General features: G+C 44.0%; 3 protein-coding genes across 3 annotated transcripts; 1 reads left to right on the forward strand and 2 right to left on the reverse strand.

The window, feature by feature from the left end:
• Window positions 1-26911: 26911 nt before the first annotated feature.
• Window positions 26912-54738, reverse strand: CAPN8 (calpain 8). The gene is given in 21 exon segments (XM_074168331.1): window positions 26912-26935; window positions 27833-27891; window positions 28515-28631; window positions 29562-29640; window positions 30739-30807; window positions 31574-31638; window positions 32194-32251; window positions 33180-33245; window positions 33925-33961; window positions 34529-34740; window positions 36463-36474; window positions 38499-38674; window positions 39375-39535; window positions 40545-40619; window positions 42045-42130; window positions 42431-42514; window positions 43369-43537; window positions 43839-43972; window positions 44857-44975; window positions 52753-52822; window positions 54502-54738. Coding segments are annotated over 21 exon segments (2109 nt in total).
• Window positions 54739-60828: 6090 nt separating this feature from the next.
• Window positions 60829-87341, forward strand: LOC141475878 (calpain-2 catalytic subunit). The gene is made up of 21 exons (XM_074164428.1): window positions 60829-61065; window positions 62000-62069; window positions 69505-69623; window positions 70001-70134; window positions 70994-71162; window positions 72964-73047; window positions 74513-74598; window positions 75300-75374; window positions 75597-75757; window positions 76090-76259; window positions 77223-77234; window positions 78534-78745; window positions 79919-79955; window positions 80731-80796; window positions 81760-81817; window positions 82682-82746; window positions 83887-83955; window positions 84310-84388; window positions 85389-85505; window positions 86001-86059; window positions 86691-87341. Exons 1-21 carry the CDS (start codon window positions 60829-60831, stop codon window positions 86712-86714), a joined length of 2103 nt encoding a protein of 700 aa, XP_074020529.1. The 3' UTR covers window positions 86715-87341.
• A 621-nt stretch (window positions 87342-87962) lies between these two features.
• TP53BP2 (tumor protein p53 binding protein 2) lies at window positions 87963-116566 on the reverse strand. Its single transcript, XM_074164453.1, has 17 exons — window positions 116419-116566; window positions 111269-111382; window positions 109645-109724; window positions 108211-108312; window positions 105270-105444; window positions 103715-103896; window positions 103152-103316; window positions 102503-102740; window positions 100888-101016; window positions 100350-100486; window positions 99153-99642; window positions 97588-98369; window positions 95518-95655; window positions 94781-94914; window positions 93594-93760; window positions 90916-91115; window positions 87963-88766 (listed from the first exon to the last, which is right to left on the reverse strand). Exons 1-17 carry the CDS (start codon window positions 116564-116566, stop codon window positions 88725-88727), a joined length of 3423 nt encoding a protein of 1140 aa, XP_074020554.1. The 3' UTR covers window positions 87963-88724.
• Window positions 116567-142123: the final 25557 nt, after the last annotated feature.

The following is a 142123-nucleotide window of genomic DNA, read 5'->3' on the forward strand; positions in this document are numbered from 1 at the left end:
TTGCCACAAAGTTTGCCGTCTCATTCGAGCACCAAGGATTTTTTTTTTTTTTTTTAGCAGAGGAAAGCGTAATGAAGTAATTAGTTCTGAAATAAACAGACATCATTTCAGATTAGAGGGGATGCACTTTAATTAAGGCATCGCCCAGAAACCTTCATCTGCAAGGCACGCAATTCTGCACCAGCGACGGCACAAGAAGTTACGCAAAGGACTTCACTGAAGGCAGAAGCCAGCCCTCTCGCGTTATGACAGTGAAATAATTATACCTATGCCTAGGTCATAGGTCCATCAATAAAACACAAAGGATAACGATTTCAAAAGGCCTACGTTATGTTTAATCCTCCTCACGATACACTGAGTGCGCTTCCCTGCGGTTTGATTTCTCGGGGAACCAGGAGCATTAAGGTGCAGGGTCTTTCAGGCAGTTCCAGCCCTTAGAATTATTCCACCACAGCTCAGTGCGATCTGTCACGTCTCATAGTGCCTGAACAGAGGCGGCCCATGAATGCAAATGGGAAGAATAATTTCATTAAATTATTTTTATAACTGCATAATTTTAGTGATTAAAACCTTTACTTATACCAATTCAGAGGGAAGCAGAATATTACACTAACGCACTGCGCTTATTAAATTTTTAAGGTTGACTAGTAAATTTGTGGGCGATGCAAGCCGCAGTTAAAAAGCTTTGAGGAGAAAATGACCAAACAGCATTTTGATTAGTACAAATGTATTTACAGGAATTGTCTCCCCAAATTCAGTTTGGTGGGAACAGATGGTTTCTTTTTTTTTTTCCCCACATACCTGATTCTGTGGCTATTTTGCTGTGCTTCACATGTTCCCGAGGCACAGGTGTTTCTAGGCAACATTTGCTGAATTCCCTGAGGAAAAATATCAGCATAGGAAAAGCTAAACTAAAAGCTGCCTGACCCAGGAGCTGCACTGGGTTATCCTGCTGTCTGGTCTTTCGGTCACTCAAGGCCGAAGAAATGTACTTATTTATTTCTTTGGGCTTTGGGTCAAGCTTTTAGGTTATGGTCTGCAAAAACAGTGAGAAACCCCGACTGAGCAAGGCCTGGGAGATATATAAGGGAGCACTGAAAATAAGTTGCTCATCAAATACTGATAATCATTCAGTCACCTCCATAAGCGTGCACAGGGCATGGAAAACAAATGCAACAAAGCACATGCATTACACAAAAATCCTGATTTTAGATATATTTTATCCTGCCAAAAAAAATAGGAATATCCCACAAAAAATACATGTAAGGGAACAGGGCTCTGTACAGATTTAATCACAGTGCGTGGTCCCAGGTTAGCTTAAAGGAAAAAGAGAGAAGTCACCTCACCTTTCATAATTCATTAGAAATGTAAGTTAGGCACTACAATTGATTCAGAAGAGTACATGACACCATTTTCATTGCCTCTTCTCTATTTCTCTCCCAGAAAGCTCTTATATCTCAGCTTCTTACAAGATTGTTAAATTACTAGTCAGAAGAACAAACCTTTCAAAAGATTTAGAGGTTTTACCTTCTGGATTATATACCATGGTGATTTAATGCTAACACGCTGCGGTGCTGACTAGGGCAATTTCATTCATAAGAATTTATGGGCTACTCAGAATATATCCCGAGCGATAATTATAATTATCTGACAAGTTGTTCTGTGAGCACGGGGTACTGATGCTGTGTCCACGTCCGCGTCCCTCAAGCCCCTTCCCATCCTGAGCATCCCATTTGCCTCCAAGATTACAGCTCCTTCACAATTCACGGGGATTCACCTTTGACCTCAGCAGTTAAAGGTTCGTTATTGAAATCTTTAGGCTTTCTACTTGCCCCCGTTTGCACTCACACAGGTCATGTTGGTGGTTATACCTCCTGTGGCTGATCCCAGGTAAGTACGCATACCAGCAAGTCCCAGCTGAGAATACGCAATTTGCAGTTTTATGCAGACAATGATCAAAGATCTAGATCTTTGCTTTACCTGTGCTTTGTTGTGACTACGAGGTAACAGATTGTAAAGAAAAAGACATAGTAACAAAAAAAAAAAAAGAAAAAAAGAAAGAAAGATAGTAGAGTGGGGCAAAATTCTGTTTTCTCGCCCTGGAATCACTCTCTATGCAGCTGAAGTAAGTGGATTTACACTCAAGCAGATTAGAGCAGATTTAGTTCCTAGACTGTCACCTATATCTGCCTCATCTCATCACTGTCATGGTTGTGGTTTACTGATGAAAACTGTCAAGGAGTGATACCTCCATTTAACACTGCCCACAGATCTGTAACTGTACAACTACGAGGTTTTAGCTGCTGCTGAATTTGGCCTCTGCTTCGCTTCTTTAAGAAAAAAAGATGTTCATGGCCCTAGCACTTTCCTAAGCAGCATCCATAGTGCTGCTCACTCACACTAATTTCACTTCAACTCTCATCAGGGAATGCCTTGAATGGCTTTAAAGAGGAAGAAATACAGAGTTTCTTCTGATCTTCCTGATTGCAGAGAAAATCAGGAACCTCCCCATAAGTGGTTAGAGTTACTCCAATGGAAAACTACTGTAAGCCAGCTCCTAAGAGGAGAAATAGTAGCTAATTACACGCTCCTGATGGAGCAATCATAAAAAATAGGGCTGGAAAGAACCCCCACAACATTTCTGGATCATTTATATGTGCTTCTGATTTCCCACAGAAACTCACGCCAACCACTATGGATGTGGAAACAGACTATTCCCACCACCTTTGGAGCTGCTCTCTAGGTAGTAACTGAAGACTCTTATGTCTTACTTCAGGCTTCTCCAGAGTAACACTCCCGGTTCCTTCGGTATTTTCTTACATGTCAATTTTTTCTAGATCTTTGATCATTGTCTTTGCCTGCTTCTAAGCTCTCACTGGTCAGGTTAGATACGTTTTGAACTATGGTGTGAGAAGCTGAACACAGAAAATTGAAGGCAAAATGCCCATGTACCCGACTAAGTGTGGCCGCTTTGTAGGGAACGTGGTCCTAGGCATGTGTCTGGAGGACAACACCATAGATCTGCTGATCTAAGTGACACTTTTTTTTTCAGCCTCTGCAATATCTCTATCACCCCTGGCTGTAACATTACATATCCACCTGTGATAAGAGCTTATGATGACTCCAGAATGATTATGTCTTGGTTTTCAGGTGCAATTTTTTGTCAATAATTCTAGTTCCTGCACTCTGAGAAACTAAACTGGTTAATGTCCTGAGACCATGTCTCTCCTTCTGGCTGGATTCTCTTGGTATTCAGTCCAGCCCTGCTGTCCACTGGAAAGTTTGCTGCTAGCTTTGCTTGTTTATCAGAGACTGCAATAATTAATTTCCTATTACTCCCCTGTGACGATGGATTAACCTATTTAAGGATCTGAGGGAAGACTCCAGCTGTGAAGAGAAAAGCAGAACCACAGTGGGCATTGCCATTGCAGGCACCAAGGAAGCCTGGAAGTCTGCTGCCTGCTCAGAGTCCACGAGTGGGCATTTCCACTTAAAGTGCATCTAAAAACCAAAGCTTTCATGTCACTTTCCATTGCCTGGATTTACAGATTGGAACATAAAAGGCTGTGCATAGCCACCGGTAAAATAAAAGTTCCTATGCATAACAGAGGAAATACTTGACTACTGTAGAGCATTTGTAGGAGAAATAATCTGCAATCCCATTCAAATTGCAGAAGGAGGAAACCCATTTAAAAAAAAAAAAAATCATCACAATAAAGTGATCACATTATAGTGTTTATGCTTATGTTCTGCATAAATGTCTTGCTCTCTTTAAAGTTTGACTCTGATGAGAAGGAAAGCTGCGGGAGGAATGATTATGTGCTTATTTTCACAGAAAAGATCCATCACTTTCTGATGAAAACAACAGAGAAGAGGGCTTGAAAGTTACCGGCTCTGACATCAGCTTGCTACACTCATTTTCTTCTACAAACACCTAAGTCTTTGAATAAATCTGAAAGTGCTTTAATCTCTTAGGAAAATGAACAAGCCATTGTGGAATGGTATATTTGATACTGAAAACTCAACAATCTATGGGACGGCATCCTTTTGGGGCAATATTTGGGTTTGTTTCTTGTTTGGGGTGCAGTCACTAAAAATCTGATCTACCACAGCAAAGTGGATACATCAACCTCTACGAAGCAGTCTGACGTGCATTCATTGTGAAAAAGAAGCTGACAAGCTGCCGATTTTCTCTCTTCCCTCTCTCCCCACGGTCTAAAACACATAATAGCAAAAAAAAAAAAACCCAACCCAAGCCCCAAAACTAAACAAAACTCGCCATATTCAACTTAAATAGGGATTTGTTTAAAACCTTACAAGATGTCATATCCAACAGCACTAAGAAGCCTAAAGCAGAAAAAAACATAAAAGAGAAATCATAACTCACATCTAGGTACAAAAGGATGCTGTGATGCATGCGCGGTTCACTAACACTTATTCAAATAACTTCTGAAAACACTGCCCCACATTCTGCTGTGAATCCCAGCACAGAGAATAAAAAGGTTACTTCATACATATCTCAACAATTTGATCTAGTTGGGCTTGAAGAGAATAGGATATCTTCTAGGTATCTTAGACAGAATATCCAAAGTTTAAATCCATATAATATCATTAGCATCATGGAAAATTTTAACTTTTTTCCCCTCTTCATCTTTAATATTTTGTCTACAGTAAATAATGAAGATCTCATCCTCCTTTGTGCTGAGATCCTGGTTTTCTCCTAGGTAATGCCCTGCAAATTTGCTGGGCTGGGAGATAAGTCTCCAGCTTCTTGTGGTGTGTATCACTGTTCCCACTTCTACGAGAATATTCACTGTGCGCAGGAATGTTTTTCTGTGTTGTATCAGGGAATCTGAATAGCTCAGTCCTCAGACCATTTATTTCCTTTCAAAATCCCTATGGCTGAATTATATGGCAGAGAACAGATCTTTTATATTTAAATAGAGCAAACAGGGAGTGCCACAGTGGTATGGCGAAATGAATTTGTTTTTATAACAGGAACATTGTTTGTTACAACCATTTCAATAGAAAGATAACTGGATGAGCTTGCATGTTATTAATTTCTTTTCATTGCGAAAAAACCTAGTGTACCAATTGATAATGTATTTTACTTTGCCTTTGTATAATGAGCTTGAGTTTCCTCTAGTTGAATCCCTAAACAGCAGGGGACCTTGGTTCAGCTGAACTGGCCGTGCTGAGTCATAACAATTCAAAAGCTGAGCAGGCAGAAACCTAATTATCCCCTGGCCCTCACCATAGATCAAACCTCTCTGGGCAAAGGTCGGTGGGTACGGCTAAACAAGGGTGGAAATCGTACCCAGTCAGATTCTTCTAGCTAGTTACCGCTCTAGGGATCAAGTAATGGTCCCAAACTCCAGTTTTCACATTGACTCCTGCAATTTCAAAGTAAGGAGATGTAATCTGACCGGGTATCCTTTTCACATCGTGCCATCGGGCAAATTACATCTGCTTTATCCAAGAAGTTTGCAGCCAAGAGCAATCATGTACTTAAAAATATCAAATTAGTGTGGCTGCATCTTCAAGGGCCATGTAGCTAACATGCAAGGCAAATTACATCAGTGGAGCAGCTCCCTGTAAACCAAATACTTCAAAGCGCTCACGCCTCCTTGTGGGTGTTCAAGAGGTGGGACTAGGCTTATTTGCAGAAATCCTCTCTCCTGCCTTTTCGATATTGATCGCCTGACCTGGCAGACAACCCAGCACTTAGAGCAAGACTGATGTATTCCCAATGGCTTCCTTGTGGTCTGGACACTTCCGTAAGAAAAACCCTCAATCACTGACCTTGAGAAACTTCAGACCCTGTGGTTGACATGTCTAGAAGATGGAGAGTAAGAGGCAGGTTTGAATAGAGTCTGGAAAGAGAAGAAAGTAGAGCACCCTCTAAACTACTCTTTATTATGTTGGCCTGCTCAAGAGGACACACGGCTGTTTTCTAAAAGTGGAAGTCTTGGGTCACATCACACAGCCCAGCAGCCTGGATGCTGCCTCTGTCACACAGAAGAGCAGAGTGCAGCCCCAGCAGCTATGGGGAGTGCCCTGGGATACTGGGAGAGGTCTGTACAGCACATCTTTGCAGTCCCTGCTTAAGCAGGGGTGAACTCTACTCACGCTCCAAGCTATCATAGAGACACGGTGTTATCTCTCAGCAGAATTTAATAATACAGCCTATTTCATTATCCCAGGTCTGAACGCCAGACAAGCTCTCATACCCACCCACGCAAGAACAAGTAGACATACCCTGGCCACATCAAATGTGAGGAAAATGCTCAGTCCCTCTGAACAAGGACCTGAGCCAACCACAGAAACTTATGGTAGTTTCCTGGGCATCTAGGGTTTCACTAGGAGTATGACTCAAGAAGTAGCCAAGAACTGCTCTTCATTTAGACATGAAAAAATGATATAAACATCTTCAGGAGAGGAGCTGAAGGTGTTGCTTGCTATCTTTGTTTGCAAAGTGATTTTTTTTTTTGCTCATATCCAGGACACACAGACATATGGAAACAGCAGAGTATTAGCGAGATCAGTGTTCAAACCTAATGGCTTCATGAAGCTTAGTGCAGAAGAGTCATTTTTTGTGACTGAAATTTTAGATGACACAAAATGGAAGGATATGAGCAAGAAAAGAACAACATAAGATTAAGAACTTCCTCCTTCTTAGCTATTCCCTCATATTCCTCTCTGTTTAACCTTAATTAGCTGATTAACTTCTCATGGGTGTCCTGGGACAAGTAAGGCTAGAGGACAGATTTAGAGACTTTGATAAAATCTACACTGGGGGACCATCCTGATGTGATCTCCTGAAGGTCTGAGACAGTGTTATGATCCTTGAGAGGAAAGCAGATAAACAACATTTCAAATCTGAAGTAGATTGCTGAAATCTAATTAGAAAAATATCCCACCTCAGAAAACTATTTTCTAACACTCCAGCAACACTCCAGCAGTTTCCTAAAATATCTCTGATGTCTTGCATAGTACGTAGATTGCTACGCCTTGCTCCTAAAGGTCAGTGACCATTAATTAAAATTTCACTGTACACCCACCTTTTGAAGGATGTCTCTTCGGTTTGCCGTCTGGAAGGTTAATAACAGACAGATTTGCAGGCTATGCTGCAACACTCAAACCCAAAGATGAATTTCAAACACTTCTGACTACAGCAGCTGCTCAGATCTGCATTTTGGGATGGTTCACAGAGAAAGGGCCCCTTCTGAAAGTTTGGGTTCAGTGTCAAGTCTTAAACAGGAACCAATTCCAGTGGTGGAGATGCTAATGTTGACAAGACTAATACTGGGCACTTAAATAATAACCAAGGGTAATGTAAAAGGATAACGAGGGATTCTCTGTGACCATCTGGGTGGAGGAAGAAACTGAGTGTCCTGATGGACACCACCTGAGGCCACTTTGACAAGCAAGCAGCTTCAGCCAATATGTGCTACCATCTTCCCTTACCTGATGTTGAGCCTCAGGCTTGGAATTCAGGTACAAGTAATAACACAGGCAGGTTACAGCTTCTCTTTTAGCATCAGAGAGAGAAAGATCAGGAAAAGCTTCTTGGACAACAAACATCTATGGCTTCTTTGTGACTCTTTTTAATGTTTTGGGGGAATTGCTGGTGATACATTCACAGCTATGACACTGGAAATACGTAACCCCTGGGACGGTGTTTGTAAGCTTGCTTAACCCAAACTCCTTCAATGGTCTCTGCTCTCTCTTTTCCAAAGAACATCCCACTTCATTATATCTTTTAGCATTAAATAACTGGTGTCTGCTTGTGCTTGGCATTTGTAAAGGTCTCAAAAGCCACAAATCCAGATCATCAGCCACTGAAGGGCAAAGACACTTGATGAAGCTGAGCAGTCCCATGTGCATGGAGTCTTGTTTCCTGGTAACATGTTGCAGCCCATATAATAGAAAAACAGCATCCAGAACTGTAGGCAGCATCCCCCAGAGAGGTAAAACTTGCAGCTAGAGAAAAGGCTGTTATTTGGTACAATATTCTGGCACTGCTTAGCTGTTTGATATAGCTCTGTTTTGGAAGATATCTCATGATGGAGAATGCCTCACCTTATCAGTGATGGATAGCAGCTGCTGCATTGGGACGGGAGGTCTTCAGGTGATCAGCTGCACTGGGAATAATTTGAAGAGATGAGAGTTAATTAGTTCAGGGTAAACCAAGAAGGGATCTGATTAGCTGGAGTACTAAAAGCCAATTACTTCCAGAACACAGCTAAATGGCTTTACAAAGCTAAGAAAAGCCAGCATCAGATAGCTTTTCCAACACTGGAGCTCTGGTCGCTAAAAAAAATGACCTTGTCTTGTCCTCCACCAGAAAATTTAGTTCTAACTGAGGACATATTTGGGAGGGATTTTGCATTATTTTTAATAAGTAATTTCTGCAGGGGCTTGTAAGATACCCAGCTACTCATGAGCAGGCTTTAATGTGGAGAAAAACTCATGGCCTTGAAGCAGGATTAGGTTTTTTTTTGGAGAACCACTGTTATAAGAAAACCTACTTTCCTTGTGAAGTCAAGTGGAGGTTGATCTCAGGCAATCTGGCCACCCTGGAAACAGCATCAGGTCAGCTTCCCACCAGCTGGTCCCCTTTTCTCTGACAAGAGGAAACTGTCCTGTATATAACTAGAGAACCTGATGATTTCCTTCCCATGGGTTGCACGTTAAAATATCTAAGAACTCTACTTGTGGTCTTAGCCCATAGCTGAAACATTAAGAAGTGCATTTCTGGACATCCAAACTCATTCAATAGCTTGCATTACACTTACATAAAAACAAAAGGATGCTCAAGGCTGGTAAAGCTAAGAATGTGAGCAAGAAGTAGACCATCTGTGGGCTGGTGTATGGCTGCCTCTGTGGCTGCTAACACTCAATTCCATCTGGACCTGTCAGCTTGTTTCTTGTAAGCATGCTGTCAATGCAAATTGACAGGAATCCCCTGGATTCAGGCCTCAGAATGTATTCCCTGATGCAACGCTAATTGTTCACAACAGGACAGATATCGCAGGAGAGGATGTTTGACTAATTGCATATCAAATTGCACCCAAGCCAAAAACCAGTTGCAGAAGAGGCAGCGAGTAATTTCCGACGGGGTGAAATGGGATCATGTGAATGCATGAACTCAGCCACTGGGGTTCTGCTTAAATTCTCACTGTAAATATTCAGCAGAATTTGCAAGGCCATAAGCCGATGCTCTGCGTGAATGCGAATTGCATCCGTAGCGTGTAGGGAACTGTGTCTTGTATAATTCATAAGAACAGGCACACGGGGTCATACCAAAGGTTCGTTTAGCTCAGCATCCTGTCTCTGAACCTGAACAGTGGAAGATGTGCAGGTAAACTGCATAAGAAACGGGATGAGCGTAGCACGCTCCTTCCCCTGCTGTACCCTTTACCCACTGACAGTCACTGGTTCAGGGATTTCTGGAGGCTGTTCCTGCTTCCCAGGGCTTAATGGTCCATGAGAGACCTTTCTTCCCTGATTCTAATTGCTCCTTCAGCCCATTCATACTTGCGATATCCAAAACATCCTGTGGCAAGGAGGTGCACAATTTAATTATGTATTGTGTGCAGATGTTCTTCCTTTCATTTATTGTGATTAATAATTTCATGTGTTGCCTGCTAATTTCTGTGTTATAAGAAAGAGGGAACAATCTTTCCTTACTCATTTTTGCAATTTTCACTTCCTCCCGTAGATTGCTGTATATTATTTGGAGAAAATTAAACCTCGAACTGACTCATCTCAAATATTAAGGTGATAAGAGATCACATCTATTTGTTAACTTCCAGCCACATCTTTACAGTGGGCATGTTCTGAATTCCAGGTGCAAGAAATGGTCTCTCTGTAGTGTTGAGGCTTTGAATACAAATTACAACATGAACCCGCCCCCAGCTTTATTATCATTGGGCTACTGGGATTTAGAAACTCTTTGTATCTTCTCTGGTTACTATGGCCATTCTCAAAGTCTGTTATTTCTATGCTTTGTGCCAGATCCGTAAGTATAATGCTATGCTTTGTGTTGCCTTCAAAGGTATACAGTGTTTCAACCAAAATCACTCCATATTCAGACACAGAGGTTTCAGCAGAACCCTAGATGAGAAGATCAAAAGGAACCCCAAAACCTTGGATCTAACAGAAAGAGAAAAACAACCCCATTCCCCCCTTTCTCCTTGTCTTCACACGTAACATCGTGCAAAATGCTGCTACGAAGGTCTCCCTCTGCAACTGCTCCACCCAGCATTGGCTTCTCCATCTTACTCAAACATACATCTTATTCTCACATATATTCAGTCTCATTTTATCCCATGTACCCATCTCCTAATAACGTACAAGATGCATCCTCCTGATTGCTTGCCATGGGCAACAGTTATTTTTAATTTCTCAGGGGAAAGCCGTATTCTCCAGCTTCAGGCCAGAGACTCTCTTGCTCGCTTCTTGTTCTTGAAGCCCCTCATATGAAATGCATAATGGGTACGAAATGACAGAAAATCAGAACACCTGTATTTTGCATTAACCCGGCACTGGCTTGAGCGGCTGTTCGAGAGCACAAGCCTGCAGCTTTGAGGTCCTTGGCTCTCAGCACCCTCGTAGCTCTGTTTCTGTTACATTTCCCCCCCCGCCATGTCTGAATTTGACTGTAAGTTCTCACAGGCAGGAAAGGAGTGATAGTTACAGTGCTTGGTTTCTTATTGCCAATGTCAATTAACAAGGAAGTGCACCCTGACAGTGGTTCCCTTCAAATGGGGAGCGCTACCATCCTCGTCAAGGGGAAAGAACCTAGCGCAGTTCCCAAGAGACTGGGCTTTTAAAGCTCCTTTTAAAAATGACATTTCTGTAGACAATAGAACATTTAGTTGAGTCATTCCGTGCAAACTGGATGAAGCCTTCCTGTTGGAGCTCTGTGCAATCATTGGGGGGTGCCTCATTTGATGGGAGTATTTATACCTCCCAGCGCAGAGTAGTAAGTGACTGTTGGCCAAATTGCCACCTTGGATCTCCAGAGAAGATCCCTTTGGCTGGTTTGAGTCACCCACATTTCACACATTCCACCCCACCCCAAAATAGACCCAATGAAGCTCTGCTGAAGTAGGACCTCAGCAAAAGCCCTCTCAAGATGACAGCTACTCCCCTCTGTCTTTTTGTAGGTGTTTTGTTTGATGAAGCACATGCCTAATGCATTTGAGAAACAATCTTTCCGTGTTTTTTTTCAAGCCTTTCCAAGAACGTGACTGCGAACACTAGAGCCAACGTTTAACAAGATGTGCGGGCTCTGTCCTCATTAGTCTAAACAAGAGAGGAGGAGCAGCAGATGCGTGCAGAGTGGGCACTGCTGAACGGCACGGAGTTAATTTGAGCTTGGATGAAGGGAGCCTCTGACTGGCAGCCAGCCCTGCCTTCTAAAGGGCACTGATGTGAACCAGCACATGCGAGCCCTCAGACACATTGCATTGCACATCGCTGCCGTGTCCTTCAGTGGAACCTGTTTTTCACAACGCCCCAAAAAACCAAGGGCAGCTGGAACAGAAATTTTAGCCCAAGCTGTTGCTGTAGCCATTTTAAACTCAAATTCACCTTGCGTTTGAGAGTATATTTCCTTAAGCTGTGTTCACAGTGCACCACTATGATAATGTTCATCTAGGGCATTTTTTTTTCTTGTAGGATTGCTGCACCATCACCCACGTTTTACAGAAAGGGAATAGAGATACAGGGGAGACTTATTCAAGGTCAGAGTAGTCTGGTGTAGTGGAAATGGCAGAAGCACAGAACAAGGTGGAAAAGGTGGGTCTGGTCTAAACAGGAGGGACTTGAATGACAGTGATATTGCAAGTATTTATACCAAGTCTGAAATGAAAATGCAGTGTCAAGACTATTTACATTATGTCCTCTTTTTAATCTTAATACTGGCAATGATGTGGCTTGAAAATACAATTACTCTGACCTTAAACATTGCGCCGTACTTCAGATGCACTATAGTTGATATTTTCCTTAGGGATTTTAAACTTCTGATTATTATTCATTACACTTTCTCATCTCCTCTTTCTCCTTCTCAATTTAACTGCCCTTTATTTATGACACTACCCACCCCTGAGCAGCCAGAATGTCTCTTCTGAGCAATACTCCCAAAGTAAATTCCACTGAAGTTTAGGAGCACACCTCTTTCTCAATCTAGCCACATCCACCTCTCTTTATTACAAGAAGGTCCAAATACGGTCACTATTTTCAGATAAGCCCATGAACCCTGAGAGGTTCCATGCGGTGTTTTGTACAAAACCATTAAAATAGATGGTCTCTTCCACCTGCCTGTTGTTTCGCTTGGGGATGGGTTGAAATTGGTCCTGCACACAAGGCTCTGCGACGAGCCACCATTCTCCTCAGCAAATCAGGGTTTCCCAAGGAGTACCCAGGGCCAGCTGGTCCTGTTGCAGGTAATAGTCCGGTAGGCAGTGGGGATAGAAAACCCATTTATTGAAAAGAACCAAAGATACAGGCATCAGCTGTGAGGTGCTTTGAGTCCCCCCGTGAGGAACTCCATCATGCCACCGGTGACAGTCCAAAGCCAATGGTGTGTATGTCTTACCTTCAGACCCTTCGTAAGACTGCGGAGATTTGAAGACAGACTCCAGGTCCAAGCTGCAAGACTGAAACTGTCTCTGCTTGCTTGGGTACATCTATCTATCTCAGACAAGGATAATATGGCAAAAATCCCATATGGAAAAAGATAAAAGCACATGAAAACTATGCAGCCCAGGGAGGAGAAGAGTGAGAAAGGCCCTCCGTAATGCTACAGACAAGACCACTGTGTGGAGCGGCTGAGAAAAAAACATACATTTTAAATCAGTCCCTTGGCAAATGTACGGTTCTTGTTCAGTCCCACTGCACAGGACACAAAGCATCAGCCTGGACCCTGTAGTTCCTCAATGCACTCTCTAAAAGAGCCATTTGGCCAATGTCCCAAATGAAGGTTAGCAGCTAGAGAGAAGAAGTCAGAGCTGAGGGTCACAGCATCTCTCTGTTTCAGTTCTTTTCCTGGTACAGAAAGCCTATGGGATTACATGGGCTAGAACACAAGTTAGAGCAGCTCCTAGCACCACTTCAGTTTCCAATTTGGATTGTTCAGGCCTCCTGTGAACTCAAAAATCAATGTGATATAAGTGTTGAGAGTTTGTTGACTTGCGCAACTTCAGGGGCTTTGGTAAAAGCATGTTATCTTGAAAATCTTTCCCCAACCTTGAAGTAAAAGTAGTCTTTATTACAGTGTAGGCTTAGCCAACCGTGCAATGCCTCTGTGGATGTGTCTCTTAACTAAGGGAATACACAGAGGTGAAATAAGTGTAAAGTGACCTTGCCTGGAGAAAGTCAGTTTTATTAAGAAGAAACCCGAAAGCAAAAGCTTCCTTTAGCCAATACTTCCTTGTCATGGGACAACATGTCTCTCTCTGTTATGTCTGTGTAAGACACAGAGTTTTCATACTTGGTCTAGGCAATAAAGGTAGCAGTTTAATTCTGATGGTAGATAACCATTTTCCCTCCCGTAAACAGTGTTTGCTCTCATCAGCTGTTATACTGCGCTGTTCACATTAATCATAACCAAATTCCTTCTGGGGAGACACTGAAACCTATTTCCTTCAACGAGAGACTCAAGTCTATAATTCACTCCTGCTACTATCAACCTTGAATTCAGATCAAACTTTTTGAGAACATCTAATAGCAGTTGCCAATTAAATCATTAGGCTCAGTTATCTTAAATAGATGCAAATTTTACTGGGAAAACTATAACGTAAACAGCTGTTGAGAGAGGAAATCTCTTATACTACAAGTTATAAAATACTGCTAATCGGGCAATGTTTCATTTTCCTAGGGTGAAAATATGGCTGCTGAGAGGATACAAATGCTGAGGAACTTGGGTGTAATTCCTGCAGCTCCTTCTGAACTACTGAGTCTCTTGAGCTTTGCCACTCTCTCTTTTCAAAGAAAAATATCTAAAGAGGGGGGAAAACATTAGTTAACCTTGTTTAACTAGTTAATTAATTAATTAGTTAACCTTTAGGTTTTCTTAGAGCCCATCAGCAAGAGTGATTAATGGTCTGAAGGGAGAAAGTCTTAGCATGGGCCCAAAGAATGACCTGAAGGATTGCTGGGATGTAGTGTTTCATACGCAGTTTGTGATGGCACCTGCTTGCCCCCGTTTGTACTTAAAAGTATAGTTTCAACACTAGCTTAAGATTGGTCTCTTTTTTTTCCCCATAATAGCATAGTTCAGCACCTCACAGAACATTTAGGGATTGCCTTTTCTTCTTGTCTGCACGTAGGACACACTCCCTCAGAGAACAGCATATACTGGGGGAGCAAATCCTGCTCTGGGTTTCCCTGCCCAGTGAATCTTGTTCATCAAGATTTCAGGAGGTCAGAGAGGGGCAGATAGCAGTGACACAGAATGACACTCAGCATCAGCTGGTGTGTGACCACACACAGCTTTATCTGCAAAATTTATATATTTGGTCCTGACAAAGTAATCCAAGGTAAGTGAGGAGTCAACCAGAGCTGGTCTTCTTGGGATGCGACGTAATTAATTTAAAATTACTTACTTAGTGAAATTGTGATGATCAGTGTAGTGTTATCTCTCCAGATGACAGGGTTATTAGCTTCAGGCTGCCTGAGGGTATGAAGTAGGAAGGAACTGTAGTTAAATAGCAGGCATGTACGGGCCACGTGTAACACATTAATAGCCCCTCTCTCTTTTCTCCCTGTCATGCCCCCTGGCCATACCTCCTTGCTCTTTTACTTGTTTGACCTCTGGCGTGTATTAAAAAACTACTGACAACCAAAGGTCAGCGCAGTCACTTACTACTGGTTATGAACAGTATTAATCAGGATTTAATTTCAGCTGCTGCAACACGGTGTGAAATACAAGCGTTTTCTTCAAACGCCTTCTGATTTTCTCTCCCAGCCTCCCAGATTTCATTAAAATTACCCAACTGAATTTTATCTTGCGGTGTTCAGGTCACATACACAAAATGCTTATCAAATAAGAAAAAAAAAAAAAAAGCCCCAAACCAACCCAAAATAAAAACAGACTCAGAAATGAATATGATAAGGACATGAAATGTCAGCCTTGGGGCACTGCAGAGGCATAGAGAGGGATTTAAATCAGCAATAAAAAAGATTCTGTTTATTCTTCAAAACGTAAACATTTTTCATAGTGACATTCAGCTGTTTATAAAAAACAATACTACAATCCTAAGAGTTAGTGGAATGGTACTCCTTGATACTCCTTGGAAAGCCAGGGGCAATGCTTTATCCTAATTGACGTTTTAGGTATCACTGATCTCCCTGTCATTTAACTTTTCTTTTTTTTTTTTTCCAAAGAGAAAAAGATATGCATCTCTATAATATTCAAATTTGTTTATCATAAAGTTTATGTTATTATTTTAAATGGTACCTACCAATTTTAGTATGTTTCAATGGAGTTCTTTTTTAAAGCAAATTCACAACATTCTTTACACGTGCTCAGAAATTAGCTCTAATTTAAAGTTCAGTGTCAACAAAATCAATACCTAGTAGCTTTTGCAATTTGTCCATGTCTTTTTAGAGGCAGAAAATACTGCGTCCAGGATAGAAATGGACATCATAAATTCTACGTGTAAAAAAGAAATAGTGATAATTAGAATTTCAACAACCAAAACGAGACCATTTCAGCAAGGATAGATCAGGCTGAGCCACTCTGAAGTCTCTCTGGGAGAAGAGATGCTTGCAACACCTCTCCATCACTCATACACCTTTGGCTCATTCTGTTTGTGTTTCTTAAACAGGTTTCTCAGCAGAGAACCTTTAAAAATGGGGTGGAGATTCTTATAAGGGGCTTTTCATTTTGTTTCTCCTCTGATACAGCTTGTTCTGAGCTCCAAGGCAGCCAATATTTCTCTAGTTGCACCATACTCCAGCCAGCCCAGAATAGCCAGTTTTCTTCTGCTTGTGAGTAACTGAGCCAGAAAGAAAACTTCCAGAAAAGCTCTGCTTAAAAATGTCCAGGTCCTGCCAAAAGGAGCTGGCACGTTATCATTCCAATAGTCCTGCCTTGCACGAGGACTCACCGCATCTCTGCAGTTAAATAGCTCCAGTCTTGAAATTGCTTTTGAAAACAAGTGATACCAACTCCTTCCTCTGCGTATGGACTGGTGATGCCCCCTTGACTCTTCCCCATGTAGTGAGTCATGATTGTCATAGTTCAACTCGTGTCTAAAACTGAAATGAATCATGCTTATTATTTTTAGAGCCAGCCACGGGCACTGACATGCGTGAGTATATTCAACTAGGATGTTTTGAGGATTAAAGCACCCTCCTAATCTGAACTGGGAAGAATGAACTGTTTTATTAGCTGATCTGACCTTTGCTTATATTAGAGTCAAACTTGTGACTTCAGTGATAACTCATGTTTTATTGCCTTTTATTCCTGTTACTGCTATAAACCCTGAAAAGTGCAGTCCAGATTTTATTTCTTTTCTATATCATCAGGGGAATCGTGTACTGAGTTCCCAAACATTTATGCTTTGCAAATTCACTCAAAGCAAAAATGTCACTCAGGGTCTGTCGGAGTGGGAGACGGACCCGGAGTAACGATGAGTCTCAATATGAGTATGGTCGTTCTCACTTTATTCAAGTTCACACAGAGTATATAAAGACAGACAAGCAGAGCACGCGCTAGCAACAATTATACGATTGGCTTACAGTCTCTGTTCACGCGCCTAGAGCGCTCACACAATTAGTGCAGACCTCTTGTCCACGCGCAGCAGATGTTTCTCTATCTCCCAGAGGCAGTACCGCTTATCACTTACTTATCATGTAGCTACTTCTTCATACTTCTGTTTCTCAAGGACAGTTCACAGCCTCCTCCGGGCTTTCATCCCTATCAACGACTGGGTTGCTCATTGTAATCAAGTCGTGCCCTTTTTCACTCAGCCATTCCTCCACAAGGGTCCAGGCTGAAAAAAACACCGTGTTCTATTTTATTTGGTGGAACCTTTGCTCATCATGATGGTCTGGGACATCTGCCGGGGTTGATGGCTGTCACTGAGAAAGTTAACAACTCCTTTTCTTGGAAACTGAGCCTAAAATTTCATATGGATATTGTGGGTGACAGAAGACACAGGTCTCTGCCAGCCTGCATGCAGGGGGACTTTTCGTTTTTAGAAGGGGACTTGCACGCTTGGCAATGGCAGCGCTGTCGCATTTCCAGTATAAGAGATGGTCACCCGCAGAGAGAGAGCCCAACATAATGATTGAATGATGGTGCGGAATTGAATTTCCAGCGGAATTGAATTTCCAGTGGAAAATTTTCCTGCGGAAATACAGGCTGGGCAGCAGTTTGTGTCTAGTTCATGTAGACAGGAGAGCAAACCTGTTGAAGAAAGGACAGCAAATATGGGAGGTGGAGGCCCCAAGAGAGATGAAATTACTTTCTCAAAATCAGGCAAGTCATTTGCAACGCTATTGAGAGTTCAACCCAAATCTCCCAGGTCCTGGTATAACAGCAACCGCCTCACCATCCCTTGCTCTCACAGCCTGTCATCCTCCCCTTGTGTTCCTAGAGATCATGGTGGTGGGAAAGCCACCAGCCCTGCCACCTGAGGGCAGGTGGTGAGACAGATTCCGAGGCTCAGGCAGCCCCAGCTGCTGTTTTATACCATTTCTAATCAGGCTGTGTTGAAAGGCAATTTTTGGCTTTCATTGTTTGTGCAGTGCTCATGGATGCGGCACCTGGTACACGTCTTATCCAATTTGAAAGCAGATCTGTCTCACGGATCTTGGTCGCTGGAATGGGTGACAGGGAAAAACTCAGGCTGAAACCGTGTGTTGCTGTGATCGTGTTGAAAGGGCCAGATGAAAAGCAAGCATTACATCTTCTGTATCATCATCGCTAAGAAGCGTGTTTGCAGACAGAAAAATTTGTCCCTTTGGGTACCCAGATGCTTCCCTTTTGGGAACTGATCTCTATCAATACAGCTATTTAAAATTCTAGTGGGTTTTTATTCAGTCCCATATGTAATTTTCTAGAGCTGTTAGAAAACAGGAATTATGAAGGGATGTTTTCAGGTGATCTGGGGGGTGTAGTCACCATTATTATCAGATCTGGAAATCAGGGCCGTGGGTTGTCCCCATGCTGTGCTTCCCAAGGGAGCCCAAAGGACACAGAGAGGTTTTTCACAATTGGCAGAGACCAGGATTATGTGAAATATTTTTAATATATGTCTTAGTGCCCTCAAGCCCACACATTGTAAGCTATTTTTATAGAAAAAGACAATTACACTTTTACAGGTTGTCCTCGGCCTTAGAGTAATTGTCACACATCTTTCAGCCAATTCAACACTTGGCCAGAACTGTACTTTGCAAATACCTTTCACAGTCTCCGTTGCCTTGTAAGTCTATAAATAAAGAATAAACATACAACTTACCATTCGGCTGCATTTATTTAGGATGCAGTAAAAGCAGAAAAGGAAGGAGGACAAGAAGTGAAATCTTTCCAAGAGGGCAGGAGGTCCTTCTGCTCTGTGGCGTGTCATGTCCTCTCTGCTCAGCAGAGCAGAAGCCAATGTTAGGCTCCTGGCGAGGCAGAGGGGTGAGGTACAAAGCACCGGTGGCAACTGCACAGCAAATAAGCACAAGTCTGTCTGATATAACCTACAGCAATCACTGGTCTCCTGGGAGTGACCTCTGGTCCGTGCAGTGGACCATCCTGCCTCAAAGTGTCCCAGATCAAGTGTTTCAGACTAGCCACGCAGGTGGAGGGATATTTTAAACTTCACAGCAGATTTGCTCTCCATGTCTAATATTAGAGGTCAGCTCAAAGCCTGAAATCACAAGGTTTCATAATTTTCCAAAAGATGTTTTAGCACCAATTATTAAAACACTGATTACCCTTTTTAATCATACAGATGTGTGAACCCTTTTCTTATCTTGCCAAATACTGTAGACTAACAACATCCAGTGACAATAAGCTCTGCATTTTAGTTAGCATTTTGTAAAGTATATTTCCTTTGAACACGTTTAGATGTATTACTTTGATACTATATTGAACATCATCTTCTCCTGGAATTAAGTAGGTGGTTTTTGGAAGAGGCCCTGGTAAACTGATTGGCTAAGAAGTCAGGTTTTACAAAATTTGAAAACAAGGGAGGAAAAGAAATACAAAACCTACCAAGCATTACTATGAAATTTTTGGTGGGTTTCAGCAAAATATGAAGATAGGGCAGAAATGATCCAGACTCCAGCTGCTTCCCAGTAGTGGTGGAAACCCAGAGGCACCAATGCTGTATTGAAGCACATCGGTGCCATTGAAAAATGTGTAATACACTTCAGGTATTTAACCTCAGCTATGTGAGTAGCCAAGTGAAACAAAAAGTGCAGAGATATTTGGCAGCATCGGGATGTGTGTTCCTTCAAAACCAGACTCCTCACGCCGGGATTTTGGTTTGCCTGCCTTATCACTGCTTGATTGTAATTACTCTTGTGTGATTTTATTACATACCTGCCTATACTGTTCTGTATGCCAGTTACAGTGAGGGGCTAGATGGAGGTATCTGGGAGCATGGGTTCCTTTCTGTCAGCATCATGTGAAAATGGGCTAATTTGGGGGCTGATTGTGCTCCCTATTCCAGGAGCATGCCATCTGTTGACAAGGACTTAGTTACTCCCCAAATTGCGTGGCACTCAAGAACGCATAAGTCTAGCTCCTGGGTGTTGTAGGACCCATAAAACGGTGGATGCGCACTGCAAATGGCTTCCTCTGGTTGTTTTTTATAGGACCTCTTAACAAAGCCCTTACATCAAGCAGTAAGTGCCTCTACAGTGGTCCCGTGGATTTCAATGGCTCCACTCGAGTATTAGCTCAGTGTGAATAAGGGTATCCATCTGGTCCTTGGAGATGTAGCTGCACCAGCTGAAGGATCTGTCAAGCATTCCCCAGGCAGTCTGGGCTCGCAGACATACGGGCGAGCACAAAATGAGGCTGGGGAGTGTGCTGATGGAGCGGCAGCCGGAATCATCTGAGCAGTAGATAAAGACCCTGCTACAATCCAAGAGTGGTTCCCCAGTGTAATTAGGGAGTGCACTGTTATGCAATTAAGAAAATTAATTAGAAGTAAACGTTTAGGGAGTGCAGGTTGAAGACATGTTGCGGCACAGCTTTGTCTAGCTCTGTGGTACTTTTAAGGTCTGCCGGTGGTATAATTGGTTTTACAGTGTCTCTGAAGGAGCTGTATTCCCAGACCTCTCTATTGACCACTCCAGTGGCATGGAGCATAATTTCCTACATACATCAGAATACTTCAACCTACCAAAACCAGTATCAACACAGGCTGTTCACTTTTTGATTAATGCAGCAAACCTCTTTGGTCCAGCCAGGTTCATCCATCTTCTAGCTGAGTTCTGATTCAGTTGTCTCCATCCATCCATGCAATCATCTTGAATTTAGAGATGGAAACATTTCCTCACCAAGTATCCTCAAGCCAGTTATCACTGTGTTGCCAGCTGCTTTAAAATGAAATAAAGGAGACCTAGCCAACAGTATTTTACTTATCTTTTTTTCCCAGGAATCCCAAACCAAAAGTGTTCATTCAGAGTAAAACAAAGTTGAAACGAACAACAACAAAAAATCATACTGCTGGTATTTGAGGAAATTTCATCTGTTGTGTATGTAGGAATTCAGAAAGCAATATCCTGATTTGGCAAATACCGTGATTTTTCAAGACTTGCTCTTGTATATGCTGTTCCCAAACTGCACTTTGTCTTAAAAAAATGTACATCCCTATTTACAATAGGACACATCATTACAACTCCTCTGTCGACATATTTCAGATGACAGCAGTCCTATCACTGTGTTCCAAAAAGAACTGTATCCTCCTGAGATGCTTTAGGCATCCTCAGAGATGCCTCTTCTCTCAGAGGACTCTTTCTTAGAGAAAAATCTAGTACTTGGAACCTGGTTAGCCTTAAGTCTGAGCTAGATGCCAAAACCTGCAAACTGTCAAAACGTAAATATTTTTGCACGTTTAGAGAAACAGAGCTTTCAGGGACCTCAGCAGGTCCAGTACAAAACCTGCAGCACCTCTGAGGGGAGGTATCTCCACAGGTGGGCAGAACTGAACCTTAAGGTCCTAATTCAGAGGCTGCACTTAATCTTTCTACTAACTTGACAGAGCATACAGGAAGTCCCTGGTGTGACCCACATAATTTTTAAAGTCATGATTTTTTCTTGTCACTCACGTTGCTGTTATCACCATATACAATGCAAGGCATGAACTGTGAAATTCATTTTATTTTCTCTCTCCATAAAGCTTGTTTATTGTTTGTGCTCTAGTCAGCTTAGACACTAAAATTTGGTTAGATAATTTCTCATTCAAGCTTTCATGCACCAGACCAGCATGTTTGAAATTCAAACATTATCAGCATGTATCAAAGCACACACACAAAAAAAATCCCAACCAAAACTGAGACGAGTTCAAACTAAATTAACATGTAGAAGGCTGGCACTCTCTGCTGGAATCAACTTTGTTATTATTAAGTTCACAACTGCTGCTTCAGATAGCTCCTTCTCTCAGGATTTTGACTAAAGGTGCTTTACAAATTAGAGGTCAGGTTGGTACTGTATCATTTTCTCATTTTTCCTTTAATCTCCTTCCCTCTGTTTAATTAAGTCCATGCTGATTCTTTCTGAAACTGAAAATATTTTCCAAGTTTTCTGCTTTTACTACCTTCCAGACCAGGCTTCCCCAAGCAGAAGATGGCACTGAAGGCAGAGGGAAGCACCCCTTGTGTGACACACCCTGGATGCCGAAGCAGCCCCCGGGGATGCTGCCCTCCAGCACCAAGATCCCGTGGGATGCCTCCCTGCCCACGGCCACCGCTGGCCACCAATCCTGTGCTCAAATCTGCCTTTCCTGAGCTTCAACTCCCTGCAAATTAATGAGCAGGTATGATGAGCTTTTAAAAAGCAGCAGAACACAAATTGCCATAAAACTGTGTTGGTCACAAAGCCCGTTTAAACTCCCAAGGGATTGTACCTGCCTCAGCGTGTGTGCTGGGTAAATTTACACAGCAGTCTAAGAGTGTGATTACAGCTTGGGAATATATATACAGTTTTAAGCTAGCTAGCTCAGTGACTGTGCCAGGTATCTTACTGATATCAATTACCAAATAAATCTCTTTAAATAAAAGAAAAGATTTTCCTTTCTGGTCAGGCCTACACAGATTACATTAAAGATAGATGACATTAAAGTCCAGGTATCCAGAGAGCTGTGTCCAAGGAGTGCTGGCTAATTAGGTAGGTAAGGTGTGCAGAGAAAATAAGACACAGAAATGAAAAATCTCTGGAAATCCCAAATTCTGTGCTTTCTGTAGCTAAGCTGTGGCAAAAGGATTCCATTCATTATTAAAGACAGCACTGATGATTTTATAACTAAAGCAATATCACACTGTCCTGGTCTACTCTCTTTTTCCTTTAAGAGCTTCAGCAGGCAAAGAAGAAGCTTGACTTCTTTCAGAGGTGTGAAAGGCAATGAGAGCTATGGGTACCTAGTAATAAATCTGTTTATTTCCTTTTGTGTCTAGATACAGACCCTCAACGGCGCAGAGGGCGGTTGCTTATTTTCTCTCCGTAGTCTGTGATGCCACTGCCAGGGCAGCAACATTCGTGGTGGGAAGGTCAGTAGTGTCCCCATGGAGCTACAGGGTTGAGTAAAGACACAGAGAAAACACAGGAGTGAATAACTGAGGAGGATAATGGAAATACCCCTTCAAAACCAGCTTTGGTGTTTTTTTACATATAACAGAGGAACACACAAATATTTCACCATACCAGCTGACAAGAAGTATACAGCAGAGATGAAAATGTGACCGTCTGTGCAGTTAGGAGAATGAGAGAGAGAATATCAAAAAGGATGTGGGAATTTAGGGAAGCCCGAAGTGCTTTAAGACATTGGAAGAAGTCCCTCGCTGTTATCTCCTGTGTAAGAGCTAGATCAAGCCACTCCATTTAAACCAGGCTGGGCAAACCTAATTTGGTGAGGGATCATACTGAGGAGCAGACCAGTTAGCTTGGACTTAAAGAAAGCAGCACTGGTTTGGGGTTGGTTTTTTTTAACCAATAGGAGGTGGGTTAGAAGAAATACATAAATCACCCCTTGAGCCAACCATGTAGTTTTTACACACTTAGAGGTGAGTGAATATACAGAACCAGCAATGTTTTACAGAATTTTCAAAAAAAAAGAGAAGAGCATTTGTTTTTCTAAGTCAGCCCTGTGTATTATGAAGAGAGTGCAGATGCCTCCTCCCTGAAAGCAGCCAGGGTCAAAGAAGAAAACATTTCCTCCAGCTCCTGGCATCATTCAGCCCCTGCACGGATGAAAACCTGATTCATTCAGCTTCTTCCTGGCTGTTATCTCAGCGTTTGTTCAGGTGCTTCTTTAGTCTGTCTCCCAGATCCGCTCCTACCCATTATTTTCTGCTCCACGGTCTTTCTTTTCCAGCACAACCCTCCCCAGGAACCACAGCGGCCAAGCCCTCCCACCCACACTGGCAGCTGATGGGGGCCTGCACTTCAGGTGAGAGCTCCATCAGAGATTTCAAAGACGGAGGAAGGAGTTAATGAGCGGCCAACAGTAACAAGTGAAGTAATTTGCTCTATTAGAGAAAGAGAGGATTTTATGCTGTACGTGCCAGTTATATGGGGAGAGACAGACACCATGGCAACAAGCTTGTCAGGCAGTAGCAGGGCACTACTTTAAGATTAACTATCACTGGGGACATCATTAGTGGTGGAGAAACTTCAAAAGCTTTGGAACTTGGGCTCCTTTTGCACCCAGAATCTCGCTTGCTTTTATGGACTTCATTTGAATCTCCAGTCTACCAGCTTATGCTGGGATAACAACAACAGCAGGCTGGGATTTTGGATGCATCCTGAATAAGATGGGAAGGAAAAACGTGCTCGCAGTATCTCAGTGCTTCCAGGGCTGCCAGGTTGTCTGAACTGTATGGAAATGAAGAACTAAAACATACCGTTGAGTTGGGTTCAGCGGGATTGTCTGAAGTGAAGAAGGAAAAGGACTTTGAAGAGGATTACTCCTTCTGCGCTTACTCGTAAGCCATAGATCTGATCATTAGCCTGCAGTGATGAAAAAGAGAGATCCCTCTGTAAATCTCCTATTCTGGGAGGATGAGCAGGTGACAGATAATTGCATGTACGAGGTTGATTCTTGCTATCCTCCTAGCTCGTAGGCAGAATCCCAAATCTCCATGATTGCCTTGCACGCCATGCAGACATTTACTCTGGTGTGAAGCTGGTGTCAGATGCTGATGTGGTAGGATTTATACCCACAGGAAGTTCCTCTATAGCCAACCACAAGATAATTAGTGCCCAAGGAGTTTGGGACTCTGAACATGGCCTAATGTGAATCACATTTTACAGGAGCAAGATAGAGAGTTCAAGTTTTCAGTTTACGAGGTTGCAGTGCGAATGAAAACATTTCTATGGGAAACTGGAGAGAGGAAGGAAAGATCTGAAGAGTCATTGCAGAGTTTCCCTGGGGGTCTCTCTTGCCCCACCTTGTTTATGAAGTGCTGAGAACGCCATGCAGTGCAGTTTTCATGGTGACAAGGAATGTATCACAAATTCATGGAGCTTTGTGACTTGCCTGCATTACAATTCCCTGTGACTGAGTTACTCAAATCTAACAGGAGGAGCTGCAGCGCTTCATAGCTCTGAAAATGAAGTGTGGCCAACAGGCAGGGTATAAGAGTGCAGGAAGTCCAGATGTCCAAGCCCTGGCATTTTAGTCGAGGCATTTTAGCCCCATCAGGACTAACCAGGAGAATTGATGAGTGCAGGCGTTTGTTCAGCTTGCAGCACAAGGAAGTAAAATAAGGTGAACGTTCATCCCCTTTTTGCAGATGCATCAGGTAAAAAGGAGAAGCGCATTCAATCCCATGAAAAGGCTTATTTTTGAGCAGTTGTTCTCTGAGACCCGATAGCCAAGTGCTGTGCTCGAAGAACATAGAAATTAAAGAGGAGGTGGCTCATGGGGAGCTGCCTGCTTCCCAAAGATAAAGGAAGATGGAGTGCAGCACTCTTCCCATCCCGCGCAGGAGGGTGAGAGTTGTTGAGATAACTATGAGGTTGTAGTGGGAGAATCTTAGTTGATGTGAAGGGAGAACTGGGAGCATGCAATAGATTTCTGTGTATATTTGAGTTTTCCCAGCCCTGTGGAGAGAGGCCTCTCTCTGTGATCATAATTGGAATGAACTCATGAATAGCGCATGTGAGCAGAAAGCAAATCTGAAGCTGCAAGCAGTTAGCTCACCCTGCTGCATGGCTAGCAAGGAGACGTGTTGCATACTCAAGATATAGGGCAGGGAAGGACACGTTCCTCTTACTGAACAGGCAGAGCATCTTCTAGAAAATTCTCAAGGTTTTGGAGGCCTCAGCTTGCCCAAGGTAGCTCTGTCTTCAAGGCAGGTGGAAGAACCGAGATGTATATTGCTGGTCAGCAGGCAAATATCTACTGTGAGAAACTGGTGGCCACCTAAGCCAGCTGTGTGCATGCCATAACCAGTGATAGGTGCCCAGGGACAACACAGGAGAGCCTGGGGTTGCCCTGCTGGCTGTTGTTATCCTGCAACCTGAACTAAAAAGTTAGGAACAAACAGGCGTGGAGAAAGGCCCCTCTGAAACACAGCACTAGAGAGAGAGGGGAATGGAGCCTTGGCCCCACGTTTGCCCTGGGGACACAGATCTCTGCCCTCACTCCTCCCACTCCCAGGGAGAAGTGTCAAAGACGTGTCATCTCGTCAGATCTTTGCTGTGAGTTTCAGAAATATTTTCCAATTGCTAAAAAAAGGTTGCTAGATTACCTTGCCTGCATTGCTCTACTATTACTCCTTATAATACTGTGAAATTAAATGCAGGGAGTCTTTTTTCAAAGGACAAAGGTTTTATAAGTTCTTAGGAGAGCATAGCACTGTTAGCCAGTGACTATTAGCTTCAGTTTCTTCTTTAAATCATGATCCACGTAGCACATTCCTCTCACACTCAAGCTCCTGGACCCCCCACATGTGCATTTTATGTTCCTATCCTCACACTTGCCTTTATGAGCTTCTGAGCTCCAGTCTCTCGCCTCTGAAAACTTCAAACCTGACCTTTGGGTACCGAAATACACACATGGACAAGCATTTACAGGAGAAAAACTCAGCCAAAATAACTGCAGCTACTTGCCTATGGCCTTCCATCCTTGCTCCTCTTCCTGGAAGACTGAGCCAAAACTCATTGTGCTGTTGTGTTTGCCGAATCCCCTGTGCATCCTTGGGGCTGTGCCCATGCCCAATGTTCCCAGCAGCTCATTGTCTGCCTCCGAGATTCTCACCTCCAGCTCCTGGGAATGCTGGGCACAGCCAAAGCAGGCATCGGCTGGGAAGGGAGGTTTCTCTCTGTGAAACATATGCTGGACATTGCAGGCAACGGAAAGCCCTTCCAGGAATTTTGAACACTGCTGAACTTGGATGCACAGTCAGAAGTCAAACCAAAGCCAGCTGGGCCCTTCTGTAGTAAGTCAAGATTTGTGACATTTCAGCGTAACACACGAAAATACTCTTTGGGCAGGAAAAGTAAAGCAGGTTGGTTTGGGGTTTGTTAGTTTTATTTGTTTATCTGTTTTTGCTCAAGAGTGCCTTTATTTTATAACTAGCAGGAGATCACTTCAATTTTAGGGGGTTTAAAATAAATTGCCAGTAATAAAACCAAGTTTCTCTCTCTGCTTTCCGTAACACAGAGAAGCCGGATGAGTGGTTCTGTGTTCAGAAGAGCCTCGAGGTCTCTGCTGAATTCATCGACCACGGTTCAAACCATTGTGCAGCACAGCCACTGAGGGAGAGACAGAACACAGAGTCAGACCATCTGGAAGGTCTACAGGATGCCACCAGGGCACTCTACCAGGCTCTGGGAGAACGAGCTGGGAAAATCTGGAGCTGCGTTTTAATCTGTTGTACATGTAGGATCCATTTGCTCTGGAACTCTGGAGGAAATTATTGCCAGAATCTGCCTTAGACACTGTGAGTGGGATCTCTTCCGAAGGAAGACCAGTTCTCCAGAGCAAGCTGCGTGACTTTTGAAAAATTTTAGGGTGAGAGTATGCGATGTACAATTTCAGCTAGATTTAGCTAACTGTGGCTGAGGGTCACAGGGCTTCCTGGCCATCCTCCTCCCTTCCAGCCAGTCTTCAGCTGAGAGGACTAATTGGATGGACCTCTCAGGGCCCCTTCCAGCTGTTTCCTGAGATATATTTGTATTCTGCAAAGGGAAGACTCAAGCTGATTGCTTTTATTACAGCTTCAAGAGGAGAAATTTGCATTAAAAACAATGTGGGGGAAAAAAGACCTGGCATCTTAAAAAGTCTCTTCCTAATTCTGGCAGGTTGATCAGTACATTCTCTGCCAGACAAGAACAGTTCCCTGCTGTGTGTTTTCTAATGAATTGACCACTGCCCTCTAAAAGTAGACAGTGAAGCACACTGTGTGAGCACCTTCTCAAGCGACTTTATAGGTTTTGAAGGTATTTTCACTTTTTTGCTCATATAAGGTCAATATTCGTTCCACTAATTCATACAGACCTTCTGAGCTGAAGAACTTTTTCACATAAACAAACTTACCATTTGAATCACTACTGAGTTTACTCCTTATAATAGTGATTTTAAATAAATGTATTTTAGGATGGCCCATTGCCGTAGCTTAACCACAGGTATTTCAATCTGACCAGCCTCACCTCAGCCAGAGAGAGCTGGATGACTCCACTCTTGTCTTTGTCCAGGAGATGGAACACTTCTGAAAAGTAGAAGAAACGGGAAAAGAAAAAAAAAAGATATGAATCACAGAATTCGGCATATAGAGAATCACCGTCTGACAAAATGTAGAGGTCTGGCTTTTTGCCACGATCTACTGGAAATCTAGACTGATTCTGTAACAGAATATTACAGCTGTTCTTTCCTCTTACAAGTCATTTCTAAGCTGCTTCATGGGGCGGAATAGTCAGATCTACAGCAGCAAACTGAGAGCTGGCAGCAGGACAATTATAAAATCTGATGCGGTAGCATCTGGTATAATCCGGGGACAAACCTGTAAATCAGGCCTGAGTAAGGACTGTAAATGATAAATGGTACCATTTACAGGAGCTGGGACAACTTGGGGGCCAGAGCACTGACCATAAAGTGCAGATAACTGCAAAGCAGAAGAGCAGGGTAGGTTATGAAAACATGTCCCCCCCGGCTCCTCGGTCACTCAGGCAGAAAGGCTTTTGCTGTTTCTCTGCTGCTTTCTCGAACAGACACAATTTTGCTGGCACCCTCACATTTCCATGCGGTTTGCTACATTCGCAGTTAAAAGACACTAAATAATGAAATCCTGAAGTTTTCGGGAATGCCCCTTGGTTGAGGAACAGAGGCACTTACTGAAGAGGTTCTCCAGGCGGATCATGCAGGCCACAAAGCCATCGAAGTCGATGGTCAGCTTGCTGCAGGCGTAGCGGGTGACAATGCTGTGCTGCACCTCATTGCTGAGCGTGAAACCTGAAGGCGTGGGGAGCACACGGATCACTGACACGGCAGGTTAACACGGACCCTTTGATGTGACTTATCCACAGGCTGCTGCAGCTGCAGGCAGACCTGGATGAAGGACTGAGGACTATTCCTCCAAGAAGGTCTGTTGGACTCCATCACCCACCTCTGCCATGAGTCCTTCCCAAAGCCTATTGTGCCGGGTGAAGAGAAGCATGAAGTTCTCCCACAGCATTTTGTCAGGCTGCATATTTCACATTGTTTCACAGCATAACCAGTCCTATGTTCCCCAGATAAACCACTAATTAGCGAGTCTTGGTGCTGCAGCTGAATAGCAGTGATTGCAGTAGAGCCAATTGCTTGCATCACACATTGGGCTCTATTCAGGCCCATATTAGTGCTATTTCTGTCTCTGGCTCATTCACATAAACTCCACCAAGCACAAGACAGATCAAAAAAACAGTGCTCTTCTAGATGCCCCTGAGCTGGCAAAAAAGCTCCTCCAAAAGTGAATAGCACACATCAGAGGGGACATCGCTGGGGCATGCCTTGATCAGGCTTGCACCTTCTCTAACACAGAGAAAGGTGGTGGGAGGAACTGGAGGACAAAGAGGATTTGGACATAGCTCTGAAAAGGGGAAATTAGATTAGGAAATAACGAGGCCAAAAATAGAGCAGGTAATAATCAGATGGATAAGCAACGGTCACAGCATGGACAAAAATATCAGCGGGTCCTAATGCAGCACAGAGGATGGTTTTTGATGTATATAACAGCAAAGGGATGTAGCGGTATCTGACTCTCAGGAAGGAAGAATGGCACTGGCAATGCTGTGATCCAGGAGATGGGAGGGAAGCAAAGCCGTTAAAGCCTCCACTATTGTTCCAGCGCTGGGGGATGGGGGGCTGCAGTGATCCAACTGTACCCCCAAGCTGCAAACTCACCTGCCTCTCTGAGGGCATTTCACATCTCATGGGCGTCAATGGTACCGGAGTAGTCACTGTCCACTTTCTTATAGATGGCCTGCAGCAAAGGAAGGAGGGAATGTGAAAATCCAGGTACATCCGTGCCCACCTCTGCTGTGTCCTCACCATCGCCCTGCTCTGCAGACACAGCCTCGGGTTTCTGATGGCTGGGACAGGGGCTGCCCCTACCAGCCCTGGCTCCTACTCTTCAAAATGTTAATGAGCGAGGGAAACGCTTCAAGTAGCCTCTGGCATGGGAGGCAGACTGGGAAACACGTTCCCATGGGCTGGCAGCCCGCCTGCCTTCGTGTTACGTGGTGGCAGACAGGCCATTGAGGAAAATATCCTTTCATTTGGCAAACACTGCCACAGACAAAGACCATTTTGCTTAATATTTCAGATGAGATGACAGATGCTTCCTACTGCCAGCAGGTTTATTATCCAAAATTAGAAGCTGCACAGACCTACAGCTCAGACTGGAATTGGCTCTCAGGGCTTGCTCTGCCAGCGCCAGCCTCAGGACAGAGCCGGTGCCTCCGGCTGAAGGGCAGCTGAACATCTCCTCATCAGCCTCCAGGACAGATGCTCTGTGCTGACCAGCATCAAGCACGGGAGCAGCAGGCTTTGCCCAAAAGGGATATTGTCAAAAAAAGCAGCTCCAAATTTGACCTTCCTTTATACTGCTTGATTCTGGGTGCACTTCTTGGGATATCAAATCCTCTGTCAGAAAAATAATTCAGCGCTTCTGCAAGATTTAAAAGATGCAAAGACAGGCTTTTGTAGGTCGTAAAAATACGTGTTTCTTGTGTTTGCTGGTGCTCAGCTGGAAACGTAACACATTGCAACAGCAGAGACATGTTCATAGGAGCTTTAATGCAGCAAGCAGCAGAGAGCTGTCTTTGCCAGCAATGAAAGAGGGTTAATCTGGCTTTCAATAAGGTATTGCAAATTATGGAGAGGCGTGGAGCCAAGGTGAAAGAGGATCTGCTTGTGTCCTTTTAAATTAGAGGTGTTTCTGAGCCCTGGAACAAACTGCAGCCATGAGAAGGAAGGCTTCCAAGTATATCTGCCTATGGTGGCTTAAGCCTATCTTAGTTCTGGATCTGTGCTTCAGAGCTGAGAGGGGAAGAGGAGACAGTCAGAAATATTACGTTACCAAGTACTTTTGAATCTTCATCCAAAGTGTCTTGAATTCTACAAGTCCCAAGGTGCCGGTCCCATTGGTCTGGGGATGTTAAGGCATGGTTCAAAAATGAGGATTCCTCTATCCTTAGCAAAACTGGAGAGCAACCAGTTGAGATAAAAATAAATCAACCATCACAGTGGCATCTTAATGCCATATACATTCTTCTTTGTAATACATCTCCATCTCACACAGACATGCCCGCAGTTTTACACTTGCTTAGCTGAAGGCATGCCAAGAATTTCTAGGCTCTCTGCACTCCCAAGGAATGATATATGGGATTGCTAAATATATAAGCACGATCAGATCCGTTTTCTACAGTTACCAGTAGACTAAAGCCCTGAGGGAAACAGAGGACTGGCCTCGCAGAGGACAAATGTTAGAAAGCAGAGGCAGGAGCTGGGAGTGAACAGAGGGAGTCAATAGGAGGCTACACAGTCTTCCCCTGTGTGTCCTTCAGGGCCTTGAGCATCCCTTCCTATGGAAAATTATGCAGAAGCAAGGAGTTGTCCCCCATGATGTTGTGTCCATCATGGTGCAGCCAGGCAGAAGGTCCCTGCTTCTCCTCCCTGCTCTTTTTAGGGAAAAGTTTGAGCCATGAGAGATGCAGAGCAGATGAGAGAAGCAGCCTTAAATTAAATGGTTTAGGTTTCTGCCACCCTGAGCTGATAGAGCTGCTTGGCTGAATTTTATGCCTTCAGCCATGTGCCTGGACAATGGAAGTGTAAACTTAGCCTTATCTTGTCAGGAAGTTTTGCAAAAGAGGCCCAGAAACTTCAAAGTCAATGAAATGACGTTCAAAGGATACATCTAGAAGGCTGATCATCTCCCTGCAAGTGTTAATGTTGAATCCATCACTTTTAATATCCTTTCCTGTACAAAAAGGAAGTAAAAATCTAAGTCAGAAATAGTTTAAGATGAATATTTTTCTGCAGACAACCTTGAAGATGTCAGCCACCTTAAAATCTTGTTAGCAACGTAAATGCTCTGCCATTTCTTCCACTGTTTCCCTTCAGCTGATTATCATGGCTTTTTTCGGCACAGGGACAAGGGATGCTATCAGTTTTGGGTGTAGTCAGCCTCTCTCTGTCCAGAGAAGTTATGCAGCAGCATAATAATAATATCTTCCCACGGTGGTCCTCCCAAGAAGGTACAGGGAACAGAGTGCCTCTACGGGACACCAGCTGGCAGCACTTGGAAGGGGAGCACCAGGTAGTATCTTTCCCCCCCCCCCATACTAGAAGTTTGACAAACCAGGAGAAACTCAGCTGGGGATGGACAAAAACTTGGTTTTTCATCACCCTTAGCTGATAGAGCTGGTTTTTGCCAGCACAGATGCTCACTCTGATGAAGGAGCAACTAGATGTCTCGCCATCTCAGTACATGCCTCTCAGCTCCACTCAATGGGAACTACACAATGTTACTTACTCTTCGCCAAAACCCGGTTTAGGATAGTTTGAAGTTCAATTGCAGTCACTTCGCAGTCCTGGACAGAAAACATACTTTAGATGTTAACATAAAAATTATTTGAAACGAACAATATTTATTTGCTGTCAGGGACTATTTTCATTCCATACCTAAGGCATGTAAACCTTTGCTTTTTTTCCTAACACTTTACGTTTACCTTCAGACATCACATGGAGAAGATCCTCAGAAACCATGAATATTTCCCAGCCTTTCAAATGGGAAATAAGTGATTTGGATGCGATGGTGGCATGACCCAGTAAATGCTAATTTTTTAACAGGTTTGACTGAATTGGGTGATTGCCTTCTTTGTCAGTTAAAGAAGTTCAGGAGAGTGTTTGAGATTTTCCAGGCTTACGGAAACTACAACCAAACAATACTAAAATTGCCCTCTCAAAACTCAGAAAGGTCTTTCTGACTAACAAGACGCTTTCCCTCTTCGGTGCCAGTGGCCACCTGTTCATTAAGAGAAAATCTGACTTGACAGCCACAGGCTAGCGCAGTGGGGCTTTGTGGATGCTGAGGTTTATCAAATACAGTGAATACAGAGAAAGTTCAGCCAACAGTTTTTCCGATTCCCGGGGCTTCTAAGCAAAAAGGAAGGAATTGGCCAACTAGGCAATTGTCAGAATTATACGCTAGCTCCACAGGTAATTTATTTCACCATGGGATAATATTTTCACAGTCCTCACTCCCCTCACCCCTATTTTCAAAGTTATTCCATGCCCTGCATTACTGAGGGAACAAATTGCATTTTGCACCAATAGGAGGAACAATGTAGTAAGACGGTTCTATTGCAAAATAAATTGAACTGAAACTGTGAGTTAATAAAAAGGGAAGAACTGCTTGGTTTTTTGAAGACCAGACAGTAAAAGGAACTGGCAAGGCAAATATTTGCATAATCATAACAGAGAGGTCCCAGTCTTTTTCTTTCACTTTAATCCACTTACCTCTCCAGAGAGCTTTTGAAACAGAGTCTTGAACTCATCGTCTATATCTTTGTTATCGACATGAGGCTAGAGGAAAGAGATGACCGAGAGTGTGGTTTATAAGGTCGTTCCAGAACGCAAGCTGTGGATATGGCAAAGCAGCTTTACAGGGGACTATTTACGGCAATGGAAAATGAGCACTTGCTCTGCAGCAATGGCAAACCAGAGGCACTACTTAAATCATGACCAGCCAGGGCCTGGCTTCATTTGGGAGTAAATACTTTCTAAGACTGATGAAAAAGTCTTCTTCTACTACGAAAATAGTTTTATAAAGTAGCTGCAGTGAAAATGTTGCTGCACCTGGCCATGGCAATTCAGCAGCTCCTTGGAAATCTGCTTTTGCAATTTCCCTTGGGTTTCAGGAAGACTATTTGTTTCTATGAAAGGATGATTCAGCGCCCTCCCCACCTCCTCCTACCTGTACTAGATGGAAGGACAATTTAATGCGTCCCAGCTCAGTCTACAAGGGTATAGTTTCTGTTCCACATGGGCCCAGGTACATGAAAATGCACATGAAACTCCGCCATGGAGATGTGTAAAGCATCCCCATAACAAGAAAATATTTTTTCTGAGCACAAACACATACTGTGATCCCACCTGAGGGGAAAAATTAAAATCTCATCCCTGTTTTGCCCCCACATTATGAAAGAAAAGTCTGTTAAAAAAAACCAAACAACCCAACAATCTGCCCAGTTAAGACATTTACCTCATACGGTTTTGCAGCTACCACATCACCAATCATCCTAAGGAAAAACAGAAAAAAAACCCCAAACCAATAAGAAATTACAAATCTATAATTTGCCCTTAAAATAATGAGCAAAACAAGCTGTTTTAATATAAGGTGCCACAAAATGCACAGAACAAGCCCCCAGCTTTCCTGCTTCCTATGCCACTGTCTGACCACCCTCTTTGAAGATTTCCTTGGGAAATCCAGCCTTGTTACCCAGACTCCTGTTTTTTCATTCAGCAGCTGCTAGTGATACAACCCTTTTTAAAACTACCTCCTCATCATCATACTCCCAAATCCCCCACTCTCTAATTGTGGGAAGTTCTGCTTCACAGACCTGAGGGATCTGGATGCCATTTGAGCGCTTGGTGGAGGCCATCTGGAGAGCCATGACTCTCTACCACAGATGTGTGTGTGTCACACATGATAGACTACATAAGAAAATAGGTCCTAGAAATGGGCCTATTTTGCTGGTTAAGGAAAAAGGTAGAGCATGGGACATAGGTGAAACACCTGAACTTGTCCTTTATGTGCCTGAGTACATCACGAGCCGAAGAAAAGGCTTTAGAGGGAAGATACGCACTGAGTTTTTGCCCGTTTCTCAGAAAAGACTCGCAGGCAGAACTCTCCATTTTTGTAAGGCTCAAAAGTGGACGGCACAATGAGGTACTCTCCCCGGGGCAACTTGATGCGGCTGGAGACTTCACGCAGGTTGACATAAGGATCAGACCGGGCTGCTGGTTGGTTCCTTGCGAAGAAAGCACGGTTCGCATGAATATCTGTGTTATTTTCCAGCTGTGGGAAATGTGTTTTTGTTAGAAACCACATTTGACAATTCACTGGTAAGCCAGCCACCCTATTTCCATTTCCGTGCTCTAAAGCCATCTCAAGTTTTTTCTTAGCATAAACTAATAAATTCGTCAATGATGGCATAAAATATAAGCACCAGGGTTCTGTCATGGGAAACAGTCAGGCAGATAATTAGAAGGCAAAAGAATCTTCCTTCAGAAAGATTATCTTTTCACATGCCTCTTTACAGTCTTTGATATAAAATAAATAAAAAGATGATAATGTGTGCTCATATCTGGTCAAACTAGTACCTACTGTACTTAAGTCTTCCATGTAGTAAGGATTTTTTGCTTTCACAGGCTACTTGTGAACAAATTTAAATTTCAGAATGTTTTTCAGTGATTCATGGTATGGGATAGATCTAATTGCATAGGACTTGTAGTCTCTGATTTATTTAAACAGACAGAAAATGAAAGTAAACAGAACACAGTAGTAGTCACAAGGGTTAGAATTTTGGGGCCCCATTAGATGATTTACCCAACTTCTATTAGTAATAGTAAGGGTATACCTTTGGACTATGTGGAAAATAGTACTTAACTTTTCCTTAATGTACTATTAAACAAGTGAAACATTGCATAGCTCACAAAACAAAACACTAACGTAAGAAGGAACAGTAGTGTAAGAATAACATCTCTGCTTTAAACCTCCTATTCATGACTTTTGCTCCACAGGGACATCTTTCAAAAGGTACGATTCAATGATCCACAAAAAGTGCTGTGTGGTTGACACAGGATGGGGAACATTGCATATGGATAAGATTTCTGGCTGCCTAAGATCAGAGCATACAAAGATGTTATCAAACATTTTATAATCATTCTGGTTTTCTGTTGTAAACTGTAGAAAAATACGGGGTTTTTTCCTCTTTTGTTCTGGAGATAAGATTGGATTTAGTATTTATTCAACCATCCCATCCTTTCTCCCTACTAAATCTTAAGCTAGGTGGGACTGCAAAGATTAAGAAGCCAGATCCATATCCTTTTCAATATATAAAGTTCATTTTCCCTTTGCAGCTGCAAGGCTGTTAAAAGAACACAGTTAATTGCTACATGACCACACATTCATTTACTGAGAGAGAAGAAAAAGGCTGAAAAGCCAAGGAAAAATTGGCAGTGCAGGCTCCTGGACCTCAGTAATGAGTATAGGCTATTCCTGCTGCCAGACACCCCCAGGGTCTCTTTCTTCAGGAATGAAAAGTCTCTTTACCTCAGTATCGACATGTGGGAGGATTAGGGAAGGTTGAGCGGGGTTTGTTCATTACCAGGAGCCCCAGCTCAGAGCTATAAAAGGAATGGATCCACAGAATTTGGCATTTCTTTGGAACAACATTAGCTACATTTTCTCGATTTTAGAGTGCAGAGACCCTGTTCTGCCTTCACCTGTACTAAAGAGACAACTTCTGACCTATGTTATACAAACTTAGTGGAAAACAAATTAGAACAAGTATAAATGAAATCAAGATTGGGACTCAGATGTCTGTAATAAAGCTTTGTGCCCCAGTCCCTTGGAAACAGTTATTCAGAACTTGAGATATTGGTCCAGTGATCCAAGAACAAAGCTCTCCAGAAGAGCTGTCATTAGTAAGGAAGAAGTCTTCCTGGTAGCAAAATTCTCCAGTGCAACAGGAGGTGCCCATCTGGAGGCTAGAAATCTTCAGCAGAAATTACATACCTCCTGAGGAATCTGAAAGGAAGAGAAAGAGCTGATGTTAAAGGGCTGCTACAAACCCACTTCTATCATTAGAAAAAAAATAATCAGATAAAGCCTCCTTCAGACACACTTTTAAAAATTCCATTTACAACCACTTACTGTAGTTATAAGTTATGCAGGAAGTTCCCAGCTTGTGCTAGAGCTGTTCCAAGGAAAAACAGGACCTTCATCCAGAGGAATCTATACAACTTTTAACTGCTTTTCTCCTGATGCAGTGCTGTGAATGATACTACTGGTTGGAAATATTTGGGTAAGCCTCGAAATGTTCAGTGAGGAAAGTAAACATGTTAGCCTCACTTTGCTAACAAAAAATGGACTGAGAATTTATGACAGCAGACCTAAAATCTACTAGTCCACTGTTACGGGAATATGATGAAAATATGAGGCTACTGTGACCAGCAACCAGCATGAGGATGATGAGGTTGTTGTAAGATAATTATAACAAGTAAAAAATTTCAAGATTTGGTCTTTCCTAAATTAACTCACTTGATATGTTAATTTGTGCCTCCAAATATAAGGTAGCTTTTCCAAAAGTAATTAGTTGTCTTGAGAGCACAGATACCAGTGAGAGCCAAAGAGAATGTCCTCCCAAGTCCCAAAAGAGCTTTTGAAAATATTGCCCATACAATGATTCTAGGACCCAAGATGGCCCTTTGAGACCTCAGGTCTTGTTCCTTACAAACAGCATACTAGAAGGCCACAAGCTGGGTGATGAGCACACTTACAGTTATTGCCAGTAGGTAGTTTGAGCTACATGACCTACAAAAGGTCTGCAGGGCAGGTAGACTTGAGAACATACAACTTTTCACCCTCTCCTGCACAGAGATCTGCTTTAGGTAATCATCCATGCTGTCCTAACTGGACTTCCTCGGTCACAGCATCAGCTGCAGCGATGTAAATCCACAACAGTGTGTAACCCAAGGAACTGGGATCATAGCTGAATGTCCACATGAGGTGACGTAGCAGCCATTTCTTTCAGTAGAAAGACTTCATCATGTTAAAAGTCACCAGGTCTACCCTACTGCGGAAAACATCACGGAGCAAGCAGATGGGATTAAACAGATGTAAAGTAGAAGGGCTCTGCTAACGTCTTCAGGTTTGTACTTAGCGGCATGAGCAGGCAAATATCCTTAATGTGCAAATTCTAGGATGCCAATAGGCCCGGGTGCTTGGCACCAAGCAGATGGCAACTCAGAGATGTGCTCGGTGAGAACCATTTGTGTATGCAGGCACTTAGGCACTAGGGAAAACCTTGCCTAGTTTTGAACCATCCTGCACAAGATATATTAGCAAAAGTCAGCCATTCCCATCTGCTCCCACCTGTGCTGGTTAATGATCTTCATCCAGTGGAATCTATGCAACATATAATTGCTTTTCTCCAGATATCATATTGGGAATGATAAATACTGGTTCAAAATTTTTATATTTACTTCTCTCCCCTTACATCACAGAAACTAGAGGTGACACTGTAGATTTTTCCCTACATTATATTTTCAGAGACAGAAGCAACACTGGGAGAATCAGAAAAAAAGCAACAACCAAACCCAAAACTACTGAACCAGAACAATAGCATGGTAGACAATGAATCAAAACAATTTTCAAATGCAAGGGAAAAATAATAAAAAAAAATAGAAAGTGACTACTGAGCACTAACGATAGGCTGTCATCAGAAACACTTATCTGGAATTGCCAGGCACCCTGAGCCTGCCCCCATTCAGAATCTAAAAGAGAAGTCTCTCAATGAGACTGTTGCTAAATTATTGCCTCTAGTTTTACACTGCTCTCCTGTTAAAGAGGGACAAAAACTAAGCCTAAATTTATCTGAATCTTCCCATATTATGTGGGTCAGGAAGAAATGAGAGAAGGATTTGAATCATCTTGCAAAAGCCAGTTCTTATTGAAGTGTAATGCTGAATGTCAAGATGTAGCATACTGCTAATTTTTTTCCCAGGGTAACAGAAGAGAGAATAAAGCCTTTAATCAGGAACAAACTTTACCCGATAGAGCGAATAACCAATACTAAGCAGAGCTTCTCCCATTTTCTTCTGTCTCCTGCGGTTCTTCTGCATCAGGCCCACCAGTATAGTACAGCAAGGCTCATTCAAATTCCCTTCATGGTCATCATCTGGTTCATCTAACCAGATTTTAAACTGGGGATTGGTCCAGTACGTGGCTAAAAATTCCCAAGGCAAGACAAAAAGAAGGAGAATTTGTTGCCATTGTAGACAAGATGGCTGTCGCTAGAATTACAGAGAATATCTCTTTGGAAGGACTTTTGCCTGGAGTTTTTCCAACCCTTTCCATTACGTGGTACGGTTTTAGGTTTTCACAACCATGCTGAATATCGGCTGGAGCCAGGGCAAATCAAAGCACCAAGGTATTTCCTGGGGAGTAATGACCAACAGGGAGGAGCCGATAATCCAGCCCATCATTTATCTTCAGGAAACGGCCTTGGCTGAGGCTGTTATTGTTACGGGAGGACCAAATGCCAGGCAGCCTCTCTAGAGGTCTAACCTGAAAATGAATGGGAAACGTCACTGCCACTGAACTGTGACACTCTCCTGGCCTATGCAACCCTTTGGAGGATTACTCCAGTCAGTAGCAAAAGCCATGTAAGCAGGAAAAGCAGACAGAGGAAAAAAACCACAAATGCAGCCATGAATTAACTGCTTAGTGGGTTGGTAATCCCCAAAGAAGAAATAAGTGTGAATGAGATCTTGGTTTAGGCTACCAAGATTTTGCTTACTATCTAAACCCAGCAGAAAGAGCTGCACCTCCAAGCCCTTCCCACCAAAGCCCCTGCTGGTTCACAAGCATTTATTTTAATTGTTTTCCTGGTATTTCACCACGTCCCCACTTGGCTGGGTCTCCACCTTGGTAGTTCTGGCAGCCCCCAGCAGTCGAACCCCGTCTCCACTGTCCATTAAACAGGGTGAGGTCCCACTTGTTGACCTCGTTGCTTGTCAGTGTGTCGGGAGTCAAGCTGCAGATCTCAAGGCGGGTGAACTGCCTTTGAAAATCTGAAAACGCCATCCTGGTGCACAAAAAGGTCAGGGTTAGTCCATCAGCCTGCAACAGTGGAGGCAACTTGCAAATGGATGTCTCTCCCAACAGGGCAGCAATCATCAGTGCTACAGAGATGCCCAAAGCCCCGTTTAATTGAACTCTGAAACCTGGAAACTGTCTGTTGGGAAACAAAATTACCCGCTCCCTGAATGAGCTGTGTCTCCTGGAGACAGTTGTTCTCAACAGCTGTTACACATTATGGGCTCAGTCATACCATTTTCCGTCATCTCCAGCCGTGGGCAATGCCTCATGGATCATACTTCATCAGTAAATTCACTAAAATTGGTGGAAAAAAATGTGCAAGGAGATGCCATTGAATGGGAGCAAGAGTCAGCCCTTGTGAAAGAGTCACTCTGTAGAGAAAAAGCCTTCAGTTTGTATTTTGCCTTAATTCTACCGTTAATGTTTGTTGTTACCAATCCTAGTAGGTTTGCCTGAGTGACAGACCTTGATTGCTTCATGCCGCAAGCAGAGATCTGCTCCCATTTCTCAGTGCCTTATGGCCCATGGAGCTGATGGCACTGAAAGGCGGTGGGCGTTTCTCTTTCCAGCCTAGGATAGAGCGACACGCATTCGGTACTGATCCATATAATCAGCTAACTGGGATGGGCTTTCCATTAGGGCTGGGTAAACAGACTCTCCCAAGCTGGTAATCTAAACTTTTTCATTAGCGTGTAGCACTTAGGCAAAAAAAACAAACCTCAAAATATAGAGCAGCTGAGGTTCATTCTTGCCACCTCATTGATTTTATTACCATCTGGTCTCTATATTTTGGATAAGCACTGAGTTATGCAAGCTCTAATAAAAGGTAATGTTTGAATGGGAAGAGAGATAAACAAGAAGTTAACAACACACGCATGTCATTATTAACCCCTTTGGTGCTGGCAGTTTCTCTCCATACAGCAGAAAAAGACAGCTAAAAAAGCATCTGTGCACATAAAGCATCCAAAAGATTACGCTAACTGAACGATTCTCACCAAAACTCTCCATCGTCTACTTGCTTATCCAGAGCCTGCCTTTGTTTGGGATCAACATAATTCCACTCGGGAGCACTGCAGACAAATCACAAAAGCAAGCTGTTCAGGTTGTTGTATTTCATTCTACAACAAGATCAGGGAATTAGGCTCTGTCTTCAGCTACAGCTGATAAAGGAGTATGTATTTCTCCAAGAACTAGACCTTCTGCCCCCCTCAGTGGCAGTACACGCTGCAACCTGACTGTACAGGGCTGGAATCAGACTGCAGCCGTATTTGCAGCAAATAAGTCTTAAACTGACTCATCCCTGCCAGGTGCTGGGATGTACAAATATTGCAGAGTGGCTGGATTAGGTAACGCACAGCCTGAAAGTCGGGCAGAGCTTCTCCACTGTAAGATCTGTTGGGATGCCTGATATTCTCCCTAGGGAAACGATAGAAGCCCCGCTGCTAGGGAGACCAAAGAACAAGAAAGCAAAAAGATGGGGATTAGAAAATGAGATTAGGAAAAAATAGAATTTTTTAAAAATTTAATTTCTGATTTAAAAAATTAGAAAATTCGATTACTTCAGAAAACAGCATTACTCCTTTCCCATCCTGATGTTACGGTGCAGCAAGGTGGATCCCGCTCTGATCTGCTCCCAGGTGATGGTGCAGTTCTGCACCTGCCCCAGCAGGGTTGTCCCATGGTAAAACTGGTGCCACAAAATCAGGATATGGCATGTGTGCATGCCTGAGGCACCTTATCTTGGGGCTGAGCAAAGCAGCTCTCATAAAGGTAAGAATAATTCTAATGTTTATCTCTATTTTTCTATCTTTAAGTATTATACAACATCAGCACTGCAGTCAGTCAGGTCAGGAAACTGAAATCTCAGAGCATTGCATGAAAAAATACATTGTGGCCAAAATGGAAGTAAATTTTATGCCACTCTAAATATAAAAATAAAAGATGTGTTGTCACTGCCATTCTCATGAAACTCCAAGGCACTTGAAGCCCAGACAGTTTCTGATAGATTTTCAAACTTCTAGGTCCTTAGCTTAGTCCACATCCTCATTTTTTCAAGATTCTCCAGTAGAAACCAAATACCGGTCTGATTTAGAACTCAGCAACCTTAGAGCTGAGGCAAAGGCACAAAGGTTTAGCCCTGCTGTATTTCCCTGGAACAGGATTGGTTTGCATATCCTACTAAGGTCCTGGCACCATCAGTTGGATCAATCTGAGAAAAGTCATCTTGCAAAATTATGTGGATATGGCTTGTATCGGGCTGCTCACAATTAAAACATGGGCTGTTCTCTCTTATTAGAAAGCAGAGAAGAATGTCCGTGGGGCAGAGCGGATCAATATCTAACCTTGCTAATAAATTAATAGTGTTTTATCCCAACTGATTTAGTATCTCTCCTAAATGTGCTTTGTGATTGGATTAACTGCATAGTCCCAATTTAATTTTTAAAAGATACCAGAATACACTGAAGAGAGAGAGGCAGGTGCATATAAAAACGTACTTATCACTCCAAGCTCCAGTCCATTCCACTTCACCCCAGGGATTTCTAAGCCTCACTAGTTTCTCCGGCCGTCCTCGGTAATATACCTAAAAGATCCACAACAAACAGAGCCTGAGCACTTCCATTATTTCAATCATCATGGGGCAACTGCTTTTCAGACAGGATAAAACACGACTTGTACTTGAGTGATGCAGTCCATTACAATTTGTGATAGTTGAAAGACACATAGATGCCTTCCACCCTTATTTTACATTATCCTGTGCCACATCAGCAAATCAGCAACATTTTCATTTGGTGAGTCACAGAAAGACACCAGATAGTTGAAGGCACTGCGGGATTGCAACCCCAAGCTATTTTGTACAATGGCCCTGGAGAAGCTGGCTTACCTCTTCTGCTCCAGTGACAGAGTAAGCGTGTCCCTTGACCAGCTTCAGGCTTGTGATTGCTTCTATTTCAGCTGTATTAGTTATCTGGGGCAATAAAAGTATACACATTTAGGACTATATATTGTGTACAAACACAGCTTTCATGAGCAAATTAATATGGGGGAAGATATCCAAAGTGGTGTGCACAATGAATGTCAATATTCCTGATGCAAAGTGTATTAAATAAGGGTGAGATCCACAGCAAAAGTACATCTCCACAGTTTCATGCCCCTAAATATGCAGTCCTAGCATAACAGAGACTCAAGTATGTACAAAGAAATCTAAATCTAAATCCAGATCCAGTCACTTGCAAAGACGTGTTCATGTGGACACAGGTCTAGCCCTGCCTCTGCTGAGATCCAGCATTTCAAAATTTCATCTCTGGTAATCCTATATGCCACGAACCAGGATTTCAAACAAGATAATGAAACCGGATGTGAAAGGTGTGGGGTTTCGAAAACATGTACAAACATCATCTGTAACTTGAGAGAATTTGTACTACAGGTGTCAATAACCTTTAGGATTGAAAACCAAAGCCAGAATCAGACCATGGGCTACAACAAAGCATCTCAAAGAGTTTGTCTCTGGCAGTTGCATGTCCGGAGCTCAAATTACAGAGAATTTGAATGAGAAAAGATACTTAGAGAATGAAAACAGAGTTTGGAAGAGAAGACTAGTCCCCAGTTCATAGCTCAAAGTATTGTCGCAGACTGTCTTGTAAAACGTGAGGCAGTTGGTTATTTAGAACCTCATCCAAAGTTTTTTTATAACTGAAATCAATAAAAGTTTCCCATCAATTGTAGTATGCTTCTCATTCAGACCTTCATAGGAAGCTTTTGTTACAGTATGGACCAGAGCCCTGAGAACAGGAGAGTAAAGAAGCAGCAGCAGTGGCTTACATCAATGGAACAGCCAAGCAACGACCCAGCTCTCAGAGCCTTCTGGATGATTTGGTACAGGTTTGAAGGAGCCCTCCGCAGCTCATAAGACTCAGAGATGCCTCCAGTAAAATCCTCAAAGCCTTCCATAGTGGACCCTCCTGTGAGAGCTTCATAAGAACCGTTCAACCTGTGGGGGAGATGACAACAGCTATATAAGGGGCTATCTCCACTTGTAAGCATTGGCACTGCAGAAAGAAGGGTTCATAATTTGGTATCCCTTGGTCTGTCTGATCATCAGTGTGACCTGGGGCACCAGAAGTAAAGCCCCTTGAAACAAGCAGTTGGCAATACCCTTTATGGACCCAGAAGAAGCTACATAATGGGTGGAAGCTGCTTTTGAGTGAAGTGCTTTGTGTCCTATACCACAACCACCTGGGCACTCAACTCCTGCACACCCAGGAGTGCTGCCTCCTGCTTAGCCACCGTACTTGGCATAGGCCTTCTCCAGCAGCGCGCTCCAGAACTCATTGCCTTCCTCCGAGTGCACAAAGACCAGCTTCCCGTTCTTGGTGGGCAGCCGGTCATCCACCACGACGTCCATCCACTCCCCGTACTGCCAGAACTGATGGAAAGAAGAAAGGAAAAGATGATGAGGGTTGGTGAGCCCGTAATAGCTCTGCACTGCCATCTTCCTACCCCTTCACCTGTCATCAGTTCCCCTGGGATAAGTCAGTGTAAGGTTTCATTCCCATGTTGGACTTCTCTCCCTTTTAACAGAGGCAAACTCTTCCCATCCCTGTGAAGTGCTGAGCAGGCTTCTTAATGCCATACTAAAGTTTTGCTGTTAGTTTTGCTGATATTAACAGCAACTTCTTGTACATAACATCTGGAACACTCTGCTTTCTCCGTGTCTTTTCTTCACAGTGAGGGTGACAGAGCACTGGAACAGGCTGCCCAGGGAGGTTGTGGAGTCCCCTTCTTTGGAGATTTTCAAGACCCGCCTGGATGCAGTCCTGAGTAACATGCTCTGACATGCTCTGGGCAATCCTGCTTCAGCAGGGGAGTTGGACTAGATGATCTCTATGGTCCCTTCCAACTCTAAAAATTCAGTGAAATTCAGTGAAACACTGTCAGTGCTCCATGCAGAGCTTACATGGGGGAGAGTACAGAAAGCTAGTGCAGAGACAGCATGCTCTGAAGTCTTTTCTTGTTTACTCTTTTAAGGCCCAATCCATTGGGAAAAAAACCCCAATGACCCTGTAAAAATGCTGCAAAGAGAGGTCACCCAAAGGGGAAACACTCAATCGTGCTAATCCCTTCTGAAAGCAAATAAAATAACATTTTATTTGACTCTGTTCTTCTTTTCTTCTCCCCTTCCCCTTACCAATTTCACTTACACACTGTAGTTCTTTAATATTTAGCCTGTGCCAAACACAAAAAGAGCTGCTTTTAGCCAACTACTAGCATTTTCCTCTTTTATTCTCAATACCTTGATCATAAAGGTACCTGGAAATGAAAGATCCCAGCATAGTCCTTCTGGAAATTCTGATCCTTGGGAACAACACGGTACAGAACATCTGGATTCAAAGTGAGAGATGCAATGGCAGCTAGTAGCCAGCAATCACCTAAAAACACGTGTCACAAGGCAGAAAAGTTCATTAACAAACAGAGTTTTGCCCAGCTGATCCTTACACCATTATGTCACACTCCCACCCAGACTACAATACCAACATTAAGTGCTTTGCAAGGTCCTGCCAGACTCAGTATTTGTTCAGCAACTCATTCTTGTTTTGTTATTTCTCTCTTTTGCTCATTTTCCACTCACCCAGACCACAGAGGTATCTTGGGGCTTCTGAGGCTGATCATGGTGGTAATTTCAATGGTCTATTTTGGACTTTGCTATTTTGATTTTTTAATGAAGCTGTGAAAGCCGGCTTCTTTACCTAAGATTGCTAATGCCTTCAGGAGACCAAGAACACAGCCAGAGGAAAGACATTTGGGGTATGTGGGTTGCAAAGCCTGGCTGGGCAGTACAGAGTTAACGACCTGTGATAACTTTGACTAGACCCGAGCCACCACACCTGGGAGAGTCGAGGGCTTAGGAGGTGTCTAGAAGAGGAAAAAAGCTCCAGGCTGATAGAAGGGTGGTAGGACTTCCATCCCTATCTTTTGGAGAAGATTTGATGGATAGCAGGAATGTTTCAGGGGCTATTCCTTCTTAGCCCTTTCTTTGAAGGCCTGAAGTTGAACCAGTGCTTGGGGCTATTGCTACGGATTTGCCCTCAAATCTAAATCTAACGGAAGCTGAAGTATCCCAGGAATTCTGCAAGGACATGAGCCCTTTCTCTGGCCCACTCCTTATCCTGGAAAGGATGGATGTGCCGAGCCCTTCCTGGGTGTCTCACAGCTCAAGATGTTTGCTGGGTTAATTACTTGCTTGTTGGAGGCTGGGTGAGTGGAAGCCTCTCTCACGCTGAAGGTGGAGCCCCTGGGAAACTCAGTGACTCACAGGTTTCTCACAGTATTTGCATAACTGCAAACAGTAGGAAGAACTGCTGTGGTCCTGTGTTATTTTTGAGGTGTGCAGAAAGTCTAGGAAAACAAAGCTGCTCTGAAGGTACTGACACTTTCCTGGTTTCCTGTGAATTACCCGTGCCAAGACATGTTTCTTTGTGCAGGTGCATCCTCTGCAGAAGGAATTGGCACAACAGCTCTGGCTTCGGTGGAAATAAGCTAACAGACTGAGGAAAGAGTTTCATCTGTAGTGCAATTTAACACCTTAGAGCAGCAGCTAACTCTTTTATATTGACCTGGGCCTTATGTCTTAGTGCCACGATGGATATAATTGTAAAGGTAAGACGCTGGGACTTGCCTGGTGCAAGAAACAGCTGATCCCAGTTAGGCAAACAGTGTCAGGAGAAACACCTATAAAGAAGTACCCCCAATGTGATGACCTGTAACCACGTCAGCTGGCTGACCTGATATGAGTGCAAAAGTGTTATCCACCCAGTGTGCCAGACCAGGTGGTTTCCATGAGGAGGGAAAACCCAGTATTAGTAAGTGAGGTGCTGCTTGAGCCTTCCCCCAGCATTGCTCTGTGTCACCCTGGCTGCCATATTCAGCAAAAAGAATTTAAGCTGGAAGGGGGTAGGAAATGGCTGGATTACCCGCTTCTCCCCATTCACCTGTGTCTCTTAGGAGAAGAGGTTAACAAAAGCTTGTCCTGCTTATCCCACACAAGTGAAGTTTGAAGAGGAAGTGGGAGGCAGGTTAAATGCTACTTTGCAGAAAAGCTGTTTGAGCCAAGAGCTCTCGCTTCAAAGGTAAGATTTCCCTTGCAGAAGAGCAGATAAATCACAATATAAGGATTGTGAGATGTTTAAACTGGCAATAGGAAAGAGTTGTTGCTGTGCATACAGAAGAGAAAGTCCAAAAGCCTCAGCTTCTAGATCAACTATGAGCAAAAACCTTCTCAAGATCATCTTCAACCTAGTTCTTTTACAAATTACTTTGCATTCTGTGGGAGAGAGCTCAAGTCACTGGCCTGGAAGGTTGCTTCCAGCCTTAGGTACCTATGTATAAAATAAGCAAAACTGGGAGAGTGCAAGGCAGTGGGGGGGAAGGCTTTGAGAACCTCTTCTTCCAAGAACATGTAGATGCAGAAAAAAATGAGGCTGACAACACTCAAACCTGCTTTGTGTCTATTTCTTTGAGGCTTTCATTGGTACAGGTGTATGCCTTATGCTGTTATAGCTTCTGCTTTTGTTTGGAGAGCTAGAAATAATGGTGATAAGTCTGGGGAATGGCTTTTCAGAGGAGGAAAATGAAAAGCCCTATGAAGTTAGAACTGAAGCCTTCATTTTTTTCAACTGTCCCAGGTTTTCTTACTGCATTGGCTGTTTTTGGCATGCTGTGAAACTCCATGGGTTATTTCTGAGAAGGGTGGGGGTCCTGGTGTCCCTGTTGTGTGCCTCCACCCCTGGTGAGCAGTGATGAGTTGGTGCTCTCTCAATGTACAGCATCAGGAAGGGGAAACCCTGGTCCAAGCCAGGTTTTTACAGCCAGCGAAGGGGAAACTACTCTGGGCTTTGCTGAGGATGGTGCATGTTTGATGCATAATTAGGCAGAAGAATCAGTGAAATGAGAAGGGTTTCCTTAAATATGTTATTTATTTCCCTGACTCAGAACTAAACAATTTCAGAATCTCATCCCCATAAGATGCCAAATGCAGCGTGAAATCCTTTACAGCTATCTTATGGTACAAGTTAACTTCTTAGCGTCAGGGAGAGTGAGTGGCATTGGCACTTCTGCCTCCTGCAAATGCAACCGTACAATCTAACCTCCTGGGGAGGCATTAGGGGCAAGTCTGCCTAAAGCACCTGTGGAAAGAATTGTGTTGGAAGAATTGCAGTGGTGAACTTGGCCTTAAAAATGGCGATGCTTGCCTTGAGCAATGCAGGGTCCCGTCTCCAAACCTTACTTGCGGGCCTAGTATCTTTGACTAAGCTTGTGGCTGAACAAATATTAACTGTGCCCTCTAAAAGGAACCGTCTGGGAATTTGGCTGCTGTGCAGTAACTTGATAAAAAGGAAGGTTTGCATGAGGTGCCCAGATGCCGGTGGTTTGGGGCCATGTTTGTATATAAGCGACATGTTACGTATCAGGTTCCTGTGATATTTGCTTTCAGACAAACTAAAGAGGATGCAGGAATCCATCCATACTTCCAGCTGTCCACACAGCTTCCAGGGTGGACCCTAAACTGCACAGGTCGTGTCTGATCCTCTTGTACACCACAATGGGGTCCTGGCCTATCAGTGTTTCTCAGCCCTATTGGATAATACGTTACTAGTTCTAAAAAAGTGTAAGTTGACAGTACCTGTTCATTTTCTCAAAGTTCAACATCATTTTGGTGGCAGCAAGTTCTAGAGTTCTGTTTGTGGCTATGCCTACAGCACAGTGTGGCAGCACAAGCTCCTGAGAAAGGTAGCTTAGGTGGGACCCCTAAAACTTGTCCTGATTCAGCTGCAGGTTATAAGTCATATCTCAAACAATGAGGAAACTATTTCATTCCCTTCCTAAAAAGTGATTTTTTGGAGGGAGAGGAAATGAGGCCGACGGCCAATGAATTAAATATTTAATTAGAATGTATTTCCAATACAGTTATAGTTGGTAAAATGACGATATCAAAAAGCATTTCTGCTCACTACGTGCATTTGAAGTTTCAGCCTTTTAGCTTATATAAATGAATAAATAAATAGTATTCTCAGCATTAGCCCTGCAAGGCTGAATCGCCTACGGGCACGTACACTGCTTTCTGCTCAGCCTCGTATTTCATGAACAAAAGTTTCAGACAAGTGCCAATTACAGCATTCACTTCTGCCCCTGGATGTGTTAAAAAGAAGCTGGCTTGATTCCTGGAGCTGGAGTCATTTGTAATGTTGGTAAAGTCCAATTAGGTTTTGGTTGTTTTTATTTTAATGTGAAATAAAGCAATTCTGACCTTGAGTTTGTGGTGGAAAGGGTAAACATGAAACCTAGCTGTGCCTAGCGCTGTGTGTGTGTATATATATACACACACACATGATCTTGGAGAATTACTTTGACTATTAGTGTTCTTGAAATAAAATTGCTCTCTGCTCACAGATGTACTGAGATGGCTCGTGTTCTCAGTGCTAGGCAGGCACCTCCTGGTTTACAGAGATAATCAAATTGCTGCAGAGAATACGGAATCCTTGGTGACCTGGGAGCTGAGCAACTCCTCTGTATTGATGGTGTTTACCCAAGCACACTGCACTCACAGAGGCCATAAAATAAATGAGAAATTTGATTAGTTTCAGTTGCTACAGAGCTGTGCTCGGTTTCTGTTGAGCTATCATCAAAGTGTCTAGACACAGAGCATCTAAACTCTTCATTGACCTAGTGATGGGGAGTTTAAGCCAGAAGCCCAAGATCTAACTGGGCAGTACAGAGGCATTTCTGTCCTGACTGCTCTCTGTCTTGTTGCTATTTCAGCAGCGCCTGGTGCTCAGGAGGGATCCAAATACAACGCTGTGGCTCTTGCCTCTCGGTTTGTCAAGTAGATTTGACTCTCAGCTTTAGTCTCTGCTGGAAGCCCTTCTTCAGAGCTTGTAGAACCTGGGGCATCCTACCAGACATCAAGGAAGTACTGAGCCCCTAGCTTTATCATTTCTGGCAGTGCAGGCTGTTCCTGCTTTGAGATTTCTAAAGAAGGCTTCCTAAAGTTTTCTGTGGAAATGAATTAATCTCTGCAGCTGTGTATAGAAAGGCAAAGGAATCAGCTTTCTTCTCTTTGAGGTCTCAGAGTTGTCAGTGAATGTATTTTTTGAGATCTAGGGGATATATCTGCTAGAACGAGGATCTCCAATATGCTAGGGCCCATGGTACTGAACATTAGAAGGGCCATATATTAATGTCTATAGCAGGGTAAGTGAACAAACCCAGTACTATTAATCACTCTCCTGCCTACAGGAGCTCCAAAGGTTCCCTCAGCAGAGATCAGATTTATCTCAGAGCTGCCAGGCTTTGGTTAGCTCTCCAATTGACTTGTAATCTTCTCAAATCTGCCCCTAAGATGAGACATGCACAAAGCATGTGCGGGGTGGGCTCCTTAGCTGGTGGGAACTAGTGTACCTGCATTGGCTTCAGGGGACTTTTCCAGCTGGCCAGGGACCTGCAGGGCCTGGAGTACCCTCTGAGCCTCCAGAACAAAAGGCACCCCATGAATATAAACAGCGTGGATCTGGAAAACTAATATTAAACTGAGAGGGTTTGAGTACATTTTATATTATTTAAATTAAATTTATGCCACTTGCTTCCTAAGACTTTCTGCAAACACTTCTGGGGTTAACTTATTCAGATAGCTGCAAGAAAACTTCATAAGTCACCTTTAATAACTAAGACTATGTGACTGCATTTCAAGTTGTTACTAGGCTATCAAAAAGATATGGTTCAAAGAGCGTTTAAAATATTTCAAGTCTTTCAAGTTCCCATCAAACTTCCCAAGCTGATATTCATCTAGCTTACGCTGTTGTCAAAGAAATAAGCTTAATGGAGTGAGACTAACTCTGGGTTTTCCTGCTCCTTTTGTTCATATAAACCCAGACCTGCAGCGTTATTTTTAAAAGAAAAGAAACATGTCAGAGAAGATTATTAAAAATCGGCTCTATTTCCCTAAAGGGCTTGTTAACAGGTCACATACATGGCTTATGTAAATATGTAATCAGGGTCTGTTTCAACAGAAGTGTTTTACATAAGGGCTTTAGTAACAAGGACTTTGATATTCAAGGTATTGGATCAAATAACAAAAAAGCATCATATGCTTCAGAGATGTAAAGCAAATACCTGAAACCTAGAAGGGAAATCCCATGCCTATATTCTGAAGATTATTTTTGTGAAGGGTCAGTGTGTGTAGAAGTGATTGTAAGAAGCCTTGTAGAAATAAATTGGATTATTTTTGATTTTTTTTTTTTTTTTTTTTGAGAGAGACAGAGAAAGAGAAAAGGAAGCTGTTAGCAAAAGCAGAATCAGATTTTGGGGCTTTTCTTGTAGTTTTAGGCGCAGCTTTCAAGACTAGCACTTGGGGTACTGCCCATCAAAGGCCGGCTTGGGAAAGCCAGGTGGCAGACACCGTCCCCAGATTCACAGGTTTTTTGGGTCCAGTTCTGTTGTTACCACTATTTGATGGATTTGGGCACTGCTCTAATAAAAGCCCATTTAGCACAAAGCACTCTGTGGGACTCCACAGAGACATTCAGGAGGTGACAGAAATAAAAAGGGGTTCAGGGTATTTGCATTCAGTTTCTAGGCTTAACACAAATAATGCATTGACCTCTTCTAGTTTAAGAGCAGGTAATATTCTTCAGTCCTTTAGCTTGTAAACTGTCAAGGAAAATGAGGTTTTACTTCAGGCATATGATTTTATTTTTTTTTATGCTATTATAGAATCTGCCCAAATTGGAGATGACAAGAAATGTCGCTTTTATTACCTATCTGAACCATTCTCCTAAAATACAGTAAGTGATTTCCCCATACTCTGTTCCAGCATCCACCAAATAAATATCCTGGAGCAAGTGTATGATTTGGCATCTTATTTTTAGCATTTGGAGCACGGGCCCACACACCAGGGAATTTTTTAGCGATTGCTTTAATGGTGCTATGTTTACAGGACCAGCATTGGTATTATTTATTGCCAATGACTTGCAGAAATTGTTTGAATCTCATTTGCACAACGGATGGGCTGGAAGAGCAGTGAGGTCAGGAGTACTGCGGTAAGCTGCGCAGGAGGGAAAAAGGCTGGTTTCTCTGTGTCTAATCTATCAAATTCTCATTACAGGAGCTTCAGCCTTCTTGCCTTGATATGTAGTCAGGAGAGGCGGCTGTTGCTGTCTTCTGGAGCTGGATCTTATCAGCAAGGCATCTGCTGCAGCAGCTATCCAAGGGGGACAAAGCCCCCTTGCAGCTCCCTTCTGGCTGCTCGCAGAGGAGCTCCGTTTAGACATTGTCAAGCATTGGAGAAAAGTGGGTAAGAAAGTTTCTTCTGTGGTGGGTCTCTAGGAGAAGATGAGTGCTGTCTGAGAGACACCTCATCAGCGTCAAGCCCTAATTTGGGGAGCTGGCCATGTTTGCAGAGCTCACTCCTGTTCTGGCTCTACACCAAACGCTGGACAAGCAGGAGGGGCACTCAGGGCTTGGAACAATTTGCTTGCTGTGGATGGTATTACAAAGCTTACGTGCTCTGTTCATGTTTATTTTTATTTTTTTTATGGTGTGGTCCTTGTTTCTAACTCATGCCTGCAAGCAGGTGGGCCATGCTGCTTGGGATGGAATGGCCCATCAGACTCCCAGACCCTGTCCCAAACCAGCTCCTGCTCTGCTCGTTGGTGGTTGTGTATTTATTCTGTGAGAAACTGAGGCTGGAACTTGCTCTGCCTCCCAAAGAAAAGTCCCTAATGACTAGGCTACAGGGTGAAACTTCCCTGGTGTTCCTTGTCCCCCAAGTCTCTGGAGCCACTCTTGCTGGGATGGGCATGAAGCCTACCTTCTTTCTTCAGGGCAAGAGCTCTTACGATTTGGTTGCTGTCCAGCTCTGTCTCAAGAGGTAAAAAGCAAGACCGTCTTCTGCTCCACCAAGGGATAATTAGCTTCCTACCTCCAGGAGACATTTTGGTGTCTCCCAGGTTTGACATAGCTCTTACAAGCCCATGTAATCTCTGTCTCAGTGGCTCAATGGTGCTGCCTGACCCCCTCCTTGGGTATCTGCCTGTCCTCGTACCATGTCCGGGAGACAGCCAATATCTGTGTATATCTGAGGAATTTTTAAAATGAAGCTTCAATTTATTTTTTTCCTTCTGCCAAAACAAAATTCAGAAGCGCTGTACGTACCCAGCTCTCCTTGGCAGACATCTGTTCGAGTAGCTCCTCCAATTATAAACTGAGGGTTGGCACATAACTCCTGAAAAAAAACACATTTTCAAAGTATGCATCACCCTTTCTGGCTGAACTGAAAAGTTCTCATTTCTTGTTCCTTGTTTTGATGTTCAAAAAAATATTAAACACTTTCAACTTTTCTTAAAAAATATATCCTTTGTCCTCTGATTAACATGGTGCAAGAACAATGTTGCCTTATTAAATCGAAGATTGCATGTATTTTTTTGAGGCAAATCCTGAAGCCCTTTGCTACTTGAGTGTCAGTGATGTTATTAGTGAGAATTTTTGCACCACTGAGAAGAGCCTGACCTCTTGACACCTGCCCTTTACATATTTATCAGCGTTGATGAGGTTCCCCTCTCAGTCTTCTCTTCTCCAGGCTAAACAGACCCAGGTCTCTCAGCCTTTCCTCATCGGAGAGATGCTCCATCCCTTTGATCATCTTTGTAGCCTATGCTGGACTCACTGGACAAGTTCCTTGTCCTTCTTGAACTGGGGGACCCAGAATTGGACATAGATAAGTCAGTGGGTCCCAGGACTTGTGGATGAAGTGCCCATAAACTGCTCATGTCTCTGCTGAGTGCCAGGAGGTCTCTGTCAGACAGGGCTGCCACATTTCACCCTGATGGATCTCAGACCTTGGCCATTCTTGACCACACTATGCTTGTGACTGTCTCTGTCTGCGGTGTTGTTCTTGCGTGAGGAACCCTAGTATAATTTAATGAGTTTTTCTAAGGCTGATCTTCCCCCAGCCAAGAGATGCTTCCATGGTACTTATTACTGAACCATCCAGGTGCCAGAGCAAAGTGCTGATGGACAAATGGGGTTGCCGGAGTAGAAACTTGGAGTTACTAAACCTGCCAAGTTTCCGTTTCTCGCTTTTCAGGTGAAAAAATAAAAATGAAAATCTAAGCCTTGAAATTTTCCCTTCTTCTGTCATTTTCCTTTCCCCCATCAGAGGAAGGTAAGTTGTTTGGGGTGGTTTTCCTTACTTCTTGTTTTTTCAATCTCCTTGGTGTTGTAGGGAGAGGCAAAATGACAAAGGAGGAGCAAAGTAGGGACAGAAAAAATGTCTGAAAAATGGAAGTGCAGAAAAATCTCTGAAGCCCTGATCTTGTGGTTTAAAAAAAAAATTGGCATCTAATCTTTCCTGATTAAACTGCCCATTTTAAAATGAAAGGCCATTTATAGGATATATGTATTTGGGTAATAACTATTCCAATCAGTTGCTCTTTAACTGTTGTAGGCAGCTTGAAGAGAGGCAGAGGGTTTTATTGAACTATTAACCTGATTTCCTGGGGTGCGTGGTGGCAGGGCCACTGTGTAGGTACCATTACAAGTGATGGTCAGTAGGTCCTGGGGTGGCCTGGGCTCTCTCTGGGTACGCATGGGGCCTTTGCAGCCATCTCCGGATTGTACCCTGGAACTGTTGCTCCATGGAGCTGGGATGATGAGGGAGGAAGCAGGTTTCCGTGAAGCAGTTAGAGGATTCCTTGCTTTATAAAGGCCTTAGATGTTGATTTTTTTCTTCCCGCCCACTTTCAACCTTGTTTCTGCTAACCATGGAGGTAAAGCAGGACAGAAGAAAAACCCAAAATGTTCACAACTAGTGGGTATTCAGGCTCACCACTGATTTAGTGTGGATGTTCAGCTGAGCTTTGAGACCTGAACCTAGTAAAACAGGCAGCCATAAAGCACTCTTACCGTGGGGCGCTTCCAGATTATCCCCTGGGTTTTGAAGGAATATGGTCCCAGGTCCCGGTAGCCCAGCGCGGAAGGACAGGCTGGGAACTCCTCATCCTTGAACAGGGTGCCAGCCTGCAGGCAACGCTGCTTCAGGGCTTCATAGTCCTGATTCAAATACTTGACAGCGTTCCTCTTGGATCCCAGCCCCTCTGCGGCTGCCCTTTCCTGGCAGAGCCTCGCTGCGACCCTGGACATGCTGGCTCACCCTCTGGCACAATTCTGTCCTACCTCCTGGGCAGGAAGAGCTGGAAAAAGGCAGGTAACAGGCTCGGGTGGAGCCAGAGGGGTTGCCCTACACGTTCCACCAGCCCTCGAGGGAGGAGGAGGAGGCACCAGAAGTGCAAATATGTACCCGAGATGGACCCAACAGACGCTGGTGCGGCTTGGACCGTGGGCACTGCCTTGTGCTGCTCCCACGCTATTTGCTTTCTTGCTGCCCCTTGTTAAAATACAATTCCCTCTCTTTTAACTAGGAGCGAGGGAAAACAGTGGTTCTGCAGACACGCCTGTTTACACACGGAAAGTAATTGTGTGTCTGTTCAGTGTCCGGCTTGAGGACCAGCGTTTTAAAAACCTAGATGAAGAGGGATTAAAACTCCTTTCCTTCCTCCTGAGATCTGGCTCTATACTTTTGGAGAGTCGAGCAGGCGCAAATCCTGGGGCTGGATATCTGATGCTACAGCTTAACTGGCTATGGAGGTGTCAGAGAGTTTTAAATCAGGAAAATACTGAAAAATTGAACCCACTTCTGGCTTAAATGTCCGTTTTTTAAAAAAAGAAAAAATTCTTTGGCATATTGAAATAGTGTGATCTCTATGAATTAATTTATTAGCAATAAAAGGTGTGAACTTGACAGAGCTAAAAATGGCCACTTGGCCGTATGACCTGCAGAGGGCAAGGATACAATCCAGGAGCATGACCCAGGCCAAAAAAAACCAGAAAATTATATCACCAAACAGGAGGCAAGCTGGTAACCTCTGTATCCCATCTCCAGCGTGACCTTGGGCAGAAGTCACTGTACCTTCTATAAAAACAGGGTCTTATCTTAGCTAGTAAGAAGTTAGCCATCTTACTTGTGGCCTTTTGGTGGTGCTTCTTGCGTATAAAAATAACAAGCAAAAACCAAAGCAAGCCTGAGGGGTGGGAGGCTTTTTAAGACCTTAAAAAATAGTGGTTCTTGTTCTTGTAGTAGAAAATCTCCAAGTTTCTACCCTGGTACCCCCATTTTGTAGCAACACAGGGGTGCACACCTCCCTGGCAAGGTGGCCACAAATGTCTGTAGGTTCAAGAACTGCAGCAGGAGGAATTTCATATGGAGCACAGCTGCTCCCTGCTGTCCTCCCACTGAATACCAAGGTTTCCTCGGCAAAGCCCAGTGCGTGTCCAGCTGGGAGCTGGGTAAACAGTGACTCTATTTGCCGGAGAGTGTGTTTGATGACTACCCCTTGGGAAGTTTAGACAGAAGGTGTGGGGAAGGGAAGAAAGAATTGTTTTTAAGGACTGAAACCTGTTGAGATAAGGAGTCCAAACAGAGGCCAGCCAGGTTCCTCATCTGCAAATATTTGAGGAGCGTGAAGGCGAAAGAGGAAACGAAATTACTTGGTTGGTTCCAGGTGGTCACAGGTGGAGAAGGCTGGGCTGAGGGAATTACTACATGGGTTACCTAAAAATTAAATTAATACTGTTGAAATTGAGAAAAGGAAAAGGACGGTGAGAATTTAGTCTCTCTTACATTTTGGTACTTCCAGGAGTGTCTGTGCACTGAATCAGAATGGAAAGTGAAGTAATAAAGGGTTTTACCTTTCCAAGGTTGACTTTTATTTTATTTTATTTTTTCTGACAAATAGACCCATTCAGAGGTACCCACTTTTTCTGCTCATGAGGCAGAATACCGGTTTCTTTCCCTCCCTGCACCAACCCTGTGTTTGCTGTAAGCTGCAAGCTTTGGCAACGTTGTTGATGGAAAAGCATGGTGCTCTGGTGTTTGGGAAATGCCATTTTGATTAGGAATCTTTTGTTTCCCCCATACTTTTTTTAGACATACACTTGATGTGCTGTGTGCCCTCTACTGCCAGTTGCCACTGGACACAAGTGGGCATGGAAGCGGTGAAGTCTTGTGCATCACCAGTGTGTTAAGGTGCAATACAGAGGAAATGCAATCAGATCTTAATCTTCATAAATTCCAGTAAAATGTGCCACAGTTTGGGGTTTTTTTCTGTCCTGTATCTTACATTTGGGAAGAGGCTGAGGACAATAATTTTTTTTCTGGCAAAGGCTTGGACCAGGAAACCATCCAGTGTGTTCACCACAACCCTCTGCCCCTAGTGATCTGTAGCACAGCACTTCAAATTGATTTCCAGGCTTGATTAGCAGCAGCATGATTTATTTTGTGTAGAAAGTGATACACAAGCACCATCTAGAGGATACAAAGCAGAGGAAAAGATGATAGTACAGTTGACTACAGTAACAGCTGACAGTTATATTATGGGGAGAAAAGTTTTCAGGTTCCCCAATACTCCCAAAAACTGCTGCTGAAGGGACATTAACTCCCAGAGAAACAGTAAGCAGAAAAAAAAATATTAAAATTATTCTGATTTCTGTTCCTTCAGGGATTTGTGCATTTTTGTCTGGCTCTTCCTGTTTTCCTTTCCCTCTCTCCTTTGTCGATAGCAAGAGGGTAAGAGAAATGCAGAAGAATAGAATAAACATGCATCATCTTTGTTTCAAAGAAGAATGTGCAAATCCCATGAAATCAAAACTGTTCCATATCTGTGAAAATTTTAGGAGAAAATAACTGCCAATTACCTAACATTTCTAGATACATTATTGCTGTAGTGCATTAGAGGGAAATGAAATGGTTCTCCCGTACTGTAGCACTTTGCTAATGAGAATTAAAGCTGCTTAGCTGTATTGTAGACCCTCCAGTGTGAAAAGGGATTAGCTTGCCTTCTCCTGTTCTAGAAGTATGGGCTGCTACCCATGCTATTACTGTGAAAATGGAGTGACCATTAATAAGCAGACTAGTGTGAGCGGTGAAATGTCACACTATGAAAGGCCCTAAATGTTTGTCTTTAAGGTTATTCTTCCAGAGGTTGCAATATATTTATCTAAATGCTTGGGAGGGAGGGGTTGCCACAGCCCAGTGGATTCCCTATGGGGAAACACATCTGAAATTAGCCTTAATCCCACTCATTTGTTTTTGTAAAAGCCAGGAAATTGTCGGTGCCTGAGGAGGAGGAGGAAGACGATGATGTACTGCAGCGGTAACATGCCCAGTGTGAAGCTCCGTGACACAACTGGGCTGGTCCAGAGGTGGTGATTTGGCACCGTAAGTGACTGGGAAGGGCAGCTGCATTTTGCAGGATGTCCCAGGTCTTTCTGCCGCCTTTCACTGTGGGGCTGCAGCCAGTCTTGTGCTGCTGAGGAAACCTCTGTTCCCCTCCAGATCCAGCTCCAGAGGGGAAAGCAATTCCCTTTGCTGTGAAACATCACTGCTGCTGCCGCCGCAGGTCTCCTTCAGGAAGCCACCCTTCATCCTAGTGGGGACAGGGCAGCTCCTGTGGAGGAGAGCAGGAACCCAGTGGGTGCGTGGCCTCATTTCCCCCTCTGGAGCCAGTTGCTCCCCTTCATCTCCCCAATATCTGTGTATAGTGGAGGGCAGATGAGCCAGAGCTGCAAAGCAGAGCAACAACAAGCTCCTCACAAGTGCTGGGTGGAGGGCAGGAGAAGCTCATCCTCCCACCTGGGACTCCAGGCTGTGAGTGGTGGCAGCTGGGTGCTCCTTATCAGCAACCAGCATCAGCTGCTGCAGCAACCACTGAAATCACTTTACTTGACAAATGTGAGAGTTGGCGACCTTGTTGAAGAGCTGCAGGTGTGCAGAGCGCTTAACAAAATGTCAAATTTCCTTTTCTTTTCTGGAGTTGCCTAGATTTATGGAGACACTGGTAGGTAACTCTTCTTGGGGCTGCTATTTTACCTAGGAGCATTACACTGTCAAATAGAAATCACCCCTTTCTTTAAAGAAAAGAGGCATATTGTGTGAGTATGTAGAAGATAAAGGACTGGCTCAGTGTATCACTCAAAAGAACTTCCTTTGGCTCTCTCTCAACCCCCGTCCCACGGCAGAGACCCTAAGAAACTCTGGTAACTCTTACTGCACAAAAAAAGCTGTATAACATGCTTGTACACACTTGATCTTCCTGGTCGTTGTCCAAGCGGCTGCTGTCGGCGCGGTGCCAGCAGACCCTAGAACGGTCTGTGAATATCATCCAGGGGACATAGCGGGGATAATTAAGACAAAGTGATTATATGACAAACTTCAACCTAGCTTAAACTTCTGGAAAGTGGCTAGAGGAGTTCACAAACCAAAACCGGTTTTGTGGGCCAGTAAAAACCACTGCTTTAAACTGACACGGGTTTCCTTTTAGCGTGACTATTGAAAAATCCGAGAAGTCTGATGGGTGGCAGCTGTACAGATTTGAACCACTGCGTGGAGCCAAACAAACGCCTTTTGAGCAGCTCCACAGCTACGAGATCTGTCCCGGTAGGATGCAACATGGCTCCTTGTGAGTTAAACTCCTCGGTGGTGAGGTGCTGTTGTCTCTTGGTCTCCTGGTTCAGTAGGTGGCCTTCTTGCCTGCAAGATAATTCAGCGGTGCTTAATGAATCGAAACAGTGGAGCAAACCCGTCCTCTGGTGTCATACTGTGTCCTGCTTGAGCTTCAGCACAGCCATGCTGGAGACCTTGGCTAATGGCCTACCACTAATTGAGCACACACAGCATGTACCGGTTCTGTTCAGAGAGCACTTACGGCACGTAACATTACTTGCTCCGCTTCCAGTTCTCCATGTGTGATTGATTTCCCATGTGCCTCAATATTCTGCTAAAAATACCATTATCCTCTTCATTAAGAGAGCCCCTCTGGCCCATAAGGAAGAGGAGACACCTTCAAAGCAGAGTGAAGTTGGTCTGTGCCTGGCCAGGTTTGGACAACCTTAAAGGCAGTGTCAGGATTGTTCCCTTGGATGGCCATGATCTATGCAGATGTTGCCAGCTCATGTGGCTCATACCACTCTCATATCTAACTGCAAAAAGGTTTTGAGGGCCTCCTCTGCTACATCATGAATTGAACGGGCTTATCTTATTTTCCTATTTACTAGAAATGGCTTCCCACATAACTGTGTAAGTAGGACCCGTGCTGAGTACAGGCAGAGGAATTGGAAGTGGTTGAAGACCAAAACCACGACGCAAATGGATGGTGTTCCCCAGTACATCAAGGCAAAACTCGGATTTGTAATTTCCAAGGAAAACTTCCCACCGCATCTCAGCAAGTGGGAGAGCCAGGTATTTTATGGTTCTTTAGGCATTTTCCAAACAATCATTTTTGGTTGGCTCCAAACAAGCATTTAGTGCACCCAGGGCTTTGGATATGACCCGCAAAAGGAGGTGCCCCTCCTTCCGAGGCAGCCGGACAGCCAGCGTAGGCAGTGGGCGCAGCACTAAGGGCCATCAGCCCGGGGAACGCTGCCTGGCGCCCAGCACATCCTGAGTCAGACCTCAAATATGAAACAAATGGTTTGAATTCTCTCTTGGAGAGATGCCGTCCTGCGTGGGTGCCAGCAGCAGCGTTTCAGCCATCCTCAGCGGCAGCTCGCTGCCAAAATGGAGACACTCCTCTTCCCGCACCGCTTGGTGGGGTTGCATCTTTGGGGAGAATGTGCTCCCCGGGCGGTTTGGGCTGCACAGGGGGGGTGTGGATGGACTCATGCCAGCGGTGGCACCAACAAATGCCATGGTTACCACCAGCAAATCAAACTGTAGATTATTTTTGTTGCGGGCAGCATTCAAAACTGTAACAGGGTGACGATACAGGGTATATATGTAGTGGATTAGTTTTTAAGTCATATTAGTTTTTTCCCTTACTTTGACTTTTTTTCTAAGCTTACAGATTTGGACCTGGATCCTTCTGGTTTTTACGCAGGAATTACCGATTTTTTTTAATTGGTGAATACATCAGGCTGGCACAGGTGCGAAGCCAATGAGGTGCCCGCCTGGGGGGGTGGATGTGCTTCCCTCCGGATCCACGGTGAACAGAGGTGGAGACCGGGGGGCAGAGGGGGGAAATTGGAGGGGGTGCGGGTGATTTCCGGGGCAGAGGGACTTCGGCAACCCGAGGGGAGGCTGCAGGGCTGAGCACTGGCGGCACTCGTGACATCCGCCGGAGGAGGGGGACTCAGACCGGGTCGGGCGGGGCCGTGCCGGGGCGGGGCAGCGGCGGGGCGATGGCGGGGATGGCGGCGGTGGTGGCGAAGGAGCGGGCGGCGGCCACGGGCGCGGGGCGGCACGGCCACGCCGTCCCTTACCTGGGCCAGCACTTCGGGGCGCTGCGGCAGGAGTGCCTGCAGGAGGGGCGGCTCTTCCAGGACCCCTCCTTCCCCGCCGGACCCGCCGCCCTCGGCTACCGAGAGCTGGGGCCCAGCTCCTACAAGACGCAGGGCGTCGTCTGGCGCAGACCCACGGTAGGGAGGCGGCGGGGGGGGTCCCGGTGGCGGTAGCATCCTTCCGCGCCACCACTGCGCCTTTTCACCCGACTGGTTTGGTTTTTTTTTTTCTTTCTTCTCCCCTAAAATTGGGTTTGATTTAATTCTGCGGGTGCTGTTTGCGCTCCCCCTTCTCCGTCTCTCGTCCCGCCCGGAGGCGCGTTTCTCCGGCCGCCCCCCGGGATGGGTACCGGCACTGGCGGTGGGTCGGAGCGCGGATGCGGAGCGGGGAACGGGTGGCTCCGGGCCGAGACCGGCTCCCGCAGCCGCCTGGGCGCTGCCAGAAATCCCGGTGCGCCCGTTTTGTGAGGCTGCCGGCCGCTCAGAGCCCTGGGGATGTCCCTTGGCCCCGGGGTAACGTGCTCCATCTGGAAAACAACGAGCCAAAAAGCCATTCAGCTCGTCAGCCTGAGCACTCCGGGTGGATAAACGGCTCGCTTTGGGTAGCGCTCAGGGCTGTGGCTTGGGATAACTCTTTTCCTTAGCAGAGAGATGAGCTGACCAGGATGCGGAGGTTTCCTTTGAGCCCTCGCTCAGCGTGCACCTCTGGCTACCGAAGCAGCCCCTGTCTGGCCACAGGAGCCATCGGGCCAGAGGGACTCCGGGGTGTGTAGGCATCTCTGAAAGACCCCAACGTAGTCAGTCACGGGGAGGTAATAGTGGAGTGGTGTGTGCGCGTGTGTAAAAATGCGGTGGACTTCCTGGCATATACTGTGAAGTGAGATGGCTGCCCACCAGCTTTGGTCACCAGCTCCTTTTCTCACCACGCTTGGCGTGTCTGGTGCTCCGCACTCATTCCTGACCCACTCCATCTCTGTGGTGTTGTCCTGCCGTGGCCAGTCGCTTGTTTAAATCTGCCTTGTTCCTGCCCTTACCTGCAGTATATGTAATGCCAGGCTTGTTTTGTTCCCAGGAGCTGTGTTCCAGCCCCCAGTTCATAGCCGGTGGAGCCACTCGCACAGACATCTGCCAAGGGGCCTTAGGTAAGGCGGAGGCGGAAAGCTGAGTCTCCCATGCAGGTGCTGCCCTGGGACACCATGGTTTATACTAACTCAGTCCGTAAATACATCCTTTTGCATCCTTCCACCTCTCTCCATATCAGATCTTCCTTGCCTTTCCTTGGCAGCTGCAGGTGGGGACTGTGTGTGTTTGGCCACTGAGCGCAGCCTTGCTGTGTGCACCAAGCAGGGGTGGCACAGGCTGGTTTCCTGGTGGCTCTTCTGATGGCTACCGATTCCTTTCCTGTCCATATCCATGGAACCTGGAAAGATGCAGTATGGAGAAAACAAATTATATGGGGGGGAGGTGGGGAGTCCCTGCTACTCACCAGGTCTCCGGGAAAACAGAACTGGGGGTATTTCAGGAGGGGTGGGCCAGCCTGGGAGCCCTCTGCTTTTGCTGTGGCTGCCACGCGGTTTGTGGGGCGGCAGCCCCTCGGCCAGCCGCTCTGGAGGAGCCCCGGGAGCTGTGGGGAAGTTTCCGGGAACAGTGGGAAGTGAGTGGCTTAACCTGGCTACCCCAGTCTGGAAGCCTCTTGCCTGCCAGAAGGGGTTTTAAGCAGCGAGGAGGAAGCTGTGGGGATGCGAGAGGAAATAGGCTGGGGTGGAAGCAGTGAGGCTCCTATTTATTCCATAAACTGCAGGGAGGAGGTTTTAGATGAGACTGATAGAGTGGCTGAAGCTCTCTGTGGAGGGAAACATGACTAATACGTGCCGTGTGTTGTGCTTTTGCAGCGGGGCTGGCAAAGAAACAAAGTTCTGTTTGTTTGCTTTTTGCCGGCATAATATTAGCCATGCTGCGGCTTCTTCATTTCTAGTCCTGCTGCTGCTATTTGCGTTTTCGTGTCCAAAAATATAACGGAGAGGGAAGCTTATTTCACATATTTTGTGCTTGTGTTTCTTTCAGAAGTTATTCAGAAGGTTAGCGCTTTAACAACTAGATACAATTTGGGTAAAAAGCCCTGACAATAACTTAGATGGTAAATTTAGTTTTCCTTATGCCCTAATATCATCTGTGGCTCTGTTGTGTCATCGGTGACATCCTTGGCATGTCGCCATCTTCCTTCGTGTGTTCTCTCTCTGGCCGATATTATCTCCCACCACGACTATTTTAGCATGAAGCCCGTCCCAGCGCTTAACACATGTACCAGGCATCTGTCCTCTTGTTGGTTTTTTTTTATTGTGAAACTTTGCAGCTAAGGAGTTGTCCAACTTAAAATGAGAGTTATTGTCATGCCATTTCAACATCTGGCATCTTGTAGAGATGCTGGTTTCTGGAGGCACTTGGTTGCTTTCTGCCTTATGCAGGCTTCCAGCTTTTCTGTCCAGATGTTGTGACAGCAAGAGCACCAGAATGAAAGATTTGTAACTTCATTTTCAAGTTGTGGAGTTGCTGTTGCTAATGCCAAACTTGTTTTAAATTGAGGAAAAAGTTTGTTGCCTTAACAGTCTTTGGACCAGTCAGATGTTCTCATAGGGTTGTATGGTATTGTCATACAACCAAAGGATATGAACTGACTCACAGCTGATATTATTTCACCTCCTAAAACAATATTTAAATAGGAGATTCTTAGTTGTATTACTGTTTTCACCGTGACTAAGTACTGCCATGACTCACCCTGCTATCTTCTTATGAATCTGGGCAGGATTTTGGTATTGTGTGACAGTTTAGTGGCTGATTAAAAATTAGATGCTATTGGTCTTTTCTCTGTATAACCATTGAGTTACTAAGAGCCTGTATTGAATCTCTGCTTTTTCACACAATGAAGCTAGCAGATGGGCTATACAAATGCTTTTTTCTTTTTTCCTTTTTCACCGCTGCCTCATCTGACACTAGCATTTCTATCGATACATTTACTTAAGCTTCTGTTTACTTGAACTTTTTGTGCTGACACTGATGTTCCATCACATTTTAGGATGTTATAGAGGAGAATGCAGTGGAAGATGTCAGGTGTTCTTGGAAACCTGTACTTTTTATTACATTGCTTTTTTCTGAAGGAAGCTTTTGTAGGCTTATTTATCCCCCCAAAAGGCTTGATCACAAAGGAACAGATCTGTGCACACGTGGAGTTTCATCACTGTTGCTCAGTCATTCAGAACATCTTGGATGTTGCTGCTGCACCAGGGTTCTTAGCAGGGGATGTGTAACTGAGCAGCTCGGCTGTTCAGCGGTGGTACAGATGTCCCTTTTAGCCTAGAAGTCTTTGGTCTGTGGGCCAGATGCAGCCTAGAAATTTGTTTCGTTGCTTTTGATCTGGATGCGGCGATGCATAAGAGGCATAGCTGATCGTCAGTGCAGAAAAGGTTGTTCTGCTCCTTGGGCTTTAGATTATCCTTTACTCTGTTCTTGGTGCTTTTTCGGAGAAGCTTTTAAAGGGAGGTATTTGGAGTTGGTTTTGCAGTATCAGAGCTGAAGTCAGTGATGGTATTTGGCTCAGGACAGTGGCACATGGGATGTGGTGACTCAGTACAGCAGAGGGGAGGAACCGAAGCTGCGGCGAAGAGGAAACTTATTCACCCTTCACCGCCTTCTTTGGAGGGAATGTCACTATGGTATCACAACACTGGGGCGTACACAGGGCAGTATCTCTCCTCTGCTGTTTTAGACAAAGGTGTCTCCTCCTGAGATAAAACTGTGGGGGAAAAAATAATCAGTTGGGTAGGCTGATTTAGAAATTTAGATGCATGGTTTTCCCACGCTGGCAACCACTGTGCTGTAAGTAGGTGGCCACAGCCTCATGTTTCCAACCAGAAAGCTTCCTGCAGTTCCATAGTATTAATATAAATGTATTGTTAATCTATAGCTATGAGCATTTAAAAATAATGACGTGTCTGTGATTGGCTCACTTTTCCTTTGACCCCACGCTGTGGGGCTGTGCAGTGACCAGAGGAGCTGCCTTCAGCTTGCAGCCCTCCAGGTGCTTCATGGGAATGCTTTGCTTGTCTTTGCTCTCCAGAATGGCCAATTTTAAGCCCTTGTGGCTACTTATGCTTGCCTTGCAATTACTTTTTTTTCTTTTTGTAGCATTCTTGTTTATAGTTGTAGATTAGGTAAATGCAGAGATGGATATATAGAAATAAGAAGTAAAGCATCGAGAACAGCAAAAAGGAAGCATGACAGAAAAAATAGTATTTCTTGTTAATAGAAATAAGCTTGCAACCTGATAAAATCCCCTTTTCTGGTAACTTTGTTCTGCCTGTTGTATTGTGCATTTACAAAAATTCTCGATGGTTAACCAAGCCTTGTTAGCAGAACCTTTGAAAGTCTTCATATAAGGAACCTGCTTGTTAGCCTGCCTCCCCTTGGACTTTCCTCCTCTATCAAAGCAAAGTTGCTGTTAAGAGCTTTACAAAAGTACCATTCTTACAGTTAAGACTTTGGTAAAGACCCTGCTCAGGCTTAGTGCAGGCTAAAACTCCAGGTGTTATCACAAGATATGTTCTCATCCAGGCTTTGAATTATCAGGTCTACTTTTAGTCATGACTGTTCAGAAGGGGAGAGATGGCACTTTTAGATGTGGAAACCAAAGGGTGGTGTCTCCCATATATGCTGCATCTGCCTTTTAACCTCAAGACGACCTTGCCCGGAGTTGTCTGAGTTAAGATCTATGTTTTTCTGCCTCCAAATTCTCTTTAGAACCCAGTATAAAGTTCAACAGAGAGATTTTACAACAAAGTCTGCTGTTTCTTTCATTTAATGTCTGCCTTGATGGGACAGCCAGATAGTAAAGGAAGTTTTTTTTTTAAACTCTGCTTATGGGCTTAGAGGTCCTCTGGGAGGAGTTTCTCCTCCTTGAACTTCAGTGCTTCTTGTCTATAGGGGAAATCTATTATAGCATTAAAGAGTATATGCTCTTAATCTAGATGCCTGACCAGCTTCTTGACCAAGGTTTCCTGAGCTACTGTGGTCATGTCAAGTTGTTCACCTATTCTTTCTCTGTTGCTCTCTGCCTGCCCAGCCCCTGCCTTGTTTATGGAATAGAAATGGTAATATTTCTTTGGAAGAGTGGTGGGACAGCTGCTCTCTGAGCCTGACTTGCTACAAATTTAAGTCAGCAGAGTTTTTCTGAGGGTAGTAACACCAGTGTCGTAATGCTCTGGGGGTCTTCTTGGAGTGGTTGAGTTTGCCTGGTGGAGTAAGGCTGTGCAATGTGAACTCTGGTTCATGCTGCTGGTTGAGCAACAGAGAGGGAAAAATACCTCCCCAGCTGACTGCAAACAAGGGGCGTAGGACGTGCCTCCAGCAGTTTCCAGCCACCCGACAGAGCGTGCACAAAGTGCCTTCAGCTCTGTCCGCAGCTTTGTTGCAGAGGCCAAGAGCTGGATGGTTTTACCCCGCTGTGCCTTGGGACTAGCACAGCAGTACTGAGCAAGCCGAGTTGCTCCCTTTCTGGGTTTGTCTAATTTCATAGAATCATAGAATATGTTGGAAGGGACCTTTAAAGGCCATCTAGTCCAACCCCCTTGCAGTAAGCAGGAACATCTTTAACTAGATCAGATTGCTCAGAGCCTCATCAAGCCTGACCTTCAATGTCTCCAGGGATGGAGCCTCCACCACCTCTCTGGGCAATGTGTTCCAGTGTCTCACCACCTGCATTTTAAAGAACTTCTTCCTAATGTCTAATCTAAACCTACCCTGCTCTAGTTTAAAACCATTGCCCCTCATCCTGTCGCTATGTGCCCTTGCAAACAATCCCTCCCCAGCTTTCTTGTAGACTTCCTCTAGGTACTGGAAGGGGCTCTAAGGGCTTCCCAGAACCTTCTCTTCTCCAGGCTGAACAACCCCAACTCTCTTATTCTATATAAGCATAACTGTACTGACTTCAGGCTTCTAGTGTAGGCCTGAGTTGTTGGTCTTAAGCACCTGGTGGCTCCTGGGTGCTGGAAGCGGGATATTTGTGGGGGAGGCCAAGGGTTTTCCACCGGTGTGCAATGCTGGGGTATTGATGGAGAGTGCTCAGCTCTCCTATGCTGTGTACTGGTCTGGTGCATGTGTATATTTACATCAATCCCCTTCTCCCTCAGTGTCTCCAACACAATATTTCTACTGCCAAATACACAACAACCCACTGCTCTCCTGACCCAGAGCAGGCCCATCACAAGCTGTGTCCTCCTTTAACTCAGTAAGGCGACAGAAATAATTTTTGTCTGGGTTAATGAATTGACTTGCTGTGTGATGAGTGCCAGTGGGAGAAAACCAAGTTAAGGAGGAAGGAGTGGAGGCAGTATGATATTAACTCAGAGGTACTACACTACTAATTCAGCCTGACCCCACAAGAGCCCCAGTCAAAGTGCCAGGGCTGTTCTCCAGCAGGGAGTTGTCCCTTGGACTTGAAGAACCCCAGCTTTTGTGTTCAGAAACTACAAGGTTTGGAGACTTAATAAAAACAGGGATCCTTGGTACAGAAGGGTTCTCTGGGCAGTCTCTCCACCCCCCCCACCCCAAAAAAAAACCACAAGAAAAAAGCCACAAAAATAGCTTTGTGCAGGCAGGCTGTGTATGGGAGAGTACAGATTTAAGATGGACTGAAGTTAAAACCCCGTTGTTGCCTTTTGACCAAAGGGTTTGTTTGCAGACCCCTTTAACATCCTCCTCTGTGAGAATGGCTGTGAAGGCTAACTGCTGGAGCCCTCACGTGGCTGGGGGACAGAGGATCACACTGTTAATTGTGGATTAGCCCATCTAAAAATGTCTCTCGGTGTCTTCTGACCCCAATCTCTTTCCCAGCAAGCACGGTTGCTGTGCTTGGCAGTGCCTCTGAAAGCACCACGGCACCAGAGGGTCCGCAGCTCCAGGGAAGGGGGTCCCACCGCTACAAGGGAGGCTGTGAGGAGAATCGCCATTTTGCAGGGTGAGAGGGATGTGCTGTCACAGAGGAGAGAGGAGAACATCCTTCATAATGTGCCACAGGAGAAAGGCAAGGTGATTTTCCTGTTTGAAAAACTTCTCTGACACAGTGATTTCCCCGTTGCAGTACCAGCAGCCCCAGAGGCAGGTCTGAAGGGAAAGTTTTATGTTTGATTCTTCCCCTCTGGGTTATGAAATAGTAAAACGTCTCAGATTTTGAAATTAATCTGCAGTTCCACATCTTCCACCTTTCGTGAGATGCAGAAAGGGCCATGGGACAAAGGTCGTTCATTTCAGCTGTGAAAGTCGATGGGTGGCCTGGAGGGAGCTGCAGGCCACCATGTTCCTCCTGGTGTGGCTGGATTTGAGCCTGAGGGTGACCAAGAGCTGCATCTCCCCAAAGCTTTCTCCCAGCCACTCATTTGAACCCTGGCTTCTCACCTGTGAGCTTTTGACCCTTTTGCTATAGGAGAGAGCTTGCTGTGTGGAGATGGCTGCTTTGCTGGCCTCTGGCTTGCTATCAGCCATGGCTGGTTCGTGTTTCTTGAACCTGCGATCGTACACGTGCTGCAGGACTATTCTGTGGGATCTGATGTGTAATACCGACTTTCCTGCATTCACAAGGCAAGGCAACAGCAGATCTGGTAGTGGCAACAAGGAGTTTTGTGTTGGCTTGTGGGAGTCAGGGGATCAGCTGGGTCTTTAAATCTCTAATCACCTTCCTAATGGGCTGCGGAAATCCTGTGGCTGAGCAGCAAGGAAGTCACTCTATTAAAGTTATGCCGGTTTCTGAAAATAATTGCAAAAAAAAAAATAGTTCTGCTTGGTAGGAGATGGTGTGGAAGAATACAGTCCAGACAGCCTGGGCCTCAGGGCTGTGGCATGGAGGCTCGGTGTTTGTTGGCTCCACCCCAGGAAGGGTGAAGAGGTGTGAGGGACTGGGGAACAGTGCCTGCCTTCAGGCCTTTCCTGACTTTCTGGTGACTGATGCCAGAGATGGAATGAGGTATCAAACAGGGCCTGCAGAGATGTGTACGGTAAAAGGAGCTCCTATTTGGTAGGAGTCTGGCAAGAGGCCTTAAAGGGAGCTTGTCCACAGGGTAGGCCTCTGGATGGCAAGTCAACAGGCGTTGATTAAACGTGGAGGAGGGAAAGGAAAACAGCCTGTGCTTGAGCAAACACTGGCCTTTTGAGGAGAGGCTGCAGCCCTGAGTACCTGCGTGTGCCCACAGGCCCGGCCCTTTGCCTTTTTCCCCATCCTGCTTCCTAACTCTTCAATTGAATATTAAGGTTTCAAATAATCCCATTGTGGGTGATAACTCTGCTGGTAGATCACAAAAAGCCTGCTTATACTTTTTTTTATTATTATTATTATTACTCTGGTCTTAAGGAAATGCAATGCTTGCCTGGAAATGGCATGTTTGTGTACATGCATTTGATCTGCCTTAAAGGTAAAGTGATGGGAGGGATCACCTCCTCACAGCTGAGGTGGTATTAATTATAAAGCACAATCTCTTTGTGATACAAAACCTAAAGAAAAAGGCTTCAATAATAAACTTTTTTTTTTAACAGGGGACTGTTGGCTCTTGGCCGCTATTGCCTCTCTCACCCTGAATGAAGAAATACTGGCCCGTGTTGTTCCCAAAGATCAGAGCTTCCAGGATAAATATGCAGGAATTTTCCACTTCCAGGTAAGTGGAAGGTTGGCTCTTGCGGTCCCCCCCAGTGCTGTTTGCCAGGAACCAGCATGGCTGGTCATGTCCATGTCTGCGGTGTTTCCTGGAATGTTTTGAGGGGCGTCAAAGAGTCAGACAGAAAAATGGAGACATCCAAAAAGGGTGATGGTGGTGGAAGGAAGGCGACTGCTAACCAAAGAGGGGATGTTCTTGTGGTTCTTCCTCCATCAGCAGATCCAGCTGAGGGCGGGTGTGCATCCCTGAACAGGGTGGGCCAAGCTGGCTGTGAAGGGGATTGCTTTTCCTCTAGGAAAAAAGAGGTGTTGACAGATAAACGGTGACCTGAGTGCGCAGCATGGAGCAGTGACGAGGGATTTGTGCTCTCTTCCCAGTTCTGGCAGTACGGGGAGTGGGTGGACGTCGTGGTGGATGACCGGCTGCCCACCAAGAACGGGGAGCTGCTCTTCGTGCACTCGGTGGAGGGCAGTGAGTTCTGGAGCGCGCTGCTGGAGAAGGCCTATGCCAAGTGAGTCGAGGCTGGGGCGGCCCTGCCAGGGCAAGGGAGATGGCTTTTCACCCAATGTCCTCGTGCTCTCCTTCTGCATAGCATCCTCTAGTGCGCGGATACTACATGTTTAAAATGTCAGCCTAATTGTTAACTTTTAAAACTTCTGGAGTATCCCACAGCAGCTGCTTTAGTAAAGCTTTGGCCACAGGCACTTAAGGCAAGTAGACAAAAGTACTGGCTTTGCTGCCAGCCAGTAAAAATGGCTCTTGAATCCATGGCAAGGCTGTTTCCAGAGTGCTATCTCCTGTTACCAGGGCCTGGGAAGCTCCGTTTCATCTCCTGTATGCACCTGTGAGGGCTTGCAGTGTGCAAAGCAAGCCAGTCCACATGCCCAGGTCTCTCAAAGACAAATTTACAGTTTGGGGATGGTCAGGGAGGAATTCTGCCATCTAAGAGTACTATTTTTGATTGACTTAAAAAATTGAGCTGATTTAGATGAGCTGAAAATTAGACCTATGATTATTAAAGAAATTAAAAGACTGTGGAACTAGAAGCAAATTGTTGGGTCTTGATTTATTTTTTTTATATATTATTTTTTCTTCAAATAGTGGGCATGATTTTTATCATTGGTAAGACCGAACCTGCAGCCTGTATACACGAGTGTATAAGATGGGCTTTCCAAGTACAGAGGTGTAAGGAGCAAAGCTGATGGGGAGGCACAGGCACAGCTGCCGTGGTGCTGTTGGAAGCAGAAAAGCTGTGACAACTGAGTGCCCCTCTCCAAGAGAAGAGGAAAACAGGGAACCTGATGGTTGCATGTGTGAGAAGAGGAGAGTATGGAGCCTGATGGCTCTGTGTGTGTGTCCCTGTTCGGCAGGCTGAATGGCTCGTATGAGGCTCTCTCTGGTGGCACCACCACTGAAGGCTTCGAGGACTTCACCGGTGGAATTGCTGAGTGGTATGAGCTGCAGAAGGCACCACCTAACCTCTTCAGAATCATCCAGAAGGCACTTCAGAAGGGGTCTCTCCTTGGCTGCTCCATTGATGTGAGTTAAGTGGGATTATTGCTGGGTGCTCGGCTCTCACTGTGGTGTGGGCAACTGGGGATGGAGCTGTGCTCCACCCAAAGGAGGTGCACAAAGGATGCTTGTCCCCTCTGCTTCTCTGCTCTCCCTTTGACCCCAGAGTGTGGCAGGTGTGTGCTTTTCTGGGGCTTTATGTCTCCAAATAGGTTGACTTCATGCATAAAAGCTCGATGCCTCCCATGCTTTCCTTCCTCAAGACTTAAAGCTTTTCCTGTTTCATATGTTCATGGTAACAAATCATGTAGGGAACTCATTAGGGGGTCCTGATGTATGTTTTTGCTTTTAAGAAAGCCCATAGTTTGGCAGCAGGCTGGGACGGCCTGAAAAATGCTGCTGCTCGTGGCATTTGCTGTCAGATGCTCAGGGACAGCAACCTTCCTTGCTGCAGCCTGTTTGTTGCACAAAATCATACCAAAGCATTCCCAGAAAATCCGGGCTCTGTTCTTGAAGCAGAGGGGCTTGAACTGTTGCCAGACCTTTAAAAGGCTTTGTGGGAAAACACACGGCCAAAAGCTGAACCTGCACCAGGAGGGAAAGAGCAGCTTTGGCCCTGCCTGCGAAGGATTCAGCATCTCTTTTAGCCTGAGTGAAGTGAGTCTGAGTATTATTATTACAATAATCGCTCTACTCCCAGAGGAGATTACATCTTAGCTATGTCTAAAGGGAAGGTAAACTGTTTACAGGGACCCTGTTCGTAATATAAACTCAAGTGTTTCCTCCCATTTTTTAAGTTAAATCAGAGTCCCGGGAGAGGGAAGCTTCACAGCAGGAAAAGTACTTGGTTTGGTGTCAGCATGCGACTTCACGGCACTTTTGAGGCCTGTTTTACTAGTTTGCATTTAGATAAGAATCCAACATCTGGATTTTTGCCCCAGAACGATACAAATCTCGTCGGGAGTTAGGGGAAACAAATACATTCTTTGGTTGATAGGTGCTGACACTTTCTGTACTATAAACTAATTGTTAGTGAGTTTCGCCTTTGAAATATCCTGTAAAATCTTTTCTTGTCTTCTGTCAGAGAAACAGGGACACAGAAGTTAAGCATTACATGGAGAGTGTGCTGCAGGGCAATAATAGGGCATGAGTTGACAGCAGGAATCCTGCCTGCTTGATCCCACCCTCTCTTTTACTTAGGCTTCAGATCTGCGTGTTTAAAGATCACAAACGTTCCGAGATGGTGGGAAGGCAACGGCAAACATCGGTTTCATAGAAGGAGGTTTAAGCATCTTTAGAGCAAGAAGTCACTTTCTAGCAAGAAGTGATTTCTCTTTGCAGTGTTTATTGGCCCAACTGCCTAAGTATAATAATGGCCACGAAAAAGCGAGAGGGTGATTTGCCTTCAGGTATTAATGGCATCCAAAGTGCAGCCTTTTCCCTTTTTCCCCTGCATGGCAGGTCCTGGGGTGGTGGTGCTGGGGAAAGGAAGGGGAACCTACCACCCTGCTGTGGAGCCAAAGAGGGTGTTTGACCCAAAAGTGAAATACTGGGGCTTGCTGGATCTGGGTGTGATGCCTGGGCAGCATAGGAACACAGGAGGATCCCCTGTGTTCCTCCTTGTCCCTTGAGATCATGGAGTTCATCATGTGTATTCCCTTTGTACGGTGTTTGGAGGCGTACAAGAGGGGATGTGCTGCACCAAGTGTTGTGGTGCCAGGAGGGAGCTTTGCTGCAGTGGAGAGGTTCTGGCATGCACCCTTTTTGCTCCATGGGATCCCCTTCCGTGCGGGAAGCCACACTCACACACTTTTCATTGCTCCTCCAGATCACCAGTGCAGCAGAGACGGAGGCCGTCACTTCCCAGAAGCTGGTGAAGGGACACGCGTACTCAGTCACCGGGGCAGAGGAGGTAGGTGTGCTTCCCCAGAGGGGTGAAATGCAGCCTCCCTCAGCCATGGCAGCCACAAATTCATCTTCAACTTGGAAAATTCTTCAGTCTCATCCATTCTGACGAATCAGGTTTTGAGTCCCTCTTTTCTGAAGAAATACTGAATTAGTTGGCATGTTTCGGATAAATTGCAGAATGGTATGAGCTGCAGAAGGCACCACCCAACCTCTTCAAAATCATTCAAACTTGACTTCTTGGGAAGTTTGACCCAATAAAACCCCTTTTTATCCCGAAGCACTGCCATTCTCCAGTGAGAGGGGCGGTGGAGAGCCCTGTGCAGAGAGCACACTACCCTCTGCTGGTCACTGGGCCCTTCAGCACATTTCTGTCTAGCAGGCAGTACTGTACCTTACGTGCACAACAAGATGGGCAAGAGATGTGTGCCAAGTAAAACAAAAATTAAGTATTGTTGTTCCTTAAATGCGCTTTGGGCAGGGTGTAGTGTTCGAATGCAAGGTCCAAGAGCAGGTGACTGGCGATGGTAAGGCCAGTGAAAACAAAAGCGGCAGATCGTGGTGTCCTTCCCGGTGTGTCACGGACTTTTGGCCACTTCACCGGTAATTGTTTCTGAAATACTTCTGAAGCTTCAGAGTGAGGTGTAGGGAGCTGCTGACGTGCTCTGCTGAGGTGGGCGCTGCTGATGCGCAGGTCTATGTGTGTGCATTTGGTCCTCTTCTCCCAGCAAAAGCAGTGAAGAGGGAATTTGTTGGCCTTAATTCACAAACAGGCGTGACTTCGCCAGGCTTTTCCTTTGGTCGTATGTGCAGGCTTTGTAAGGATAGTTTATCGTTGTTTCTGCTGCTGCTGATGCTCTGTGCAGTTTTCTTGGCTTCAGGCTCTAGAGCTGGCCAGCTCCTTCCTCAACTTTTAGTGCTTTTAAATGCCTAACTTAGTGCTGCTGCCCTGTGGGGCATTCGTGTGGTCCAGGGGGCTGGGGCCAGACTGAGCACCCCACCTGTTGTAATAGGTACGGTTGAGAGTATATGGTGGGGGAGCGATTAATTTGAATGTGAAAGGGTAGTTTATATATAGATGAAAGCTTTGGGGAAATATCCCCTTGTACCTGCTTTTTGGCAGTCCCCTGTAGCAGCTTTACGTTCCCTTTGCTTGAAACCCTATAAGAGGTAACTTTTTTTAGTAGCACAAACCAGACGTTTTGGTTATGAGATAGATAGATATCTGTATGATGATATGAGCCTTGATTTTTACAAAAACCTTCTCTAGCAAGCTTGGGTGCACAGAGCTCATTCAAAATCAGTTTCACTTCATGCCTTTTGGACCAGATCAGTGTGTATACGTGTATATACACTTTAATGTTTGTGGAGCACTGAGATACTGTCACGTCCTTCAACTCCCGTAGACAAGGTGGAAGGGAGCATAATGCTGAGTCCCTGGGTAACTCTCCATATGCTTCTGATGCCACCAGGTGAACTTCCGAGGAACGGTGCAGAAGCTAATCAGAATCCGAAATCCCTGGGGTGAAGTGGAGTGGACCGGAAAGTGGAATGACAAGTGAGTTGATGGGTTTTGTGCTGGCTGTAGGGTTCTACTGCATGGGTAGGATTGTGTTCCTGCTGTCGTCTGTCTTCTCCCTACCTCAAATTCCTCTGTAAGTCATGTGTCGATATGATGTTTGCTCTGTGCTGTTTAGAAGAAGCATTCCACCACTGTCATCTCCCCCTCAGGTGTCTCAGCATGTGGTGCTGTTTGTACAAACGCCCGCCTTTGTGTAAGGTGCAGTGATTTGGTTGGTGGTTCCTACAAGCCTCTCTGTAGTTTCTGCTTCTTTAGCAGCCCAGGTTCAGCAGTGAGCTTCTGAAAACTTACTCTCTAAGAGGGCTTTTAGGATGCATTTCTGTTGTTAGCAATGAAAGCCAGAGTTTATTCAATTCTGTGGCTGGGGCAGTATTTATTCTGGGTCTTGCTTTTTCTAAAATAAAGCCCTGTCTCAGTCAAGGCATTAGCACTTTCTGCAAGTAAAACACTTGTTTCTGATCCTTACTTTGTATATTTAAGAAGTGGGTATGTAATATCCCAGGTCCCTGTACTTTAATTCTGTTGTGGTTTGAGAGCACTGGAGCTGCTATCAGCTAGATATCGTGGAGTACTGCAATGGCGTGGAGTTGTAAGACAGTGAAATTGATGTGCCAGAACAGTTACATCAGGGTTTCATCTTTACTGTGCCCTGTAGCTGATGTGGGATTGTCTTTCAGCTGCCCAAACTGGAGTGGTGTTGACCCTGAGGTGCGGGAGCGGCTGACCAGGAGGCACGAAGATGGGGAATTTTGGCAAGTATCGCTGGTTTTCTATGCAGGCTGAAGGCAATGTCTTCTCCTCTGCTTTTTTCACACAAAGTAACCCCTCCCAGTACACTCTCCAAGGTGAGTGAGCAAACTCATCCCAAATCCTAGTGCTAAATTGCAGCGGGAGAGAGGGCGGATGGACAAAGGGGTTGTTTAGAAAACTTCTTCGTTCTAAGGAGATGTTGTCCGTGGCATTGCTTCCCACAGGATGGCCTTCAATGACTTCTTGAGACATTACTCCCGCCTGGAGATCTGCAACCTGACTCCAGACACCTTGGCGAGCGACAGGTACAAGAAGTGGAGCCTGCTGAAGCTGGATGGGAACTGGAGGCGAGGAGCCACCGCAGGGGGCTGCAGGAATTACCCAAGTAAGATTGTACAGTCACCACTCTGATGGAGAAACCCTTTTTGCTTGTCCAACTTTCTCTGGGAGCTTCTTCTGGGAGCTGGTTTGGGGTGGCCTGTGGAGGAGGGATGTACCTGAGATATCTGGGACTGAGGTCCAAAAAGTGCAAGGGTTTGGGAAATGTGGCTCACCGACAAGGGGCTAGTTGTGGTTGTAGAGACTGAGGGGTGTGTGTTGAGATTTCCTTCTCGCAGCTGATTTTGGAGATCAGTCTTGATTCTGTCCTAGCTGACATGTATGTATCAGCATGGCTGCTTCCAGCATCTGAGCAGTTTGTATAAATCCAATTCCCAGACACTTTCTGGACAAATCCACAGTATTTAATCAAGCTGGAGGAAGAAGATGAGGATCCTGATGACCCTGAGGGGGGCTGTACTTTCCTCATTGGCCTGATTCAGAAGCACCGGCGGAAGCAGAGGAAGATGGGAGAGGACATGCACACCATCGGCTTCGCGATTTATGAGGCAAGTTAAGGCAGTGGCATGGGAGGAGAAGGAAAATTCACCCTATAAATGGGGTAGCGCAGTTCTCAGACTGGGCTTTCTATGACAACTCAGCCAGGTTGGGTCAGACACCAGCTGCAGCAAGGAAAATTCCACTTGTATGTTTAGAAAGTTATCCTCCACAAAAACAGCGGTCAAGCACAGGGACAGGTACCCAAGAGATGGTGGAATCTGCGTTCCTGGACATGTTGAAACCTAAGCTGGGCAAGGTCTTGAGCAACACCATTAACTTTGATATTGGCCTTGCTTTGGTAGGGGGTTGGACCAGATGACCTACAGAGGCTCCTTCCCACCTATAATATTCTGTGCTTGTAGATGGAGGAGCAGAGAAATTATTTTAAAATGATATGAAGTAAAATAAAAGTGTAGAAATCCAGTCAAACGTTTGCTTGTTGGGTGAAAAGCAGCAGGGTGAGAGCAGCCGTGGTGGGGATGTGAGCCTGCGCTAGCTTGGAGAGCCTGAACCCAGCAGTAGAACTGGCCAAAACACCTCTAAAACTCCTTCTGCTGAATAAAGGGTCAGGGATGTGTCTATCGTAGCTCCTTAAGCAGGACATTGTGTTCAGAGCTGCAGAGCAGTGTTGGTTAACTGACTGAAAAACAGCAATGATGGTCTTGCCTGCAGGTTGCTCTGTAACCACAGGCAATACGTGCAACTGCTTGCTTTCCCAATATTCCAGCTTTGGAAAAGCTTGTCAAAGAACCTGCTCCCTGTAGGCAAAGAAGGGTTAAAGCAAAGCTAGGTCCCCTGAACCCATAAGGAAACAGAAAACTGCAATATTGCTCACCTTCCACCTCAAGCTGACTCTTTTGGTGTTTTTTTTCCCCCAAGAATGTGGATGTTCCTGTTAGCCAGCAGTGAAAAGAAGTAGCCCTGGAGTTACCATTCAAAAGGCAAATAACCCTCTCCTTTCCTTCTTGCAGGTGCCCCCCGAGGTACGTAGCATGCGTTTGGTGGTCAAGATGCAGAGTTGGGGCTCGATGGCTTGTGGAAAGAAATGGTTCAGAGGATCCTCCTTCACTGCAGGACAATATTGAGTGTGCAGAGACTAAAGTTAGAGGCCATTTATTCTGGAAGGGGGCTTGAGCACAGCGGCTTGTCTCAGCTTTGCACAGAGTTGGTGTTTGACACGCAACCAATATTCCAGGGAGGTGGTTTTTAACATTTCCTTAGGCACAGTTGTTATTGGTTTCTCTCTGTTTCTACCTGTGGGTAGTTAATAGCCTGCCCTGGGGATGAAAGGGGTGAGCAATGTGGTGGTGCGATACCAGGCAGGGCTGCAGATGCCTCTGAGCTGTTGCTCCTCAGAAGGAGGAGTGAGGTTGAGCAAAACACCCAGGTCACCTTGTTACGGGGCTTGCTGTACCTGCGAGGGTACAGCCAGGGCACCTCAAAACAGCTGCTCTTACATAAAACGTGGTTTCATCAGGAAAGGAAATGGTGCTCCCAGTTAATGAAGTTTCTTAGGTACCTTTTGAGTGCCTTAGCAGTTCTCTGTCAGCCGCTCAGCTCTTATCCTAGAGGTCCAAAAGACTGATTTCCATTAAAAAAAAAAAAAAAAGAGATTCTAGCTACAGTCCCGTGGCTCTTCTTTCCCCCCAAAGGTGGAATTTTATCTCCCGTCGGGGCAGCAGGTCTGACAGGTTTTTGCATTTTTAAAAATCTGGGAGGACGGGAAGGGGGAGGTTTCTGAACCATACAGGTTCCTGGGGTTTGCTTCTAGACCTGAGCTAGCCCACCTGTACAACCCTGCGCAGAGGAGTTGGTTCTGGAAGATGTTAGACTCCAAATACACAATGTTTATTTTATTCCTGGGGATAGCCTGACCTCAGGGGCAGAGCTGATCTGCAGCCCCCTGGTGGCACCAGGTCTGGGGACCAGAGGGACGTGGGTCCCTCTCACTTTAAAGAAAAATGGTCAGTGGAAGAGTTTGCCAGGTGTCTGCACAAACTGTTCATCATCTGCAAAACATAAGCGTGACCTGAATGATTTATTGAGATTATTTGTAAAATATGTTTGCACCCGCAGCTCAGGAGTACCGTGGTGGGATGCATCCACCCGCTTTCTCTTTTCTCTTTCGGTTCTCTTGAATCGACATCTTTTTTTTTTTTTCCTTCTTTTTTTTTTTCTTTTTTTCCCATAAATTGTCTTATCTATTATTTTTTTTTAATTTGTAAATGCAAATACATGCAAACTGAGGAGGTTTTTTTCCTTCTTTCTTTGCTTTTCATAAGTTTTCTGGCCAGACAAATGTTCATCTGAGCAAAAACTTTTTCCTGACCAACAAAGCAAGAGAAAAATCGAACACCTTCATCAACCTCCGGGAAGTGCTGAACCGCTTCAAGCTCCCCGCAGGAGAATATATCATCGTGCCCTCGACCTTCGAACCCAACAAGAACGGGGATTTCTGTCTGCGCGTCTTTTCTGAAAAAAATGCAAACTCCACGTATGTGGCTTTTTATTTTTGCAACAATGTAAGAGCAGTGTGGGCATGCGGGTGATCTCTGGTTCCTCTCGTGGATGCAGAAGGATGGAGCAGCCCAGGGCTGTGGTAATGGGCTTCCTGCGGGGAGGGGGGATGCACAGCTGCCCCATGGAGATGGAATACCAGCAGTTCTTGTTTGTCCCCAGCTTCCCCCTGTGTGACTGAGGAAAGTTTAAGTGAACTTAGCAGGAGGGAATGGTGATCCAATAATAAAATAGTATATTGTAAGTGGAGAGGAGGAAGCCCCCGAGAGCAGTGGGCCGGGCTCCCCACCTGGGAGACAGAAATGCGTGTGCTTTCGGCTCTCTGGGAACACACCAATCGCAACAATTGATATTGCACCTTTTCAGATCAGACTGGAAAAAAATTCAAGGTACTTGCTCAAGTAAACAATACCTTTGGTAAAATTAAAGTGGGTTTTAACGGAACTGGCTCATACCACACTGTTAGCTGTGAAGCTGTGAAAAAATACAGCCATGTCCCATGTTGAAGAGCAGCTGGGCTAACTAAGGCCTTGGGAAGGGGTGTGGGATCTTTTGTATCGAGTTCTCTCATTCAAACCAAGCAAAAAGCTTTCTTCTATTCTGTAATCTCTTGTTGCATATTTCTGTAGCGGTGTGAAAACTGGGATGTCAGTTGTGTGAAGGCACATCCAGCTTTTGATGGGCCCTGAGCAATGCTTACGTACCGTCCGCAGGTGTGATGCTCCCACTGACCTTAAGTCTCTCACTTTTGCTGTTGTAAAGGGGGAAGAAAAAAAAAATAAAGGAAAAAAAGAAATCACTAGACATAAGTTTGATTTGCACCCGAGAGCCTGGGCCTGGGCTGAGGTCTGTAGGCAGTGGCACTAAGTGACCTAAAGGGTTATGTCTGACCCAAAATCCTGCCTGTGACTGCGGGATGTTGCACAGTGTGTAACATGTTCTGAAACTCTCGTTGCCATCGCTGGCAAAATACTGCTTTCACCCATGGTGTGTAGTGTCTGGGGCTGATTTAATCCAGTAACTTCTGAGCTTTGAACACTCATCCTTATTTCTGTAATTTAAAGAATCTTTCATTAACTAAAACTCAAAACAAGGGCATCAGGAAAAATGACCTGTTTTGTTTTTAATACTGATTTCTTTGTCTTTCTAGGGTTATAGATGATGAAATTGAGGCCAATTTTGAAGAGGTATATCTTAAATATTTTAAATTGAGATAATTCTGCCGTAAATGAGTGGCGTTGGAGCGCTCTGTTCCCTGTGCGGGGCAGCGTTTTTCTCTCGGTGTTATCAAGAACTGTTGTCCCACTTTGGAAACTTGGGCTTCCCAGGTAGGGGAGATGAGGTGCTCTCTGCAGAGGCAACTGGAGCTGTGGGAAATTCCCTCTGCTTCCCAGGAACCTGAGAACACAGAACTTTAGCCATAGGAACGATTTTGTATGCAGTGTTGTTTCTTTGAGTAAGCAGTGGCTCACCAGATGTTTCATCTTGCTGGAGATGTTTCCCCACTAATGCATCTGCTACTCTGTGTGTTTTATTTAATTTTTTCTTTATTTTTCTTTTTTCCAAGATGAGAACTTACATGTTGCTTTCTTGTCTTTAAATAAAGACAGCTAGTCCAACAGTTGTAGCAGCAGCCACAATGAAGTTCTGAATTTGGGTGGTGGTGTTATTTTTTTTTTTAATAGAATAAAGAAATTTTTAAAGTTTGGGAGTGTTTTTTGTTTGTTTTTTTTTTTTTTTAGTAAAAACCATTGCAAAAGTTCTTAATTCCTGCAGTATTTGCAATGCCAGCATTTTGAGGTGCCCCTGAAAATAAAACTGATTAAAATCAAAGCAGTAGCACTCTGTACCTTCAGCTTTGCCATTTAAATTGTGTTTTACTAGAGGCAAGGAAATAATGCATTAAGTCCTTCTCAGGCAGAAAATATCCTCCTTTCCATATTCTCTATTTCTCTCTTCTAGACAGAGATCAGCGAAGATGACATAGAGCCCAGCTTCAAAAAGCTTTTTGGACAGCTGGCAGGAAGTGTGAGTATTATTTTTTTTTTTTTTTTTTTTTTTTTTAAGTGAGTGGGTAAAAGAGACACCTCCCCCAGCACGAAGTTTAATTCTCTTGCCTGCCCCGGCGCTCAGGCGAACACCACAGCCTGGGCTGCTGACACACAGGGCAGGGCTGAGCTCCTGGCAGCGAGTGATGGGGAGAGGTGACCACTTGTGTGTCCATCCTGCGCTCCAAGGGATGTCTGAACTTGGCCAACTTGCCCAAAGGAGTCAGAGGCTGCTGGTGAGACAGTGTCTGCAGCTCACAGTGAAAAACTTCCCATATGGCTAGAGCTGGAAGGGACCTTAAAGATAATCAAGTTCCAACCCCCTGCCATGGGCAGGGACACCTCCCACCAGACCAGGTTGCTCAAAGCCCCATCAAGCCTGGTCTTGAACACCTCCAGGAATGGGACAGCCACGGCTTCTCTGGGCAACCTGTTCCAGTGTCTCGCCACCCTCACAGGAAACTATTTCTTCCTGAGATCTCATATAAATCTCCCCTCTTTCCATGTAAAACCATTCCCCCTTGTCCTATGGCTCCACTCCCTGATCCAGAGTCCCTCCCCATCTCTCCTGTAGCCCCTTTAGGGACTGGAAGGGGCTCTAAGGTCTCCCCAGAGCCTTCTCTTCTCCAGGCTGAACACCCCCAACTCTCTCAGCCTGTCTTCACAGCAGAGGGGCTCCAGCCCTCGGAGCATCTTTGTGGCCTCCTCTGGACCCGCTCCAACAGGTCCATGTCCTTTCTGTGCTGAGGACTCCAGAGCTGGACACAGTACTCCAGGTGGGGTCTCATCAGAGCATAGCAGAGGGGCAGGATCATTTCCCTCAACTTGCTGTTTGTGCTTCTTTTGATGCAGCCCAGGATGCAGTTGGAAAGCGCACGTTGCTGGCTCATGTTGAGCTTCTCATTCACCAGTTTTCCTCCACTTTTTTTCCTCTTTTCTGCAGGATGCAGAGATCTCTGCCTTTGAACTGCGCAGCATCTTGAATAAAATCATGGCTAAACGTAAGCACTTTCCTCGAGCTGCAACTTCATTTGGCCGCTGGCAGGTTTCCAGCGTGTCTGTGAGAGCACCAAGCACACCACTGGCCTGGGCAGAGTCAAAGCCCTGGACTCTCTGCCCCGGGCCTGTGGCTTGGCTCTCCCTGTGGCCATGGCCACATGCTCTGCTCCTTCAGGGGGCTGCGGAAAGGCTGGGGCTGTGCTCGCTTTGGCAGGGCACACATTGGGTGCCTTCTCTCCCAGCATCTGCTGCTGGGACTTGCCTGCCAGGATTAATGCTTGAATAACAATCAGGAGAAGGTGTTCCTGGTGCTTTAGTGTGGAACTGCTCAGGATTCTGGGGTGTCCCTGAGGAGGAGACGCTTTAAAACTCTGGGCTTCTTTATCTGTGAAGTGATTCTTGGGTCTGCATTTTTTTCCTGTCTCTCTTTAATTTCTAGTGTGAAATCTTAGCGGGGTAGCCAGGACTGTGCTGTATGTCTGGATGCACTAGCCAGTTAGCTATGGTGTATTGCTGGTTGCCAAGCCTGATTTGATGTTCTTCCCTTGCATTGAAGCTCCCTACCACTGAACTCCACAGCTCAGAAGTCCACCCTTGCCTTGGCAGGCAGGCAGCAAGGGCAGCAAAGCTTTCTCTCTGCCCCTTGCCTCTGTAGCACACCTACAAACCAGAGTAACCAGGCTGTTTGCTGGGGGAGACATCACAGCTAACTTTCACCTTCAGTCATCTCGCTGGTCACAGAGGAGGCCACACAAAAGCAGACAGGGGCTGAGGTGTAACACTGGTCATGGAGCTCCTGGGTGATTTTGGAAGGTGCTGTGGGAGAGCATGCAATGATAATCCTGTCTTTTTCTCTTTCTTTACAGGCAAAGACATTAAATCTGATGGCTTCAGTATTGAGACGTGCAAAATAATGGTTGACCTGTTAGATGTATCCTTTAAGGCCGTTCCTGGGTGATGTTCTTCTGCCTGTGCTGGAGTAGGTGAGGTGCTGCCTTTGCAGTGGTGGGTCCAAACTGATGTTCTAGTGGCTCCTGAGGTGGGAGAAGCTGGTTTTACCCTGTTTCCTCTGAATAAAAATGGTATCTCTTGCTATTACCGCTGACCATGGCACACGAATTCTCCCAGCCAGTGGGGAAGATCTATTTTCAGCCAGGACCATCTGCTTTGAATCTCCCTGGCTGTTGGATGTTGTGGTTTAGCTGGGGACAAAGTACTATTTGTGCTGGGAAAGGGCACCTGGCTCCCAGTGTGGTGTGGCTTGACTTGGCTGGTAGAGGTTGAACATCTCAGGGCACTTTTCTGCTCTGTTATCTGGCTGGAGTTGGTAAGGGCATCGTAAAGCCCTGAGGACTTAGCAAACACAAAATGAGGGAAGCAAATACAGGAACCAGAGAGTGTGCTGGAGTTTAGCAGCTTTTACTCCTGAGAATAAGGGAAAAAGTGGAGGATGAAGGTTTCAAGTCTAAGAATGGTTGTGTCCAGCTTCCTTGTGCAGTGGGCGTTGAATTGCATAGTCAGAAAAAGGGAAAATTACCAGAAGACAATGATGCTCTGCTATAATTTGGTGTAAAATATGGCAGGCCGCAGGGACTCCTTAGTGGTTTTTGGGAGCGATGCCATAACCCGGGTTCTTTTGTTAGCTGCTTGTGCAAGAACTGAAGTTCTCCAAATTGCAGGCTTGGTGGTGGCTTTTCCTGTTTATAATGCGGAGTTACAACTCGTGCTGCTATAACTGCAGGTGTTGAACCAACAACGCAGAACAAAACTGCGTCATCTCAGCTGTTCTGTACACATACTGAAAAGATAGAAAGTTGGCAAAGGAGGAGCAGAAAGAGCTGGTGAACTGGTCACGGTTTAAGTGATTCAATCCCCTCATTTATTTAGAAAGACATCTTGGACAACGATTGTGTATTCAACAGGGTGAGTCCTTCAGAGAGAATTTGCATCCTTTTCTTAATTGCAATTTATTATTTTTTTTTAAGTATCAAGTCACCACTGCCCGTGTAAGTAAACCTAGCACAGGGAAGGGACACCCTTTTCCTTCCTTTCCTTCCTTAACTCAGAGAAGAACGACGGGAGCGGCAAACTGGGGCTGAAGGAATTCCACACTCTCTGGACAAAGATTCAGAAATACCAGGTAAGAGGCAGCCTTTTCTGGGTGAAGGTGCCATCAAACGTAGAGGTGGCTGTAGACTGATTTCCCTCGGACAACCTATACGATTCCACTTCCCAAAGCAGGGACTTCCCGCTCCAGCTCAGGGTTCCAGGACTTCTCTCCAGTCTTTATCCACTCTGGCTGCGGCATTAAAAAGACTTTCCAAAGCTGCTTTTTAGACAAATTTGGGGATAAGCACCTAGTCCTTCAGACCAAGGTTGCAAACGCTCCTAAGGACACACGCAGGCTGCATTTCAAAGTGTTTGACTTCTGCCAAAAGCCAAAAACATGCTCTGAATTACTGACAAGTTTTAACTGGGGTTTTGTGTTCTGCAGAAAATTTACAGGGAAATTGATGTGGATCGCTCTGGTACCATGAATTCGTACGAGATGAGGAAAGCACTGGAAGCAGCAGGTATTTACATTGGTCTGTCTCTTTGTAGGATTGTATCTGTTTCATGCAAGGTTGACGGATACTCACTAGTCTCCTGTCACTTGTAAGACGAAAAAATTCTGTGTTCCTGGAGCTGACGAAAGGCCTCCGTTAAATCCAGATGCTCAGCCTGGGCTCTTGTCTTTGCGCAGCCTCTCAAAGGAGCCATGGGTTTGCAGTTATTTTCTTTGGTGACCAGCTTTTGTAGCACAAATAACTGCAACATTCTGGTTTTGGAACGGCATCTTTGGTGTAACTCTCACCTTTCCATGAGTCAATCTCTGGGTAAACACGGGTTTGGCATAAGCCTGTAGAAGAGGGATGCTGTGACCTTGGGAATGGAAGCGGCTTGACCAAGGGGTGGTGCTCACAAGAGAGCTAAAAGGAGAGTCAGTTTGCTCCTGGCAACCACTGAAAAGCAAATCTGGGTTATGACAGTGAGCGAGATGGGGATCACAGACCCATACGATCTCCAATTAACTTATAGATCTTCACCTCAGTGTCAGCATTTGGGCTCCCTGGAGCTTTCCCCTCCTGTCACCGCCTAAGGTGAGGCAGCATTTCTTCTTGTCCCAAAATTTAGGTGCTTTGTGGAAACCTAGACCTATTTGCTCACACAAAGCCACTGCTTCATCTCAGATCTGGGGGGGCCGAGTCTGGCGGCCGTCTCATCGCCCAGGGAGGGAGCAGGAGCGGGAACAATTGGCCGTGTCCCCAGAGAAAGGGGAGCACATGCAGCAGGAACAACGCGTGTGATCGAAAATCCAGCTGGGAAAATCCTCCCAGCTCGAAATCACTCACAAGTACAGAAGGGGTTTCCAGAATGGAGTAAATGCTCTTAAAACTTGTGAATTTAATCAAAAGTAGCTAACCGAATTCCTGGTAGTGTGTAAGGTTGGGGGGTTTTTTTGTTGGTTGGAGCTTTTTTGCATTTTTTCTTTTCTTCCTCTTCATTTATGAGTCCTTGATGTTGTATTTTTAGGGTTCAAACTGAACTGCCAGTTACATCAAATCATTGTGGCCCGTTTTGCTGATGAAGACCTCATCATTGACTTTGATAACTTTGTCCGGTGTTTGATTCGGCTGGAAACCTTGTTCAGTGAGTACATGCTTAATAACCAGCCGGACCCTGTTGCTTCGTGTTTTTTAGTCCGGGATAAGTTACTCGGAAAACTTTTGTACTGGAACGAAAGCAGCTTCAGAGCTGAGTTATAAATCCGGAAACTCTGGCAGTGCGCTCCTCCTGGAGCTAGGAATCAGCCTTGTAGACCAGGCTGCTGAACAGGAGCCAGTCAGTCCTTCACACAAACAATTAAATGTTGATTTAAAAACAACAACAACAAAATCAATCTAAACACTTACAGATTGACAAAGAGCGTTAATACTACAGACTGAACTATTAAAAATGTGCATGCAATAATGCATGAGCATGCAATGACTTTAGTGTGGCCCTTTCTGGTTTGGAGTGTAGACTATTGGTCAAATTTTAGCCTTCGGGACTAAATTCCTCTTTGATCCTGAAGCAGGAGGAAAGGGAAGGCTTTCCTGTTAGTTCCTGTATTCATCCTTGTCTGTCGTCTCTCTCCTGCCGCAGAAATGTTTAGAAAACTGGATGCTGAGAAAACTGGAACAATCGAATTGAACCTTGTTAATGTAAGTTCATTTATCTCTAAAATATTTGGTTTTAATCTTTTTTTTTGGGGGGGGGAGGAAGGGTCTAACAGCAGAGACTGTCCTGCTCCATCCTGATTGATTATGGGTGATTCATGGATTCAGGCATAGATGCTTGATTTCTACAGTGTGTATTAATAAGCAGGCTTAGCCTTTTTTTTAAAATGTACCTACACCACATTGTATCCTTTGACAGACAAGGTTACGTGAGCCTGGTGCCACTTGTCCCTATTATTCTATTATTTTGGCTGATGCCTATCCAGGCTTCTTCCCTGCCTTTTTGGTCCACACCAGGGTAACCTGTAGATGCAGCAACAACTCATGGCAGTGACCGTGTCTGCCCTGTAGAAAGGACTAAGTTTGGAGAAAACCGCCCTCCTACACGTGCTCAACGTGCTTATTACCTGAACGCAACTTATTTCAGGACCTAAAGGAGGAACGTGCAAATCATCCCAAAACTCTGGCTTAAATGAGATATAAATTTAAATCATTCAGGAAAAATCCTAAAATTACTTCTGTAACTATTAATAGACTTTTCCTCCTCATGCTAGAAATGGGAACATGGGTATTTGCTACAGGTATTTTTACTAAATTTAACCTTCTCTCGTTATAGTGGCTGTGCTTTACTGTCATTTGAGCCACTGACCTCAGCTCAAGCTGCCTCAAAAACAGCAATATCAGGTGAAGATAATCAAGCAAACATACAAGTAATATCCTAAAGTGGATGTGCCTTAACTTATGCATGGCAAATTTTGCACACAGTTATAAGGAGGAAGGTGTTCTACTTCAACAACAGAAGATGCTGCAACCTCATTTTTATGAGTCTGACAGTCTTGATCTACTACTATATATCCTCTGTACAAAAGCTTTGATTTAATATAAATCCTCGGAGTAACTTTTGAAAATGCTGCTTTGCTAATACCTTTGTATTTAAGGTGTTTTACATCATTTCTGGAAGAAAGTTCATTATCGCTTGACAGTCTGGCTTTTTGAATGACAGCTCTGCCCCATCCTGTGTATCTGCAGCTAGAAAAGGGATGGTGTTGCAGGTGTTTAGGTAAGAGATGGGTCTCTGGTTAAATATTTTTTTTTAAGACAAGTCTTTCCATCCTGACTGTTGATGTGCCTGTAGCAGGAGGCTGTGACAACCGGAGTCTTCCAAGAGAAAGCCCATGCTCTCAGGTGGAATCTTGATTTCCTAGATCTTCCTTTGAAATACAAGAAAGTATTTAAATAAAAATAGTAGAAATAAAGTTTGTAAGACAATTATTCCTTCTGCTAATAAGCACATTTTTTTCTTAGAGATAGATCATCTCAGAGCTATATGTATATTTATATATGATACTATATATCCTATATCCAACCTATTAAAATCGGGAGGCTGTGAAGGAGTTCTCACTTCTGCTGACTTAAATCTACCCAGCTGAGGAATTGTGTCCTCCTTCCTTCGAACGCTTCGTATTTATGGGCACCTTTTCACAGAAAGCAGTAAGGACTTACCACCTAGGAAAAGAGGAGCCTGAAAGGTGAGGCACTTCATAAATACCCTTTAGGAAAGATTTGGTCCTCTCTGTTTAATAATGTTCATTATCAAATGATTATTCCTGAATAGATCCATGGGAAAGGCTTTGTTTGGAAAATACTTGTAACAAGGGGTTTTTTTAAGTATGTCCCTTAGCTTTTATGGTTAACAAAGGTTATATGCAACTAACAGATTTGTCTTAATTTTAAGTGCAGAAAGGCTGTCTTGAACAAACTGGGGTGGAGAGGTACAATTTAATATAGAAAGTAGATGAGTATTAGCATAACATAGAACTGCAGTGTGTCTTACCATTAACATTTTCAGATGGTCTAATAAAAACATGACACTAAAATACCCGGAGTTAAAGCTTAAGAGGAGACAAGTTTAATGGTATCACAGTCAAGTAAAAACAAGTAAGTTGTCAAGGACTACAGAAAGTTTCTATGCTTAGTTTTCAAAGTACAAAATACAATAAATACATGAGGCTCTTTGTAAAAAGAGGAATCTAAAACTACATTGTCTGTTACAGCACATAATGTTTTGGATACATGGAATTCCTAAGATGCTACAGCATTTCTTAAAAGTTATTGCTTAATGGATTGGTCACGTGGTTGTCACTGTTCAGATGCACTTCGGTTTAGCTTCAACAAACCTTCTGCTCCCAGCAGTAAGCATTTAGGTGCTGTGCACATCATTTATTTTTGTTTCTCCCAGCTGGAAAAAGCCTTGGGATATATTTGTACAGAGCCAAATTATCTGTTTCATGATGATTCCTTCAATGGTAAATTGAAAAGGTCCTTGGATTTAATGCAGAAAAATGTGAAATTCTTTTCTGCCGTGTTTGAAGAAATCAGAGCGGGTACTTGAACAAAATGGCTGGCTTAGACCAAAGGCAGCAGAATTTCATTTGCTTGTAAGCATTATTTCATCTTGTAGAATGCCCTCATCCATTTGCTAATGCATCAATCCTTCATTTGTTTTCAAAGCACATTCTTCATAGCTTTCAAATTACATTGTCATTGAAATAAGTCTCATGATATTGGAACCAACACAAAATGAGTTGTTTTTTTTTTTTTTGTAAGTCATCCATGATTAGTACTTCAGGAATCTGGCTTCTGTACTATTTCATGCCAAGCTTCTTTGTCTAGGTTTAATCCTTGGATACAGCTGAGGGTAAAACAGAAACAAGATTTAAAATTTTAGTGCTTTAGAAGGTTACTTTTTTTAAAAAGGAAAGAAAAACCTCTTTTGTGCTACAATTCTAATGTAATCTCTAGTAGCAGAAGCATCATTATAGAAAACACCCGGAGCACTAACGAATAAAAATTTGGCATTTCTTAGACAAGTTTAAAAAATACTAACCGTGACAGTACAAAAGGAAGGCACTGTAAAGCATGGAATTCAGTACCTCCGGCTCTGCCCAGATGGGTGGGCGAGGAAAAGCATGTGGCTTTGTAAGTCAAGAGACTTTTGTGTTTAGTGAACTGTGGGATTTTTCTCTGTTGTAGAAAGGAAATAGAGAGGTATTAAAGTCTGTTTTGCTTTCTCTCAGTGTCTCTCAGCCTTTACAGATCTGTAGCTTTGGGCAAGCTGGAAACATCTGGCTGCACAGGAACCGTGGAGCAGTAGAAGCCGTGCTTCAGTCAGGGGCTAGTGGGTGGCCAGTTAAAGGAATTTAACTGCCCAGCAGTAAATGAGTAGCTGCCCCCCCAGCCCTTGAGATACGTGTTATTCACACGTTCTGGCTACGCACACAGAGGTACAGAGGCAGCTGCAGGGTGATGACTGATGGGACACGGCTCGACACATCAGTGCCGAGATGCTTGGGAAGTTCTCCCCCTTGCAAATGGCTTTGGGAACAGCTACTGTTCTGCAAAGCACAGCTATTGGCACAGAAAAATAGAAGGATACACTTCATAGAGTTAGGAAAGATGAATCCTCCGTGCTCTAAATGGCAATGCGTGTCTACATTACATTCTGGGGGGTTTTCAGCTAAAGTTTTCCTGAAGAAATCAGTATTTTGAAAGTATTTTCTTATTTGCATTCAGCTTTAGAGCTCTCACACCGCTTAGGGAGCCAGTGAGCCAGAAGGGTAGAGCACCGATGCAGATAATTTCATCTTTTGTTTTTATTCAGTGCCCCTAACTGCAAAAGGATAAAGCAGCTGTGATAAAAATACAACTTAATATAGAACGTATCAAGCTACCAAGCGCTTTCCTCTGCTGAATATCTTAGCCTACATTTCAGCTGCTATATTAAGAGTCCAGTAATTGCTTTTGAGAATAACCACAGAATCCTTTGGTACAACTGACCGGACACAGGAGTATAACAGTTCATACTGGGCTGGGGTAGTTTCCCCTAAAGGTTCTGATGCTTCTTGTGTAAAAAAGCTGCTATTTCTGGCCTTTCTTGACCTTGTTGTGCTTTCGATTTAGAAATGCTTACATTTGGAAGGGAAAAACCTGAGGAGAAGGACTATGGCCAGGGAGAATGTTACAGGACAGTGTGGGGGGAGGCCTGACCTGAAAGCGATACAGAAATGAAAACTGATTTTGCGTTAGATACAGTCGCTCTGCAAAATCTAACCAGTTTAAGGGTAAGGATTATCTGCATGAGGAAGGAGGTTCAGCCTTTCAAGCAGCATACATCAATCAGCTAAAATTCAGTGGTTAATCTTTAGCGTTGGCAGAACCTCTCATCTCCAGCAGCCGGGCAACTGGATATGTAGAAAAAAGCTTAATGGAATTTTTATACATGTGTCCATCTGCTGTAGTTTTCTAGCAACTCAGCCACGAGGAGAAGTATGGGGACATAATTGAAAATATCTATTATTTGTACACAGTTGCTTTTAACAAAAGAGGTAGTGCGTAAGATGAGGCCATTAATTTAAGGCCTTTGACATACGGTTAGATATTATTTAAAGAGCATAAAAGAAAACAAAGATCTGCCTTTATTTGGCAATGGGATCTTTTTCAACACTAGGAAAAAGAGATAACCACAGAATTTTGCAGTGTTTCTCCTAAAACTCTGTGAAACCATCTCAGATCACAAGGTGCACTGTGTACACCCAGACAGGGAGGAATTGTGACTCATTCTCCATACAAGTTGCAGTTCTTAAGGCCCTTTGTGCCCATGTTACCACTTCCTAAGAGAGGGGAACCCCAGTTCTGTTCACGTGCTCAGCAAAGCCTTACACATGTCATGTTCAGATAAAAGGTGGGGTTTTTTGTTTCTAAGATGGTGAGACAAGGTTAGTGTTAGAACCTGCTAGAGGCATGAGAATAATACTGTGACTTTGGAAATATGGAGGACTCACCCCTAGCAGGTTGCGGGGAACGTAGCCTTCCTTGTCGTTCAGCCGTGCCCACCACCACTCAATCTCATCTTCATCTTCCCGGCGCAGGATCGTCATGCAGTCCCCCTCTTTCATGGAGAGCTCGTCGTCATTCTGAGCCTCATAATCCCAGAGTCCATAAATCACTCCTTTGTTCATGATCCCCATTTTCTCCTGGACTCCTGCAACAGTAAGAACATGGAGCAGCCCAAAAAATGTTACAAAATAGAAAAAAGGTGGTATTTATGAAGTTAGTCCTTGCCCACAGCAAACAGATTCCTTCCTTACAGGTGTTCAAAAAATACAAGGTAAATGGGGAGAAAAGCACTGGTTGATAAAAGGTTTTATGTTTGTGCCAGTGTTCACACTTCCCACACTTAAGTGATGAGCAAGAAACACTTGTTTGTGCTCCGAGTTCCTCAGTAATCTATCTCTTTTTGTGTTGGCCACCATTGTCATGCTGATGCTTGAGATACCATTTCCCACCCGTGCTACATGATTTCAGAACTTTAAAACAAGTTGTATCGCAGACCTATACCTGAAAGATTTGTCTGCTTTCACTTAATTCAAATACTTAGCTCAGCACTTCTTAATTTCTGCCACTGTGTTAATTATAGTTTTTTAAAAAAAACTGAATCAGAAACAAGTTAAATTGTTAAATTGCTCCTGGGCCAAGGAGTTTTGGAGTACATGCACGTGCCTCACAGACGTTATTAAGAATTTGCTCATTTTACAGCTGTAGCCAAAGATGAAATACTATTCTTTCTGTACACACTCCTCAGCTTCTAAGCAGCAAACCAGAAAAGGTATCTTAATCAACTGTTACACAAACTTTCCCTTGGGTAATTATTCCATTTTAAAGTACTGAATCCTATGGGGTTTTTTGTTTGGTTTTGCTATGGCCAGGAGCAAAGAGTACGTTGCACATCTCACTGCAAAACTTGTCATTTCCCTTTCCATCTCTTACCTATTGCATGGGATTCTTACCTACGTCTGCTAAAGGAAGCATCTGCTCAAATCACAGTCTTTATTCCTGCATACCAGCTCATCGCGTTAAATTAAATTCCTTCCGGTGCACGTGGAAGGTAAAGACTAAGCCCTGAACATCAAAGCAGACAAAGAGAAGATTCGCACAACGGATCTGGTCTCCTAAAGAAAAGTGTTAACACTCACTCCAGGGCAGCAGCACAAACATCCTCCCAGAGACGGCACAGGCATTAAAACTGAGAATGGGAAAAACGACACACTTGAGGCAGCGAAGACTTGTCATTTAATCAACGCTAAAAGCCTACGGGTTATATTTAAACATATTTGTTGGTGATATTTGATATTGTGCATCACGTACAACAAAAAGGGATTAGGTGAATCAGTGAATTACACCGAGGTTTCTCACCTGACAGGTTCTAATGCGGTATCTCTTCTGGAAACATACACAATCCCAAACTTCTTTTACGGCAAGAAACAGCTTTAGCCAGTGAATTAATTTCTTACTATAACTATAGGCAACTGGAAACAGTCTTAGCAACAGGATTAACCCCTAATGGAACAATATGGAGATTTGATAGCTGAACAGCCGGTGTATGAAGAGACACCTTACTTTCAGTGGCTTCAGTTTGGAAAAGCTGGCAATAACCAAAGCCTTACAGACCTCTCAGGACCCATTAACAAGTATCTCATAACGCACAAAAAATCCCAAACCCAACAAACCCCAAAAGTATCAAGTGAGATCACCAGAGGGTGGGTCCAAGAAACCCCGCAAACAAAAGGAATGTGTTTCTTCATGCTGCATACAATGAAGCCATGGATCTCCTTCCCACAGGATCTTAGGGGCTGTTTACCTGAATTTTAAGAATTAGACAAATTCCTGAAAGAAATCTGTCAAGACCTATCCTAACCTCTTACAGATACATGACACTTCAGCTGGTAGGTGCCCAGAGGACAAAAACTACATACAAAACATACAGAAAAGTAATTTAAAACCTTATTAGATACAAAACACACAAGTAATTTAAAACTTCATTGACTAATACTCATCTCACCCTTGGGGAATTCATCCTCTCCATTAAAAAACACAGTTTCCCTGTAGTTGTACTACTTGAATAATATCTAAATTTAAAGTGTGTTTTGTTTGTTTTTCTTTTTTTTTAAATGCAAGAGAAGAAAAAAGCCAAAAAGAAAGTAAAATTCAGTACCTACTAAGCTCCATTAAAGCAGAAACTTTGCAGTCCCTTTCTTGGTTCCGAAATGCACATTAGGAAACATTCCTCCTCTACAGACACGAGGCAGCAGATTGGAACTGCCGACTGAGATACCCACACCACCCTGGGTTTTATGCAGAAAAGTACTGATGCAGCAAGATTCACCTAATTGTCACCTCACACCAATGTTTTCTTAATGCACGCTTTTAACTCATTTCAAGGTTTTTAATGTAGGGCAACATTTTGTTACTCAGATCTTCTCTGAGTTCAATATTATAAAGTTAGTCTCCATGGACCTTGTTCTCGGCCAAGATGCTGGCTAAAACCTCTTTCTTTCCACAAGAAACTCAAGGCAGGGCCACACAACCCAAGCGTGCAACTTACCCCTCCTCATCCAAAAACACAGCCAAAAGCACCAGGTAAGGCCCTGGAAGGCTCCAGAACTCTGTTGCCATCACCTACCGTATAAGAACTGGGAGCACTGCGTGTAGCCCTCCTCCATTTCCTCACACTTGTCCGCAGCCGTCTGCATGTCGCTGTAGGTCATGGCGAACACGGCTGCGCCCGACTCCACCAGGAACTTGCAGACCTGCACGTTGTTGCAAGACGCTGCGCAGTGTAAGGGGGTCCTACAAGCCAAGAGGAAAAAGATGAGACGTTACTTTTATCGCTCACAGACTCCTAGGGGCAAACCACTTCCGTGTGTGACCTCCAGCAGCCGGGACTGCATCTCTGAAGGCTTCCCACCACAAGCACTTTAACCCAGGATGTTGAGACCAATTGCTTTTCACAGATACTGGGAGTTACCAAGAGCTGCTTGAGCCCTAAAGCTGGGTTTCCACATAGATCTCTAGTTATGCTACCTTTTTAGAATCCATTAACATTTTAAGAACATCGATTAAAGCAATAAAAATTAAAAAATAAATCAATAGTTTAAAAAACACCTCAGAAATCCTCCTGACATCATGCTTCTTACTATCTAGATAATTACTTCAAGACCTGCCTTGGTGACAAGCGCAGGTAATGGGGACAACTACTGAGGCTGAGGGACAAGTAGTATCCTTTGTTCAGTCTTGGGCCTTAGATACTTTTGTTACAGGCAGAAATAGTAGTAAAATCACTGCCCCCTTCCCCTAGCCTTTGGTGAATAAGCTTCCTAGCTACCTTAAAAAGGATTTGTAACCCCTTATCAGTCACAAACCTAGTTTGGAGATTGTGGTTTTCCGCTTTGTCTTGTTTTTAAGTTGTCCAAGCACTGGACAAAGAACCGAGGAGAGTTTGCAGGGCAGAGACTGCCCGGAGCGTGTGTAAGCTACGGGCTGTTTCACAGAGAGGACACCGGGAATCCCAGCAAACAGCTCATTACGCATAAACCGTCCTCAGTATCTCACGGAAAGAGGGCAATTTCCTGACAACTGTATCCACCCTACTGGGCCCCAGACACACTTTTTCCACCTAGGGAGAATTAACATAATTTGCCCGTTTTCTCCTCTGTGTGTTCTCCTACGATGCCTCACGGAGAACTGCTGCTGTTCTGCTGTGGAAAAGTCATTTCCAGCTCCACAGGAGCAAACCCGGGGCAGCCCCCGAGCCACAGCTCTCTTGTGGAGAGCACCTCTAAGGTGCCACACAGAGAAAGAAGCCTTTACCATCCATCGCTGTCTGCAGCGTTCACGTTCACCCCAAACTGCACCAGGAACTTGACGATTTCCGTGTGCCCAGCACACACGGCGTTGTGCAGGGCAGTAATCCCTTCGTCGTTGGGCATGCTCGGATCTTCAACCTGTTTAGCCAGAAAAGGAGCCATTCGCATTCTGATGAGACTCTCTACAATAAACACCTCTTCACATATATAAAAACAAGCTTTTTCTTATTCTGAAATAAGGTTTTGAGCCTATGAAGGACATGAGCAACAGGCAGAAAACTACAGCAGTAACTGGTCTTACAAGATGACTCACGTATAAGATTGCAGCCTCCTTTTATCAGTGAGAACCTGAAGTGGCTCACAGAAATAATATCTCGGTAACTTAGTAAAAGCATTTGTAACAAATTTCTCGTATTTGCCTATTTAACTGTAAGCAAAATTCATGTGGATTTTGCTTATCAAATTATCTGCCGTATCAATGATTCCCCAGATATGCAGCGTTTCATCCCCTAAGAAATGAGGAAAATGTTGTCCTGCAAATTATAGTCTTGATACTAAACACCCAGTGTGGATTTAACACACTTAAAATCAGCTTCCAAGCGGCCATGTCCCGTTAGGGCTTATCTCCTCAAGGGCAGATCTAGGTTGTGCACTATTTCAGTTCCCCCAGTCCACAAAAGCTAGGACTTCCCAGTTTGAACCAGCATCGCTATTCCTTCTCTTTCAAGTTAGCATTTGTACCTCATAAATTATTCTCTGCACGAGGTCGAACTCCCCCTCCAAGGATGAATCCAGGAGCAACGCAAGGGGATTGAATTTCACTCTCATCCCATGCCCAATTCTCTCGGAGCCGGTTTTGCGCAAGTTCGTCCTCTTCCCCTGTGAAAAGGTAAAACAAGTTACAGGCGTTTTTTCCTTGGGAAGAACAAGAATATAGAATTGCTTATTTGGGAACAACAGCAGAAATTACTATTTAATATGAAAATACCATTTAATATGAAATTTAGACTATTTTCTACCAATTCCCCAACATGTTAAGAATGTAGCAGGTTAGGCATGTTATGAAACATCTCTGCCCTTATCTCTAGACAAGGTCACTGTTCAACTCAAATACAGAAGTCACCTTGATCTAACACATCAACAAAATAATAAAACTCCCAAATCCCTGAAGATCAGGAAGGAATGCAATTTTAATTTTTTATTTTTTTTTTTTTTTTAATTATTCAGACCTTTTTGGCATTAGCTCTCCAAGCTGTTACGCAAACCAAGTAGTACACTCCAGGAAGTACACTACTTTTTAAGCCCTGATGTTAAATTCCTAACATTTTCCTGAACTTATCCAAGGTTAGCAGGAACATAAACAGTTATGGCAAATGGGTTTGGAAAGAATATACGACCAAGTGAAGAAACGCTTTACATGCTCCCAGTGATACTGGAAAGCAAGTATTTCTATAGCTGGGTTTGTACTCTCTCCGTTAAGAGCACAGGCCAGCATGAGCTCAGCGCTCTCCCCAGCTGCCTGGGCAGCAGCAATAAACACTATTCATAGGGGTATGTAAATCTCTGACAGATGCCCAAGCAAAGATGAATAGAAATGACTCATGTTTTGCAAGAGCAAACATGTAAAGATAAGATGTATAAGAAGAGATTCTCAGAAAATACTCTTTTGCCTGTTGGTTTATACATAATATCAAAAAGTACAGGCTTTTTAAAGAAAAAGCCTGTCAGCACAACCCAAGTATTTACATATCAAATCAAGAAGTTGGGCTGGTTTATTCTCATCATGGCAGAATTATTACAAAAACCAACCAGGAATGAGTTCTTACAGTCTAGGAAATCCTACCACTCACGTTTCCTTGTAAAAGGGAGCAAGGATAAAGCCTTTAAAGCATGAAAACATGCAATGACTATTCCATGCAGAAATCGCAAGGTTAAAGAGCACACTTAAAGCTTTTAACTCCTCTGCACTGAAGCGACGGAGGAAAAAAAAACGCTTTAACGTATCAAGCTATTAGAATTCTATCCATGATTGGTTTTAAAAGAAACTCTTTGGGGAACCGAAAGCAGTAAGCGTTACTGTTCTACAGCAGTGAGATAACGCCGCACCACACACACACACACTCCCAAACAAACAAGGTGGTAAAACACTGCCCACCCTCAGCCCAAAGAGACTCCATTTTGACGCAACTTAAAAACTGACTGATGTTAAAGCAGGTTCTAAAGAGAAATTCAGAAAACATTTCAGTAGAAGAAATGCAAGTAGTTGATATCTACAAACGAGTTTTTAAAGCAGAAACTAAAAGAAGTCTGTTTCTCTGTGTTTTTCAAGCAAGGCAATATCAGATAAACAAATGCAATCTGGCATTAAGATAATTAGTTTCTGTTTTGTATCAGCAATAGTGGGAAATGTTTGTGAAATCTGTAACTATGCCTTGAAAAAAAAAGAGCTTTAATTTCTCTTAAGAAGGAAGTATAGGTTTGGATGTAGTTGGCAGACTTCTGTAAGGAATGTTCTTTCCAGCCCAGAAGAGTTTTCAAATGGAGTTTGAAATGGAGTTTCAAAATGGAGTTACAAATAGTAACTTTTCCTCATGTCATTAATTCTAGAGACAACGAAGACACTTCATTCCTGTCATTCACCCTGGAGATAAGAGCATTGCACAAACGGAACAGATACCCACTGAGAGACTTCTAGGCTATTTGTGTGACTGTTCTCCCACATCTGCTTAACCTCTACAATACAGGATTTATGGCAGAGCTTGAGATGACTTATTGACAGGGCACCCAAGTTGTAGGCTAACTAATACTTACAGGAGGCAAGGAAAACTGTCCCGTAACTTCAGGAGGCCTCATACTGAATGAGTCCTCTCCCAAACTCTCCGGTTCCCCTGATGGATAGGGAGGTGGTGGGTACGGAGGATACTCTTCCATGTACACCTCCAGTGGCAGTGAGGCTTCTAGGCTCGGTTCTTCCGTTTTTGGCTGCGTGAGTTCATCACCATCCGATACTCCCTCGGGTACAGTGTCCAAAGCCACGGAGGGAAGAACAGCTTCGCTCTGATCTGCTGGTGTGGTTTCTGCTTCCTCAGCAATGGCTGGCTCTGGCACAGAAGCAGCTGTTTCTTTCTCCGATTCTGCACTTAGATAAGGATTTGGGATTTCTGCTGGGCTTTCAGGACTGGCAGCTGATGCCGTCTGTTTGGAAGGATGTGATGGAGCCGAGATAGTCTCCATTGCGGCCAGAGTGGTCCTCTGATACAACAGCTTCTGAATATTGGGGCCATTAGGTCCTTCTGGCTCAGTAATGGAGCTACGTTTCTTCAGCGGCCTGGGTGCGTTGGACAGTTTTTTCCGTAGGGCTTCCAGATCAGCGTCGCTCTGGTTGCGATATGGATTGGATAAGAAAGGCAGCAGTTTGGTCGGGCTAAGGGGACGGGGTATTCGCTCCGTCTCGTGATTCTCATGAGCAGAGGCTGTCGTTTCCATCTCGGGCTCCGGACTGCCCGGCTTGCCTTGGAGGTTTGAGTAGACGTTCTCCGTCTGCGGCAGCTGATTCTGTACCCCAGCTCCTGCCATGACAGGCTTGCCATACACTGCGGGGGCGTTCAGAGAGGGGTGGGGGGAAAAACAAGTGTGAATATTTGATCAACGAGTCTAAAAAGAACACACAACCTGATTCTCCTACGCAGGGCAAAGAAGCAGATCAACTGAACAGAATTGATCCAGTAACTGGCTTTACCATTAGTTACCAGAGGGCTGGAGCACCTCTGCTGTGAGGACAGCCTGAGAGAGTTGGGGGTGTTCAGCCTGGAGAAGAGAGGGCTCCGGGGAGACCTTACAGCCCCTTCTAGTCCCTAAAGGGGCTACAGGAGAGATGGGGAGGGACTCTTGATGAGGAAGGGAAGCCATAGGACGAGGGGTACTGGTTTTAAACTGAAAGAGGGGAGATTTAGATGAGAACTCAGGAAGAAATTCTTTCCTGTGAGGGTGGTGAGACACTGGAACAGGTTGCCCAGAGAAGCTGTGGCTGCCCCATCCCTGGAGGTGTTCAAGGCCAGGCTGGATGGGGCTTTGAGCAACCTGGTCTAGTGGGAGGTGTCCCTGCCCATGGCAGGGGGTTGGAACTCAATGATATTTAAGGTCCCTTCCAACCCAAAGCTTTCTGTGATTCTACGATTCTCTTGCAAACACAAGACAGATATTCTGCACTTTTTGTTAATTCTGATACACAACACATATATCCATCTAAGACTCTTACAGCTGCACGAACCTGCTGAATTCTGCTGCGGAACAGCTTTATACCCGCAGACCAGGTGGAAAGCACTTATATCTGAGGTTTATGAAGACAGCAGAGAGGCAGAGGGCCACACGCTTACCGCTTGGGAAGTGCGGTCCCCTGGTCTGCGCCCTCGTCAAAGCGCTCTGCACCGCCTGCTGGAAGTTCTTCCCGGGAGTCTGCTGCTGCGTGTACATGCTATAAATTGAACTCGCAGCCACGGTTTGAGGCTTTCGAAATGGTGGGAGCGAGGTCTCTTTGGACGGTTGAGGGGTAAAAGGCCTCACAGCTGCTGCTGGGGGACTCTCCTGTTTGGAGGAGGGAAGAATTTGGTCCTGGGTAGAGGAAGAACCTGCAGGAGGTATGGAAATTCGTTGCTGTATCTGCTGAGAAGGATGGGAAGGCTGCTGTGCCACTGATTTTTGTTTGTTCCCCATGGTTACGACAGCCAAAGGCAGCTTCTGCAGGTTTCCATCCAGTTTAGCATCAGAAGGTTGCAGATGACTGGCTTGACCAAAGTAAGGCAAGTTTATCTGCTTTGGTTTGGTGGGGACAGGTGGTGGTACCTTTGTTACATTTTTATTGGCTGTCTGAAAGACAAAAGAAACATTTATTAAGATTAAACAGCAAAAGATTTTTAGGAGTTCTGCTGTGAAGGTCCAAAGATTCTCAGAGAATGATACAGTATCGAGCATTTCCACTGTTACTGCAATACTCTTTACATCTCTGGAAACAACAAGAGACTTCTTTAAACATCTTATCCTCATAATTGTTTATACTTTGAACCCATTCTCTTTAATTCTTTCTGTACCAGTGATGTTTAAAACACCAAGCAATGGCAGGGCATGGTAATTTCTCTAGAGAGAGAGATGAGGAACTTAGGAGCATCTGCAGGCAAGAAGCTTGTTTTCCAACAGTGCACTTGTCAGCCCCAGCTCTTTGAAGTCGTTTCAGCCCCACCTGATCCAATCCTGCCCTTGTGCCAAGATTTTGGTGGGAAGTCCTGCTGTAAACACGCACCTGAGGGACACTGCTGCATTAAATAGTGAAATGAGTGCATGAATTGTTTTAAAAACCCTGTGCAAACGCCTCTGTGCATATAATCTTTGAGGGGAGGAAACCACATATGCATACACACTAGTACAAACAACACAGCCATTAAAAGCCTAAAAAAGACGTTTTTCCTTGGAAGTAGTCTTTTAAAAGTAGAAGTAGGTGCTTTTCAAAGAGCAATATTTGAAAAGCTGTGCAGTAATCCCTTTGAGATGGAATGCAGTCATTCGAGCTTCCCACACACCTGCGCTTCTCGCAGGAGATCTTCGCTGCTCTGGTTCTTCCTGAGGGTGCCCAGCCCTGCAGACTGGTCCACGGAATCAAACATCGAGAACGGACGAACTTTCTTCTCTTTGTCTCGTAAAAAAGTTTCTCCTTCGGCTGTTGTGAGAGAGAGAGAGAGAGAGGAAAACTTTTAAAATGAATGACACAATTGTAGGAGTCAGAGTCCTGTTCTGTGCAATATTCAAGGGGTGCTTTTTTATATCCATCCCACCCCTGCACCAAATGCTCCATCTTGCAAATGGAAGAGGAGCATGTAATAAAGGCATCAGTATCTACTTTCCCACCTGAAATGAGGTTTTGTTGGGGTTTTTGTTTGTTTGTTTGTTTTTTAAAAAAACCAACCCTGTAACACCATACTAAAGCTTATATGGCAACATTCTTCTGAGGTTTCGTGCTCTCAAATTAATTCTACATATTTACTGAGGCATTTAGAAGAGACAGATGTCATTAACTAGATTCTCTGTATTTTAACATCAGTCAAACATGTAAAAATATACCTTGTCCTTCACTAGTCACAACTCCTTTTCCTGAATTTAAGGCTGATCCTTGACCAATATGATTGTCTGCGTTAGAACTGCTCCAGTCAGTGGCAGTCAGGGAAGGTTTAGCACTGGGGGCCACAGAACCTGGGAGAGAACAAGTGGAACAGATTAAGCTAAAATTATGTTTTTATTGACTTATTTATTACAGGTAGGTTTTTTGTGAGAATCAGGTCTAGACAGTGTACAAATATCATATACAGATTAGCTGCTATAAATCCTATTACTTGAGATTTTTTCTCATTTGTTTGTTTTTTTTAAAAAAAAAAGCATGCAAAACCAAGCTCAGAAACAACTATTAAAAAGCAGCAACAAAACTATTTGTTCCAGCAAACGTCTGGGCTTACAACATTCAGATAAAGAAACTTCTCCAGACTCCCTTCTTTCTTAGCAAGAAACTTTCCCTGGATATTTACAGTAAGATAAAAGTGACAGAATGGTGAGAAGGAATGAGAAATATATTGTGCAAAGAAAACCATGATGCTTTAAAGCATAAATAGATCCTGCCAGGTGATAGCCAAAAGAGCAGAAAAATAATTTGTGTGTTCAATGTGCATATAGGCACTGCATTAAAGCTGATCTTTCCATTCACTGGAGCAGACATCCAGTCTGCTTCAAAAATAAGAAAATGGTCGCAACTTGCTATTACTTTAAATATTTCACCAAATTGTCTCTGCTAAATTCTAAATTATCTAGTACAATAAGTGATACAAAATTCAAATAGTAATGAAAAGCAGCAAAAGAAAAGTTTCATTCTAACAAAGTATGGGATACAATCTCTCTACGAAAGCAGTTGTTGTACCCAAATAATAAGGAGTGACATTTTAGTTCAAATAGCACACCACACAATCCTAAAGCAAAAATTCAAATTTGTATGGACTGGAGCTAAAATTCCACTCCAGCAGTTTTAGGATCTGCAACTCTCCAGTTTCTTCAGACTCCTACTCTCCCAGAGCTGAACCACGTCGTAGGAGAAAGCCACCAATATCTCCATGACCACTCCCAGCAAGAGAGGCCAAGCCCTGCATCAGGCACTGGACTTACGGCTCTCCCTATTCCTACGTCATCAACATGTCATCAGGTTTATTGCTACTTCTATGCTACAATCAACTTCCTCCTTTATAATATTTCTTGTAATATTGGTTAATCCTTTACATGTATCATTTCCAAAATGCACGATCAGAAAACTTGGCTTTGCTAGATTTAAGTCCAGACACCAGATTGTTACAATATATGTCCTAAAAGTTCCTCTAGAAACCCAAACGAACACTGTTGTATAGTGTTTAGGAGTATTTTAAAATAAATAAATAAATAAATCCTTAGTGTACAGAAAAATCCTCCCACATCTAACAACTCAGATTGCTCACTAGGAGGATTACTTAATTTATAACACATTGAATAGTATAATCTCAGTGCTTATTAAATATATTTACCGGGGCAGGAAAATTGCAAGTAGTAAGACTGAAATTTCAAATAATACTTTGTTTTAAAGGAAAAAAAAAAGTAAAGACAGAGTTGGCAGATAAGAAAATAAAACATTTTTGCAGAAGAAATATTAATTGTAAGCTATTACCTGCAGGAGCTTTAGCTTGCGAACTGCTCCCAGCTCTCATGTTAGGCAGAGTTTGTGTTTTTAGTGGACCATCAGGTACCTGCAAAGCTTGCGTCCCATCTGAAAATGCTGGTTTCACCAAAAGTTCAGGTCTGGAAGCAATACGTGGCATAGTAGAGGACTGGATATAAGGACCTACTGCTGCCACTCGACTTGGAGCGGAAGCCACTGGCTGGGGTAAATTCCCATCTGAAGAAACCTTTGCGAAAAGAAAATGTAAAGAATGTTATGCTGCAGTATCCATCCATCAGTGTTTGAAACAGAAGTCAAAAAGGACAAGACAAGTAGAAGATGACAGTACAATATCAAAAATCCTTTTTAAAAAAGCTTTAAGGAGATACAAACATGAGGTAGTAATAGCAAAGAAAAAAAAAGTCCAAAAAAAAAAAATTCCACGACAGCATAAGAAGAGTTTTTGTCCATGAAGAGTAAGTAGGTTAACACCAATGTACCATGAAAAGTACTTTAATAATACAAGACTTCCCCCACATATGGATTAAAAACAAGTCTAGCATCCACACAGCCTTCCCCACAAGCAAGTTTTTACTTCAGCCTGTATGGGCCACAAATGAAATTAATCTTTTTTTCTTATTAAATATCCCACACTTACTGGTACATTCTCCTTCTGTTGCAGAGCTGCCTTTTTCTTCCACAGGCGCTCCCGCAGCTCATTAACACGCTTATCCATGACTGCCACCTCCGAGTTGCGCTTGTTCAAACACTCCCTCTGTTGCTGCAGCTTGGCATTCTGCTCCTGGTTCAGTTTGTTCCTCAACTGAATAAATTCACAAAGCCGGAGGAAGCAGGGAGGAGGAGGGGAAAACAACAAAAAATCAAAACAAATTAACTTTCAAGATTGGGGACAGGAAACAGTTACAAAGAGAAAAGCCTTCTAAAAAGTCAAGTCACGCTGGCAAACTCAGATTATTTTCTCTGGGGAAAAAACATTGGTTTTTCTCCAAATTTTGCAGAAAGGAGAGGTATATATACTGCGTGCTCCGTCCCCTGTTTTCCTTGAACCCAATACAACTGACCCCTCGTCCCCAGCATGCAGCCAGCCACACAGCTCTGTCAGAAAAGAAGCAAGGGGATTTCTTTCCCAGGAGACAAGAAACAACCCAAAACAACTTTTGGCCCTTAAGATTTGTGGTCCACAAGCCAGCTTTGACTTACCTGCAGCTCCTTGTACAGGCGGTCCAGCTCTGCTACAGCCGACTGGTTGTCATGGTAACCATCAATTCGGCCATTCTTCAGCATCTCGAGTTGCCGGGTGAGCTCCTCTACCTTTGACACCGCCAGCACCAGCTCGCGCTGCTTCTGCTGGAACAGGCTGTTCATCTGTTCGATCTCCTCCACTGGAGAGGAGGAGGAGAGAGCACAAAGAGCTGCCCTGAGAAACAGCGGAGCGTGGGCTGCTCCCGAGGCAGGGGTGGAAGGGACAGAGAGCGCCCTGCCGGCCCCTGGAGCAGCTGCTGCAAACTCAGGATCCCTGTCAAACCCGTTCTTCCTTCCAAGCATTTCTAAAAGCAAACACACTACAAGATAATCTAAATTCAGTCTACTTAGAGCACCAATGGGGAGAGAAAAGGAACATTTTTTTACTTTCTGAAGTATGGAAACAAACAAAACCACATTACCAGGATGAATTCATCTTTAGAAGCCTAAATTCACTATCATGCCAAATTCCAGAGGAAGATACTCACTCAACCACAAAGCATATTTATAATACTTAAAACTCTGAATTTAGGTCACAGGAACTCCATGACGAGACACTCGAGCTGTTACATTGAACAAAGACTCAAGAGGGCTTTTTAGGGTCTGTTACAAATGGCTGTCATCAGCTGCTCCCACTGCCAGAACTGTTGCTTTATGGAATAAAGTTTAAGGAATCAGTAAGAGTTCAAGCAAGGACCAAGGCCAAACCTGCCGGGGAGGGTATGGAGAAACAGATACACATCCTTCCATTCCTTTAAACCGATGTTTCTTTTATGCTACAGAATCCAACACATTCTCCCCATAGAAAAACACTTTTGCTTTATCTGTAAAGCACCATGCTTCTTAATAACACAATATATTTATATTTTACCTTAATACACCAATATATTTTCATTTGAGTCGAGCTGGTAATGACAAGTATAGAAGGAGGATGACAAGGTAGGTAGAAGAATGAGTGTTGATATGAAGGCTAAAATAAATATTTAATGTTGCATCAACATGTGGAACTGCAAGCACCCAACTAGTACTGCAGTGAGCCAGACACTAGTCTGATTTCCATAATGAAAAAGAAAATACTCAGCCACTTTGGCCATTAAGTCACCTCTTGCGTAAGAGGCAACACGGGTATCGTGCCAACCTTTCTTACAGGCAAAGAAGAAAATAACACTCTAGATATGTGGGGTATTAACATCAAGGACAGCAAAAGTTACTGCAGTGCAGAAAGGTATTCGAGTAAGGAAACAGCCTGCACTGTACTTAAAGAGCAGATATACTAGGTTCAAAACACAGAGGGGAATGCACTTACGGGATATTTTAAAAAACGATACAAAAATATATTTTGTTCTAGGTCATTCAGGAATTCAGTTGGTAAATACAAGATGTGAAATTGTTATGATTAACATTTCCTGGAACGCTGTAAATACCTCCTCTGAATCACTGAAATTGCCAGAAATTTTAGAGCTCCAAGAAAAATGAAAAAATCACAGGCTACTTTCCCCGAGCAGGAACTCACCTAATTTCCCATTGCTGAGCCTTTTTTGCTCCACGTGGCCTTTCAGCGCTCTCACTTTCTTAAGTTTGGCTTCCTGATTCTCAGCAATTTCCTTTAATCGCTTCAGTTTTTCCTGCTCAGCAGCTTGCTGTTGCTGTCGCTGATCTTGCTGCTTCAGGAATTTCAGACGCTGTTCCTGCAGTCAAGACAATTTTTTTTTTTTTTTTTTTAATGAACTTATGGTATGGTACTGACAGAAACAGTCTCTTAAAAAAAACTTAAAAACAAATGGCCACAGCAGCTCAGATCAGTGTTAGCCCCGCATCCTGACTTCCCAGAGGGTCAAGGCAAGTCTGAGAGAACAGAGCAAGCACATATTGATACTCTCCCAACACAATCCTCCAGGTACCACCATCCTATAACACAAGAAACTATGGAAACAGAGGTGGTATCCGTGCCAAACAGCCCTTGGGAAATTTTTCTTCCATGAAATTGCTCAAAATCTTTTGAAGCCTGAGAAAAATTTTAGCATTCACATTCCATGACACTTGCCAATTTCATTTAATCACTGCTTTGCTCTTGACTTGCAAAAGCTAATGATTATTTCCTCACTACCTTCTCTCCATACTGATTGCATTTTACAGATCTCTATCATACATCACATTTTAAACAACTATAAGTCATGCTGGAAAACATTAGACATTCTTTTTACAGAGGATATTCCATAAATTATTGATCATTTTCATCATTCTCTGTACTTTTCCTAGTTCTTCTAGAGCCTCCTTCAGATGAAGGACCACGGCACACCAGAGCTCTGATAATTTACCTTTTCCTGGTAACAATCACCGCTGTCACAGGATGGGAGAATTCCAAGACATGGGGAAACCTTCTCATTGACCTGGCCCCCATTTATACAACAGACATCATCTCAGTGGAGAGGATCCTTTTGCCTCTCCAAGAGGATATGGTTTCCTCCCAGTTTCTGTGTACAGATGTCTATAGTTCAGAGCTGAAAGAAACCACCAGACCACCTATAGGGCCTTCCTTTAGGTCACTGGCCATTACACATGGCTTCCAGTCCTGGAGATGATAGGTTGTTCCAGAGGTAGGAGAACTACTGAGACCCCACTAACAGCCAAGACTATCACTGCTTAGTAACATTAGAACTCAACACTTCCTCAAAAAAGAGTCACCAGTCATATTTAGAAACAGGGAGTCTTGTGCACTTCGAATAAAAAAAGAAAGGCAATAAGTGAGCTCGCCTTCCGGAGAAAACCAGGCAGCACCTGCAGTGTATGTACCAGTTTAGAATCAATCCCACGCAGGAAAATGTCAGAAAATAGATATTACAGCTCATGTCTAAAAATAAAGTGTATTTTCCCCCCCTCAGAATCTATTTTTAATATTACATCTGATTTCAGAAGGCAGGGAAGAGGCAATGGAAAGCCTCTCTTTGAAAGGGCATTTAGGAAAGCAGGTTTGTTCCAGAGAGGTATGTTAAACGGAAAATTCTCCTGTGGGACACCCATAAGGCTACTCTTCTTCAAACCACAGGCAGCAGACACCTACCTGATGGGTAGCTACCCAGACTCAAACTCATATTTGTTATTATTTTTTTTTAGTTGTTTGGGTTCGGTTATTGTTTTTTTAAAATCTTTTAAAATTTCCTTTACAGTAAATATATGTAATGTTCCTATTTCTGGTTTCTATATATATAGTGACTACAGTGCTATTTTTAAGACCATGGTCTATCACTATCACCTGCGAGTGAAACAGGCAAAAGTTATGCAAGTTTAGGCTTCTCTTATATTTAACACGTCTCAGCTGGAACCCAGAGGAGGTCAACATTCTGCCTTGGCAAATTCATCAGGGCAGAATAGGTATTATCTGTGCTGCTAAAGCCTCAAGTGGGAACTCTAATCTCTTGGTTGATTGACTGATTTCTTACATTTATAGTTGCATCTTCTTCATATCAGTTCCTACCATAAAATGGAAATAAAGATATATTGGCTATTTTGACAGGCTGCAGTATCACTTCGAAGATGCTACGGAGCCATTAGAAAGCCATGGTTTGAAACACTTGCCAGAGATACAATTACTGAAAGCCAAGAGAATTGAACAAGATGCTAAACATCCAGGGCGCTGATCTCAAAAGGAGAGGGAGATGGGGCTTCTGACAGATGAAGAGCAGCGAGACAAGAGCCCCAGAGCAGCCCTTTTCCCCAAGAGAGCACATTCAGAAATGCACAGGAATGCAACCACCCAGGCAGCCCAGCGCTCTTCAGGATGGGCTCACACTTAACGATTCTCCGCCAAAAGCAGCATTTTCCGCGGTGTTTTCCAGGGTAGTGGTGTGTACCAACACTTAAGTCAAATATGAAATCCATGCCCCCCTTCTGCAGATGCATTCAGGGTATTTTTCCCCGAAATGATTCAGGAGTACCCTGTGTGCTTTCATTAGCTTTTCTGTTACTGTTCAGCGAGCATTTTATAAATCACTCTCCTAGTTACTTTTATCACATAAGTGCCACCTTTTTTAGGCAGCTGCCCTAGGAAGCCAGGGACACATTGAGCCCTATCAGGAGAAAGCAAGATATCATTACAGGACAGCATTATATCCAGAGACAACAGCATTGTTCTGCAATCAAACCAGTGAATGGCTGGTCATCACACAGAACACAAACAGGGCAGCAGAGCCACCAGGGTGAATGACAATATATTAATGTTATATTCTCTATCCTTTTAGTAAGCTAAGCAGTCGCTTCTATCACTGGCATTATTTTAATGTTTTACTAGTGGCTATTTGCATAGGTTGCCTTTCAAATTTAAAAAGGAGCCACCAAAGAAAGGGGGCCCTCTGTTTCTAAGAGGTGAAAAAACCCAAATCCCCAACCCTCCCTCCACCTCATGTGATTCTTACTACCTTTGTTCCTGGCTATAAACCATCTCATGCCCAACTCACCTTGTTGGCCAGCATTTGCTGCTGAGCCTCAATTTGTTGCTGCTGGCGTGATGCCATGTCCTGAAGTTCAGCCAGTGTCATATCCATCCTGGGAGCACTGACCTGCCAAAGAACATCCAAAGCATGCTAAGTCTAGAATTTTTAAACTGGCTAGCCTTGAACTCAATAAAGCTATTGCAGAAATGTGTGATAAAGGTCCTTAAAAACAACAACAGCAACAACTGAGTATCCAATAAAATAATTAGAAAGAAATGGCGTATTTCCCTGATAAAAGAATAAATAGTTGTAAGCTCATACACACGTGTAGCCCAATCCAGCAACACACGATCAGCTGACATCTCTTGAAACATTAAAATGCTGCTGGGATATTGCTAGAAATATTAAAGAGGAGTTTCAGAAAGCTTTATAATTAAGACCAGCATGAATCAGCTCTGACTGACTGAGCCCAAAACACTCCGCACATGGCAGGATGGATCTGTGGTCGTAGGTGTATCACTGCAATTCAAAACACTTCAATGCAAGTTGAAGAAAATGGAAAGTTTAAATACAGTGGGGGAAAAAAATCCTCACCACCCTCAAAGATAGCACCATTATTACATTAGTTATCTGTTCACATGTTTCCTGAATCTAGATTCAATCTTATATCCATAATTACAACTTCTGAACAAGATAAAATGACAGCAAATGGATTCATTACTGAAACACTAACTGGTCTCAACTTGAAATCTGGAACTAAGGGATCTCTGACACAAAACTGAACATGAAAATCATCAATGAACTGAAGGAAAACTAGAGGAAATATTTGGTGGGAGAGGGAAACTATGCTGAATTTGCTGCTCTGGGATCACCTGTAGAAACAGAGATATGGCAGCCAACAGGCAGAATCATAGAATGGTAGGAGTTGGAAGGGACCTTAAAGATCATCCAGCTCCAACCCCCCCTGCCATGGGCAGGGACACCTCCCACTAGACCAGGTCACTCAAAGCCCCATCCAGCCTGGCCCTGAACACTTCCAGGGATGGGGCATCCACAGCGTCTCTGGGCAACCTGTTCCACTGCCTCACCACCCTCACAGGAAAGAATGTCTTTCTAGTATCTAATCTAAATCTCCCCTCTTTCAGTTTAAAACCATTACCCCTTGTCCTATCCCTACACTCCCTGATAGAGTCCCTCCCCATCTCTCCTGTAGGCCCCCTTCAGGTACTGGAAGGCTGCTATAAGGTCTCCCTGGATTTTTGAGAGACAGATCTCAGAAACATCTTAAAAAACAAAAGCAAGGGTGATAATTGCTTGAGGCTTTGTGTTTGTTTCAGAGCAGTCATTTGGAATCTCTCCAAAACAGACTCTTAGTTTCCAGGGCAGGATGTGCACCAGCGTCTCAAAAGAAGGGAAGCCTCTGCTTTCACTATCCTGGCCATTGCATCAGGTACTTACTCCATTCTCTATTCTTCGATCACCAGGCACTTTCACACCATTTCTTTTTAAGGCTGGATCTTGAGACCTTTGTCCAGTTCCTAGATAGGAATACAGGATAATTAAAGATGGTAAGGTATTTTTGGATTTTTCTTATCCCTTTAGACATAGCATCCAATACAAAAGGAGAAACAGTACAATCATTCGGTTTAGAATCCGAACAACTGTTCTTCCAATGCTCTTAGCACTAAGATAAACTTAATTGATGACAGAAGGTATTTTATGAAGAGGCAGTTATTTAATGTCAACATTTATTTTAAAATACAAAACTGTTTTGAAATAGCATGGTGTTTGTCTGTTTTTCATATTTCTCCTGTGGCCAACAGGCCCCTAGTAAGTCTGCTTTTAAGATGAGGAGTCACAAAAACCTGTCCGCTCTGCAAACAACACCAAAATATCTTGCGTTTATTCACAGAGAGGCATTTTGACCACAATGTCTTAAAACCAGCATCTAGATGTTCTGATGTGCCTTTGCAAACTGTCTCACAGAGAATATCAATAACAATAGCTAAAGGTTAGTCACCTATCCTGAAAGATACACCATTTAATCTACAACTGATTATTTGCACTTAAAGTTTAAAAGCCCAAAGTTCTTCCTTCCTGGCAGTCATTGTGACAATAAAGATGCTACTTAACTAGAAACCTACTTTAATGTTTCCATCAAATTATATGCAAATGGCGTTCAGATGGTAAATGCGAAGATCACTCATTTCCCTGTAAGACATGCATGTCCTACAGGATGAAGCCACCTCTGTTTGCTTCTTGCCCACTTGGTACCTATTTCAAGAGCATATTCCCTCAAGACTAACACATTTCAAACATCAAGGTGTGTTTAACCATTTTAAAATATGCTAGGTATAATGTCATAACACGAATGCGGTATTTCCAATGCTGAGGAAGATTACCAAGAATGCAAACAGGAAAAGAGGAGGAAGACAACTGATTTAAAGGTAAAAGTCTTAAAGATTCTACTGAAGAGATTAATACGGGATGCACAGAAAAAACTTGAAAAGCAAAAAGTCATTTTCTTTATAGGTTTCGTATTTAGATTTATAAGACATAGATACTTGACCAGGCTGTTCATCTAAAGCTATACCTGAAACTAATACGAATGTGTAGATTGTGGGAGAAACGTCAAAGAACTCTATCTTTTGCCAAGTATGCTCAGTTTATCACTCTGGTGAAGTACTATCCGTGTGAAACATCCTAAGCCGAAATAATTAATTACACTACTGGACAGCAGTTTGGTTACTAGATTTAGAAGAAGAGACTATCACAGATCTCTAGATATTTAGCTGTGGCTAATATATTTAACACAGGATGTGCTTGGATGCTTTGGTGATGACCAGCTCTAGAAGAACTGCAGAAGTTTCAATTTGGATTTAATGTCCCCAGATCTCGCAAGGAAGGATGAGTTATTTACAAGTTTACTGTTACTAGTATTCTCTATTCATAAAAAAATAACAGTCAGACACCAAGAAGGGCTGCAACGCTATACTGACTCCCAATATTAATAAGTAACATATGCAAGCTTGAGGAACAAAATGAAATTTAGACAAGTGAGCCAGCTGAGATCACCACCTACCAGTTTCTCGGCAGGGAGAGCGTTCGTGCCGAAGAAAGAAACGAACCTCACTTCTCTGCATCCCAAAGCGCTGCAAAATATCCAGCATCCGTTCGTTATCGGCTATGGGACGTTCTGAAAAAGGAAAAAAGCCAGTTAACTACTGCAACCCTATACAGCTTGGGCACATACCAAAGCAAAACAAAAAGTACCTGTCCATCATCTGTCACTGAACACCTATTGTTACTCAGGTGCAGTGTGTGCACCTACCCCTTGCCCTCACCCAGCACCTTTCCCTTCGGAAGGTGCTGCACCGCTCCTTGCTTCTGGAATTAAACCAACACCTCTGAAAAGCAGATACAGCCCTTTAAAAGCCTGTCCCCGAAGGGAGAAGCCGAGGCACCGCTGCAGCCCAAGGGGAAGCAAACCAGCAATTTAGAGCTTCCGGTGCCTTAAGTTTGTATTCACAAATCATCTTACCTGCTCACCACCGCAGGAAACATGCTGAGGTACCTTTTGCTCCCCTCCTGCTGTACCCCAAACTTATTTCTCAGTCATTCCCACCCCCTCCGTAAGGGCTCCTCTGCCCCAGTTCCTGCATGGACTCAGTTACCTCCTATTCCAATAAGGATCAAGAAAGATGCAAGGATGAACTCTCAGAGAAGAGAAATTCTTCTCTTAACGCTTCCTAAGGATTGCAATCAAATGCTGGATTCAGAAGCTCTCGATGCCCCGAAGAGGCTCCCAGGCAGCACCCAAGAGGCCTGATCCTCAGAAAGCCATTGCAGCTCCTGTCACTTCGATGTTCCCCTATAGTTCCTGTCAGCCACAGAGCTGGCTCATTCTCTTGGACAGCAAATTTCACCACGATCAGATCACACGCATTTTGAAAGCCCCACTTCTGATAAACGTGGAAAGCTGAACTATTTTGGATTTGAAGCTCAAAGGAAAAAAGAGATTAGACAGTGAAAAGTGACTCCAATAAAAACTTGCCATTTTCTTTCAGACAGTTAAGATGAAGTCTTATTAAAAGTTATGTGCACAAGTTCTACTGTTTCCTTTCCTGCTCTTGTTCCCAAGTTCAGGATTCAGTCACATCTCTAATTTTTAAACCTTACTCATTGCCTTTTGATATTACAAAAATCCAGTGGTAGTGTACATCTACTGCCTCCTTTTACCAGTATTCCTCCCTTTCTGTATTACGGTTCTTCCAAAGTTTACACACTTCACAGCTGGGCATTCACAGACGGGATATAATTAGAATTACTTATTGGCCTCTAAATCTTTACATAAAAGCAATTTTACCATCCATTTTTATGCCTGTTTTAAAAGTGATGGCAACTAAGCAGTCAATATATCATAGTAGTCAACTTTAGGTAGTCAAGATACTGTCATAGTATCTAATGACAACATCTGAGACTCATGACCAGGTTGGACCCATTTGCGCTGGGTGCCAGACAAACAGAAGATACTGTTCCTGGCCTGAGAAATAAGACAAGCAGACAAAGACTGAAATTAAATACCACCACTTTTGCCCCAGTTTCATTTTTCCCAACATTGCTTTTATTGGATGTTTCCTTTCATTATTTAAGCAAGGGGAGGAAAATGAGAAAGGAAAAAAAAAAGAAAGAAATCAGAGAGCAGTTCATTCACATTCAATGGAGTCTTTCAAAGTCACTATCTTGATACAGAATAATCATTTGAGGGGAAAAATTGGTGTTAAGTACAAATGTTTTCAGTTTCCTAAGAAGAGAAGCTACTAACATATGTTTTCAGCATGTGAAAAGCTCTTTTTCAACATAAAAGTGTTCCTTTAAATGAAAATGCTGCAGCTGTGCTCAAGCAATCTAGGAAGGAAAATTTCTGGAGTCACTGTCAAAAGAGATTAGCTTTACAGAATAAGCAAGTAGGTCACTGTTACAGAAAAAGCAGTCTCTTGGCGGTTACTTGTCTAGACAACTAAAAAAGCTCTTCATCTGCTAAACCTTAATCCAAGGGAAAAAAAAAAAAGGCAAAAACAAAAACCCAACACTACTGCTGTCAGATTCCTATCTTAAAGAACATACAGCAGGCTTATGAGACTGATTTCTAGCAGCTCGGCAATACTTCAACTGAAACTGTACAATCAAGGGAAATGCCCTTTACACCAGGAATCCGTCAATACCACCCAGTGACTTCAAAGGAAGGTCAAAGAGATTTTCAAATACCAAACAAAACTACATTTGGAAAGCTCAAGAAGAAAGGACAAACAATAAGACTTCATTTTTTTTATTCCTTATCTGTCTCAAAGAAAAAAAAAAATATTTCTTTATACATGCACATGCCTTTTGACTGCTTTCCACAGTGGCCAAGGTAGTCACCTAACAGAATTCAGGCAATAATAGGAAGATCAAGAAAGTTTGCCCTGATGCTCATCAAATTTCAAGGAAAACCGGGAGGACAGGGAGAGCAGTAAACTTGCCCCCTTCAGGGAGCAGAATGCCTCGAGCGCACTTGCAGCAATCTTTCAGAGTACACTTGATAAGGTCTGACAACAGAAGCTAAAATTCCTGAGCAAGCGTCAGAAAAAGAGAGAAGCAAGCGATCTAAGAAGGAGCTCAGTAATTGAAGTCTGAGAAGTCATTTTCCAACATAAATCTTTTGTTTCTACCCCAGAAGGTTATCTGCCATGCCTCACGTTTGTTTTAAAATAAAATTTAATTTGCCCAGTGTAAAATGCAAACAAAATAGAAGCCATGGCAGATTTTGACAAAACAAGATAACAAACTTTGCTGACATCTAAAATGAGATTAGGTAAAAGCTAGAAGTATATTCTTTCCCACCCTTCCCCCCCCCCCCCAAAAAAAATCCAATATAAACATGAAAACATATCTTGCAAATGGTTGCTACTTGATGTTATACAGATGGTTAAGAAAGGCTATATTTTATTCAAAAAAACATGCATGTACTTCATCCAATACTCAAGTTTTTATGTTACATGATTTGAGACTACTCTATTTTTGGTGACCAAGTACAATTTGAAACTGTATACGGTTTTACACACATGCCCAATGTTTGGATACAGAAGTAAATAATTAGTAAATATGACAGGATCATAGAATTGCCCAGGTTGGAAGGGACCTTTAAGATCATCCAGTCCAACCATCAACCTAACTGATAAAAACCATCACTAAACCATGTCTCTAAGCACTATGTGTACCCGTCTTTTAAATACCTCCAGGGATGGTGCCTCAACCGCTTTCCTGGTCAGCCCATTCCAATGCTTAATAACCCTTTCAGTGTAAACATTTTTCCTAATATCAGTGAACAAGAATAATATCAGGAACAAGAATAATCTGGTTTCTAAAGCAATTGTCAAGGTTTTACTTTGTAAATGGATGATACTTTTTTTTGGTCTTATGACAACAGCTGGGCAAGTAACATTTAGGTATCTGTTCTTGTGGTATCTCAGAAAAAATTCTCTGCTTCACTTTATGTTTCTGTACCCAGATCTTCTTACATCTCCTTGAGCAGTAGAGTGGCTGACAACCTGATTTTACAAAAAACCTCCATGTGTTATATGGCCCCACTCAGCCAGATGTTCACTTTTCAGCTTAACAAGACATTTGGAAAGTAAGTACTGGCAGTCTTCGCTTGCCTCTCAGGGTAAGTGCTCTCAGCTTCAGGACAATCTCACTGCCCTTTCCAGAGCACTCTACATCAACATCTCAAAAGCCAATCAAGAATACGTGTCAAGAAACCACCAGGAGAGGAGCTGCACACTCCAGCAGGGCTCCGGCTTTGGTAACAACAGGAGAATCTTGTCCCTCACCATCACAACCTCTACTCTTTAACAGGGCGTGGGGCTAAGGCTAAATATAAATTCAGTGGTTTTACCTAAACCTTTATTTCACTTGTCTTTCACTGCAGACTTCGGTATTGGGTATTCGGTATTTAGACAGAGTTGGACAGAGATGTACAATAAAAACACTTTTCTAAAAGATAAAATCACCAATCCAGCATGGAAAGAGATTTTACTATCATTTATAAATAAAAAATGCTTTCTTTTTTAAGGAGAAGGAAAAAAAATCTGTTGCATTTTTTAAACTCAGAAAGATCAGAAACATTACAGCTGTCAGAAGTGGCTAATAATCAAGAGCCAACTCAAGTATCTCATGCTATTAAACAAACATTCAGCTCACAAAACACTTCTTTGAACAGGCGGGAGCCTGAGCCAACAGCAGGGGAAGACAGAAACATAAGCCCTTATCATCTGACTCTTTTATAATTTTGTTGAAGCATCTCAAAAAAGCTGGATCAAATATCATTATTTTTCATGACATAAAATCCTGTCCGTGATTCATCTATTTTAGGCCTCTGGATGGCTACCACTATCTAATGAATACCATGGAGACAGGAGATAGCCAAGAGTCCTTTCCCATTTAAGCCATGAAAAGTTATCCATGTTTTAGCTTTTGATTTGTCTGTTGACATGCTCTCCAGCTCCAATGGAGCACTGTGAACTGGGGAGATTGGAACTTCCAAGACAAAAATCAGCAATGTAGAAGAAGGGAAAAAAGCCACAACAGACCACGTACATAAAACTCCCTTCCAAAGGACAACAGTCAAAATGGGTTTCTATGTCCTTCCTCCCACCCACCACACACCTTCTTTAGAGCATTTCATATCAGGTAACTTCTACTCCTTCTGGTAACAATCCTTCCCTTCTAAACTTGATTAACACAATCAGGAACAAAAAAGGTGTCACCAGAAAAAGGAAGTTTCCTTTGCCACTGCAAGTGACAACAGCTCTGGGGCCGCAGAAACAATTCAGTCTGTGTCACAGAACTACTGATACTGCTTCAAAAACCCCCCACAGGCCACTGGGATCCCACAGTGGGGGAGAAGAAGGAAAACAACTCCCCACACCCTTCAGAGAGTCATTTGAGTCAGAGAAGGGCTGCATACACACAAGAACATGGCATATTCGAGTCCCCTTTTGCTTTTAGCTCATTTTTGCAGGTGTGAGCCTTTCTGTAGATGCGATATCACACAGCAGGTCTGATAAAGAGATTGACAAAGTTGTAAGGCAGAAACGCTCTGTGACAGGACCACGTCCGTCAGGTCCCCGTCTGGTACCTTGTCAGAAGCTGTGAATGCCCAGCAATTCAGGAAGAGCAAGCCTAACCTACCTGAGCCACACCACACTTCAGCCAGGTGGCACTCGCTCTCACCAGGCTCCTTGCACAGCTCCACCACATCCCTGCAGGTGGTTTCGGGGGTGACGGGCACCTCAGTGAAGTGCTGCTCGTTGTTACTGAGGTACACAGTCAGAAACATCTGGGAAAGACAAAAGCAACAGCACACAGTTACATTATAACACAAAGCCAGAGTCACAACCCTCCCATTAAACGCATTATTTTCAACACAATCATATCATTTGTTATCAACGACGGTGCATACAGAATTTGGAAACAAAGCCAAGTTTCTTCTCAAGGTGCAAGCAAGCGAGACAATACGGAAGTAATTATCTGCTCAACTAAATGACATTGCTGGAGGAGTGTTTGGTTTTAAATCTGGACCTGCTGCTCCTCCCTTCTCTCTTAAGGTGATGTGTCAGAGCTCCTCCCACCTCACCGTACATACGCACTGCACCCATTTGACGCAGCAGGGGAAACAGTCATCTACAGTTCAGAAATGTTCGTTGTCAGGAAAAACAATGGCAACTACAGGTGTAAAAAAAAAAAAAAAAAAAAAAAAAAAAGACCAGAGCCTACCGCATCAGCGGCGAAGTGGAAACAGAATTTGCATTTCCGTAACACACTTCATGGGAAGGTTTCTTAGAAACACAAGTGGACTTGCTACGCCCTTAGTCCAGCCTGAATACATGGCTGCCCCACAAACACCATTCACAGGAAAGTACAGATATTTTCCTTGGCTTCCTCTTCGTAGCTGTAGAAGGACCCTTGATCTTTCATTATTATTCTGTATAATAACATTTATATTATGTATAAACACACCACACAGCTAGATGTTATTCTGGCTCATGTCTTTCCTGCCACAACTAGAAAATGAGCGTTTTAAAAATTAGTTGCTTTATTTGATAGAAAATATTGATGATTATTGCCTCTAAACACCACCTCACTGTATGCTATTAATATTGAACTGCTATCAAAGTTCAGCTGCCGGCTAAAAATGAACGTCAATTCTCTTCTGAGACCTATTCTCAACTTCAGTGTCAATTGGCTGCCAGTTGCATGACTTCCAGCAACACAAAAATCAGTCAAATGCCTCCAGAAAGCAATTACCCCACTAAGCATTCCAAGCAACAGAAACCTTATCAATAGGCTACACAAAATTCAGTCTTTTTCATACAGCTCAAAAAGCTGTTTTTGCAGTAAAGGACACAAATCCTTGCCTGGCATCAATTTTAGCGGGTAAAAGGAGTATACACCCTTACAAACAACAGTGCAGAGGTCAAAAAAATTAAAAAAAAAAAAAAAAAAAAGGCCAAATCAAACAAAGCGAGAGAGAGGTATAAGCATCCTTCTAAATTTAAACACATTATACACAGTATAAACAATTGCAAACAGTATTTGCGGCCCTGGGACCGCACCAGATTCAGCACCAAGAGCATGCAGTTTTGGATCTCTGGTTTTGCCCAGCTCCTCAAGACGATAGTTTCTGATCAATTCCTGAAGACCTTCTGCAAATATTCACAGAGTGGAAGAAGCCTGCTAAAATAGAGCTCAAAACTGCCTGTAATCCTTAGGAAAACCTTCAGATCCCTCAACCGTTTTCTTGTCGCATTATGGCAAAAAACACTAACACTTGGAGCTTGTAAGGTGAGAAATTAGGTGAGAATGTGGAAAATGCAAAGGTGGCAACAAAAATCCAGTTACTGACTAATGGCAGTCAGTGAATCCCGCAGAGAGGAATCTTTTGTCGCTGAACATGCACCTTTTAGATGTAGTGTTTCTAGAGGAGGCTGACAGCAAGGGATGCCACGCGCAACCAGGTAAGAATACCACTTAATCCAAAAAATTGGGGCAGAAAAGTATAAAATAAAAAAGAGGCTCCTAAATAGCTTTACAGCAGGATTTAATGTGTTTTGCATACCTATATAACACTTTACATTTAACGCTGTATAACCTTGTGTTCAGAACAACGCTAAATCGCACAGGCTATGTATCCGCAGTAACATTTGTTAGTTTTAAAAGATGAGGTCATAGATGGAATTAAAAGAAAATTATAAAAGCCACGGCATTATAAACAAAACAGACCTAATTTGACCCTGGCAGGGCTGTTCGCTCTTCAGTGTGCCTGTTTATATCCAGTTGTTAATCCTTAGGATTTACCAATACAGACAACTACGCAGGAAGGATCACGATCTGCCATTTCTATCCTCAGTGCTCAGGATAATTACTAATACATTAAGCCAAGAGCACTCAAACCTGGTGGATGAGAGCCCTTTCCAGGACTTGGCAGTAGCTGCATTATATCTATCCCACACATTCTAGGAACTGGGGAAAAAAAATAAATAATAAAGCAACTAAACTCTGCAAATTCCCTAAAAACATATCTCAAAGTCTTAAGAGTCTAAAGCAACTGAAAGGCTACAAAATTGGCATGACCTTCACCTCATCCCAGTTCCCTTCAGCTCCAGGGATAATGGTGGGATGATTCAGGAGTCCTTTAATTAGTTGTGTCCCTCCTCTCCTACACAAATGTGTGTAACACTGATCACCTTGCAAGGGACAGGAAAGGAGCCAGTCCACTGCCCGCACATCTCTGAGCTCTCCTGGGGTAGCCTGGTCCTCCTGGCCACCTCTGAGCAGAAAGTATCCATCACAGAGATATCTGTCTCCCCCAGAGAGCTGGAAAAGGTAAAGAAGCTGGTGTGAACCAAAAGCCCACTATGACTTCTCAGCACAGCTCCTACACACTGGTGGCTGCTGTGGCTTGCGCTGGGATCCCAAGAAGTCATCCTCCCCCGGGAACGGTTCAAACACAACATTTATTTATTAACCACCCTACCACCTAGTTTCTATCACTGTTTGATTGCTGCGCAGCAGCGAAAAGCAAAGGAAACAAGAATACTCTTGTGACACCTCAGTCAGAAGTTTGAATCCCGTAGGTTGCATCAAGCTAGAGCGTAAAGCGGTCTTTTGCTCCTCCCTGAAACCAAAAATGTTAAGAGAGTTATATATAGGCATCCAGGAATTAAGATAGAATGAAAACAAGAAAATACAACATGCAAAAAATTCAAATTTCAAGCTAGGCATAAATGAAAGATTTGATTTTTTTAAAAAGAGGAAGACAGACCTCAGTCAGACCTTGTAGCTCTTTTAAAGACAGCATCCAGGCAAATACTGGAATATCTGACAATTCCAGACTGGATCAGGGTTTTTTTTTTCCTCTCTTAGACTTCTAAAGACTGAGTTTTAGGAATGCCCAGCACACAGGCTAAGCGCTGTTAAACAGGACTCAGGTCCCTAAGTTCTAAACTAGAGATCTCCCCCTCATTCCCCGCTCCCAAGATGTACTCACTGTTTACAGGTATTGAAAAGCTTTAAAATGTAAAGCATTCCAGTACTGTGGCATGCTTGGAAGAAAGCAGGGGTGTGTTGTGTACCTACTGAAGCAGTTCCTTTTAAAAATCACGTCACAGATTTCAGCTGACTCTGCTACCGCTTAGAAAAATAGAAGTTTGCAGTTGTGGAGCCACCAAATGAGGCAGTTCGATCGGAGGCACCAAAGGCATCACAGGGATGACCAAGGACACAGGAGCTAAAGCAAGAGACAGTTTTTGCAAGGAACAACTACAACATATGACTTAGAAACACCCAAACGGCAAAGCAGGCTACCAAACATAAAGACAGACGTTACATCTCAAAAAAGCCTGCCACTTAAGGCAATTCTAAGAAAATCCAAATTGGTACGAATTGCTACTTAGAGTCCTCTCAGCATGAAATAGATCTTTTTGTTCAACCCCATATTACTTACGCATCACCTCCACCTACAGCCACTAAGTCTGGATTGTAACACGCCCAGGAACAGGAAGGGAATGGAGCAAGAAAAGCAACCAAACAGGAGGACAGGGGAGGGCATCAATTAAAGCAAGTCACACCCCGCTTCATAATCCATCTCTCTTCTGCACGTCAGCCCCAAATAGCCTGACATTTGCCTGCAAATCTGACCCATTTGTTACTAAGCTCATCAACAGGATCATTTCATACAATTGCACTGATATTAAATATGACGTAACAGGTCTCAACATCTGCAAATAAATTTTCAACTGACAGTGCTAGGTTATGACCACACTACATTTTGGCTCCTCCTTTGTATTAAAAAAACCCCAAAACCAGCTTCCAAACCTGTTAGGAATACAAACCTCAGCAAACACATGCCTTACAATTTACATCCATCCAACAAGGTATCGTTTCATATCAAAGACCCCATATCAATTTTCTCCTTAGATCAGAAGACCTCAATTATTGATTAAAAGGGGGGAGGAAAGGGGGAGAAATAGAAATGCAGTTTATTTTTCAGGTTTGATGGTGTTTCTGTAAGGATCAGACCTCTCTTACCCCTTAGTTATTATAAAACTGGTATCACACATCTTAGGTATTAAAAGGCTGTTAAATTGGACATTTCCTAATTAATATACTAATAATATTCAATTACTCAGGATACAAGTATTCAGAAGAAAACTCTATTGTGTATGATGCAAATTAAAATACAAGGAGTTTGTTAATTCCTGAAACTACCTGAGTTTAAAGGATGAACATATATTTTTCCCCGCAAGAGTTTCTAGTGAAAGATCTAATTCACACTGTAAGATTTCAACAACAGACAACAGTCTCCCAGAGCAAAACTCGGTCCCTTATAAAACCTTGTAATCAAGTAGACAATTTATTAAAAAAAAGAAAATCCCTAAAATCCCTAACTTAACCCTGGTTTTCACTATTTGCTGAATTCCTGACTTTATGCAGTCTTCCTGCAGAGCACGTAATACACAATACAAACCAGGGCATCCATTCACATAGCACTTTTCATCTTCAAAGCATCTCATGACCAGGAAGCCGTGACAACAAGCAGTTTCCTACTTTACAGGCAGGGAAACTGAGGCATACAGGGCGGCAATGACAGAGACAAGAACACTATTTGCTACCCAAATAAGCATACTGCCTCTGGAAATCGTGATTCATTTCATCACCTTGCACCAGAGCTAACAGTGTAATTCTGAAGCACATTCCATATTCTCTGCATTTTAGACTGAAACCTAATACCCTTGAACCACATAATATTACTGTTGGGGATTTTTATATTTCCATAACACAGCTAAGTAATGGTCTCAGCTTGCCTAACAAATTTTTTTAGCTCTCCTTTTTAAGGAGGCATTAAAAGTCACTCTTAAGGGTGACAATGCAATGCTTTGCAGTAGTATTCTCTCTATTGTTATCTGAGTTATACCTATTATATTTCACTGCAAATACTTCAACACAGACAATATATCTTCCTACAACACAGAGAGCATTGTACACCTGATTTGCTGTATAAACAAGCCTCTGAGGAGCTCACAGCACGCCCTTCAATGACTTTTCTACACAGTGTGGTTACAAAGCAGGAATACACATCAATACAGAAAATATATTTCACAAGTATCTGAAATAGTTTTTTTTAAACACTGCATGGGATAGAAAATAATTGCAACAATGCAATTTACATCCTGAACTAAAATATATTTTTAGAAATTAATTTTAGTTAGCAAAAAACTAGACACATAACATTTTAGAATGAATAGATTAACTATCAAATTTCAAGTACAAGTGACAGAAACGAGAAAAAACTGCTTCCACCGACAGACCTGATACCCACATTTTTAACCACAAATGAGTCTTTCCTGATAAATATAAAAATCCCTCCAAACCAAGAGTTTTAAATGGAAGTCTTGCATCTTACCTAGTGGGAAGACTGATTCTGCACCTTCCCAGATAGCCGCGAGGAAATCAGCTGCTAAAATAGATATTTTTGCTGACTTGATGCAACTTTCTAAACAACAGAAGACAGCCTGCACAACGGCACATCTCCCTGTTCTGAGAAGCAGCGTTTTGAGCTGGTGCATAGTTCCAGCTTTCCATTAAATGCAAAGTATATTTCAATAATAAAGTAATTCAGCAATTCTTTTGCATCAGGTTCCTCAGAACCCCCGAGACAGTCCTTCAGCAGGCACTGTGCTCACTTATTGTACCTGAAGATTAAGGTAAGCAAAAGATTAAGGTAAGCAAAGATTATAATAGACTTACTACAGGCACAGGGGTTGATTGCTATCCCCAATCCTTCTCATATTCAGCTGCTCAATAAAGCTGGATTCAACAGAAATGAGGAGTAAAGTTTAATATTTGCCTAAAGCCACACCCAAAGGCAAGGAGTTTGGTTCTGGCCGTCTCACCCGCCGCACACACCACTCTGTGTATATTGTACTGGCTTTTGGCCATAAATATGAGAAAGGAAGTTATGATGCAAGGTAGGTGGAGTACAGTAGGAAGCACTGTGGGATTGTTCGGATTATTCCCAGTCTATATAAAGCACAGCCCTTTTCCCTTTCAATTGTATGACAGGAGAAAACAAGACTGAGCCTTTACTCTCAAAGGCATGGTAGTTTCTGCTTGTATAGATTATTTTAAAGATAAGTTTATTATGCATTTGTATTTTATCTTTGGTAAAAATGTCAGTTTTTTCCAGGACTTAAAATGCAACATACATCCATGTGCACTTTTGGGGGGGATGCTGGAAACAGCAGAGACCAAGCTTTCCCCTCCCCTTTAATTTTTTCCTCCCTCTTATCCTTAATGCAGAGACCAGAATGAAAGCCATCTGCTTCTGGTACACACTAGTTACACTGGGCAAATGCTATAGCACAAACACCACATTACATCTCGCTATCAGGCATGCATCTGAATCATCATCAGGGGAATCCAAAGAGCTGCAAGGAAAAGAGTCTTAAGTTCTGGCCAAGCATTGTCACCATCTGAAATTACTGGATGGTGGTTTGCATCCCTCCTACTTCATGGACCACAGCCTCAAAGACAGTACTCAGTGCTTCGGTTCAGACTCACGAATCAGGAAGATGCAATTACAACCTTCCTGCATCATCATCATCTTAGTTTAGCCATTTTAGTTTTGTGAAATCTGCAGGCACAGCTCAGACTGGTAAATGCAGGATTCCTCACCTGCATCCCCCCTTTTTCACAAAGTCACTAAGAAAATATCTTTCCAAAGACTTTTACTTTGAACCCAAGTTACATTTTCTGACTTGACATTTTTCTTCAGCCATTCTCATATACAAGACGAGAGCAAAAGTCCTCACCATGAGCCAGAGATCAGAAAGGTCTGTGGAAAGGAAGCTCACTCTTTTGGATAAACGCTGAGCACAGGAGCAACACACTCCACGCTCCTCAGCTGAGCTACCACATAGCACTGAATGCCAAAATGTCTCAAATCAAGTGCAGCTTTTAAAGCCACTTATACTTTTGCACTGTGGGTATTTATTGCAACAACAGCATTAAGAAAACATTCGAAAAGATACAGGCCAGTTTGTTTGTTTTTTAAGATACATAAACTAAATTGGTTTCAGTAGGAAACCACAGCCTTTTACTGAGCACCCACATTTGCCAACACACCATGTACAGCTCATTCCGCTCAGACCTGAATCCATACTTGGATTTGCACCAATTTAGTTAAACAACTGCAGGAATTCAGGGTAAACAAACCCTGACTACATTCTTCACTTGTACCACACAGCAGCATGTTCGCAGATGTCTTCCCGCTGCCACCTGGGAAGTTCCTCTCCTCTGCTCATTTCCCCTCCCCACCAAGCGTTCTTCCCTTTTCTCCCCAAATCCTTCCTCGTGGCTCCTTAGAGCCACCGCTTTTGCACCTTTGGACATTTCACCAAAACCTGTTGCGAGTTGACTGGTGGAAAAGCAAGCCTACACACAGTGTTTGGATTTGTGCTGTTGGTGTCATACTTGGAGCTCGCTCCTCCTCCTCCCGGAGTCAGTGAAGGAGAATTGGGTCCTTGGAGGCTTGTCCCCTTCAGGCAGCCTCTGCCTCATCTTCTGCGTTAGCATGGAGTTATAAACACTTGACACACAAGGAGAAAACAATATTATTTTCAGGAAGATAAAAAATGACACCACTTGATTCTTATAGTAGGTACTATGCCCTGGAAAAGAGTAACAGTCTAACTCGCACAACGTAACCACCGGGGTTTGCAGTCGCTCCTCCTCCCATTCTTCAGTATTGCAACGCAACGAACAAGAGCCTAAAGCCAAGGCAACGTTCAAGCATAATGAGCAGAGTTATGAACTCAAGCTTAAGCCTGAATCATCTCAATTTTCTGTACTTCCAATAAACCAAGCTGTTTTTATACATATATATATATATATAAAAAATAAAGGAAAATAAAAGGGAACTAAGCTGCTCTTGCTGCTCTAGAGCTTTGCATCCCCCCACTGGGAATAAGCGTTACTGTTCTCTTAGCCTCCTAGATGGCTAGAGGCCAACAAAAAGCCATACTAAGTGCTGCCCGTTGGGACACTTGAGAATTACACCTCTTGAAATAGTCCTTTAAGACGCATGTATATCCTTACAATGAAAAGAAAGCCTAGTATTTTTCCTGGTAATCAAAAAAGATCTTGTACAAGCCAGGACCCTTCCCAGAGAAAAGCAAAGTTGCAAGATGACAGCGTATTTAACACAACCTACACCTAGACAAACCAGGCTGTCACAGAAAACTGGCACCTACACCTCCCACACCACACCACCCACTGGCTGAGACACCAACTCTTTATGGGTTTAAAAATATTCATTTTGTTCTTTCCCAGCCAATGTATGATAATCTCCGCAATAAAAACACGGTCAACATTCCCACCAGGAAGCACCCGACCTCAGCCCACTGGAACACACAAGTCAAATCCACATTTAACACGCAACAAGTGCCTGACAAGTAAATGTATTACCTTCTATTTACTGGTAACAGGGGGCTGTGCTTCTGGGACCGCCCACGGGGGAGGCAGAGTATTGAAGTAGAAAGGAGGACTTTTTTTTGGGTGAGTCAATGTCTATCTCAAACAGTTTAAAAAAGAAAAAAAAAAAAATGAACACAAGAGGAGAAGCTTGGTGATTTAACAGCAACATCACGTAGTAAGTCAGAAAAAAAAAAAAAAAAGCATAGAACACTGCTTTACTCCAATCCCAGCAACTTCATAGAGCTCAGCGCCAAACACTTCAGAAAATATTACTCCTTGCTTCATGTTGGTCACTCCTCCAGGAAAATAGCTGCCAAAATCTGTATCCTACCTCCATGAAACAGAGCTATGACAAACCAAAATGCTCATGACGTGCACAGGTAGGTCAGAGGACACACCATTTCTGGCATCTAAAACCATGGGTAACTGCAGTGTGGGGAAAGTCAAGGGACACAGCGTTTGGGCTGTTCTGTGATACAGGGTGACCAGTCTGATACCCTAAAACGCGTTACTGAAATTCAGGGGCATTTTAGCCCACTGCAGGTTGACATGTCCTTTAAGCTGCAACCCCAGAACTTGCTGTTCAGCCATCTATCTTTGGAACAAGTGAAAAAGAAACAAACCCAAACCAGGAATTTCAGACCACAGAGCACAGCAGTCCGAGTGCTTTACTGCTTCCAAGGTCAGCTCCAGCATCCTATATACTTGCCTCCAGGAAGCAGAGGCTTCCTGCTATAGGAGCATCTCAATCTAGGATAAATATATATGTTCGTGTTAGTCCAACTTAATCCTCACAGTCACCCAGCTCCTTACTAAATTCAAGGGGAAGCTACAAAAGACACGTAGCTTTGGGTGGGGATAGAAACCAAAGGAACAAGACCATCCATTTAAGCAGCATCCTACTATTAAATTAATTAGGCGTAATGTCACACCGTACCTTTGCAGAAGGGTAGCTCATTCCGATTCACCTTTAGTGCTGGGTGGGAACACGCTCCTGTCACAATGGAAGTCTACCTTGGAGAATGACCTTCACTTGGCAGATCTAGATGACACCAAGAGCCAGCAGCCCATGCATGGCAACGCGGGCAACCAACACAGGCATCAGCCATGCCAAAGACAACCGGCACAAAATGCCCGTGCTCAGTGATCATATCTATTTGACAACAGCTGAAATTCATTATTATTCAAAGCCATAAAGAAGGGGTTTTGTCCTACCACTTCTGGGCTGAAAACACACAGGAAGTCATTAGTAATTGCGCAGATACTGGAAAATATTAGGCTACAGCAGCACGCGTTTAACTGGCACAGCAGACACATTGAGCTTCTGCACCAAAACAGATGGGTCTTTTTTGTTATTTTGCAAGTTAAAAGGGACTATTCCAACACTGATGGTCTTAGCTAACCACATTATAATGACGTATGTACATTCAGATGTACAGCAGAACCGGGAAGGAGAACTCTTGCCCTGTCAGTCAGGCCATTAGCCCACCAAGCAGCCCGCTTGATCTAACTTTTGCTCCCATAACGTGGAGCTCTACATACACGCTTTAACTTTCGTCAGGAAACGTTCCGCTACTACAACAGATGCTGCAGAACGGTGGCAGATTGTACAGCTGATCACTGTCTGACAAGTTTTATTTAGGTGCCGCTCACACCCTGGAGCTCTCTCCAGGCAATATCAGGCTCTAAGCAGACAACGCCGGCTCAGAGGGGACGGGAGAGCAGCTCATCAGAGCTGGGGGGCTCTGCGTGTTGTCACCAGCAAAGTCATGACAGTGAGCTTTGCAGATGGTCTCGTGTGAAATGGTGGTCACTGAGGTGATGTCACAGCTATTTTAAATGAATTAAACAGAGCAGAGTTTAATCAAATCAACATTTATATTATGCTGGTGTCCTCGACAGACTTCTTTTGCCCCAAGAACTCCAGAAATCGTCCCCCTCAGCCTGTTGCTATTTGGCCACCCATTCTGCTTCCCTGGAGGTAGAAAACTTCTTCTCTAACCCAACCCCACTAACTGGTGTTTGCAAGAGAACCACTCTAAATAACAATGTTTTTGTGCAACACTGGGAAACCACCACACTGCAGAAAGGCCTCTTGAGCAAGACCTACATACAATAGCATAGGAATAACGATGCAGAGACAAAAAGGTGCAGTACCATTTCCACAGCTTCCCCACACAAACCCGTACACATGGTATAACTTGTTCTCCAAAGGCTGAAAGTCACAGTGTGGCTGTCACTGGTAGAGTGGCTATCGGGCAGCAAGATAAGGAGTCAATGCTCTTCAAAAACAAGGCTCACACATGACCCATGGCACAGTCACTTTGTCATTTTTGGTATTTCACAAGAGACCTTCATGGCATTCTCCGAGGAGGTCTGGAGTGTTTTGCCTGGCCCCTGTACATCCTGCTTTTCACAACCCAGCGACACTTCCCTCCCTCTTTTGCAGTCAGAAATCAGCTGCATTCCCTGCTATGACAGTTTGCAGCTTTTCCTGAACACTTCATTATGTTGAGACACACATACACAGTCTTAGCACAGTTGAGATCAAAGAACCTCAAATAAATTCTGGGAATCCCATCCTTTAGAAGGTGTTCCGAGCCCCAGGATGCCCAAAGGTGGCAGGAATGGGTTTCATTTTCCTGGAGAAGCCAGGGCAGGAGCCATCAATCACTGCTCTGCATGGCCCAGATACTGATCTGGGTGAGGCTCTGCATTCAGGGCAACATATATTTATGTAGGATGGAGAGGAGAGCAGGGTGGAAAAAATAAAAATAAAAATGTTTGCACGCACTTTAAAAAAAAAAAAAAAAGAAAAAAAGGGCACCAGATAAGCCACCATGCTCAAGCAGCAAGAAAACTACCCCTGAATTATTACTGTGCATAGATATGACAGAAACAGCTGAATAAGAGCCTTCCTGTGCATTTCAATGGGATTTGCTGGCCCAGCCAATTTGCACAACTTCAACTTTGTCCAGCAAAACTAGGGAATAGGAGGGCAAAAGGGCAAAGAGACTTGTGGATAATGAAGCCCAAGGCGGGGACAGTCACTTTGCAAAAGGCCGTGTCTCCATGCCTCGAGAATGCAAGAAGGATATTCTACACCAGTGCCAACACGTGGTTTTCCAGCTCCTTACTGGCACACTGCAAGGCTGCAACACGTTCCCAGACCCACGGGCACCAGAGCACACGGGTGGTTTGGTGCAGCACAGAGCTCGAATGGGAAAACAATGACAGCATTAAAGAACACCACACTGGAGAAGATCTAAGAAAATATGGATTTTCCTCCTTTAGAGGACAGAAGGGAACTGAAGGTAAGAAAAATACATGATTCCAGAGACTCTTCCTTAGCTTTCAATTCAAAGAAACAATGGGATTTAACACTCTATAGCAATAGAGAAAACCAGTAATCCAAGCTTAGATCTAAATTGCTCCTTAAGCAGGTAAGCCTCACAAAATAAAAGTATCGAAAGACCAAGAAAATCTCCTAACTTATTTGACAAAAAAAACTCCCAAACAAAACCCACATGCTGCTTTTTACATCCAAGATGCGCTTTAAACAGTGAAACAGGAACATTGGCTTTAGACACATGTAAAGTATTTATAAACAAGCACCTCTTTTGGGGGCTGTTCTCAGGCACGGAACAGAATGAACTACCATCAAGGTTCTCCCCCCATTTACAATTAACCCTACAGAAATAGAGGAGCAGGCAATGTAATCACTTTAAGTGAGGTCATTTAATACCTACAGTGGGTATGACAGACTTGTATTCCAGCTGTACCACAAGGTACCAGCTTATTTGACTCCATGGATCTCCCAAATCCCAGGCTGAACACACTGCATGACCTTCACCAAGTGGCTTAACCTCCCTGCAGCTTCCGCTCGCTTTATTAAATGCTCTGATCCGTAGCAGCCAGCATTTTACAGACCAGATGTTTGATACTGAATAACCCAAAATACTAACATCAGAAGCTTTCAAGTCAGCAATGGGAAAGCATGGATGTTTTCACATGAGTTTGGGTACTGTACCTATAATCCAGGTCCATTGCAGATAAAGGTTTTCCTGAAATCAACCTGATATCCCTTGTTCTGCATGGTTCTCTTGGTTAACTGCAGTATTTGGTTTTAAAGTATATATGCTTTAAATCCACTTTGCAAAGGATCAAAAGAAGATGGAAGTGTAGGATTTAAAAAAAACTCAAGAAAAAGGCAAGAAGTGTTCCCCTAATCCTTTTTTTTAAAATAGACGCCAGTAAAAGCACTGCACACAGCCATCTATCAAAGGATCATATAGTATTAAGACCTGGAAGCATCACTGTAGCAGAGAAGAAATTGGTACAGAAATGATGTTATCACCTTGGTAATAAAATGTTTAGTATTAATACCACAGCAACAAAAACCAAAGGGCCCATCCTTTATAAACAACTGGATTCAACATCCACATAATGCAATCGCTATGGAGAAACAACTGGTGAGGACACATGCATGACTAACTCTAAACACCAGCGGCAAGATCCAGAATATTAATGATTAACAAAAAGCAAATAGCAAAAGCAAGCAGAAGACTGCTTTCTGCCTTTTACCATGTCCAGCATCACAACAATGTCATGATTGATGTTGCTTCCCCAATTCGCTTACAGTTCCCTCTCCATGAACATTTATCCCAAACTACAGCGATAGTTGTCTAATGCTATTTTAAACATTTCAGGTCTTTCACGTTCCACAGAAAAGCCCAAAACGTCTAAAACAGTTAAGCAACAGTGACTAAGATAATTAAGTATACTTCACATGATGTCCAGAATTTCTAGTGACCTTTATACACAACATCATCGGACTGTTTGAGAACTCAAGATCAAAAAAACTTTGCTTGACTCACAAGTGACTAAGCCTAGAGAAACCAGGCCTGAAGATAATAAAACTGAGAGCAGAGTTTGTCTGCTCATTACCTCGTGAATAGGAGCACCTTTCCAGTTTCCAGAGCATTAAGGAAGTTTTTACACTTCACAGGAAGTTGAAAACCCATAGATTAAAAGGATCTGGGGGTTCCTTTGTTATCACCGGGCCCATGAAGAAGTCCTTCTCCAGCCGTGCCACCAAGCCATGGGAGTCTCCCTCTTCAGAGAGGCTGTAGGGCAGAACTATGGCCATCATTAAGCAAGCTCAATAACATGCACAGCGGGAGAGAAAGGAGAGTCCCCGAGGCAAACTAGTAACAAGGACAGGGGCTAGACAAATGGAGTGTTTTCAAGACGATTTCTTAATCAATAATTGGAAAGGAATGCCAGGCACACTGCCATCCTGCTAGTTTGTTCTGATGAAATAACCTTTATACCTGACTCTATTTTAAAGTCCAACTGACTTGCATGTAAATTCATCTCACAAAGCAGACCTGCTCGCTAACAAGTGGAGATCCCATCCGGCAATACTAGGAAGAAGAAAAGAAAATAAAAGAAATCATGTGAATTATCCACCCGTCCCAAGCTTCATCACTGCATACTAGCCCTTGAAACAGTAGATGCAAAAGCCCCATGAGGCACTCACACCCTGAACTGTTGAATAGAGCAGAAGCAGCATAATTAGCTATTCCCATGGCCTCTACAGCTTGATCTGGTATGAATTTGTAATATTTCCCTTCCCCCATTTCTGATAAAAGCCACACAAAGAAACAAAGATATTTAACATACTGCAGCATAATATAACACAAATTACTTTTTTAATACCTTAGCCCTCCATCTGCAATGTGAGAAATTAAATGCATTTAAAACTATTCCTGGAACAATTCTTTACAGGACAGAAAAAAAAAAGAAAGATCTTGCTGTAACATGAAAGAGGGGAAGAAAACAAAAAAAACAAACCCCACCAAACAGCCAACAGTACTCTGGGAACCTCAAGGCAATATTTTCTACTGTGTGTAATGACAGATCACAGTCTATAAGAGAAGTGCAAGAGGCAGAAGTTAAGAGGTAAGAAAGCTCAGCAAAACAACCACCTAAGCCTTATTCAGCATTCTAGACAAAATACTTTAAACACTGAATATTAAAATGTTTGAATACAATCACAGTATTGAAACTTCTAAGCAACTAAATAAAATTCAGTTAAAAGAACACACAACAGCTACTAAATACCTCAATCAGATAAAGATTTGAGGCATCCGCACAGAAGAGCCCTCAGTCTGAAGTCCCATTCATGCACTGAAATCCATGCAGGCAGACATGGATTAATGATTGATACACTTCTTGATTGGAGTTTAAATAATTTAAAGACTATAGAGAATGGGGCTGAGATCCTACAGATCACTTTTCGGTATCATAACAAGTTGTTAAAACTCTACAGAGGGGTCCATTTTGTTTATAAACTTAGGGCTGCTCATCTTCCAAAGCGCAAGATATTAATTTCTGTCAAAATTTCTTCAGCTAAGCAGCAGGAAAAGTGTTTCCCAGGAAAACTGCCCAAGATGGGCTACTACTACACTATTTCAGTAATTCCAAATCCATATGGCAATTCCAATTAACTGCCTAATGGAACAAGCAAAACAACTTTAATTGTAGGAGTTCTTTTTTCACATTAAAAATACATCTGAAAAAAAAATTATAAATACACACATCCCCAAAGTAGCAAGTATTCTGCAATGAAAATATGTACTTTAAGTCCAGTGCTCACTGGACGTAACAGCTCAGAGAAGACCACTTGGAATAAGGCATTCAAGACTTTAGAAGGAAAGCAGAACTGATGCTATCAAAGCCGCAGCATTACATTTAAACAAAGCAAAGTTTAACTTGATTAGAAAAGAATGCGTGGTTATCAGGAAACTTCCATTTCAGAAACTTAAGTCATATCTGATGACAGAAGGCAAAACTGATTTAGGAATTTAAGCATTCTCCAGTTTGCCAACCTAATCCCTAACCCTAACAATGTATCTGCGTGTCTGTATCCATTGATTTCAAGGAGGCTCCCAATAACTACTGCACAGAAGACAAACTGCAAAATGGAACCTTATCTCGATCATCAAGGGGTTTTGATCCAAAAATTTCACTGGGCATTAAAGGGTAGCTCAATCTGCATTACCTCCTACCATCTGCAAAAAGCCATTTATCCAGTATGCATAATAACGATAATTATTTCTCAATACATGCTTATCTTTAGGGTAATAATGTAAAATAAAGAAGAGAGACCAATTATGCTGCAGAAAAATATGCTATTTTTGAAAGTGTTTCCAGCTCCTTTTCACTACTTAACAGTACCAGTCACACTCCCACAAGCCTTCACAGATGAAAGGTGAGACTTCACACAGCTTTGCCAGTGTTAACCCTGTTATTACCTTCATCAGTACAGCTACATGCAAATTACTTCGTATTACACCCTCATGCAGAGTTTTAATCGCATTGTCCTGACACATGGTTACAGCAGCAGTTTAGCTCCTGTCTGTCACCACCGCGAGGAAAACATTCCCGTTTCAGGGTAGGCTCCCAAGAGCACCAGGACTTCTGCTGCTACAGCAGTTTCCAGGCTTTTCACTGGCAGCTACTCAGAGGTGAATTCCTGGCTGGGCTCACGCTCGCAGGATTCCCCACTTGGGGCCACCAGCCCTCCTGTGCTGTTTGCTCTCCTCCTTGTCCATGCTACCTTCTGGAACGGAGGAGAGGTGGGCCTGGAGCAGAGACTTACTATCTTCTACAGACAATTTGATTTGGTGGGTGGGAAAGAGAAAGACATTAAAGATTTAAATAAATAAAGAAGAGAAAGACATTAAAGAAACGTTAAGCAAGAAACAAAACATTTTGCAGATGGCCTAGGGCCAGCCCACTACTTCTCATTCAACCATGGCAGATAAAGATGCTCAAATCCATGAACACCTCATTAGTGCATAAATAAAACTCCTGCTCCCTCCTCCTCTTCCCACCCCAAACTCTTTCAATCTCTTTCTAAAACAAAAGAGAAATAAGAATTAGTTCAGGGTGGGATCTAAAGTAAAAAAAAAAGAAAAGAGACAAGGAAGTCTGTAGAAACTGACAAGAAAGATAAATAGTAAGAATTACTTCTAGCACTGCCTTTTCCATGCTTTCGGATTCACATGAATGTATTTACTATAAAACGTTTTCAAAGTGGCAAGTGTCTGTTTATTTGCCCTGCAGCCAATGGATCACAGCCCTTTATTAACACCCTTTTTCACTGTTTAATATAAGTGTTGGACATCTTAACCCTCTGAAGATTATACTAAAACTCACGTGTTGTTTTTTTTTAAAGGCAAATTAGTGTTCTAATGCTCATAATGCTTGTATTTTTAATTCCTTTAGCCACAATCAATCCTCACAAATCTTCCACTATTAACAGCAAACACAATGCAAAAAGGCTGTACCCCTTTATTTATGGGTTAAAAACCAGAATCACTAATGAGTTGAGTCATCAGCCAAAAAGAAGTCTGTGCCACCAGGGCAATGCATACTCTGATGCACACTCCGGAACTTGTCACCTGCAAACGCTGATGGGATAAGACTGTTCCTGCTTGTTTTCTCCTTTATTTGAGCTCAGTGACAAGGAACGGGCCAGCAACAGCATCTCTTGGAGATTCCGCTGTTATATGCGGGTGCTTACCTAGCTCGGTTTTGACATAGGTTGAATTAACACCTTATTATATTACTACTTGTTTTTCTTAGTTTTTCATAGGTAGACAACATCACAATTGCACAACACATTGGCTATTTCATATCTAGTTGGGCTCAGATTCTATCTATTCCTCTCTCATTAGTTACAGCCAACAGTCACCCAGCCTTCTCTAGTGTTCTGTGAGATCAAATTATCGGTCATTATTTCCTCTTAATTGCAGAGGAAGAACCTCACACCAATAGCAAAACAAGCATCCCTGAAACACCCACATCCTTCCAGCACAGATTCCCAGTTTCACCTCCCAGTACAGTTCCTCCTTCACTTGCTTCAGTCAGCTCCTGTAAGAGTTAAACTGGAAATAATCTTTTTAATAAAAGAGTGCTGTTGAAAGGACTACCTAAGTGGTATCAAGTGTGGTACAGGCCGTATTGCCCGGGGGAGGATGGTGGAGAGAACATTTTAAAGCACCCTCAACTCAGACTAAGCAGGTATTAAGCTTGCTGGGATTTTCTGTAAATATTCCAGTCTTTCAGAACAACAGATTATGGATTTAATGCGGCAACTCTGCTGGCAAAACCAGGTACTTGGTGTCAGGTGTACTTGTTAAGGAAACTAAATATTTTATGTCATCACTTTCATGTATTTTGTGGTGAAAACTAATCAGAGCTGCTGTGCTATGCTTTCATCCAACTTCAGCTGACAAAACTGGTGTGGTTTTAAAATTCGTGTCAAAACTCCGGCAGGAGGTGGTCCTCCCTGTCCCTTTTGAAGCGTTGAACCACAGACACCTTCCCAGAGCAGGGCAGCTTTAACACACACAGCCTCCAGCAACTCCTGAAACTCTCCCAGCCGGGGATGGGAATACCTACCCCCGAGAGCTCCTCATCACTTTGAGCTGTAAACAACATGGACACCATCTTCCTCTTGGAGTCCAGACACTCGGAAACAAAGCCACCCACCCCCCCATTACCACCCACCAGAAGCAGCAGGGGTATCACCGCTCAAGTCAACTTTAAGAACTTCATATCTTTTTTTTTTTTTTTTTTAAAAAAAAAAAAAAAGGAAATAAAAGGGCAGGATTCAGAGGAGGTGCGGGGAGCGGCCCCAGCGGGGCAACCTCACACACATACACACCACCCCCCCCAGCAGCGGGGCGAAAGGGGAAAGTCCCGGGAGCCGTGAGACCCCTCTGCCGCCGCTCGGGGCCCCGCAGCCCCCCTTTTCCCCCCGCCCTGGCTCCGCTCCAGCGGGTCCGTCTAACAAGTTGATCCCGGCGTGAAAGAGGAAGAAAAGGAAAAGCCAAGGGGAAGGGGAAGAAAAAAAAAGAAAAAAGAAAAAAAAAGCCGAGAGGGGTGCGGAAGCCCCTGCGCGGCCGCGGAGCCCACGCTGGGCGGAGGAAGAGAGGTAGGGAAGGCCCAAGGGAAGGGAAGAAGGGAAGGGAAGGAGGGAGGGTCGCTCTCCCGCCCCCCTCCACGTCCGCAGGATCCATTTTCCCTCCCGCTGCCCCGCTCCAACTTTCCGCCCCCGGGCGCCCTCCGCCGCGCCTCTCCGCTCCGAGCCCCTAGGGCCCTACCCGCCCGAGACTCACCGGCATCATCTTGGGGCCGAACCGCATGGGGGCGGCCGGTGCCAGCCCCGCCGCCCGGAGCGGGAGACCGGCGACCCGGGAGGCGGAGGGCCTGCGCTGCCGTCGGGACGCGCGGGGAGACCTGTTGCGGGAGGTGCCCGGCTCGGCCTCACCGCCCGCCCTCTGCTTTGTTCCCACCGGGCGCCGCTCTCCCGCCGCTGCCGTCGCCCCCGGCTCCGCTCCGAAACTAACCCCGGCCCGGCGAGGAGGAGCCGCCGCGCCCCGCCCGCCGCCCACCCCCGGGAGGGGCCGGCGCGGCTCCCGCGCGCGGACGGGCCGCCTCCTTCGCCCCGTTGGGGGTGGCCGGCCCGGGGGAGCCGCCGCACCGCGCCTGGACCCGGCCGACCGTGAGCTCAGCGTCCCTGGCCGATACGGGGCGGGGGGGGGTGTCAGCCCTCCCGCCGCCGGTCCCGGGACTCAGCGGGGGGCTGCGGCAGTACGGGATCCGTGTGAGTCCTCACGGGTCGCCTCCTCCCGCACGTCCCTGCGGAACACGCCAGGCCCCAGGGAGGGAAGGGGCGCAGGCGGCACCGGTCCCTCGCCACGGAGCCTCCCTGGACCGGCAGCGGGGAAGCGCGGGTGGGGAGCGGCGGGCCGGGGTCGGGCTTTAACGCTGGATCCTGCCCTAGTCTGACCTGCCGGTCCCCACCGCATCAAAGGGATGGTCCTGCCGGCAATGCCTCTTTAGCTCTTCGTGTAACGCAGCCAATTTAGTATCCCGGCTCAAGGGACGTTTTACTTTTTTTTTTTTTTTTTTTTTTTTTTGCTATTTTTAGTTGGACCTGGCAGTCGAGCTACAGCGACCAAGTCAAACCTCGCAGAACAACGTGGAGGGGGCAGAACAAAGTCTTAGAGACGTTAAGGTCGGGCTGTCCAAAAACCCAACCCCACCAATCTTTTAGACCCACTTAAGAAGAGGAAAAAAATATTCCCTTCCCTGAACCAGAGTGCGGGACACACATTTCAAACCCAGGTGCTTTGCTTGCAGCACTTCAAAAGCTGGAGGAAGGACAGTATGCTAAATCAGCACCGTTACGGGGCTCTCTCTGCAGGAAAACCAGCTCCATCTGTTTTTCCTCCTCGTACTAAAATCTTCCCGGTAATTAAAAAGGATAAAAGGGAAGAGGATTAGAAGCTCCCAGTTGAAGGGAGAACAAAACTCAGACCTAATTTGTATATAAACATATCTTTTTTCTAAAGCAGTAAAGAAACTTTTAACAGCATTGACAAAAGCCCCGGGAACTCCTACGCAATAATCAAGTATTGCTTAAGACAATACTGTTGCAGCTGAGGAGGATCGGGGGGGGGGGCTAAAAAAAGCTCAAAAAAGCTATTTTTGTAGTTGCCCAATTACAGCAAAGGAAAACAAAAGACAGATTTTGGGGTGGGTTTTTTTGGTTTGTTTTATTTTTTTTTTCTACAGCGCTTTGAAATATAACGATGTTTAAAATCTGTCCCAGAAGTGTCTCGCATTTGTTTTAAACCGGCTATACAAAGTCTCCCCGCCCCCGGTTCACACCTTCGGGAGCGCTTCCCTTTCGGAAGAACCGCCGGGGGGCAGCGGGAGCCCAGCGGAACCGGGCCGGGAAGGTCCAGCCCGGCCATTTCCCCGCGGCCGTGACCACCTTTAACTCCCTCCCGACCCCCGTACGCTTTGCTTCCAAGCCAGGCGGCGGCAGGCCCGCAGCCGCCCTCCCGCCGTGCAGGGCCCCACGCCGCCGGGGCCGTCCTCGCCGCGGACCTCGGCCCCCCGGGTCGGTCCCCGCCCCTCCGCCAGGACCAGCCAATGAGACGGCGCCGCCGGCAGTATGACATCACCTCCCCGGGCGCCTATTGGGCGCCTGGCGAAAACAGCGCCCTGTCTCCCGGCAACGCCGTGGCGTCACGCTACCGCCCCGCGGCCATCCGCCAGCCGAGCCGCGGCTGCCCCCGCCGACAACCCGCCCCTCCGGGCAGCGCCAGCCGCCGCCGGTTCGTCCCTGCGCGGTGGTTTCTCTTAAGGGTTGGAAACACCCACCATGTGCCCAACCATGAGCAAAGGCCCCGCAGCGCTGCTTCGGCGGGCGCGCCCCCTCCCCCCCCGACACTGCCTATACATCGCCAGTAAATACCTCTATTTTTCAATACTGCTGTAAATACCGGCGCTTTCCAACATCACACACCAAAACACGTGGCAATGGAGAACCCAAATTCTTCCACAAATCCCTGTTGAATTTTTAGGAGCATCAAGCTGGTAAGGGACAAAATAAGGGGTATGATCTCTCAACGTATGCCCCAAATACAGGTACAAGTTATTTCTAATGATGATTACAATATTAGAATAACAACTTCTAAGCCTGTAAAATAAACTTGGAAGTGTTTAGATAAAAAAAAAAAATCAACTAGAAGAGAGGTTTCAGATGCATGCATGAGCATGGTACCTGTGCCTCTTTTGCAGGTCAATCCACAGAAGTCTCCGTTGGCACAACTCCTAATTTTTACAGCTTCCACACAAAACCACGAGCCCATCCCTTCTAAGGAAATGAAGCTTCAAGGGGTGCACCTATTTTTTTCCCAGTTTTTGTCCAGGCTGTGTGACTCATACGCTGCGGTGGAGGCTGTCGGTGCCATCTGGCCACGCACTTTAGGTCACAGCCTCCCTCCAAGAGAGGAGATGACACTTGCCAGGTTTGCAGGTAAAGCGGGGTCAAAACCGCCTGTGCGTATCTCAGCAGCACCGATTTCCTTCCCTACGGATTTCTTACTTTCCCTATGGCATTGCAGCAATTAAGGCATGATTTCACTAGACAAGCATGCCATGAATTCCCCCACAACAAGCTATTAATTACAGGAAGAATTTTTGGGTTGATGAGCGGGCAGTAGGTGGTTTCCCCCCCCCAGCATGAAGGTTTCTGACCGCAGGTTCAATCTCCAGAGGGTCAACCGTTGGAGGCAACTATGTCACACACAGGGGACTTGGCAAGGGACAACAGTTCTCAGTCCTGCACATGCAGAGCCATCCCCAAAAGGAAGAGGAGATGAGATCTGCAGGATCTGGAGCCGCTGGCACAGACAGATGAAGCTCTGTGCCTCCTCCCTGGTTCCCACTGCTCTCGGTGGCCTGTCCAGAGCACACTGCGGTTGACTAAGGCCACATGCAGTTCCCTAGAAGCAGTCACAGCAAGGGTCCAGGGTGTCCCGGTTTGAAGTAAAACGAAACCAATTTTCTGTTCTGTAACTTTACATCCTAGCTAGGCCTCCTCTAACTCTCTGAAATTAACGGCATATTGTGGAGAAAACTGCTCGTTCTCAGAGTGATAAGACCAATGTTTGTGCTCCATGCCAAGGGATGGTATGCAGGGAGGCCCTTGCTTATACTTATTGCTATAACAACCAAGGTCGGCCAATTTCGTTATTTGCCCCCTTAGAGGGTCGGAAACGGAAAAAACGTAGAGGGGTCACATCGGTGGGGAGGAGTGGACAGGACAGGTGACCCAAACCTGACCAACTGGGGTATTCCATCCCATCTGCCCCATGCTCAGTATAAAGGCTGAGGGATCAAAGGGTCAGCCCCCTACCTGCAATTGCCGACATCCAGAGAGGACTCTGTCTGTTCATCTGCCTTTGATCCCGATCCATGTGTTCCTGACTCCAGAGCTGGAATCCAGTTCCCATTCGTCACTGAGTCCAGTCTGGGACTTCCCCAGTGCCTGCCGGTGATGTGACTGTCATCCTGGGAGCTTGATACGGTTTTGTATATATTGTATCTATTTCATTATTTTTCTTCTTTATTTTTATTTTAATATTAATTCTTCATTAAAGTAGTTTAGTTCATTCTAAACTTTTGAATCTCCTTATCTCTTTCTCCTCCTCTCTCCTCTTTTAGGGGGGGGAAGGGGGGGGAAGGGCCATCTGCCGGTCCGGTTTTGGTAAATTCAGCCAAAACCACGACACAGGGGAAGTTAATACTCATGGAATTGCTTGAAAAGTATCCAAGAAAAGGGAAAACAAAAAATAAATCACCAAATAAAAATGTAGCTGAATCATTCCTCTTCTCTCCAGGAGAGATCTACTTGATCTGAACCACAGCAACTTGTAGTAGCAGAAAGATATTACAGACAAGAGCGGTAATGACCGTCTGCAAAAATCAACAGCATCATCTTTTCTTGCCATTAGTCTTGTCGTACAGCAGGGGGGAAGGGGGCTGGGAAGACACTGCTGTATTTCATGCCTTCAGCACACTAACTTAAAGCTCCAAAACTTCAGTTAATTCATTCAGGGCTGTATCTAAGCTATTTTAACAGTAAATTCTCATCCTCTTCTCTATTAGCCCACCTAAAACTGCCTCCAGATCAGTCAAGTTTCCTTTTAGACTCCTGACACAATTAGGAGGATTATCAGGCAACACCTCTTTTGCAATACCTTCTAAATAATAATAAAAAAAAAAAAGACGTACCTGCCAATCCTTTATAATTTTAATAACCCTTTTTAATTCTTCAGCAAAAAGATGGTGAACCTGATTCTTAGACTGTTTCTAAGACAGTAATTTCAGAGAGTTTGTCAGAAATCAAGGTAAGAGGAGCAGGAAGCCAACTGGGTTAGATTTGCTGTCCACTGCCACCTACTGTTAAAACTCCACCAAGCCAAACTTCTGAACTCTAGTTTCCGAGGGATAAGGTTTAAGAGCACAGAAAGAAGGGAAAGCTTTGGAGCTGAAATTCCTGGGGAGAAAAAGAAAAAAAAAAGAAGGGAACATGCCAAGAGAATCGCTCACCTAAACTCAGCAGGCTGGGACACAGCAGCTTCACAAGTCTGGATTCTTTCCAGAAATATTGAACTTCTGGCACTTAATTTATACAGCTGGGATTCATCTCAAGATAAGGCTTTTCCAGACAGCAACTCAAAGCAAAGGCCTCAACTAGGCAGTAACATCAAAATCCTCACAAAGAAGAGAAGTAACTATAGAAAAGTGATGGGTTTATACTTTCATCACCTTCATATAGTTCCGTTAATCCACCCGCTGTTCTCCAATGGTTGGTAGATTCATTTTCACTTCTTAACATTGCATTTTTACTATTTAATTAGTTTCAAAAACATCAGATAACAGACCTTGCAATGGGAACAGTTTTGGGGAAAACATGCAGCAAGGACTGAGCCTACCTCCCAGATGGAAAAGAAGTCCTTCACTAGCTTCAAAATCTGCAGCTGAGATTCATTAAATCCGTAAAGGAATCTGCTAACCACATCAGCTGGGACGTCCCACGTTAGCCCAGTGGCTGCTTCCAAAGCAAAAGCATTTGCTCTATGCAACATTCAAAAGACTCCACCAAGAAGCATTTAGCAGATGTACATTTTAAATTGAGACACAGTGGCTTGCTACAACTTCTGTCAAGTTCAATCCTTTAAGTGTAAAGGTTTTCTTTGGCGTTGAGGAGTGATATAATAGATACACCTTCCTCCTGGTGAAAAGCTACTTCTCTCTCTAAAACATCTGCGTCTGGCAACTGAAAGGACTCTCTTCAGCTGTAATCCCCTCCAGGGAGTTATCACATCGGCACACGCTTAACGAAGAACATCATCAGGCCCCTGCTTGAATGGTCTGTGTTTTGTCGAAAGGTATGTTGTGTTGCCAGATGAAGACCGTTTTGGTTCTGACCTATGCGCCCTTATTCACACACAGCTGATACTGATTTAAAATCTAAACCAAAAATTGTATTCTGTCACATTCCTGTGCCACAGCTCAAACAAAAAGTAACTTTTCCCAACACGAGGAACAGCTGAGTTACATTTACCTCACTCAAAAGCACGAGAGTCGGTCTCTTGCCTTGCAAAAGTACTTACTTCTGCTCAAAGTGAATAAAAACTTCATGTTTATATGAACTGGTAATGCACGTAAGCAACTACAAGAGACAACAGAGGGTCAGACTCAAAGTTAATTAAAAAATATTTCTGTCTTAACTTGCATCCTCTCTGTAAACTAATCTCATTATCTAAAGTTGTGAGAGTCACACGTGCACCCACCGCACAAAGCACACACTCAATCCCATCACACAGTAAGCTAATAATTACCCAGCGGCAGCAGCACCCAGGAACCAGCAGCATTCAGAAACTACCTTAGAAATTCACATTGTTTGCTGCAAACTATTCAGTTTGTAAACTGATAATTATCAAAGGATAATCCATTTCAAAGGATGATTCTATAAAAGTGAACAGTGACATTAATACCACTGTACACAAGCATCACTCACAGTAAACGTCTTCCATTTATTCCAGATCAACCAGGAATTATTTAATTTCAGTAAACTAAAGTTCCTCCAACTTCTCACGTCACTTGCTAGAAGAAAATTCTAATTTCCTCACTCAAAAAAATTCTTTCCCATTTATTTAATGGGAATTAAATTCAGATTTTTTTTCCACAGGTAATTTAACAACCAGGCAGCTAAAGCAAGTCTGCACAGCGCCTTAAAAGAGGGGAGAAATAAACTTCCTCTTCCATTAGTCCCCAGCATATTTGAACTAAATGTAGGCTGGGACAAATCAGTGGTTTCTATGCATCACACACAGCTGCCGTCCCTCTCAATAACTAAATTACATTCACTAGACTCTCTCTGGATCCCTGTCAATTTATCTCAGCACAGACCCTGACGGAA

Source organism: Numenius arquata, chromosome 2 (assembly GCF_964106895.1).
Source record: "Numenius arquata chromosome 2, bNumArq3.hap1.1, whole genome shotgun sequence".
Taxonomy (NCBI): domain Eukaryota; kingdom Metazoa; phylum Chordata; class Aves; order Charadriiformes; family Scolopacidae; genus Numenius; species Numenius arquata.

What these genes read in the sequence shown, in the direction of transcription:
- LOC141475878 (XM_074164428.1), top strand. Translation starts at nt 60,829, where the DNA reads ATGGCGGGGATGGCGGCGGTGGTGGCGAAGGAGCGGGCGGCGGCCACG. An exon ending in TCGTCTGGCGCAGACCCACG is followed by an intron (nt 61,066 to 61,999) that starts GTAGGGAGGCGG and finishes TTTTGTTCCCAG; the next exon opens with GAGCTGTGTTCCAGCCCCCA. An exon ending in TAATGGTTGACCTGTTAGAT is followed by an intron (nt 82,747 to 83,886) that starts GTATCCTTTAAG and finishes AACTCAGAGAAG; the next exon opens with AACGACGGGAGCGGCAAACT.
- TP53BP2 (XM_074164453.1), bottom strand. Translation starts at nt 116,566, where the DNA reads ATGTTTCTGACTGTGTACCTCAGTAACAACGAGCAGCACTTCACTGAG. An exon ending in GACAGTTTTCCTTGCCTCCT is followed by an intron (nt 95,656 to 97,587) that starts GTAAGTATTAGT and finishes ACCTTTTCACAG; the next exon opens with GGGAAGAGGACGAACTTGCG. An exon ending in TGCAGAGAATAATTTATGAG is followed by an intron (nt 94,915 to 95,517) that starts GTACAAATGCTA and finishes CTGGCTAAACAG; the next exon opens with GTTGAAGATCCGAGCATGCC.